The sequence below is a fragment of the Aquila chrysaetos genome, chromosome 11, assembly GCF_900496995.4.
Source record: "Aquila chrysaetos chrysaetos chromosome 11, bAquChr1.4, whole genome shotgun sequence".
NCBI lineage: Eukaryota > Metazoa > Chordata > Aves > Accipitriformes > Accipitridae > Aquila > Aquila chrysaetos.
Window position 1 is genome coordinate 42,793,116 of NC_044014.1, and position 136,239 is coordinate 42,929,354.

General features: G+C 56.4%; 8 protein-coding genes across 19 annotated transcripts in view; 2 read left to right on the forward strand and 6 right to left on the reverse strand.

Annotated features, from left to right (window-relative positions):
- The window catches only part of AKAP8 (A-kinase anchoring protein 8), a 21,603-nt gene extending 2,056 nt beyond the window's left edge, over nucleotides 1-19,547 (reverse strand). For 2 of the 3 annotated variants that reach the window (XM_030030903.2, XM_030030904.2), the window contains exons 1-12: nucleotides 19,434-19,547; nucleotides 13,619-13,657; nucleotides 12,913-12,945; nucleotides 10,950-11,238; nucleotides 9,406-10,012; nucleotides 8,847-8,991; nucleotides 8,402-8,449; nucleotides 6,237-6,333; nucleotides 5,424-5,565; nucleotides 4,690-4,783; nucleotides 3,646-3,776; nucleotides 2,726-2,821 (exon numbers count right to left, since the gene is read on the reverse strand). In XM_030030903.2, coding sequence (XP_029886763.1) covers nucleotides 2,726-2,821; nucleotides 3,646-3,776; nucleotides 4,690-4,783; nucleotides 5,424-5,565; nucleotides 6,237-6,333; nucleotides 8,402-8,449; nucleotides 8,847-8,991; nucleotides 9,406-10,012; nucleotides 10,950-11,238; nucleotides 12,913-12,945; nucleotides 13,619-13,657; nucleotides 19,434-19,452 — 1,740 coding nt within the window. In that variant the 5' untranslated portion in view covers nucleotides 19,453-19,547. The remainder of the gene's footprint in view (nucleotides 1-2,725; nucleotides 2,822-3,645; nucleotides 3,777-4,689; nucleotides 4,784-5,423; nucleotides 5,566-6,236; nucleotides 6,334-8,401; nucleotides 8,450-8,846; nucleotides 8,992-9,405; nucleotides 10,013-10,949; nucleotides 11,239-12,912; nucleotides 12,946-13,618; nucleotides 13,658-19,433) is intronic. The other variant, XM_030030906.2, reaches the window with a different exon arrangement.
- Nucleotides 19,548-25,376: 5,829 nt separating this feature from the next.
- On the reverse strand, nucleotides 25,377-38,108 carry AKAP8L (A-kinase anchoring protein 8 like). Of its 2 annotated transcripts, none has more exons than XM_030030766.1 (13): nucleotides 38,014-38,108; nucleotides 36,544-36,576; nucleotides 35,214-35,454; nucleotides 32,624-33,092; nucleotides 32,050-32,173; nucleotides 31,828-31,883; nucleotides 31,145-31,181; nucleotides 29,651-29,759; nucleotides 29,149-29,290; nucleotides 28,619-28,724; nucleotides 27,922-28,052; nucleotides 27,000-27,095; nucleotides 25,377-26,509 (listed from the first exon to the last, which is right to left on the reverse strand). In XM_030030766.1, exons 1-13 carry the CDS (start codon nucleotides 38,024-38,026, stop codon nucleotides 25,994-25,996), a joined length of 2,073 nt encoding a protein of 690 aa, XP_029886626.1. In that variant the 5' UTR covers nucleotides 38,027-38,108; the 3' UTR covers nucleotides 25,377-25,993. The 2 variants fall into 2 exon arrangements, with proteins under 2 accessions (XP_029886626.1, XP_029886627.1); XM_030030767.2 differs by lacking the exon at nucleotides 38,014-38,108 and adding an exon at nucleotides 37,419-37,980.
- An 840-nt stretch (nucleotides 38,109-38,948) lies between these two features.
- On the reverse strand, nucleotides 38,949-93,162 carry WIZ (WIZ zinc finger). Of its 6 annotated transcripts, XM_041127292.1 has the most exons (13): nucleotides 92,941-93,162; nucleotides 90,966-91,420; nucleotides 63,503-63,563; nucleotides 58,387-60,926; nucleotides 57,787-58,152; nucleotides 46,897-47,061; nucleotides 45,735-46,238; nucleotides 43,020-43,327; nucleotides 42,791-42,920; nucleotides 42,004-42,534; nucleotides 41,155-41,595; nucleotides 40,643-40,835; nucleotides 38,949-40,466 (listed from the first exon to the last, which is right to left on the reverse strand). In XM_041127292.1, exons 1-13 carry the CDS (start codon nucleotides 92,967-92,969, stop codon nucleotides 40,307-40,309), a joined length of 5,883 nt encoding a protein of 1,960 aa, XP_040983226.1. In that variant the 5' UTR covers nucleotides 92,970-93,162; the 3' UTR covers nucleotides 38,949-40,306. The 6 variants fall into 6 exon arrangements, with proteins under 6 accessions (XP_040983226.1, XP_040983224.1, XP_040983225.1 ...); XM_041127290.1 differs by having other exon boundaries at nucleotides 42,791-43,327; XM_041127291.1 differs by having other exon boundaries at nucleotides 42,791-43,327; nucleotides 58,390-60,926; nucleotides 92,941-93,161.
- Nucleotides 93,163-93,854: 692 nt separating this feature from the next.
- On the reverse strand, nucleotides 93,855-98,023 carry LOC121233630. The gene is made up of 2 exons (XM_041127294.1): nucleotides 97,987-98,023; nucleotides 93,855-97,313 (listed from the first exon to the last, which is right to left on the reverse strand). Exon 2 carries the CDS (start codon nucleotides 96,996-96,998, stop codon nucleotides 95,808-95,810), a length of 1,191 nt encoding a protein of 396 aa, XP_040983228.1. The 5' UTR covers nucleotides 96,999-97,313; nucleotides 97,987-98,023; the 3' UTR covers nucleotides 93,855-95,807.
- A 2,061-nt stretch (nucleotides 98,024-100,084) lies between these two features.
- Nucleotides 100,085-113,477, reverse strand: RASAL3 (RAS protein activator like 3). Of its 2 annotated transcripts, XM_030031511.2 has the most exons (19): nucleotides 113,428-113,477; nucleotides 110,157-110,571; nucleotides 108,747-108,865; nucleotides 108,542-108,626; nucleotides 106,983-107,071; nucleotides 106,787-106,875; nucleotides 106,578-106,710; nucleotides 106,068-106,166; nucleotides 104,907-105,443; nucleotides 104,179-104,323; nucleotides 103,847-103,991; nucleotides 103,136-103,372; nucleotides 102,366-102,567; nucleotides 102,117-102,226; nucleotides 101,145-101,457; nucleotides 100,923-101,054; nucleotides 100,632-100,831; nucleotides 100,450-100,525; nucleotides 100,085-100,374 (listed from the first exon to the last, which is right to left on the reverse strand). In XM_030031511.2, the coding sequence occupies exons 2-19, from the start codon at nucleotides 110,569-110,571 to the stop codon at nucleotides 100,225-100,227; spliced, it is 3,276 nt and encodes a 1,091-aa protein (XP_029887371.1). In that variant the 5' UTR covers nucleotides 113,428-113,477; the 3' UTR covers nucleotides 100,085-100,224. The 2 variants fall into 2 exon arrangements, with proteins under 2 accessions (XP_029887371.1, XP_040983227.1); XM_041127293.1 differs by lacking the exons at nucleotides 108,542-108,626; nucleotides 108,747-108,865; nucleotides 110,157-110,571; nucleotides 113,428-113,477 and adding an exon at nucleotides 107,498-107,560.
- A 575-nt stretch (nucleotides 113,478-114,052) lies between these two features.
- Nucleotides 114,053-119,214, reverse strand: PGLYRP2 (peptidoglycan recognition protein 2). The gene is made up of 5 exons (XM_030030682.2): nucleotides 119,119-119,214; nucleotides 116,260-117,099; nucleotides 115,118-115,328; nucleotides 114,739-115,033; nucleotides 114,053-114,592 (listed from the first exon to the last, which is right to left on the reverse strand). The coding sequence occupies exons 1-5, from the start codon at nucleotides 119,168-119,170 to the stop codon at nucleotides 114,590-114,592; spliced, it is 1,401 nt and encodes a 466-aa protein (XP_029886542.1). The 5' UTR covers nucleotides 119,171-119,214; the 3' UTR covers nucleotides 114,053-114,589.
- Nucleotides 119,215-120,730: 1,516 nt separating this feature from the next.
- Nucleotides 120,731-128,520, forward strand: LOC115348254 (cytochrome P450 4F22). Of its 2 annotated transcripts, none has more exons than XM_041127384.1 (12): nucleotides 120,731-120,984; nucleotides 122,552-122,696; nucleotides 124,289-124,342; nucleotides 124,426-124,553; nucleotides 125,676-125,803; nucleotides 126,388-126,508; nucleotides 127,202-127,268; nucleotides 127,343-127,472; nucleotides 127,545-127,678; nucleotides 127,769-127,833; nucleotides 127,944-128,026; nucleotides 128,271-128,520. In XM_041127384.1, exons 1-12 carry the CDS (start codon nucleotides 120,796-120,798, stop codon nucleotides 128,446-128,448), a joined length of 1,422 nt encoding a protein of 473 aa, XP_040983318.1. In that variant the 5' UTR covers nucleotides 120,731-120,795; the 3' UTR covers nucleotides 128,449-128,520. The 2 variants fall into 2 exon arrangements, with proteins under 2 accessions (XP_040983318.1, XP_029886541.1); XM_030030681.2 differs by having other exon boundaries at nucleotides 120,732-120,984; nucleotides 126,241-126,508.
- A 908-nt stretch (nucleotides 128,521-129,428) lies between these two features.
- The window catches only part of MCOLN1 (mucolipin TRP cation channel 1), an 8,956-nt gene continuing 2,145 nt past the window's right edge, over nucleotides 129,429-136,239 (forward strand). The window contains exons 1-13 of one of the 2 annotated variants that reach the window (XM_030030679.1): nucleotides 129,429-129,517; nucleotides 129,682-129,872; nucleotides 132,266-132,433; nucleotides 132,512-132,671; nucleotides 132,826-132,913; nucleotides 133,681-133,777; nucleotides 133,881-133,980; nucleotides 134,110-134,216; nucleotides 134,434-134,583; nucleotides 135,065-135,166; nucleotides 135,398-135,520; nucleotides 135,809-136,015; nucleotides 136,133-136,239. The exon at nucleotides 136,133-136,239 is cut by the window's right edge and continues 24 nt beyond it. In XM_030030679.1, the coding sequence (XP_029886539.1) occupies nucleotides 129,502-129,517; nucleotides 129,682-129,872; nucleotides 132,266-132,433; nucleotides 132,512-132,671; nucleotides 132,826-132,913; nucleotides 133,681-133,777; nucleotides 133,881-133,980; nucleotides 134,110-134,216; nucleotides 134,434-134,583; nucleotides 135,065-135,166; nucleotides 135,398-135,520; nucleotides 135,809-136,015; nucleotides 136,133-136,239 (1,616 nt within the window). In that variant the 5' untranslated portion in view covers nucleotides 129,429-129,501. The remainder of the gene's footprint in view (nucleotides 129,518-129,681; nucleotides 129,873-132,265; nucleotides 132,434-132,511; nucleotides 132,672-132,825; nucleotides 132,914-133,680; nucleotides 133,778-133,880; nucleotides 133,981-134,109; nucleotides 134,217-134,433; nucleotides 134,584-135,064; nucleotides 135,167-135,397; nucleotides 135,521-135,808; nucleotides 136,016-136,132) is intronic. The other variant, XM_030030680.1, reaches the window with a different exon arrangement.

Here is a 136,239-nt window from a genome sequence, read left to right on the forward strand (position 1 = left end):
GGTTTTTTTTCATAAGTTTGTTTTTTTGACCTCGTTACCTTTATTCAGGCCGACAGCGGATCCTAGCACCGCTCCCCCCCTCGGTTTTGGGGAGCAAGGGGGGGCTCTGCTTGCGTTTCCAGAGTTTGGGGGTGCGGGGTGAGCGCTTGTAGGGTCCAAGAAAGGGGTGTCGCTGCCCTACAACCTCCACCTTGCCAGAGAGGAGATGCCCCACACACACCCCGTGCTGCAATCCGAGTTTCTAAAATTCCCTTTTTTCTGGCCCCCCCTCCCCGAGCCGCCCCAACCCCTCGCAGGTCACCACGGCGAAAAGGGGGAAGGGAAGGAGGGCGGGCGGCATGCCGACCACTGGCAGAAACTTCGCCTGAAATCTGATCGACGGCGGCGGGGGGGAAGACGTTCTGGAAAGCGGGATGGGACGGGGGGGGGGGGAAGAAAACCAAAACCAAACTCTCCGGACCCTTCCTCCTTTTTCCGCGCCCCCCCCCCCCGGTTAATATCTGCCTCGATCAGAGATTCAGCCCAGGTTGGCTGCCTCCATGCGAGAAGATCCATGCAGGTGGAGGAGAAACCTCAACGTTCATCTTCTCTGGCTGAGGATCACAACCTCCGGAGGTCGCGGAGGGAGAAGATATTAAAAAAATATATCGGGCTCTACCTCGCGATCTGGACCCCAACGTCCGTTATCGCCGGGAAAAATCTACTGGGGGATGTGAAGTCCACTCGTGGTGGAGACTGTCACGGTTTCCCTTGGGAAGGGCGAGGCGTCCCGCCATCCCTCCGAGGAGGAATCGTTAGGCCGATGGTCAAGAAATCATCTCTTGATGCGGCCAAGTCTTGATTAATTAATCGCCCTGCGTCTCCGGCCTTCCTTTCATGGGGGAAGGTTTGCCGAGAACGTTTATGGCGAGGCGGCTCTTGGCATTACCTGGAATCCTCAGATTTTCCTCCACCCCTTTTCAGTCTGGTTTTGCACCTGGGAATGATACGGAGACCGTGCTGGGATGGATCCGAAGATCTCCTCCTGCCGATGGACAAAGGTCAGGTGCCCGTGCTGATTCATTTAGATCTGCCGGCAGCCTTTGATACCGTTGATCATGAGGAGATGTGGACGTGCCTGCGGACCCTGGCAGGGGTAGACGGAGTTGCACTTGAGTGGTTCCGGTCTTTTGGGGATTTTATTTTTATTTTTTTTATTTTTTTTTTTTTAATTTCTCTGAGAGATTCCCAGAGGTTTGCACCTCGTCTGCCCCGAGGGCTCGCTCGCTCTCTTTCTCCTGTGGGGTACCGCAGGGTTTTTATCTCACCCTCCTGTTCAACGTGTATGAGAGGCCGGTTTTAAGGCGAGAGACGGCCATCCTACGCCGACAAACTCTCAGCTCAAAGTCTCTTTTCACTGGACCCAGAGGGTGGAGTCGCAGTTTTTATTTATTTTTTTATTTTTTGGGGGGAGGGAGGGCTAGATTTTAGCAGAGACTGGGCATGACAAGAGCTAGCTCAGTCCGGGTTTAGACCAAAAAATAAAAACCATGACGCCGGTGGGACAGGGGAAACGTCTGCTCCCCCGTGCTGGTGGGGGGGGGGTGTGTGTGTGGGCATCTGCCTGCCCTTGTCTGCCAGGTTTGCAAACAAGGGGCTCTCTCCTGCCGGATCCTGGGCTGTTCCTGGATTTCCCAGGAAACAAGCAAGTAGCCAAAAGCGCTTCTTTTTTCATCTTCGCCTGGCGGAGGAGGTTGCGACCTTTCCTCTCTCAATCTCTCTCTCTTTTTTTCGGATGCGGACCTCGCCCGTTAAACCCACGCCGCCTCCGGACCCGCGGATAACCGCGAGGCACTTTTAGGCGGACATAACCGCCCGGCTGGCTCGCTCGGCGGCGTTCCCGCATGGAGCGGATTCCCCCCCATGCTCTGAAGACTGTGCTTGCCTTCCAGACTTCTTTCTGTAATTCCGAACGCTGGTTTGGGTTTAAACGAACCCTACCCTGACCTCTCCTCGTGCTCCGTCTCGGCTCTGAAGATCGGCTGGGGCGTTCTCTGCCACTTCCCAAGGGAAGAGGAGGAAAAAAGCTGGGGTGGGGGGTAGGAGGGGGGAAGCTAACGAGGGCGTTTCAACTCCCAGGAATCGGATGCACCTCCCCGCCTCGGGGTGCTCCATCATTTGGTCGAGCTGCCGGGAGCGCCGCAGAGCCCGGCTCTTTTAGTTGGGGTAAAAATTCCGCTCCGCTGGTGCAGGGCGAGCGGGTGGGCCAGGAGCCGTCCACGTCGTGATTCAATCCCGATGGGACTCAAGCAGCGGCTTCCCGACCCACACGCTCGCTTCCCTGCGCTGGGGGAAACCTGGTGTCCCCCCCCAAGGCCACAGCCCGAGGGGTGGCTTTGGGGAACTGGAGTTCCTTTTTGCTATTTTTGGTTTCTTTAATTACGTTTCCGTTTTGGACGGTTTCGTAAATTGATCTACGCGCGCCTGGGAATGACAGTAAGTAAAAAAAAAAAAAAAAAAAACCAACAAAAAAACCAAAAACAAACCACGAGAAGTGGTAAACCGCCTACAGAGAAAAGAAACCAGACCCAAGATTTAGAGATAAAAAGGCAACAGAGTGGAACCTACGCTTCTCCCCATCGTACGCAGCAAGGCGTCCCATCACCGACACGCAGCACACAGCGAGACGTGGCTCCGTGCTGCTCCGGGAACTCGGCATGAGTTGCCGACTCTCTCGTTCACTCACCTTGAGGTATTTTTCCAGCATCTTTACGATGTGTTTGTTATTCAGGACACTCTTGGCGACATGTAAGCTGGTCTTTTTGAATTGCTCTGCAGCCATCTGCAAAGGAACGGAACATCGGGGTCACTTCAAAAGGGGAAGAGTTCCAACTAGGAGCTCGGCTCAGGAGTTTGTATTCCCTCCTCCTCTGCATGGCGTGGGAAGCCTGATCGCAAATCCCAGAAAACATCACAAAAAAAGCAGACGCAAGGGAGCGCCCGCCTCTCTTCCGCTAACACGAGCCCTGGAGAAAAATGCGTTTCAGCACCAGCAGCTGGAACATCCCCCAGATATCCTGAGATCAAGTCCAGGACAGCGACGTTCACGTCCAACGCTCAGAGGAGACGAAGACCACCCTGAGGGATGCGCGACACTGACCGCAGCTCACCCCGTCTTCATCTGCAATGTCCAAAGCCCCCCTCCGGCCCGTGCCAAATGAGACATCGAATACATCTCATTTATGAATTCCCCAAGCGCCCTCAAAGGCAGTTTTTAATTTTAATTTTTAGCAAGCACTGCAAATCTAGAGAGAGGAGGTGTTTAGCCTGCACGTCTGCACAGTATGGCTGGACAATGTACCCTGCTAAACCCCCAGCGCAGGAGAAAAAGCCAGATCTCCCTTTTAAGATCACTTTTTCTGTTCACCTCCCCATTTCTCATCCACTCATGTTTCCCCGCAGAAGAACAAACCTCGCACAGCCCATCCACAAGCATCCCACAACCCTTTATAATTCCCCAGTCAGTGGCTTCATCTCACGGTGCGATCAGAGACCGTACCAGAAGGTTTTTAGAAGCCACAAATAAACCTCGAGCGCCCGGACCGACGTCCCCTCGCCCCGGCAGAGATGAAATGTTCCAGTTCGGAAGCGAGCAAGGCTGCTTACCCTGCGGTTTCTGTTGTGATCGGCAGATCGCAGGTGCCTCTGGAGAAGGTGGTTCTGGGCAGGAATTAACATGTCGCATGCCATGCAGTGAGCCGCCTCGATCTTCTTGAAGAAGTGTTCCTGGCCAATACCTACAGAGGCGACGAGACGTCAGCCAAAATCCCAAACAAATGAGATGTTCGGCTGGTTAACGTTGCCTTTCCACCCCCTCTAACAACCCCACATCATGGCCAACGCACTAATTCAGCATATTCCTTCCAGTTGCTGCTTTCAGAGACCAATCACATACATTGCTCTAAGATGGGGAGGAGTTATTCTGCTCCAAAACAGATTGTACCGACACAGTACCCAAGCGTAGGAGGAAGAGAGACGGGGATAACAGCCTGAGGTACAAAGCCATCGACTTACTATTTTCCTCAGTCCTAGCCAAAACCAGCTTGCCTCGCCAAAAATCTATTTAAATAAAGGTGGAAGGGACAACTCGCGCTTCCCTCAGCTCTGGGTTCGTTCCTCCTCCCTACTTAAGCTCAGGTTTTCTGCCTGCCAGATGTTATAGCCGACGTGCAGCTTAACTAAACTCCACTCATCACAACCAGTACAGATGCGGACGAGCATTGCAGACTGTATCAGGGACAGGCACGTTGACGATGCTGAGCAGATTTTTCCCCAATCACGCTTGTTGCCACAACAGATCAACTTCACCCCTTTCTCTTAACATTAAAATCGAACAGAGGATCCGGCTGCATTAACTGAACAGCCACAAAAAATCAACAATTCCTGGGTTTTTTTCCCCATTTACCTCATTTTAGTATCTCTGACATTGCATGAGCCTCATGCATCTCCTGCTTGAGAAACTGCAGCGAGGATGGGCACTCCCCCTTCCCCACCATGATGATTTATTTCACAAAGTTGGCAAAAAAATACCCAGAACCTGAGGCTGAGTTACCCAAATCCTTCACGTTTGTGCTGCTGTATCTCTGTGGGAGCAGTATTTATTTGTTTTCTTGGTCTCACTTGGTCTCTGGACGCAGAACAGACACCTACCCTTAAAAGGATCCGGCTTCTGTTTTGTGCCCTCTTTCTCGGTCAGCTCCTGGCGCCGCTTCTCGATTTTCTTATTCCTGTTGACGATGTACTCCTAGAAGGGAAGAGGACAAAACCCGCTGTCCTCCACGCAACGCACCGAAACGATCGAGCGGCTCAAAGGGGAAATGAGCTCTCCAGAGAAAACCCACAGGGAAGACGGCGTTTGGTGAATTAACTAGACAAGGCGGGCATTTTCCCCTCCCCGTCCCCTGTCATTTCTACCAGAGAAAGAGATGGAAAGATCCAAATCGGAGCCAGACAGAAGCCTGCTCCCATGTCACCATCAGATTCCTTGTGGGAGACCCCAAATCCTTGAAAAATGCCCCCAAAATGCAAACCGTGGTCATGCAGAAAATAAAACACCCCAGTCTTTATCTTGCCTTCCTCAGCTTTAGACATGTAGATGGTGAAGACCGTCTCTGGAATGTTAATTTCTGGCCTTCTTATTCCAATACAGACAATTAACTTTCCCTCCCAACACAGAAACCCATGAGAGACCGCATCACGCAAAATGATGTCATTGGGTGATGCGTTAATAAGTGGTGATGCGAGCTAACCAAGCAGGGTGCCGTGTGTGGATGAATCTGTAGCCCCTTCCACTCTCTGTGTAAGCCTGGAAATCCCAAATTCATCCTGGAAATCCCAGCACGGATGTAAGGAATGGTAGAGCTAACGCCGGGCAACCCACCTACCTGCAGAAACTCGACTGTTTTATCCGGGAGTTTGGTACCGATGTATCGCAAGGTCTCTTTGTGAAACTTGCTCTGGAGGTGTTTCTGGATCTCCTCTTCCTCAAAACTGCGGAACTTGCAGACGGAACAGGCAAACTGGATTCTAAACACAGCAATCGTACCGCTAATGAGGAACGACCTCAACTTAACGAGAACATCAAGAAAATTACGACCGTTACAGCTCCTGTTGTAGTTTGCTACCTCTCATGTTTTTTTCCAAGTGCCACCCCACACAATTTTACTTTGTCTTGGACTTTTATAATCGCTGTAGAACCTGCATGGATTAAACAGCCCCTACTTCTTCACAAAACTAAATGCTACGGGAGCGGTTGCTAAAACCCTGCATGAATTTCAAAGTAACTAGAGAAATTCATAGGGCAGGAGGTGAATCAGCACTCTTTGATATGAAGATCCTCTCCCCCATGTGGGAAAGCCCCGAAATAACAGAAACGCTGGTGCCGCCTTTGCTGGTCAGTCCGTCTTGAGATGACTTATTGTTTTAATAGCAAGGATGCATATATAGCCACTTAAAACACCCTTTTGAATTTGTAACTCTACACACTGATGTACGTATTGAACACCACAATATTCTCCTTGTCTTAAAAGTCGTAAAACACACAAAAAGGGGGAAAAAAACCCATGCTGACATCAGAACACAGAGCCCCAAAACACGATCCCCCAGCAGATTTCTCCCACATTTGTGCAGAGGAATTATCCTTGGTCGATATTATTCACAGAAGTGCTGGGAACGGACCAGCTGATCGCTTTCCTTACCTGTCCATAGCACGATCACGCATCCGATCTCTTCTCCGCTGCTTCTCCCTCTTCTTTTTCACTTCCTCATCATCATCTTCACAGCCATCTCCAGATGCTAAGGCAGGGAAACATCAATCAGAATTACTGTGCTCACAATCACCCACTTTGCTGGCTGAGGTATTTTGGGGCCCAAGTCCCTTAGTTTCCTCTTCACTCTCAGCTTTGGGAAGTCGCGATGTCTTTTGGTCTCTGGAAGCTCTCCCCCTCCCAAGCCGGCTTCCGACCGCAGGGAAGCAGCAGGCTCTTTCCAAGGCTCCGGCAATTATTGTAAAACCCAAACCCTCCTCTCCTCCAGCTCCCTGAACTTTCCACAGCAACTCAAGTCTTCATAGGCAGCGACAGGACACGCCGTTAGCGGAAAGAGTCCCGACTTTTAGGATGCTGCAAAGACACCTCTCTGTCTCCATTCCTTGGGAGAAGCCGCTACTTTCTCCCCAAATTCTCATTTTTTTCCCTATTTTTCACAAGGCTGAAAACGCTACTCCAGAAAGTTAAGCAATAAAAACCAGCAGAGATGCTAGCAGTGCTCGAGTAGCAGTGCTGCTTCCTTGGGACAGTTTTGGATATATTCCTCATGTCGCCTTCCCAATCATTCCTTGGTAATTATTGAGAAAGCAAAAAAAACCTAAAGATTCAGCTGACCTTGTGTTTTGGGGCAGAAAGCTCCAAGTCAGAGGTCTATCAGCCTCACAGGACTCAGGTAATAATTCACCTGCAATGTTTTCACGTAAAGAAGCCCAGAGACCAGACCCTGGCATCAGAGGGAGGCTTAAACAAGAATTTTAACGTCCAGCTACACCTCAGTTTCAATCCTGGAAACAACCTAAAAGTGGCAACAAGAGTCCTACACGTGGTTTTCCCCAAGTCACTCTAATGCAGAAGGCACAATGTGCTTGGGGTTGATGCGTCTTCACCAAAAATTACAATCCAAAACCAGCTGAAGTGGTTCCAGCTACTTTAGACCATATGCTTTTTACATCAGTGTTCTAATATACCTCAATATATTCCCATCTATTTGGGAAAAAATCAAAACAAAACAGGGTTTAGCCCAGTGCCTGAAGCCTCCACTGAAAATTATTTAGTTTATGGTATTTTTCCTCTGCCCTGTTGCGAGATGCACACGTTCTCACTGCTGTCCTCCAAGCAGGGCAGGAAAATAAACTAACATCGTGGCCAATATCCATTCCTACAGATGGCAACCGTCCGTGCTGAGAAGCCCAGAAGAAACGAAACTGTTCTGACACTCCCCGGCTAACCAGCGCAGCACTTCTGTGCCACGACGGGCAGCGCCGGAGCCTTGGACTGGTTAACAGGTCGCAGCAGGAGCTGCATCAGCTTCTGACCGAAAAAAATCCAAGCTCTTGGTAGCACTCCAAGGCGAAGCAGATGGATTCAGAGTAGGAGTAATCCGGGAGGACTGCGTGAGGGGGGGTAACACCCTACCTTTGTCTGCCTTATCGCCCCAATTCCCGTTCTCCTGGAAAAGAGAAACACAAAAAGACACTGGTGTTATTTACTGCGATTTGGAGGTTCCACAGTCCACCAAGCCAGACCACGGAGCAGGCCAAGGGTCACGTCATTTGGGGATTAAACGTCCATTTTTATAAATGTTTACAAAATAGTTGTTTTCTATAGATCAGGTTATATGGCACTGCTAAGTATCGCTTCTCGCTATCAAAATTTAAATACTTGGCAGCCGAGTCGCCGCTCCAAGGAACACTGTACTGAGGGTTACACGCAGTCACAAGCGAGACAAATGGCAACGACCCCCATCCAACCCGGCAAACCAACCAATGAGGAAAGAAACCAACCACTAATTGGAATTTAGCCCTAATGAGCCTTGCCAAAAGCAGAAGTACAGGCACAGGATCCTAACCTTTCCACTACAAGTGCTTTTCGGGCACCTCGGTGCAAGCGAATCTGCCAGTAACCCCTGCTGAAGGGTATGGGGAAATTACAAGGAGCAAATACTTGCACAATATATGGGCTCAAAATGCTGTTTCTGGGTGATTTTAAATATTCTGACCCTCAGCGCGGTCAAAAGAGCAGAGAAAATTGCTCGAGTGCTTAAATGTTCCCACATTTGCCACAAAGACTAATAAAAAAACCGAAGTTACTTACACCTTTGTCAGCTTCATCTCCTGATTTTTCCTCTCCTTCGGCCTCATCTGCTGCACACAAGAGAAATAAATTAGCTGGTGTTGGGGGGGGGTGTCTTTTCTCCCACTTAACACTCCAAGGGGCCCCTAATGAATCACCGACTTCTGCCATAATGGCTCAAAACTCCAGTGAAGATCACAAATAGCTCACTGGTTTCTCCTTGCCCGCCAGTCTCTGTTGCAAACTTGGTCCTTACTTTCACACAACGCTCAACTCGGGCATTAAATTTTGCCCCAGGCCACAAAATACAAAGATCATAAAGCCTGTGCACTTGCAGAAGTACAACAACAATGCTAACGACTTAAAATACAATAGCTTTGAAATGTAACAACCGTCAGTCAGCTGAAAGATAAAACACTTAAAAACGGGGGGAAATGGCCGATATTAGTGGGGGAAGACAGCTCGTACCGTTCTCGGTGTCGTCTCCTTCGCTGTCGGTCTTTGCCTGTTTGCTGTCCGGCTCATCTCCGCTTTGTGACTGTTTTCGTTTGCGTCCTCCTCCCTCGCCATCCGATCGCCCTCCTGAACGGTTTCGGAAACCTCTTCTCTTGGGCTGAAGTGGGAAGAAATCAGTCGTTGTCAATCAACTCGAGGCACCAAAAAAAGCTTAAAAATCAAACTATTCCACCCATCTGCTATATCTCCTAAAAAAGTTTAAATTCTTATGACCCTGCCGACTTATTTTTGGCTATAAAAGGATTTTATAGCTGGGTTAGCATTCCTAGAGCGCGGATTTGGGATGGGGTAAGCATTCAGAAGCTCTATTTTACATGCAAATGGGTATGTACAAGCTTGGTGACATTCCGCTCTATCCAGGAAGATTTAAATTATTCTGTGGTGGAAGCAACAGGAATTAAGACTCGCGCTTCTCCAAAGGACTCCGCTCTACAGCTGAACAGCGAAGCCTACCCACCGAGGCAAGCAAAAAGCAATCTTGACATGAAAAAAACCAACGGTGATGACTTACCATGAGCGCATTCATGTGCCAGGGCACCGTACCCATCCTGTCTCTGTTTCGTTGCCTCCCCATTCCGTACGGCATATTCCCATACCGTCCCATTCCCATGCCCGACATCCCCATCATGCCATAGTCATAGTCTCCGTAGTCACCGTAATCTCCGTAGTCGCCATAATCACCGTAATCCCCATAGTCGCCGTAGTCGCCGTAATCTCCATAGTCGCCGTAGTCGCCGTAGTCGGGAACGAGGGCTTGGGAAAAGAGGGAAGGGAGCCTGTTGGATCCGGCACCCCCCATCCCACGCCCACCCATGTAGTTCAACTCATTCCAACGAGCCGAGAGGCGCTCGGAGCTGGAGGAGGGCATGAAGTGGTCGGTGCGGTTGAAAGCATTTAGACGCCCTCGATTTTGAACGCGGTTTTGACCCCGTCCTCGGATGAGGCCGTAGTTGTTTCCCCGGTTGCGAGACTGATCCCTGCGGTTGTCGAACTGGCTCCCGAAGGAATCATTCCGATCGGTTCCGACTTCTCCATAATCGTAGCCGGATCGGTACATGTCACGGTCGTTCATTGAAGACCTCGAGTCGTACGATTCGAAAGACTCAAATCTGAATGAGCTGCAGAGGAGGAGACAACAGTCAGCAGCTAGAATAACGTTTCCACACATCATACAGGCGTTGGCATCCAAATGTTTTTGGCCAGAAAAACAGAATAAAAATCTTTTTAAACCCTGCATAGCGATCACTTTCTGTATCCCACATCACCTTTTCCTTATGCTCAGGGAAAACAATTTAAGTATCAAAGACCAGTGGTTTTCTGCAGAGTATCTGAACAGAAATCCTTTGGAGATGTCATAACCTTACTAACTTTATAGCACTAAACCACTCTGAATTATGTTTTGCCAGCGGAAAAGCAGATGCCAAAAGCTTCCCCAGGTAAAAGCTGCTTCGCGTTGTCTCTTAGCTGTGCCTCTGGGTGTGAATTAATGCAGATAAACACCTCAGCATCTTGTCTGACTGCAGCAGCAAGCATCAAATGGCAAAAAAAAAAGGCAAAACTTCATTTATTCAGTAACTCTCGCCAGGATGTGTATTATTATTTCAGCAGCAACACACGCACCAATACGAAACAATTCTCCAGACTGGCATAATTTAACCCGAAGGGAGAAACAAAAATAATTACTGGGCAGCCATGAGGAAAAAGGGATGCAGAGGAAAAAAATACTTTAAGAAACCTAAAAACTAGAAATAAAAAACCTTCTGCAAAATCTAGGAATTGAATCGCCAATGGAAGCTGCTTTTAATGGTGGACGTGTGCATCAAGTTTGATATGTTTGAGAGACAGATAGATAGATAGATAGATAGATATAAAATATGTACGTGCATGAGTGCACACACTTATCGGGGCAGGTAAAAACTAAGCCGTTAAGTTTATTTTCCAAGGAGCAAATACTGGATCGTGCCTATGCAATCAGAACAGCTTAATCTGAAGTTACAGTGATTAAAAGCCGTTATTTTTTTGCTATTAAAAATAAATAAGAAGTGGAACAGTCACCTCTCCTGGTCTTCCATCCCTTCCCCTGTTCCGCCGCTGCCCTCCTTCGACAGCATATCCAAACGCTGGTTGATTTTGGCTATGATGGAATCCGAATTCTCGTTCGCTGAAGTCTCGGCGCCGTACGAGGCGACGGGCATGGCGGCGTTGACGTCGGCGTTCATGCTCATATCTGAAGTTTTGGGTGTTTCCCAGCTGCTGGAGGTGGCAGCGGCTGCGGCGTAGTTGTACGTGGCCGCTGTATTAGCAGCAGTGGTTTGGGTGTTGTAATAGTCATAGCCTTCATAGCCTGGCAGGAAGGGAAAATAAAATTAATACAATATTATAAGGACATGGGAACCTGGAGGAAGAGTTTAGATGCGAACGGATCCTACTGGGCAAGGCTGCAGCTGGGTTTTACCTCCTTCAAGGAAATCTGGTTTCTCAAAGTGAGTAATATCAAAGATTCTTGTTGCTCAACCCTAAAAGCATAGGGACCTTCCTCCTTTGGGTGATTTTAACTGCAGAAACAGAGTGCTGCTGATTGTATTTGCAATTTCAGAACAAGACCCTGAGCCATCTACGTCGCACGGTCCCACAAAATGACACCAAAAAACTCACAGCGGATGCACTGCCGAGCACATCACCGTATATCCATCAAAAAAGGACCACAACTAAATAAATTAATCAGAAAACCAAAGCTGCCAGTTGTATTCAAAGAGCACCTCACAGCAAGATACTACGGCGCTGTGGAAAACCCAACGCGCTGCAGCCACGCTCGTGAAGTTGCTGGATGCTTTGTGCTATCCCGAGATGGGGACCGAGGGATGCGCACGTGCTCCCGACAATCCTTATCGCAGCTCTACGGCCCCGGCTCGAATGCGGTGTCGCTCCGGCAGAGACATGTGCCACGAGCTACGCAGCAAGCTTCCGCTGCTCGCTGCTTCTGACCTGCTAAACCCTTCACTTTACCAGTTCTAGGGCCCTCTAAAGCGACCGCCGTAATAACCCCTCATAATTCTCCTTTTCCGTGACGCTTGCGATAAAATTGACGTTGTTAAGGCCACCGGTGTGATGATGCCGGTGCCGGCTGTGCTGACTGGCACAGCCTCGTTGTGTCTTTGTATTCCCCCACGTGCCTGCGACTTGTGTATTTGGATGATAAGGTCTCCGGAGCACGAACGGCCTTTCTGCTCCGCATCGGCACAATACCCAGCACAACAGGGCACGAGTCCTTGACAGGGGCACCCAGGCTTTATAAAAAGGAGGAATAATAGAAGCAAAAAACCCCTCATTTTCAGCAATGACTTGAGCTGGGAGGTTTGAATCCACAGCCCGATGTGCAGCATTCAATTTTATATTGTGAAGACCAAAGAAATAATATTTTCCAAAAGAATCTCAGGCTTTTGCTTGGGAATGTGTTAAGACCGGCTTAAGGATCCAAATCAAGGCCAACTAAACTTTTCCTCTCGGAGCAATTAGTTATTAGTGAAAGCAAATCATGTTTTATTGAGGAAGCAGCAGCTTGCACAGAGAACTGCATTTGTGTGCCGTCAAGCTGCCAGAATTACATGGGCAAACCTTGGGTTTTGAGGGGAAAACGATATAATCTCAGTAAAATCAATTTATTAACGTACACATCTGGCTGTCCCAGATCAAACGAGAAACAGAGATGTAAAAGAAATGAACTTTTCTGATCCATGAGCTAATTTTTCTGCTTTAAGGAACAGACAGCTGCCAGACATTAGGACAGAGCTGCTCCCTTAGCAGAAGCAGCTGCCACAATCACGGAGCAAGGTAAAAATAAAAGAAATGAATTGGTGAAGAAGAGCAGTTTAAAAGTACATTGCTGCATTACTTCACACCGACTTCCACGCGGAGACGGCATATGAGCAGGAAAACAGCTCCGCTCGCCACAGCCAGCTCGAGAGACCGAGGAAGGCACCCCAACACCCAGAGATAAACGAGGTTTTTTAACACGTACCTTGCCAACTCGTCGCATTTGTCGCGTATGTACCTGAACGGGACAAAAAGAAAAGAGAGTTTCAGCTCTAAAAGCAACAAAGTTAAAAGTTCAGAGCCTAAATACATATAATTCAGTTTAACAGCTGGTGAAAACGATGGATCCTTTTGCACAGAATGGGAAAGAAAGAAGCTGGGACTTCCAAGAGCTAATTATGAAAATGAAATGGATAATATATACTTTTTACTATGTTTTTTGAAACACTTGCAAGTATTTGCACTTGAGAACAACTCAAGTGATTCAATAAAAACCCTCAAGTAGCAGTAAAACCACGGCAAAAGCAAATATGTTTGTTAAAACTATCACTTTCAGGAGCATCTCGCTGCTTCTGCTGTTGTTTAGACTGGAGAGCGCTCAAACTCCCAAATACCTCAGGATACACTTCGTTCTGCAGCGCTAATAAAACCCAGGTGATAAAGCAAAGCACGTTATTAATCATATGCAAGGTTGTGACCAGTTCCTCCAGTATACGATGCTGGGAATCGGAGTGTATCACGGAGGAAGCTTTTACAGAAAAACAAGTAGAAAGTCACTAGAACAGGTAGAGGAGAAAAAAGGCTGAAAAAACTGTTTCTATATTACACTATTCTGGCTAGAATGACGAAAAAATAAGTTATAGTCTAAAACTGCAATTCCCCAGATCTGTTTTTGTATACACAAAACTCACCTTGAGTGTTGGTGGCCCCAGTATTCCAGGTGCCATAACCTGCAAGAAAAAGAACAGAGCTGTTAGAAGGATCACCTCTGCTGTTACCATAGGGTTTGTTTCTTCCCTTAGTTGACCCTAAAAACAATAAAGTCTTTAATTACAGCTGCACTTCTGCTTTTTATTGTTTGGGAAACATGCCTGAAGCTTGCCTGATGCTTTATTTCAGATTGTTTCAGCAGTCTAAAGGTCAACGAGATGTTCTGAAACACCAAGAATTAAAAAAAAAAAAAAAAAAAAAAAAAAAAAAAAGCGCGTTTTGAAAGAGAAATCAGTTTTAAAAGGTGCTTGATGTTAACAACGGCACAAAGCTACGTTTATACAGGAGAAAATTTGTGGGATGAATCACCCGAAGAACTGAAGCAGCATCAAGAACGGGCATTTCAATTGTGTTACGCCAGCAGAAGCGTCCTTTTTCCTAGGGAATATCGGATATCCTCATACGTGATCCGAGGCGAGTACCACTATTCTATGAGCCAATTAAATAAATTGAGCTCTCTCCACTTTTCAGCACTAATTACAAAATTCGCGCTAATGAGGCGGCTTCGATCTGGTCTCTCCAAAAACAGCAGCGGGGTGAAGCACTTGCCCAGGTGGAGGAAGAAGCAAAGGGCCACGACGCACAGGAGCTCCTGCTGCGACTTCACCGGCTCTTTTATTTCACAGCAGTGATTTGTTTTCCTCGTCAAAATCATTCATCTCTCTATTTCAAACCTTTTCCAAAGTTTCCAGGGTGGAATCAGCATCCCCGGCACCGCAGCAATCCCTGAAAGACCCACAGCGAGCTCAGCTAACACCTTCATCCACTCAAAGGACATCGGATAAATAAGCTCCGTGCTGCAACGAAACCTCGAGAGTATCTAAATTAAATCTTGAAATCAACAGCAATGCGCTGGGTGTTTTGCTGAAAGCATTTCCCTGAGTCTTGGCTACCACTTCTCTGCAGGAAAACAATTTTATTATCTGATCAGAAAAATAAGTTGGTCCACAAGCAGAATTACTGATGCGCGGCTTCCTACGGATCCAAATTATTTCGATAGCCACTGTATTACCCCAAACCTCTCCCCATTTCTGTTCTGGCCTTGCCTTCCTGCCCTGGATCTGAACTTCCCCTTCCCTTTAGCAACCTCATCTCCCTCCAAACGTTCCCCGGCTGAGGAAGAGCCCGCACAAGCCAAAAAATCACACACACACTTCCTTCCTTCTTTTAAGGTTTAGGTTGCTTTTCTGCACCTTAAGACACCAATTTCACAAAACTTTTATATTTTTGGAGGTGGCCACCGATTTTGCAGAGCTTCTCTATTTTTGGAATCGACTCCCTGTTTTCCAAAACATTTCTTTTTATAGAGACAGCCCCCGATTCTGAAAAAACTTGTCTTTTTTGGAGGTTGCTCCTGATTTTGCCAAACTTCTCTATTTCTGGAGGCGGCCCCAATTTCGCAAAGCTTTTCTTTTTTTAGTGGCAGCGCCTGATTTTGCAAAGCTTTTATATAGTTTTGGAGGGGGCCTCCGATTTTGCCAAACTCTTCTACTTTTGCAGGCAGACCCCAATTTCGCAAAGCTTTTAAATTATTGGAGGTAGCCCCTAATTTTGCAAATATTTTCTATTTTTGGCAGTGGCCCCCGATTTTGCAAAGCTTTTCTGTTTTTTGGAGGCAGCCCCCAATTTTGCAAAACCTCCTTTTCCTTGGAGGCGGCCGCCGATTTTGCAAAGCTTTTCTATTTTTGCCAGCAGCCCCCAATTTCACAAAGCTTTTATATTTTCGGGAGCAGGAGGGGGGTGTCCCAATTTTGCAAAGCTTTTCTATTTTTTGGAGGCAGCCCCCCAATTTTCCAAAAACTTTTCTTTCTTGGCAACAACCCTCAATTTTGCAAAACATGTACTTTTCGAGAGAGCCTCCGATCTGTAAAATCTTTTCTCTTGCAGGCCCCAGCTCCCTGAACAAACCTGTCTAACACCCACCAAGGACACCTCTCCCTCTTAACGACTTTATTTTTCCATGGGCAATCACCTTAAGCGCACAGAACCTAAAGAAATGGCGGGTGAAACGGTTACCGCTGTATTTTTGCCCTCCTATAGAAACCGCAGCACCAGCAAAACAGGAACCGCAACACGTAAATGCCTTTTCAAATCGGAGCCTTGTTACCGAGTAATTTCCTTTCCCACCACTGGCGTTTTTAGGTCGAGTCATTCGGCGTTCAGCTTCGCTTTCCAGCGGGATGGTGCCGGGATGCAGTTTTCCAGCTGCCGGTGGGACTCGTGGGGAGGATCATGTCGCGACACAGCAGGGAAAGGCCAAACCTCCAAGCCATCGACTGCAGCCACCCCAAAGCCTGACTTTAAATCCACAGCTCAATTTTAACACTTCTTCCTCCCGTTAACTCACCTCTTCCAAACAAACTGCTGAGCGCACGTGATCGTTTCGAGTGACATCAAGTGACACCGAGCCCCCAGATGTCACAGGCATCATCCCAGCTCGACGCCTGCCTCCGGACACGCTCATCGCCGGAGAAAAGCGAGAAGAGAAAGCCAAGTCAGCGCAGGGAAGCTTTTCTCTGGGCAGGTCGCTCAGTTTCTCACCCAGCGACGACAAAAATAGCAACAGCCCCCGCGCTTTCGACCGCACGCAGACATTGGATCAAAAGCGAGCTCCTCTCCTTCGATTTTTAAGTCGTCTTTGATAAAACCTTGGGTACCTTAATTCAGGAGGCAAAAATAGCCTGGCCCCAGCACAAAACCCTCGAGGAAAACGGAGGCTGCTTGGCCCGAAACGCAGCGTTTTTCAGCCAAAGAGAGTCCCACCTCTTTGTACCTCCAGATTCTATAGGATAAAGCTCCCCGCTTTTATGTTACGTGCGTATGTGTTGGCATCCGGCTTGCTGAGACGTAGGGCATGTAATGTTCATGCAGGTATTACCACGATTATCATATTTTTTCAAGGAACAGAGAAGTCTGGGTTACGCAAAGACCTCAAGCTTTCAAAGGAAAGACCTCAAGCTTTCGGTACAACTTAAGAACATGGTAATTAAGAGTTTAGCATCTAATTTTGAAACTAAATATTATCTAAAAAACCCACTAGATGAGAAACCTGGGTATTAATGACTTGGTACCAATGAGCAGAGGTTGTATTTGTCAGTTCTGCAGCAGCGCAGCACGTCCGTGAACATCCCCAGGAGGGAAAAAAAATCAGCGGAATAAATCATCATCGCCTTCTCTTGGGAAAATAAACACAAAACAAAGGGCAGAGCAGGAAAAAAACAGCTCAGAAGGGACGAAGGAGTGAATTTTACTGAGCTGAGTGCGTTGCGTGTCCTGGTTCCCAGCTGATTCCCAAGACCGCGCTCCCCGAGGTGGGGGAAAAGCTTGGGAACCATTTTTCTCCACACATGTGTAGAAGCAGAAAGCGAATCTGGAGACAACAGAGCAACGTTGAGAGATTTACTTTGTTCAGTATATGTGAAGCACTGAGAAGTTTCAACACCCGCAGAAAAAAAGCTGGGGTGCAGGAGGCAATTCCTTCTGAGAGCAGAAGTCCAAGGCTCTCCCGCTGATTTCAACAAAGGACTTTATCTGGGGAGAATAAAGTTTGCCTTCTGCTGGAATCACGAACTATTTAAATTAAACCTATATATGACACGCTCCTACGCAAGCCTCGACTGTAAAGGGCGCTGTCCTCAAAAATCCGCTCGCGTGGAACCGTACAATTCTCAACACGCAGAGAATTAAAAATAAAGGGGCTGGTTATAGGCTGAGCTGACTACACCTGAGGACTATTTATAAAACCCCAAATACGCAAGAACTCATTCATTTTTGTACCATGTAACGGTAAAAATGCACACCAAAACTTCTCTAAAGCTGCAACGCGCTTGGGGGTTTATAATCTATTAACAGTTCTGGCAAGGCAAAGGGAAGATCCCAGCTTTAAGTAGCTCGTTAATTTCATGAAGCCAACAAAATCTTTCTCGGGAATAGCTTTTAGCTGCCTAAACTCTTCCGAGTTGTTATCGGGACTTGCTCAGCTGTCGGCAGAGAGAAACGAGCACTTGTAAAGGATGATTCAACACACATTTAAGGTGTTTTTAATCCTGTTGCAGTTTTTCACCTCATTTTTATGCCGAAAGAACAGAGAAAACACTTAAAAAGCATTGAAAAGCACGATGAAAGAGATGCCGAGCATCAAGTCTCTACTAAGCTGAAAACAGAGACAGAGGGAACCTGGAAAGAGCAACTTGTCAACAGGTCTGTCTCAACACGATGTCCGGATGAATTATGAATGATCTCTGCAGAAAAAGCGATGTGCGGGGTATTAGGAACTTGGTAAAACACATGCAGAAACGGCATCGCTGCTGTATTATTTATAAAATCCTGCTGCAGTCATAATTACATTACAAAAACCAAGGAAATGTTTTCAACAGCAAGTTAAAAATCGCCCTGGCAGGACTTTCATGTCCCTGAACATGACCAGAAGTGAAGTGAAGCATGAATTCAAGGTGGGAAGAGGACGGAGGGCTCCAAACGGGCGCAGGGAGAGAGGATCCAGGCTGTCAAGCTGCTTCGGCCTCAGGTCTGGGAGCATTTACCCATGTGCCGCCATCTCACATCCGAATAAACTTCATCAAGGGACTTTAAACGACCGATATTCATCTGTTAAACTTCGCTTTGGGTGACTTACTTTCACTTTCCACTGCTGCGAGCCTTGTTTCGTAGTTTTAAGAAATGTTAAAAACCAGCAGAAGCTGGGAGAGCGCGCCAACGTTACCGAACTCGACGCTGGTTAGCGCTTTGATGAAGGAGGCCATGTTCCCCCCCCCAAATCACTTCCCCACACCGGCAAATGAAGCGTAACGACGTTAACAGCCTCTCCCCGCCGTTTTGATGCTCGACAGTGTTTTGGAGGGCTCTCACATGCTTCCTTATGCTTCGTTTAACGCCTTTTTGCCGGTTGCCGTTATACCGGGGAGGAGGAAAACACCTCGGGGGGGGACAAAAACACACCTGGAGGGCTTGAGGCGGGGGGGGGGGGGCAGCCAAGGGAGAAGAACCACCGCCGGGGTTTATGGTTGTGACAGCTCCCCGGACCGGGCCCCCGCTCCTCACCGACTCGCTGCTGCTCCCCCCGGGGTTAACGGGGGGGGAGGGATTTTTGGCCCCACCCGGGGTGAAACCGGTGCCCGGGGCTGGGGGGGGGGGGGGGGGTGGTGGTGTCAGCCAATCTCTTGTGTGAGCGTGAGGAGATGCTGCTGCCCCCCACCCCCCACCGGGGACATTCCCCCCCCCCAACTAAGCGGCCTCCCCGGGAACGGGGCGGGGGGGCCGCAACCGGGGGGGGGGGGGGGGAGGAAGGACCGGCGCGCACGCGGCGGGGGGCGTGGCCGCGCGGCCGCCATTTTGTGTCGTCTTCAGAAATGGGACCGGCTCCATTTCCGCCCCCCCCCCCCCATCACACACCCGGGGCGGGGGGGGGGGGGGGGAGGAGGAAAGAACGGCCCCCCCCCCCCCTCCTCCCCCAGCCTTGAATAACACCCTTCCACCAATCGGCGGCGCCCTAGCGCGGAACGACGCGGCGCTCAACCAATCAGCGGCGGCGCCCTCTCACGGGAGGCGGGAACAACGCCTTCCCGCAGCGGCTGACCCCCCCCCCCCCCGTCCCCGCCGCCAACCTCCCGCTCTCGTCCCCGCCGTTAACGGGGGAACCGCCGCCGAGGCCGGCGGGAGGACCGAGCCGCCATCCCGGGTGAGGGGAAGGGCCGGGCCCCGGGGCCGCCCCGCACCTACCGCCGTATCCCTGCTCCATCGCTCCCCCTCCGCCTCCGGCTCAGCAGCAGCGGCGCCGCACTGCCCGCCCGAGCGCCCGCTGCGCAGGCGCGCCGCTCCCGCCTCCCATTGGACCCCGCCGCCGCTTTGGCCCGCCCACGAAGCTCTCCATTGGCCGCGCTCCAGAAGCTCGTCCCCGCCCTCGCTATTGGCCGAGCTCGTCGAGAGGCGCGACCCTCCCGCCTCTTCTATTGGTCAGCGTTCTCCTGCCGGCATCGATCCCCCGATTCTATTGGCGGGGGTCCTTCCTCCGTGGGCCGACGCCGGGGCTCCCTCCTGTCAATCACAGCCATTCCCTCTCCTGATTGGGCGGCGGCGCGGGGCTCTCTCTCCCTCACGGTGCATGATGGGGGCGGCGGGGCTCACCACAGTGCGGGCCTTCACCCGGCGGGCCCTGGCCCCTCACCCGCCCCTTGACCCCTCACCTTTGCCCCCTCAGTACCCAAACTGACCCTTGACCTTCCCCCGAGGCCCCGCCCACGACACGAGGCCCTTCCCCAGCCCCTCACGGTAATGGCGTCCTCCCGCCCCGGCCCACGACGCCTCGCTCCAAGGGGCAGCGCTCCCTCTCCCAAAACCCCTTCACCTCACGCAGCAGCAGGATCCCCAATGCGGGATCTACGCCACCGACAAGAGCAGCGGTGATGAAGGCTTCGGCCCAGCGAGACGGTGGCTTTTTCCTCCCCACTTCAGGTTTTGCCCAAAAACAGATGAAAGAAGCTTAAAAGCAACAGGCGGCAGCGGGGAAACGGGTGAGGAGAGCCCAAAATCGGCCATAACCACGCCATGGTCTTCGTCAAGCTCCACATCCTTTTCCAGACCCGTTTCATTCCTTTATTGCCTGAACCAAAGAGCAAACGGCTGAAGGACACGCTTTTATTGTAAATTCCAAAAGAAATCGCTATAAATTACATAAAGGATGAACGATTGTGGCACCTCGGCTCAGCCTGGTATAAATTGAACCTACTTACTGCAAGGGAGAGAGCAATCCTTCAACTCCAGCAAGGTTCGATCAATGGAGCTTGAAAGAAATGAGAAAAGATGTGGAAGAAGGAGAAAAATCTTCTCTTCCAGGGGGAGAACCAGGAAAACTGGAACAGCAACGGCTCATCATGGAAGAGGGGAGCAGCGGTAGAGTTAAGACCATCAGGTCAATGTTTCTTCTTCAGAAGATAAAGACAGGGTGAGGACGTTAACGCTGCTCCCCCAAAATATCCCCATTTTGTGGCTCAGCCATGCCTGTTGCTCACTGAGGGATTTTTTTTTCTGCTTTTTAAATTTTAATCCATTTAAAACCCAAGAAATTGCACAGTTTGAGTTGTGCGAGGAACAACCTCCCTTTTGTTTGCGCTGCTGCCGCTTGGTGATTTCATTTGATGTTCCGTTTGCAGCCGTGATGGAGAAGTTGGAGCAGCAGCGGAAGTGTTGCAAGATAAGTCTGAAGGGGGAAATAAAAGCTCCAAGAGCAGAGAGGGGTTTATTCCATCCCTCTCGGATGCCAGAACGGCACAAGCAGAGGCTGATAATGGATTTTTAACAGAATTTGGATAAATCCCAGGGAATACAGAGCCTGATGAAGAGAACCCAAATGATTTTAGACGGAAGGGCTGAACAAACGCCTGAACTGCTTCTGTAGAGGTGGAAGATGGATTGGTGGTGCCTAAAGAAAATCTTTACCCGCTAACTCTGGAAATTAGCACAGGAGCCAGGTATTAGAGCCGAGATAAATTGATTTCCTGATTCCAGAAGGAAATTGGGAGGATTTAAGGTTTGTGTTAATAACAAATGGCCATGTCAGCACGTCGATTGGAGACTTGCAGAATCCTACTACCATTATTTCCATACCTTAGGGAAATACTACTTATGGATTACGTCTGGATTTCTAGCCTGGAAACATTCAGACTGCAAAATGATGCTCTGGGTGATACATTCTTGAAAGAAGTCCTCAATCTAATACCATTTAAAGTCTTGTTCGTGTGTTTCTCATCTAAAATAATCAAAATAAATGAACATGAAGCTGTTGGCAACTTCACAGTCAGAGTAAGGAGTTAAATGGGTGCCGCCCTGCTGTATTATCAGTACATTTCTATATGTAATGCCACAGAAACAAGTTCTACCAGCCATCCGTAACTGCTGATGACCGATAAGACACCCCAGCAAGCTTAAGCGCCTCAGAACTCCTCGCTGCGAAATGCTCCCTACAGCGTTGGGAGACCTCGGAAGGAAGCAGAGGTACAAGGCCGGGCACATCTGCAGGAAATCCTGCTGGGAGATGGGGCTGTCTGCTCCAAAACACCCCAAAACTCGCCTCAAAACCTCCTGCAATTTCTTTCCCTGGATTCTTTCTGCAATCTCCTCCCCAGATCCTTCTTGTTTAGATGCTACAAAAATACCACTTTAGAGGAGAGAAGCAGGTTGCGCTGGGCACAGGGGTGATCAGGCAGGATTTATAGAGTGGTGCAAGTGATTATAATTATTGTAATTATTAACTAAAATGATAAAATACCCAAGAACATTAGCAGAAACTGAAATCTGGGCTGAACAATCAGAAAATAAAAGTTAACCTGCTACCACCGCCGAGCCAGGGCCACTGCCGAGGGTATCACAGTAGCTGTAGCAGACATAAGGGCATTCTGGATTAAAAAAAAACACCCACTCTTATTTATGCTGAGCTGCATAAATTCAAGTTGCAGCACTTAACTGCATGTTCTCCAACAAATCAACACAGGATAGGGCTAGGAGATGCACGAAGTGTGGAGGGAAGCAAGCCAAAGCAATAATTCAGCTCGCCTTTCCTTGAGGAAAAGCAGCAGCGTCCAAAAACCATCATAAACGGGTTTATCAAACTAAAGGCCAGATGTATAGCACCTCTATCCTAAAGCCTGTCCCTCACAGCAGCCAGCACGCAGGAGGAGCTGCGGTGAACTCTACACGATCGCTTACTCGTCAGCAATTTTAAGAGATAGTTCGTTCAGGGAAAGCATTTACAGGGAAGTTGACGCAGGAGGATTTTAGCACCCGCTGACTTCTCTGAGCCCTTCCCAGCCAGTTTCTGCTTCCTTGCCTCTCCTCTTCTCCGCTCACGTGCTCCGAGTCTGTGGCATCTCTAGGGATGAGGTGCTTGGATGTTCCTGCAGATCATGGGTAGACTGAGGTCCATCCTGCTTGGCTTTGAGCAGTCCAAGGGGGTTTTAGTTAGCACGACTAATTAATTGTTGTCAGATGTTTGGAGTTTACTGTTTGCATCCTAGAGGAGCACAGAGCCATGAAAACCTTAATGCTACATATACGAGCACTAAGCATTTCCTACGCAGCCTATCGATATCTGCACTTAATTCAAGGATTTTGACTCAGAAGCCAAACCCACAGCAATATTTAGTGTATAAGGACCCGGTTACGTTGCAACCGTAAAGACCCAACCCCTCCCGAGAAACTGGATGAGCCCCGACCTCATCAATATGGCAGCACAGATGGCAATCTGGGCTCAGCACCTCCTCGCACGCACCAGCTGCCTCTCGAGAAGGACTCGCTCCTTGGCCAGACCTTTGAAAGGGAACACAAAGCTCAGAGTCCAAGGGAGGGGCTGTTGTACAATTAATCCCTCACCAGGAGGTAGAAAGCTCAGCAGAATGGCACAGGGGAGTGTCTGAAATGCACAATTTGCCCGTTAAGCGACCTGAAAGGCGGTTGTTGAAGGGATAAAATTTACCTCTACATGGGGCAGCTGGATTCTGCTATGAGGCGGCAAGATGTTCCTTCCAACCTGAACTTCAGGAACACCGAGGTAACCTCACTCAGGCTGTGCCCCAATTACCCAAGAAGGGAATTAATTACAAATTGTTCTTTCATGCTGACAGCTGATTTTCTCTCCCTTTGTTGATAATCAGGGTGGAAAAAATAAAACCAAACAAACCAACAACGGGTAAAAGATAACCAGTGCAGCAAGCAACCCAAACTCCACTCACTGTTCCCTGCTGGAAGTTCCGCAGATGTTTTGATTGATGTCAGCACTTCTGGAGCAAGTGAAAGGGGATGGGAGGAGCCGCCAACCTTGCTGACCAGGAGGTGAAGAGTCCTCTCCCAAAAAACCAGCTGGGAAGCAGCGTGTTTAACACACAACCTGCAGCCCTCAGCGGTCCCTCTTCTCAAAATTCGTTTCTCAAGCCAGTATAATAGTACATTAGAGAAATAGGGACAGCAGAAAGGGGAAAGTAAGGAAATAAAGCAGAAAGGGGAAGGTATAAGGAAGGTGTTATTTGCTGTATTACAAATAAAGGTGGGGTTTGTCTGTTTTTAAAAACAACAGCTGGCTCACAGAGATCTCACCACTTTCAGGACCCAATATTTAAGGTTACAGGCAGCCTACCCTGATTAAAGAATCTCAATTATCTTAAGTAAACCTTAAATCAAAGGTACTTCCCAATAATGCTTTCTGAAACTCCACCCCGATTAAAACGCAGTAAAACACAAGCAGAGCACAGGTCTTAACACTTCAACGAAGCCAAGCCCAGTTGTTTTCATCAGCTAATTAAATCTAGATCAGAGGGTTTCTACAGAGAAAAGCAGGAAGAAACCTGGAAATCACCACAAAACTCTGCTGAGTAAGGAGGAAAAGCCAGCAGCTGTAAAAAGGAGGCGACAGAATCGAGACTCTTTTCTTGGCACAGGCTAAATTTGAACAGATGATGGTGGCTAGCTGAATGCCCGTCTGCCTTCAAAGCAAAAATGTGTGAAGATTACGCTTCTGAGGCACCCCCTTCTCCTGTTTTACAGCCTTCAAAATTATCCCCCAGTGCCACCAGCGCCCTCCAAGACACTCCATTCATTCCCGCAGCGTGCAAACGGCGCTCAGCGGTAATTACGCCGCTCTGAGCTCAAACACGCATCGAAGAGAGATCTGGGGGATCAGGCTTAATATGCTAAAACACCTCAAAACTGCTAGATGTCCGATTAAACCCATGCAAGAGGTGGAAGCAAGCGGCAGCCAACTCCCTTGACACCCAACAGCTCCCAGGGTCAACCTCGGGATCAAGCCATACCCGCACAAGAGGGAACGAGCCAAATTCCTTCCAGCCCCGATGAGGTATTTAGGGACTCGGGCTATTAATTATGTTTGGAAAAGAATCTTCCAGGACTAGTCTGAGACGTCTGTCTGCAGGAGATGGGTTCACTGCTCAGGAAGGCAAGTGGGCGATACCAGGATAAACAGTTCGGGACCTGAGCTCAGTGTTTTCACGGGTAATAAATCTCCCTGGCATGGAGCAGGTGAAACGTTCCCTCTCACGGAGCTCATCTCATCCATCTCGCAATCCCATTAGCTCGCAGATGACTTCACGGGCACAACTGAAGCATCCGGCAGTCGCTGCCATCAGGGACCCATGCTGGAGGAAAGGGGGTTGAGGTTGGGAGCAGTCTCGGCACTTTCAGTCTTCATATTAATGCTTAAACCTCCCTTTCTGCGCATTGCTGGGGAAAACTTCTCTCGTACAAACAATTTACACCAAGTTGGAGGTTTGTAAGACTGGATTTGGCGTCACGCTGGCGATTCAAGGCTAAGCACGTTCTCATCCGTCAACCCATCCAGCAGGAAAGCTCCCAGCCACTCCTCCGTAGCAGGAATAACCTCTGCGGTGTCATGGAAACTAATTTCTTTACTTCTCCCTCATTTCAGGAAGGAGAATCCGTACTCCAGGTGATGATTAACCGATGACAGCTTCAACCAAGTGTTTACTGCTAACGCAGGTTAAGTCAGCTCCATCTGCAGTGCTGAATGAAGAGAGGAAAGCTGAGCTGAACCCAAATCCCAAACCACAACATGGAGACGCAGGCTTTGTAGACCAGTTCTAAGCCTCCAACCTCTCACAAGCTTTACCAGGGCACCAGAAATTAAGGCAGAGTCACAGGTAATCTCAGGATAGTCCTTTTATCTCCACCCACCAAAACATTCACCTTTAAAATGAAAGCATTTTACAAACAATACAATGTCGACACCACTTAGTTTCGCTCCGCATTAAAAGGAAGAATAAAACATCAGGGGGGAATATTACAGTCACATGGAAGTTACGCAGAACCTTAACGGCGTACACTGCAGAAATTAAAACCCCGGAACCAAATTTCTGATGTTTCCAGACAAACAGGCTAAGGGAACAAACCACATCTTTGTTAAATATAGAAAAGTTTAAATTCAAGGGGAAAAGAAGAGGTTTTGTTTGCCAGATCGTGAAGTAGCACTGGTTTGCACACATGCTCAAAAGGAAATTCTCCTAGTACAAAGCCATCTAAAAAACAGAGAACGCACAAAACCTAGCTACTAAAATGAAGATTTGGTAAAAAAAAATTCCTCTATTTTCCCAAAAAATCACTTTACAGGTAAAGGCTTCCACTGCCTAAGTGAGTTTAGTAGAATGAGAACTCAAAACACGTGTTATGAAATTCACAGATACAGTTATGTTTAAAAAAAAAAAAAAAAATCACAACAAAATACGTCAGGTCTTTTACACATCAGCTTCCCCCTCCAGAGTTTACTCCGCATCCTCATCCTCTTGTGCTGCAGCAGCTTCCTCACTTTCTTCCTCCTCATCTTCTACTTCCACGCCTTCTACTGGCTGTTGCTCTTCTTCCTCAGGGAGAGATTCCTCTGCAGGTGGGGAAGCCTGCTCCTCCGTGTTTTCTGCATCCGGCTCCACCTCTGTTTGTGCTTGTGCCTCGATTTCTGTCTCTGTCCCTGTTTCTTCTCGCTCCCCCTCATTTTCAGCACCTTCTGCTTCTGGGTTCTCTTCAGGATCCTTGTTTTCCTCATCTAGATTTTCCTCCTCCAGATTTTCTTCTTCTGGATTTTCCTCTTCCAGATTTTCCTCCTCTGGATTTTCTTCTTCCGGATTTTCCTCCTCTGGATTTTCTTCTTCCGGATTTTCCTCCTCATCCTTGTTTCCATCTGCTCCTTCTGCTGTTCCTTCCTCTGCATTTCCACTGGCTCCCCCTTCTCCTTCCTCATGCTCTTCTTTTTCTTCTGGGTCATCCGTGAAAGGATTCTCACCCTGAAAACAGAAGACAAACATTCATCTGCTGCGAGTTTATCTCTGGCTGCTTCGAGGAATTCACACCGGCTACACGCCAGCAAACCCTCCCAATAATTTTAGAGTAATGGTTGCACTGAAAGCAGTCAAGTGAGCAGCTCCTGAAAGCAGATGCTGCCTCGAGAATTCAAATCAACACTAATATTAGCAGCGACAGCACAACGGTCAGGCCTGTGGCCAAAGTTTAAGCTGGAGGCCTTGCTCATCCTGCTCGCTCAGGGTTCGGTGTAACGTGTGAGGCAGAAGATGACAGATGAAGTCATCTGCACTGTTGAGACTCGATGACCAGCAACCAGGAATTCGACATATTATCAAAAAAACTCCCCAAATCACCTCAAGGTTCAGCTAATAAGCACCTTCAGCAGTCGACAGCAGCTACCGTGAAATTCCTACAGCACGGAACCCTTGCTACCGGCTTGACCCCACGCCAAGCTGCTCTGCAAATACCTACCTTCAGGTACCGCTCCAGTTTCTTACTGATTAGTTTGTTGTTGAGAATACTCCTTGCAACTACTAGCGACGATTTCTTGGACTGCTCCATCATAGCCTGTACGGGAGGACAAAAAACTGTACTTAGACTTTGTTCTGAATTAACTCACGAGGCCAATCATTAGGCACAGCTCAGCGGCAGACAACAGGCTACAGAGCACACTTTGGTATTTGGGTAGGTGACAACACAGCAATATTTAAGAAATCTGCTATTTTCTGCACATTCCCTAAATTCTGTGCTTCGGAAAGGTGAGTATCAGGCAGCCAAGGAAAAGCCGCGTGGGTTGTTTCACACACTTCCACCAGCAGGATCGTTTCATCTTTCAGTCTGAAATTTTGAATTTTGATTTTGCTGAGGTGTGGGGAGCAAAGGACAGCCGAACAGCCGAGCGCTGCAGATGGTAACGCAGCCTGCTCAACATCGCCACAGTAACGCGTCAAGATTTACAGTCGCGTGCCGATAGATGTATCTTAGAAAGAGCTGTCGTCTGACAGCCATCACCTCGGATCACTGCTCGTGGGTATAGTAAAGCTTGTAACAACATCATCCTACGTGTACGTGGAAGTGGGGGAGTCAGAAAGCTGTTTATTTTGCAAGAAACGGGGCAAGAGACACAAGATCTTGTTTTCAGATCGGCACGAGGCTTTGCCGAAGGTGCTTTAATCCCGCTAACATCTTGCTTGCCAGCTTTTGCAAAGGGAAAGTTTCTGGGGACACAAGAACATCAAAATTAACTGCCATCTGTGGAGAGAAGCACCAAAGAGGATGAAGACAAGTTCTCCCTGGTTTCAGGAACCACATGAACTAAACCCATCCAAATTCGTGCTCCTGTTACTGCAGCTGAAGCCTGCAAGACCCCCGAGGCACCAGGCTGCCCACTCACCCTGCGGTTGTGGTTGTGGTCAAGCGACTTCAAGTGTTTCTGGATGATGCCGTACTGCATTGGGATGAAGAGGTCACAGGCAGCACAGTGAGCCGCCTCCACCTTCTTAATAAAATGCTCCATACCAACATCTGAAAAGGAAGATAAGAACGGTATTAAGTAGAAAATAATCCAGGGATTTGTGCTGTGTTCCAGATTTTACTCCAGCCTGCATTAGAAACTCAGGTTTTAACCACCACAAACTCGGTTTTAACCACCACAAACTTGGTTTTAACCCTTCCACTGGCATCAAAACAGTCTTCCCAGGGAGCAGGAGAGGAGCCAAGTGGAGCATGTGTTATATACAGCCAGGTTAACAGAATACCGCTGGCCCAGATACAAGCCTGGCTGCATGCCGCAACAATGAGCGACGCGAGCTGCAGCTGCATCAGCACTGCAGGTTTGCAAGAAAAAAAAAAAAAAAAAAAGCTCTTCAGCCAGCTAATCATTTAGCTGGCGTCCATGAAGCCGGCTAATAACCTGAAGTGCCTGACGGTGCACTTGAGCAGACAGTAGATTTTACTCTTCAGCAACACCAGCAGGTTCCTCCCCTCCCGCTTTTTACTACTTTTTACTGTTTTGCTATTTATAGAGTTGACGAGGCAGCCGATACATTTGACAAAGGAACTCTCGCTCACACACAGGTAGGAGCTCTTACCTTGCGTAAGATCTTGGTCCCTGTAAATCTGCTGAATAACCGCGTTAATGTCTTCAATTGCTTTACGACGCTCTTCAGTTTTCCTAGTTTTATTAGCGACGTATTCCTGTACGGCAGAATATTTCATATTAATCTTTCCCCCCACCACCACTTTTAGGTGTAGCTCTCTAGCGTGCTCATCCTAAAGATCCTACAAATCCCACCACACGTCCTGCAGGTAGCACTGTCTTTCAGCACTTAAGTCACCCATTCTGGCCACCAAAATCCATGGTGGGCAAGTACTTTATTTCCTACCAGTCCAACCAGTAAAACCAGAGGTTAAACGACCTCTTCAAAAGAAGAGGGCAGTCAAGGCAGAGCTCTGATGCTTTAGCCCAACTTTACTCCACCTTCTCTAGCAGTTTCCACGACAGTTACTTAGAGAGGCAGTTCAGGAGCTTTACAGCATCTCCAAAATCATAAATAATAATAATAATAATACAACCCCAAACTCTGAAACCCAGAGGAGAGAAACATAACCAGAGGCTCACCTGGAGAAAATCAGCTGTTTGTTGAGGCAACTTGGTGCCAACAAACTTGAAGTGTTCCTTATGGAATTTACTCTCAAGGTGACTGTTCATCTCATCATCGTAGAAGGTCCGATATTTGCATAACGAACAAACGAACTGGATCCTGTTGAGAGAGTCAGAGGCGAAGGGAAGTGATATTCAAACCAGTCCATTCCAGCTCTACAGGGCACCGCTTTCTCACTGGATCTACTCCCTCGCTCTGTTTAAGGGGTGGCAGATAAACTCATGAAGTCTCCAACCCTTTAAACATTTACGGGATGTTTCCCGGAGGCTTTCCCATTTCTATTTATCTTTTAAGCACAGATGGCAAGAAGACTGGCAGGAGAGCAAAGCAGTTTCTACAAGGAACAGACAAAACACTGGGACAACTGGGAACAAAAGGACGGACCCTGGCTGCGAGTACTACGGTCCCAGAGAAGAAAGCGACATCACTAAAAAACCAAAATAAAATAGGAGATGTTACCTTTCTACCATGCGATCCCGATGCCTCTTCTTTTGCCTCTCTTGAGTTTTCTTGCCCGCCTGCAATTTGCGTTTGATTTGACTGATCTCTTCTTGAATTGTTAAAGCACCTAAGTGTTTAAAGCAGGTTGTATTTCAGGGCACTACTTGAGGACACCACCTGATTAAAGAGAATTTCCCTAGACAAGTTTAGTTGTCAGCCCGACCAACCCACACAATCTAGAGACACCGTAGAGTCGAGAAGCTGCTCCCACCGGCCAACTACAGATAAACCTCCAGTTTATACAACAGTGCTGCCCCCTCCCAAATTAGCTTTTTCCAAAAAAAGCTGCACTGGGACAAGCTTGGCGGGTGGGGGGCACAGGGGAGAACCACAGCAGGAAGACTCCAACGTGGTTTCCCAGCCCCTTATTTTAATTACTGTTTGCTACTACTGGTTTTATGAGATTTTAAGTATTAATTAGTTACAGGTTTGATTTTTTTTTTTTTTTTTTAGTACCACCCGCTCAGATTTGTTCAGCCTCAAAGTGAACACTGGCAATGCAATAAAGCTTGGGTAAGGGGGATGAATTTACACCACTTTGGGGACAGAAAAGCTGCTTCTCTGTCCACCCGCCCTGGCATACGCACGGGCACGTCCCAGGCTCAAATTTACGCTGCCCACCGGCAGGACGGGCAGCAAGGACCCCCCCCACGCATCTTGCCAGGAGGTTTCCTTCCAGCCCTCCTGCTTCTCTCAGCTCCCTTTGGGTATCGCGGTGCTTCTCCGACCGGCCCTGTCTCTCTGAGCCAGGAAGCTCCATCCCGTTTCACAGCCCGAACAACTTACCCAAAGTCAAGTCTAGGGCACAGCAGGAAATTAAATCTGGTTCCCTAAGCCCCAGGCTAGCAGCTTCACCAACCTACCTTGACCAAGGGATCCAGCTCCTCCCTAGCAGGGCTTTTACAGCACTTCCTTATCCCTGAGCAGACACAAAGGATGGGATTCATCTGACTAAATGCAGACATTACAGCTGAGCTAGTCCCCTGTCCCCCCGTCAGCGGAGATCTGACAGGTCTCATCCTGAAGAGCAAATGAATCGGTGCCCTGGGAAGGGCCCTCCCCGTATTTCTCCGCCCGGCTACGGCGATGCAATCCCACCGGAGCCTCGCACACGAGAGCCTCGACTGCTCTCGCTCGTAGGACCCCACCTCTGATAGCTATCGCAGCACGAGACCAGCGTCCCCAGGGGACTCGGGGACACGCGCAGAAGCCAAATTGCCCTTCAGCGAGAAGGTGCAGAGGTTTAGCTCAGGTCACCAAGACGCAACGGACCAGAAGGGACAGCGAAGCCACAAGGCAAATGGACTCTTAAGAACCAAAGGAGCCTAAATAAACCCATCGGATTTAATTGGAAATATCTCTTCTGGCCAGGTCGGAGCGCTCGACTGGAGGGGGGTTGTGCTCTGCACAGAGCTTCGGAGCGCAAACAAGCCATCGCGCACACCAACTCACCTTTCTCCGAATCTTTTCCTTCTTCATCTTCCCCTTCCTAAAAATGCAACGTCGGGAAGTTAAAACCGTCTAGCGAAAGCGAACGTCTGGAGGCTGGTTTGACACCTTCACCAGCCTGCTGCCTCTCAAACCCTCCCCAGGCACTCAAAGCACCGCACGGAGAAGCGACATCTCCATCGGATCTGGCCGCTCCACGCTCCCTTAGGGCGGGGAAATCCAGCGCGGCACCCGCTCGCTCGGCAGGAGATGCTTCTACAACGCCTGCGGGTCTTATACGCGAGAGACCTCCCTCCACCAAGCTGAAGGGCACCGGCAGACGGGTGCCTTCAGTCCCCGTCTAGAGCAAGGCAACATAATCCCACGCTCAGGGATTCTCCACGTCGCAGGCAATTGATTTGGGGGTTTTCCTTACTTAAAGCTCTTTGCGTACGGGTGTTTTACTGCGTTTTGACACCGTAAAGTGTCTCGCAGTGATGTTGCGGCTGGTGGGTGTAGCTGGGAAGCCCCCATAGTGTCCACGCGTCCCTTGGTGGAGCGTTTTGCTTCCATCCACTCCCCCCAACTTGTCCAAGCCTCTGCCACCTGGTTCGGTGTGGGAGTAACATGGGAGTCCAGGGATATGCCCTCACCAACCAGAACTACAGCTTTTAATCACAATAAAGTAGTTTTCAAGAGTTACTTACACCTCTGGAGCCCTCTTTCTCCTCTTTTTCTCCTGATTCTCCTTCTGTTCCCTCCTCTGAAAGAAAAAGCACAGTCAGCATAAAGAGAGGTTACCCAGATCAACACCAACAATTTTGCCACCACGTTAAACGTGCGGCAAAGCACGACAGCTCTGCCGAAAATAAAGACAGTGGCAGCTTTATATCGCTCCCGAGCATGTCGCAAAGCCGCTCCACTCTTACCGTTGTCAGAGTCGGAGTTATCGGAGCCGTCTGTCTTTGCCGCCTTGCTGTCAGGTTCATCGGAGCTGTTTGTTTGCTTCCGCTTCTTCGCGGTGGGATCTTTTTTGATTTTCTTTTTCTGGGGCTGCGAGAGAAGAGAAAGGTTAATCCCTGCAACATGAGCAGGTGGCCTCTGCAGCCAGCAATGTCTTATTTTACTCATTTTTAGTGAGTTAAGCTTCCTGCATCGAGTTTCTGACAGGCAGAGTTGATCAGGAAGGACATAATCCACCACACCTCTATCCTGTAATATAGAAGATTAAGCCATGAAGGGCTGCAATATTCTCCTACCCTCAGAAAACAAAGTTTTTAGGATCAAAACATCTCGTGTATCAATACTGCTCTGCAACTCAGCGCAGCCTCCTCGGTTTGCTTAGGAGAAAACATGCTACAAAGCCAGTAACACGCAGAATTATATATTATCGCTTCCCAGAGAGTATTTTGGAGCCCTTTGCTGCAGGACATGTGGGTCTGTTGGGAAATAAAGTCTCTTATTCGAGCCAAGCAGGTGGGAGGATATCGCACAACTACTTACTTTAAAATCCGAGTCCCACATTTTCCAGTTTCTCCTCATCCGTTGTTTCATCATTCCTCCTCCGTAACGCATATTTCCCGAGAAACCTCGCATTCCCTGGAACATGCTGAGTTCTGGGATAATGTTGTGGGAGAAGAGGGAAGGAAGCCTGGAGGATCCGTGGGGACCGAGACCTCGCGATCCCATCGATTGCGGAGGCTCGTTCCACTGTCCACCCATGCGCCCAGGATAGGAAGACGCCATGGGTCTGTTATTGCGTCCGTCTCTACCCCAATTCTGACCCCGTTGACCAAAGTTATCCCGTGCTCTGTTCTGGTATTGATCCCGGCGGTTCCCGTAGAAGTTGTCGTAGTGACCTTCATAGGCGTTATCGTTGTCGTGTTCGGACTCGTTGTAATCGTAGCCGGATCGGTACATGTCACGGTCATTCATCGAAGACCTCGAGTCGTAGGATTCGTACGAGTCATACCTGCAAGAGACATGTCAGCGAGACACCACTGAGAAACGGCAGCAGAGGTTAAGCAAACAAAACCCTTCCAAACAGATTTTTAAGTTTATTTTTCAATCAGCAGATGTGTCACTCAACATGGGACGTATTTCACTGCGGGGAGGGACAGGACATGGACCAGCAGGAGCTGGTGACAGAGCTTCAAGGTTTCAGTCCTGCTGGTGGAAGAACCAGAGACCTTTAGACACAGGAAAACCCTGATGCCAGGGAGCCCCTCGAACCATCCGTTTCTTCCAGAATTACCAGAATATTTTAAATTAATAAAAAAACCCAAGCACGTTGAGCAAAGGTTCCTTCACCAGCTGAGGTGGGGGCTTATCACTTTGTCCCCACTCCCAAATATCAGACTCAAAAAGAACTTTAGGAGCAGCTGAAGTGAACCAAGAGCTGCTCATCATCACAGCAAGTTTCACCTTATCCAGAAACACTTCCCGGAACAGCAAGATTTGCTACTCAAGGAACACCTTGGCACAATCAAAGACCTATTCCAGACCCACCCTTCCTCACTCCCCATATGCAATCCATCCATTAACGAACTGTTGTCCCCAGATGGAAAGCCAACATATGCCCCACCTCTTTTAAAGCCTTTTTTTCCCCACCTAAAAATGAGGCCATGGAGGATTTTTAGCTTTACATTCTGCAATACTAAAATGCTTTGTACTGGAATTTAGGACTTTGCGTGCTTGCCGGCAGCACTCTGTCCAACAAGGCAGGCGAGGAGGAAACCTGCTGCACGAGAAAAGATTGTGACGCTGAACTAACGAGCCTCATCAAAGCGTGACCCCCCTCGCCGCTGCGCTTTACAGCAAGGCCTTGAAACCACAGAGATCGGAATCAGCGGGGCGAAAAGATGTTATCGTGGCTCCAAGGTCAGAAGAAAGTCACCCCACTGATAAAAGGAGAGATGTTGGGGCTACAAAATCAGATCAGGCACCGATGGAGGAACTGCCAGTGTCCGATTACACGTAAGCCAGAGCAGCTGGAGGGTGAGCAGCTCCTTTTCTGCTCTGTTATAGCCTGGAGCTGATATTCTCCAAGTGATTTATCTTTCCCTTACTGTGTTTCTCATTATTTCCTGCACAGAGCAAGAAATTTTTAGCTTTTTAATAAAACCTATCCCATCCCAGCTGGTGCGGCGGTGCCAAGTCAGTGGAAACACGCCGCAGGCAGGAGCATGCCTGCGAGCAGGCGACCACTGGTGCACGAGATCAAAGTGGAGAAGCCCAAAACGATGTCTGAAGGGACAAGAGTCCAGGGAACGATTCGGCAAACCCTTTCCAGCACAGTTAAACCGAGCAAGTGACCAAAACAAATCGATTTGATACAGTAGTACGGACGTATCATTTCTTAAGAGAGTTACTGTTTTGGAAGTGTAAGAGCGGAGTAGAAGACAGTCACTTCACGTTTATCAATATTTACTCCTGAATTTTACTTTGTCCAATGTAGCTTTACTTATTTAAGGCATTAAAAACCTGGAGTAAGTAGTTGCCCTGCAGAAATACCAAGTCCTCGCTCAAAACTCACAGTGCATGTTAGTAAGTAAGAAGTCTTTGGGGAAAGAATCCTGTTTATTAGTACTTAAACATTAACACAGATCAGCAAGGAGTTGACTACGTCGTAGAGCTGAGCACCTACTGCAACACCAGCTACAAAAACCTCACTGCAGCAGCAGAAGTCAATCTATTAATCAAAATTAGTAATTTAAACTCAGATTTAAGCATGCAATAGTGCCTTATTTTCCTTAGCACTGCTCTAGAAGTACATAAGCAAGCTCGTGAGAACATTGCTTATAATTATCATTTTACTGAAGAACCCCAAATTTCAGCCACTGCTGGAAAAGCTGCACTGTAAGCCCCAAATGTGGAATTTTTTTGCAAGACACAGATGAAAACTTAGTGTAAAATCCTATTTTACAGTTACAGCAGGCAAGAGGAGGATGGCTGAGCCAGCTATGGACGCTCACTTGAGTCACAACACTGGAAAAGGCAAGAATGAGACCAGCGAGGAACAAACGGAGCAGCAACGACTCTTAACGAGCAGCAGATCGTTACAGCGTCTCCTCGCCTCGTGCCCTGCACTCACCTGTCTCCACCGGATCCGTAGTGCCCTCCTTGCATCGTGTCCGTGTCCATGTGCGACACCATGTCTAAGCGCTGGTTCATTTTCGCGATGACGGCGTCGGCGTTGCCGCCGCCTGAACCGTCAGGGTTCATGTCAACGTCCGAATTGGCCATTTCCCAGGAGTTCGAAGTGGCCATGCCATATCCGTAATTACCCGAGTTATCCTGGCCGTATCCATAGCCGTAACTGTATCCCTCGTAACCTGGAACAACAAAAATAAGAGCTGGGTTTATTTCCAGTTATCCAGGTTTGCGAATATTTTAATTTGAATTAAGATGCTCCAAGCAAGCATCACAGGGAGCTAAAAAAAAAAAAAAAAAAAAAAAAAAAAAACAACTCAACTTTCTATCCAAGTCACCTATAAACTTTGAACTGTTGAGCTCATAAAGGTTTAAGGGAACAATTTGCTCGCCCAAGTCCCATAAAACACAGCCACAGCCTATAGCTTCCTCCGTCTAACCTGCTCGGGAGAGGAATAAACATGACCAAGGCAGAGCCTCCATAAAAACACAGAGAACACGAAGAACCATTTTAAGCCGGTTTTTAGTTTGATACGAAGCTGTTGGTAGCCAGACGAATGCAGCTAGGACATACCTTCACCACAACCTATTAAACTGCTTTATAACCCCTTAAATCCAAAAGGATGACACTATAGCGCATACCTGCCCTCGCCAAAGATGGTACAGCCGAGCACTGAAAGCAAAAACACTTTCGGCCTAGCGTTTCTCAAACATATTCTATCAGAACGCGACAGAGAGGCTTCTCCTCTTGCTAAAGAAGCCAAAACTGTTATAAACAGAAAAAAAACCAGTGTAGGAATAACACACAAAGCCAATTAAAAAGCCTGTTGAGGCTTAAAATTTAGGTTTTTCTTTCCCCGGCCCTTTTGTTTGGCTGCTGGCATGCATGGAGAGGGAGTTTGTATTTCTGCTGTCTCCCCAAGTCTCGATTTACATCATCACCTGCACTGATTTCATTCAGGTTTTCCAAGTAGCAGAAAGGGGTTTTTTTGGGGGGTGGAAAACAACCCCAAAACCCAAATATTCCGCCTAGAACAGTTTTCCTGGGCAACCAGGAACAGCAAAAAAGTTCTCTGTTGGCTTCAACGTGGATTTTTAAAATAAAGAAGAAAAACGTCACAGAGGTGGAACAGTAAGAGACTACACGGGGTCTGTGCTGCGGCAGGGACGGCGCTTGTTCGTCACCGACCTCGGCGCGTCTCCCTCAGGCTCAGGAAACGGATCTGAAGTGGAAGGTAATAAACCATTACTCCAGTTTTTACTGTACTTGCCTCTGTTCGTCCCAGAGTTCCAGTCTCCATAACCTAGAAAAGAGCAAAAAGCAATTAGAGATGAGTTGATCGTTACAGTGGCAGTTGCGGCCGAAGACATTCTCGTTACCCAGTGTCAAAACGGAGCCACGCCCCCAGTAATCCAAGAGTCTTGCACCAAATATTGAAGAAATCAGACCTTAATGTTGCCCCAGCAATGACGTCCCCACAAGAGGAACATCCTTTGCTCCTCTTACAGAAAATCCAGGGTTTAATTTCAGGCTGAGCTCTTGGTAATGATTTCCACGACGGAGTATTTTGGGAGCAGAGGCGAAGCATTTGAGAAAGCGAGAGGGGTCTCACACAGAATAAACCCTGCTCCCATTAACGCCTAAAAAGAGGGGACCCGGGACACATCAGGGAAGTTTTAATCCCGTCGTTTGCCAACCTGCAGCCTCCCAGGACTGACATTCAGACGCCCTTTGAGACAAAACATATCTCGACGGCATCTCTGCACTTTGCCCTTGCAGGAAACCAGCTGGAAGATGGGAAGATACCGGGATGGAAAGACGCGGTCTGGACACTGACATCCCACGCTCCCCAGTCAAGAAACCGTTAGCCCAATGTTAATTTTCAAAGCAATTACACCCTCATTAACCAGGGTACGTATGCGCACGGCTCTGCTTCGCACGAAGCTACACGCACGCTGTGGGAAAGCGATGTTACCTTGCAGGTTGTCGGTGTGATTTCCCCCTTAATTAGAAAGTCCTCTTCCCAGAAGAAGGCTAATTTATTCTTTTTTTTTCCTCCCCCCCGGTGTCACCGTTACAACCTGAGCCACTTCCAGCCAAAACAGTTGACACTGAATAAAGCAGCAAATCGCTTCCTACACCCACCGTACTCCACAGGTGAGCAGACATGCCCCTCTAGGAGCCAGCAGAGGTATCAAAACGTCAAGATTAAAAGGAGAAAAAGGCAAAATTGCCACTAAATCAGGCGAGGAGGTAAGTTACAGCCGTGGCCTGAGCGAGGATGAGGAATTCCTGTCCAGCCGCCACCGCCAGGCGGAAATCAGAGGAACCTCATTAAGCTTGATTAAAAAATAAATCAATTTTCTGTCAGAAAGAAGAGCCTGGCTCGCTCGCCTTCTCCGCCGGGGAGAGGCTGGCAGCTCCCCCTGCCCCCGGCCCGAGGGTACCCGGCGAGCACCGGGCCGGAATCCCGGGGGGCGAAAACCCGATGGGCCGAGGCGACAGAACCACCTCCCGGCCCTGAAGCCCCGCTGACAGGGGAACGGGACGAGGCCGGGCGAGGCGGCAGCGCCCGTCACCCCTCAAGGGGCCCGGTCGCCCGCAGAGCTCCGGCCTCTCCCCGTCCCCGGCCTCACGACCACCCCCGAGACCCGGCGGGGAGCGCGGCCAGAGCCCTCGACCGCGTCCCGGTTCCCCGGCGGGGCCGCCCCCGCCGCCATCTTGCGCCGCCGCCCCTCACCTGAGTAACTCATGATGGCGGCGCCGCCGCCCGCCGCCGCCTCCTCCTGCGCGAGACGGTAACGGCGGCGCGCGAGCCCCGCCCCCCCCGCCCCATTGGCCGCGCCGCTCCGCCTTCCCCGCTCTCATTGGCCGGCGATCCACCACCCCTCCTCCCCGCGCCCGGCAGCCGTTGGTTCAACCTCCCCGCGCGATCCGCGGTTCCCATTGGCGGCCGGCGGATGTCGCTCACCGCCTCCCGCGCGTTTCCATTGGGCGGGCCCCGCGGCGGTTGGCGGGAGAAGGTGTCAATCGCGGCGCGGCGGGCTCCTCGCTCAATGGAACCGGCAGGGCCGAGGGCTGATTGGTCGGCGCGGCTGTCGCCTCGCGAGGAGGCGTGACCGCTACCGCTCTCTTCTCTCACTGGTCAGCTAGGGGGCGGGATAACCCTGCTTCCGCCAATAGCGCGGCAGACCCGCCTGGGGCCGCTAGCCCCGCCCCCACACCGGCTGCGCCGCGCTTCGCCCCGCCCCTCCAGCCCGCGGCGCCTGCTCCTATTGGCTGCTTTCGGGGGGGCGGGGCCTCGTGTGTGCACACGCGTGTCTCACACGCGCAGGGGCAGCTTGACCACCCCCCCCGGTGGATCACGTGGGCCTGCCCCCCCCACACGTGTGGGTGCCCCCGGCGGGGGGGGGCGGGACTAGAGGGGACCCTCCCACTCGTGACCGCTGGGGGTGTGGCCGTCATGGGGTGGTGGGCGATGACCTGGGCGTGGCCTCAGCCTGACCCCGGTGACCCCAATTCCCAGGGGTCAAGGTCACGTCCTGACCCCCCCACACCTTAAACCTCCCCGGGGAGCCCTAAAACCACCCCAATCCCCCCCAAAATCGCATCCCCCACCCCCCCCGGCCCATCCCGACATTCCGGGTATCCAGAGACTCCGCTCTCCCCCCCGGCTTCATTTCCAGAAGAATTTAATCCATCGTCCCATATTCCCGGGTACAAGAATCACCAGAATATGCCCCAAAAAAATTGGAAATAAAAAAAAAAAAAAAAAAAAAAAAAAAAAAAAAAAAAAGGAAACAGAAAAAATATTTATCCGTTAAAATTCCTTCCGAAATTCGGAAGTTTCGGGATTTCCAAATAAAAATGAATATTCCTTATTTCTACACAAATCTAGAGTTTAAAAAAGGCAGGAGGGCTATGGAGCTAGACGAGGAAAAAACCGGGAAAAATAAAGAAATAATAAAAGCAACGGTGAAAATGGGGGGGGAAAAGGAGGGGGGGGGGGGGGCCTGAGCCGAATCCTCCCGCCACCGCGGCCAATTCCGATGGGAATATCGGGAATTCCCTGGGGATTTTTCCAGTTCCCACTGGAGTTTCTTCTCTCCGGTGGGTCTCACCCGCTGCTCCGCTCTGGTGAAATTAAAGGGGATACGGCAGCGGGGGGGGGGCGAGAAACGGTGTGAATCCGGCTTTTTTTGGGGGTGGGGTATTTTTTTTTGCCGCGGTGGAAAAGCGGGAGGGTAGCGGCGGCGTTTTGGGGGGGTTTTTTTGGTGTGGGGAAAAAGGGATTTTGGGCAACATGCAACCTCGGAACCGAGGGATTCCGATATCTATGCGAGACTAAATTTCATCGTCGCCTATGGAAAGGAAAAAAAAAAAAAAAAACCAAAAAAAAAAATTCGAATATACATTAACTCTAAGGGTCATATACAAAATCCACAGCGTTTTCCGGGAACGCGGCTGCTTCCCGAAATTCCCCTCCGGCCCGGCTCCATCCCGAATCGCCGCCGGTAACGGCGACACCGTTTGTTCTTTGGGTTAAAAAAAAAAAAAAAAAAAAACAAAAAACAAACAAAACAAAAAAAAAAAACCAAAAAAATGGATTTTGGAAAGCGAGAAGGAGGGAAAAATCCACGCCCCCCCCCCTCCCCATCCTGTGCCGGGACCGGCATCAAGTCGTTCCCTCCCCGATCCAGTGCCGGATCCCGGTTGCCGCGTGTCTCCCGTGGGATCAGCCGAGGGTTTGTCTCGATCCATGTAGTGCTTGTGGCGGGGGTCGTGTGTGTTGTGTCCCCCCCCCCGCCTAGCTCGTCCCCTGGAAAACGGGGGGAAAAGCTCCGGAGGGGCAAAGGCAGCGATCGATCCCACCCTCCCCCCTTCCCAAAGAAACTAAAAAATAAGGAATTGTGGATACGGGAAGGCGAGGAGGGGGGCGGGGAGGGGGGGGATAAGGATGTTCCGGCACCATCCGCGGTCGCTTCCCCGTGCCGGCTCCGTCACGGTGAGAGAGCCGGGGATTTGGGTTCCCGTTACTGAGCCTCGGCGAGGGTGGGGGGTTCGGGGGGGGGGGGAGCTTCGCCCCGTAAAGGATCCGCTTTGGAGAAATTCATTTCCAGGATGTGCCGTTGGAGATGCCGTACCCATTCCTCCTGGATGGAGAGGGGACCTTGGAATTCCACCTCGCAGAACCTACGGAGGACATGGCGTCAGCTTGGGAATTGCAGTTTTGCCCCCCCCCAAAAAAAAAAAAAAAAAAAAAAAAGAGGGATCCACACCGCGGAGCAAGGAAAGGCAACGCTTCCAGCTGGGAAAGAGAAACCCTACGGATACGGAATGAACCCCCCCGCTTTCCCGAGGTGACCTACCTGCATTTGAGGGTGTAGATGTTCCCCACGAATTTCACCAGGGAGGTTTGCGGCGGGCGAGGGACCAGGGAAGGCACCGGCCTCATCCGCGGCGGCGGCTGCCGCGTCTCCTCCATTTTCTGCTGGAATTCGGTCCCTTCTTCTTCCCGGTGGAGGGGGTTGTCCAGGGGTCTCGCTTGCCTCCGTTCAAACTCTGGGATGGGAGAAACGGGAAGGGTTAGATCGAGGTTTGGGGGATACGGAAGGCGGCACGGCATCGCCGGCACGGCACCGCCGCTCTTGCTTTCAGCTCCCCGATGCGAGGAGCAGCCCCGACTCATCGTGGGGAACCGGGTCCCTGGGAGGAAGAGGAAGAGGAGGAGGAGGAGGGGGGGGGGGTCTTCAGCTAAAGAACCCCCCTCCTGGCGCTGCCGGGAATGGGCAGAGGGGACAGGGCAGGGTTTTTTCCCCGGTGCTCCGCCGGTGCCGGAGACCCCCTCTGCCCTCTCCCGGCTGGCTTCTCCCCAACTCACTGTTGATGTTCGAGCGTTGATGTTCCTCCACCTTCACCAAGGAGAGGGGGGAAGTGATCATGGGCCGCTCACCGCTGCTTCCCCCATCCAGCATTTTTCCGGCATCGCCGTGAGCTAAATCTCCCGGCAATCCTTTGCTCAGAAAGGTCACGCCGCCGGCTTGAAGGCTGAGCGGCATTCGTCGAGCGCCGCCGTCGTGATCCCGGGCGTGCGAAGAGTTCCGGAATTTCTTCGTGAAGGGTCGTCCGCCTTGGATGTAGCTACGGTAAGCGCCGGCTTTTTGGGGTCGATGTCGGATCCATTCGCTGAGGGTCTCGATAGGCGAACCGTTAACGCACCATTCGGTGACACCGAATTGCCGGAGATGCGCCCGCGCGTGGCTGGCCAAGGCTTTGCGGTTTTCGAAGTAGAGGCCGCACAGCTCGCAGCAGGCTTCGCTGGCTGGGGTGAGGGGGGGAAACGCGCCGGGCTGGGGGTGAGCGGGCGAAGAAGGCAGGGACGCGGCACGGAGCCGGTTCCCCCCCGTCAACGCCGGCTCTGCACGGAGGCGGGTTCTCCGTGGGATCGAAATTCCCCGTATTTTTCGGCTCCAGAAACATCCCCCGGCCCCGTCGCGGGGGGCTGGCGGTCTCCAGGAAGCCAAGCTAATTTGGATCAGGGGAAAGCAACGACCCCAAACCTCCGCTCCCCTCGCCCCGCTCTGCACCCCCAGGAGGCAAAAACCCTTCCCGGCACGGGGCTGGGGGTTCCCCGTGCCCACCCCGCCGCGTGATTGACATCCCGGGGCGGTGTCGGGGCGGGGGGGGGGGGTTACACCGCGTTTTTTCCCTCCCCGCATCCCCCACTTACACGTGTGCGCAGGTTTGTCGTGCACGGACTTGGTTTTGAAGGGCAGCTCGGTCTGGATGTACGCCTTGTGCTTGACTTCGGCGTGAGGACCCAACCGATCGTCCTGTAACGGCCGCTTGGCGGACAACGGCGTCAGGAAACCGCCCTGGGGTTTGCTGGTGAGAGGCGACAACGAGATCTCCCGGTTCAAGGTGGAACTGCCGGGGCTGGGTTTCCCCGTCCGTCCGCCCAGGGGAGGCAGGGCCATGCCCTGCAGGATTTTTCCAGGGGACTTGGGGTCCGTCCCTTCCTCCCCGATAGATTTAGGGGGTTCGATGCTGGAGGCGTGGGGTTCTTTCTTGATAACGCAGGGTTTGGATTTCTTCTTGAGGATCTCCCGGAGGGTGTCGATGGGCGAACCGTTGACCGACCACTCGGTCACCCCCATTTGTCGGAGGTGAGATCGAGCGTGGCTCGACAAACCTTTGCGGTTTTCGAAATATTCGCCGCAAAACTCGCAGCGGATGTCTCGCACCGGGTCGGCTCGGGAGGCTGCGGAGAGAGACGTGGGGTCGGGGCAGGGAGAAGGACCGTGCTTAACATCCCCCCTCTCCGCTCCTCCCCAGCCACAGCGAGGGTTCCCCCGACACCACAGCCCACGGAAGGTGACGTGGGCTCCCCCAAAACACCGGAGAGAGCCCTCAGCCCCTCCCGAAGCGAGACGGACCCCCGTGTCCCTGTCCCCGAGGGAACGCGGTCCCACTCGGCCCCACAGACTGAGCGGGGAAGGTGACAGCCGTTCACTTACAGAGGTTCAAGGGAGACATCTCCTCCCGCGGGGACCAGGCTCGGTCGGACGGGTGAGGTTCTCCGTGGAGTCCTCCCGACATCATCTCCCGCTTGATTTCCACCCTCAGTTGATCTTGTTTGAGTTTCTTCTGCAAGGAGGGAGGAGAAAGGCCTGGAAACATCTTCCGGGCGGTGGGAGGTGGGGACGAGGTAGGAGATTGCCCCATGGGGCTGCCGGGTTGCTGGACCTTCTTGGGGAGGGTGGGGATGTGAATCTCTCCGGGACCGCGCGGCTCCAAGGATCCCATGCTGCCCAAGAGGGTCTTGGCCATGGCTTTCTGCCCGGGACCGGCAGGATTCGAGGCGCTGCTCCGCGGTTGGGTTCTCCGTTTGAGGATCTCCCGTAGCGTGTCGATGGGCGAACCGTTGACGTACCACTCGGTCACCCCCATTTGCCGGAGGTGGGATCGAGCGTGGCTTGACAAACCTTTGCGGTTTTCGAAGTATTCGCCGCAAAACTCGCAGCGGATATCTCGCACCGGCTCCGACCCCGAGGCTGCGGAGAGAGAGAGAGAGAGAGGGGAGGGGGGAGGGAGAGAGAGAGAAGAAAGACCAGCGTGGCTCAATGGACGGACAGGACAGACGGACGCAGCCCACAGCGGCAAAACCAATCCCTGCCCGAAATCAGAAGCAGGCTCGAACGCATTGGGGTACCGCAGGAAAACGTAACGGCCGGGGGTTGTGGGGAGCTAGAGGGCTTCCCGGTGGGACCGACGGAAAAGCCGTGGCCCGGAGTGCTGGAATAACACAGACACTCGTGTCCCTTCCCCGCTCGCGTCCGTAGGAAGCGGCAAGTCTCACGCCACAGCGTCCAAGCCCAGCCGCTGCGGGGAGGAGGAAGGGCTCTGGATGAAGACACCGCGGGGCCGGTGGCACCGGGACGAACACCGCGTGCCTAAACCAAGCGCATCCCTGCTAATCCCGGTGCTGGACGCTCGGCCCTCGAGCAGGGGCATCTCCGGCCTCCAGGAAGTGCCAATTCCCAGCACATTGATGAATAGGAGGAGGAAGACGAAGCTGGAAGAGTTTTTACTACCAAAACCAAGCTGCACCCTGAGCCACATGATATCCTGGAGGAGAAACATTAACTTCCCTGATCCCTGTCTGCCCTCCGGCTGCGGAGGGGAAGGGAGAAACCATCGGTGCTGCGTCGGGATGGAGAAATCAAGGTAGATCCCTGCCTGGAACTGGGGAAAAACCATGCCAGCGGCTTAAACCCGCACAGCAAGGGAGACTTGAGCAGGATAATTTCAGGTGCAGGGGAGATTGGCGCAGGCAGGACTCGTCCAGCCGCTCCCGGGCACCGTGCTGCTGTCTCTGCCAGTGGAAATTGCTCACCAGGGAGGCCAGGGTGGTAATTTCTAACCAAAGTCAGAATTTTGGGCGCCACTGAATTGATACCAAGAAGGGGCCTACAGAGACGGAGCAGAGGCATCGCGGCAGCCAAAACCCTCCTCACCACACAGACCGGCCCCAGCCGAGAGCCAGCACGGCCACGGCTTCATTTTCTTGGCCAGCAGAGGGGAAGGAGGGAGAAGATCGGCCGATTCCTTGTGCCACGACTAGGGATCTGTCAGCCGCTGCAGCCTGCAGCGTGCCGGAGACTTTGCTCATGCCAAGCTGAGCAGCCAGACCAGAGTTCGTCTGCTCCTACGGCTTCATTAGCTGGCAGCCCTAACAAAGAGGAATTACGGCACTGGCTACAAGACAGGCATAAAGTACTTTTTTGTTGCTGCTCCAAGTCTTTAAAGGGCTGGGAGGAAAAGCTGGGGCCAAACTCTGCATCTTCTGTCACCGGTGGAGGAGCAGCACCCAGAGAGTGTCTCTGCTCCGGCAAACCCACGGGTGCATCCTCCAGCTACAGAGTCTGTCCCGCCACCGACCAGCATCCGACTCTGCCATCCCGGAGTTTTCAGCTTATGAAAAGCGAGACGGTAGCCAGGACGGAGTAATTTTATAGCCCTACAGCTCCAAGAAACCTGGCAGGGTTAGGAAATCCCCAGCCGTGGGGATTTTGAAGGATATCAGGTCTTAAAGCCACTCCTGCAGCGAGGGAAGGAGGGGACAGAGCAAACATTAGGACGCTGTCTTCCGCTTTATCGCATCAAACGACCCCCAAACGCACCCACGATTCCCACCAGGGAAGATGAAGTGACTTTTGGTGCTGCCAGCAGTGGGACAGGCTCGCTGGGCAAGCCCAGTAACGAGGACAAAGAACTAACGAGCCAGAGAAACCAAACAGCCCTTTGAGCTGTTGAAGAAGACGTTCCCAGCAGGACACGGTGCTTAGGGAGGAGGCGGCAAGAGCCGGCTGCTGCCGGGAAAACCATTTTGGTCCCAAGGTATTGGAATAAGTCACCAACGGAGCTTGGGGACAAAGAGGGACACGGCAGCACCAGGGCTGCGGTCCCAAGATCCACGGCAGCGCCTCTCCGAGCGCATCTGATGCTGGAAATGGCAGCGGGGAACGGGCCGACGCTAGCCAAACCCACCACGCTCCGTCAGGAAGAGGGAGCCGGCTGTGCCGGATCAAGCCGCAGCGCAGGAGAGTGCTCCACACCAGCCGAACCACAGCCCGGCAGAGCCGAAAGAGGTGAGAGAAGCAAGGGAGGGAGATGTGAAGAGCTCAGAGGGCAGAAAGCCAGTAGTTTTCCTGAAATCCCAACGGGAATCCCCGTTTGCCCACTCAGGAAAGACCGTCCCCTCCGACGGTCGCAACCGAGCGGCCCGTATCTCCTCAGCACGGCCGTTACCAAACACCAGCTCCTCCACCGAGCTCTGCGCCCTCCCAGCTGCCGAGGGATGCCTGGCTTAGCAGAAGCAGGATGGGAGAAGCCGGGGATTTCCCCTGCGCTCAGCTGAATAGGAAGCATGGAAAACAAAAAAAACCAAAAGAAACTCACTTAAATTGAGGGGTCCTTCCTCATCCGCCTGCGGCCACTGTGCTTTCGGGGAGCTCTGCAGAGGGCTCAGTGAGAGCTTGGAGCTCTTCTCCTCCGGGTTTTTTGGAGACGGGGACCCCGAAAGAGCGGGCGGCACCTTCTTAAGGATGGGGGATCCTGGTTGCGAGAGATTTTTTGAGAAGCCGGGAGGGGATTTGATGGCTTTATTAACGGGACCATCTGGCGGGCGATCGCCGGCCTTGCCGAGCGCCAGGAGCGTGGGTCGAGGGGAAGTGGCGGTGGCGTCTTTGGGGGAACCGGATTTTTTGCCAAGGGTGGGAGACATGGGGCTGCCGTCGGGTTTGCCTTTTTGCTTCATCAGTTCGTAAAGCAAATCGATGGGAGCCCCGCTGCTCTCCGATTCGGCTACGCCAAGTTGCCGTAGGTGAGAACGGGCATGGCTGGATAAGCCTTTGCGGGTTTCGAAGCAGGCGCCGCACACTTCGCACGTCGTAAGGTTCTGGGCTAAAAAGAGAAAGAAGGAGAGAGAAAAAAGAAAATCAGGGCACGGCCGAGGCAGGATGCACAAGGAGCAGCGTCTGGCCATGCTCCCAAGGGATTTTTAACACCCCCAACCCTAATTTTCAACGTTAAGATGCTCCGTGCATCCCTGCGTGGGCAGGAATAAAGCGGGGAAGAGCGAGCAGAGCCGTGGGAGAACAAGGATCGCTGCTCTAGCATGGAAGGAAGCCGTTTTTTTCCCACTCAAGGATGTTTTCCAGAGTGTTTTTGGAAGCCTTGCCTGCAACTGGTGAGCCACAGGCAGGCTCCAAAGCCCAGCCAGCGAGGGAGAGGGATTTCAAAGCGATCATTTTAGGGGAACGTCGTTAACTAGGAGATGAAGGACTGACTGAGGTGGTTTAAGGAGGACAGAGAGCGCAAGTCAGTCCCGGCGACCTTTGGAAAGCTGCTGGTGCCAGGGAAAGAAAAGCGATGTAAACCAGCGATACCGGAGTACAACATGACCACCTTCTTATAATTAGAGAATTAATTAAGCAAAAGGACCTAAAAATCCTCCTGGATTCGGTTAAACAAATGCCTGCCAGGCTCCCCGTTCTCTCCTCGCAGCAAAACCCCAGCACTCAGCTGTCAGAAACGACGAGAAGCCGGGCAAAATACTCACTTTTGGAGTCCTGAGGCTCTGGTTTGCTCCCAGGCGGCTCAGGAGACAGTTTGGTCCCTATCCTGGTGGGGGGTTGATCCAGCTGCCCGGCGGGAGCGCTTTTTTTCGGGAGAGGGGGTGAACCCACCTCCATGGCCACCAGTTCTTCCTCTTCCGGAGCCAGGACTGCCAAGAGAAAAAGATCGTCAGCTCTCGAGGGCGGATAACAAGGACGAGGGAGGTCAGCATGAGGAGGTAGCTTCACGACGCGAAGGTTTAGGCTGCTCCGGAGAGCTCAAGAGGGAGAATGGGAGAGAAGGGGGCTCTGCACGGGGCTGGCGGGTAATTTTAGAGGGGGACACCCATCCCGGTGGCAGGTGACAAGGCGCTGGGATGGCGGTGACCTGCCAGAGGGATTTGGGGGTGCTTGGGGGGAGGATGGTGGCATTTCCCTGCAGGAGGGGAGATGGCGGCAGCTCCCTCATAGCGGACAGTGGCAGCTCTCTTTGGGGGGGGGGACACACACGAAGGTGGCAGCTCCCTGGGGTGGGTGGGGGGACGACACAGGGACATAAAGGTGGCATCTCTTTGCGGTAGGATGGATGGATGGCGACAGCTCCCTGCGGGAAGTGGGGGGACGGATCGTGGCAGCTCCCTGTGGGGAAGGGGACACCGATGGTGGCGGCTCCTTGCTGGGGGGGGGACGGGACATGAAGGTGACAGCTCCCTGCTGGGTGGGTGGGACATGAAGGTGACAGCTCCCTACTGGGGGGGGTGGGACAAGAAGGTGACAGCTCCCTGCGGGGAGGGGAACAGGGAAGGTGGCACCTCCCCGCGGGGGTGAGGACGGGGATGGTGCCACCTCCCTGCGGGGGGGGGGGGGGGGGGGGGGGGCGGCGTTGGCAGCCCCGCCCGGGCCCGGGGGCGGGCTGGGGGCTTCCTCGGCCTCACCGGGTATCGCTTCCCACCCCAGGCTGGTCCCTAAGGCACGGCCGGGATTTACATCCCCCCCCGCCCCGACACACCGGATCGTGTCGTGTGTCCCGTCCCTCCCCCCCCCATCCCCAACCCTTCACCCCGGGGGGGCGAGGAGGAGGAAAGAAGCTCCCCCCCCCCCCCAACCTCATCCCCGTCCCCCCCCCATCCCGTCCCCAGCGGTGACAGGAACCGGGCGCGTCCCGTTTTAAGCGGGACAGGCCGGATCCGGGGGGGGGGGCCCCCGTGAGGGGACAAAGCGAGGCCGGGGTACGGACAAAGGAGGGCGGCGGCTCGGCGACAGCGGTTCTCGCCGGCTCTTCTTTCTCTTTCCCCTCCCTTTCCTCGTCAGAACCGGGCCCGGAACCGGCGGCGACCCCCGGGGTCGGGCCCGTGGGGGGGAAGAGGATGAGGATGGGGGTGGAAGGGGAAGGAGGGGGGGGAGGTTGGAGTGGGGGGGGTGGGCCGCGGGTGGGCCCGGGCGCGGGCGGGGCGGGGTCGGCGATGAAAAAAAGGAGCTCACCCGGCTCGGGCGCTGCCTCGGGCTCGGGTTCGCCGTCCCCACCCCGGTCCCGGTCCCGGGGTCGCGGCGCCGCCGCCGCTTTTGTCACTTTGGGCTGCGAGGAGGTGGAGGCCGCCATCTTGGCTCCGGCACATGCGGGGCGGCCGCCAGGCCGTTAGGCCGAGCGCCGAGCCGGCGCGCGCCCGCCCGCCAGGGCGAGCGGGCGAGCGCCGAGTAAGGGAACGGAGAGAAAGCGGAGGGCGGGCGGGGGGGGGGGGGGGGGGGGGGGGGGGGGGGGCGAGACACCCGTCGCCGGGGCGGGAGGCCGAGCGCCGAGCAATCGGCACCGCGGCTGGCAGAGGCGTGCGGGGAGGCGGCGACAGGGAGGAAAGGGGAGCGCCGAGCGATCGAGCGGGGTGGGGTAGGAAGAGGGACTTCCATGGCGGGGTGCGAGGCCCAGGCCTGGGCTCCGCTTAGCGGACAAGGCCCCCGGGGCCCAGGTCCAGCTCAGCCCCGGGATCGATGTGCCGCGGGGCTCAGCTCTCACCCTGGCCCCACGAGTCCCCCACGGGGCCTGAGCTCGGGGTACGGGACGAGGCCCAGCCCCAGGGTCCGTGTCCTTCCACGGCTCCCCTCAACCCCCCAGCCCCTCTCTCAACCTGCCCGCCGCTTAACGGGGCTGTCCCCATCCCAACAGCCCCGTACCCAGAGGACGGGACCACCCGGACACCCACCGAGATGGAAAAGGCCACCCAAAACCTTCTCTGTCCCGTTCTCACCCCCGCCACCGCAGCCCCGGGGGTTTCTATTCCAAACCACTTCAATAAAAAGCAAAAGAGAAGCAATTTGTTGTCCCCGTATCCCTCCTCTGGACATCGGCCGTCTCCTAAGGCACTGCCGCCTCTCCTTAAAGCAGGGGGTACAAACAGCACCTGAGGACGGATTCAGACCCAAGGCGACGGCAGCAAAGTCTCCCCGAAAGCCCCGCTCCCAAACGGACTGACGAGCCCAACCAGAACAGGCTCAGAACTCCGGGTTTTCAACAAGAGCTATTCCAAAATTACAGCGGGTGTTGAGAGAGAGCAAGCTCTGCGAAGGGAGACGCAGCCACGCACTGAGCCGAAGAGCGGCAACGAGTCGTATCGGAAAAGGGAAACGCTGCAGGAGCGCAGCGTGAAGACAAGGAGAAGGGAACGTGGCGGAAACATGTGTAAGAAACCAAAATCCACCCGGACTGGGAAACAAAATCCACCTGGATCGCAAAGGAACCGTAACAAGCGCAGACCGTTAACCTCAGCGGCGAGGACCGATCCCCGCAGGAACCGTCCCCATCCACTCTGGGCATATCAGGGTGAGGAAGCCAGCTCTAACCGAAGGAGCTCAGGGGTGAATAAAAGTTACTTACGGAGCCCAAAATAGAAATACAGAAAGACAGAGCGTGTAATCGTTACCTTGGATGGCTTCTGCTCAGCTCCATCCTCCTCCTCACCTCCCTGGGGAAGGACAAGCAGAGTCCCAGCGTGGCCACAAGCATTTCCTTACAGTTTCTGGGCTTACGAGTTGAAAACGCACACTCAAAGCTGGCCGATTCGGTCCGTAATTACCCCAAGAAAACCCACGTGCGATGGCAAACCCGCCTGCCATTCCCAGAGTGCGTAAACAAAACCGAACCAAGAAGAGGCAGTGGGGGAAAAGGAGACAGCCCACGAGAGCCACCGCTAAAACAAAACCAGACCCACACCAGACACTTCGTTTTTCAGCATGGGGAAGCTTTGGAGGTTCAAATTCCTACTTACTTTTGCATCGCAAGACAGCTTAAAAAGGGGTGGTAGGGGGTTAATCCATCTACCAGCAGTTTCTGCGAGGTTAAAGAAGCCACAATGGGCCAGATCCTGACATTTTCAGGGAGTTTCAAAGCCTGCAGCAGTAACCAGAGGTCCCCAGGGGCTTCAGTCTCTGTGCAGCGACAACACGGAGGGTCTCACCCTGGCAGCTTTCAGGTGCTGAGGTGACACGTGCTCACATCTGCGGGGTAGCACAGAGATTCGCGAGTCCTCAAACACCCGTGAAACATCCTCACGCTAATTCTCAACAAACCACGCTCAGAAGAGGGGAGAGAAAAGCCCCTCGTAGCGGCCAACAACCCCGCTGCACCTGGCAAAAGGGCTCCGGTTGGATAACCTGCTGCTTTAACCTGGACTCGGGGGATGATCTGTGCAGCAGCCGGTGCCGCTTCCAAGCTGCGGAGCTCAGCTTTGCCCCGTGGTCTGAAAAAATAATTCCCCAAATTTGAGCCAAATCTTCCTGAAGAAGATCCAGCAAAGGCAACAAGGGGTACAGGCAACGCCAGGACAGGCAGGACTGCCTGATGGCTGGCTCGCTAACGGGCTCTGTCTGGGGTGAGGATGAAAGCATCTGTCTTTGCTGGCCAGCCTACAGCGTCCAGAGCTCTATGTGAGCCGATTCCTTGCCAAGGGGGGTTTTGCCAGCTCTCTGTTGCGCTTTTGAGCTATCAAATCATTTTAAACACAGTACTTCCCCTCGCTGGCTCTGCCGAGCAGGACGGGCTACTAAAAAACTGCACCTAAAGTTCCTCTCTTCTTTCTCTACTGGAGCGGTAAGATACAAAACCTCTCCTTGGCTTAAAGGAACTGGAGAAAAAACAACATCAGGAGTAGGAGATCATGAGGAATCGCTGTGGCAGGCACAGGAGCTCACCGAAATTTAAAGGAGAAAGGGGAAATACAAGAAATAGATGCTGTTCCTTTCTCCGCTGATATCCTGCTGGGATGCGGATGCGGCCGTGAGGCTGGTTTTGAACCCGCCATGGTTGCGGCACCCATGGATATCCCTGGGTCATCCCAGCTCAGGGGTTCCCCCCCCCGTAACATTCCCTTCTCCAGCAGTTACAAGCCAGGGTCTCCCAAAAACGTTAGGAAAGGGAAAGGGACAATTTCTATCCTTGGTTGCCAAGACCGAAATAGGTTATTGCGACCATCTGCCTTCGAGCAGTGTCCCCAGGGATCCTCACTCTACGATTACTGCGCTGGAAGACCTGGCTGAGAGATTTCACGCTGTCTCCTGTGGCCATAGATCAGCAGCAGTGAAAACGGAGCTCAAATTCAGGCTAAAAATCGACGTCCAGCCTCCCTGCGGCGCTGCCTACCATCAGAAATCTTCAGAGACCAGGAGAAGAGACAGTATCAAGGGCAACAGCCTGTGTTATCCCCGTGCAGGGGAAGGAGGGAAGGGAAGCAGGAGGCCAACGTGAGCTTTTCAATAACCTGGAACTCAAGAAAGGAATCAAAGACGGCGGAAAGTAGGTCAGGCTGCGGGTGAGCGCAGAACGAGTACACAGGGAGGAAAATCAGAGAGGCCGACACAAAAGGAGAGCGTGACCCGAGAACCGTAACACGAGGAGGGTCCTCAGGGCACGTTAACCCAGCAGAGAGATGGTGGTACCTCCAACCCTCTCCAAACTCGACGGGACACGGCCCTGAGCAACCTGACCTGGCTTTGAAGTTGGCCTTGCTGGCAGCCGGGGTCAGGTACGGACCTCCAGAAGGTTTTGCTGACCTCCGTTCATCTGCGATTAACGCAGCCGCCACGGGACACGCAGGCGTGCTCCTCCACGGAAAGGAGGACGAAAGGCCACGTCCACAAAGCATCTCAATTCCTTCGCGGAGGGCAACTACAATTAACCAGAGGAAGCAAAGGTCGGAATGGAAATTGGAGCCGCTGCTGAGCTGCGCTGAGCTCTTCACTCTCAAGTCAAAGTGTCGAGGAAGAAACTAGGCTCGAAAAAAACCCATAAAATCTATAATAAACGTCCTCTTCCAGCCCTACTTGTGCTGGTGGAAGAGCCTTCCCCTTCTGATCTCCTCCAGCCTCTCCACAGCCCCTTGTGCTGAGGCTTGGGCTGTGGTTGTCCCCACCCCAGGCACCACAAAGTCACAGGCTCCTTCTGGCCCTGGCCACGCTGGCTCGCACATCCTGGATAAAAAGAGGTGGGGGGAGGAATCAAAGCGGCTATGGGGTCTCTGCCCACTTATATCTCTGAGCAGACCACACCAGGTTTCGCCCTGAACAGCCCTAAAAATCAATTCTGGAGCCCCTGATGCTCACACCCTGCCCCTTTTTCCCTCGTTGTCCGCTGAAAGGAGAGCTCTGTTCTCCACGTGTCCTGGAGCGTAGCTCTGCAGAGAGGGATCTGGGGGTCTCAGTTGATGGGAAGTTCAACGGGAGTCAACCGTGTGCCCTCATGGCGAAGAGAGCCACCCGTATCCTGGGGTGCATTAGGCACAGTTATAGCAAACTGGTCGAAAGATGTGGTTTGTCCCACGTCTTGGTGTGACCTCACCTTCGGTCCTGTGGGCACTTTGGGGCTCCACAATCTGAGAAGGACATAAAAGTATTAGAACATGTCCAAAGGAGGGCAACAGAGATGGTGAAAGGAGTAGAGGGGTTGTGAGGAGTGGCTGAGGATACCAGGGTTGGTCAGCTTAGAGGAGACTGAGGGGTGGTCTCGTTGATGTCTACAACTTCCTCGTGATGGGGAACGGAGAGGGAGGTGCTGATCTCTTCTCTTGGGTGTCTGGTAGAAGGACGCAAGGGAACGGCTTAAAGCTGCATCAAGGGACGTTCAGATTGGCCATTAGGAAAGGGAGTTCTTCATGGAGAGGGTGGTCAAGCACTGGAATAAGCTCCCTAGGGATGAGGTCGGGGGCCCCGAGCCTGCTGGTGTTCCAGAAGCATTTGAGAACACTCTTAGATACAGGATTTAACTTCTAGAATGCCCTGCATGGAGTCGGGAGTTGTGTTTGATGATCCTCGTGGTCCCTTCCAAGCCAGGAAATGCTATGAATGTTTCTGAATATTATGCTCTACAGAGGGAGAAGACACTCTTCAGCCAAGGCGGGACCTTGGATATGGTAGGGGCAAGCCCCACTTCTCAGTCCTCATCTGGGGGCTCAACACAAGCAAGCAGCAGACAGAGCAGTTGGGAAATCATTCCCTGAGCCCGTGCCATTCAACCGACCCTCTCCCCCTCCTAAAAACCCACGCTACATCGGATGCACTCCAGAAGGAAAGACTGCGTGGGGGTGGAAGGTCAACCAGCAAATGCACGTTTGCTCCTCTTCCTGGATGAAACATCACTATTGCTGCAGGGGAGCAGATTGAGAAGAGAAATCTAGGTCTAGCAGAAGACGTTGCAGTTTGGGACAGTAAGAGAAACTACAGGGAGTTAAATCCGGGGCAAAAAAAGGGGAGAAGAACAGAGGATGAAGGTGCCAACCCTGCGAAGCAGTCCAGGGGACAGAGCAAGGTGAGGCAGGCTACAAGGAAGGAGAACTGCAAGCTGTTTTGAGGAGGATGCAATTGCCTAACACTTCCCAACGCCTGCCAAGAAGCGCCACGTGTTCTCCGAGGTGGCTGCCAATAGGTTCGGAGCCAGGAGATACACAAACAGCCTCGCTAACGAGCCAAGCTGGGCTTTAAGGAGGCGGTTGCAGCAGCAGGACACACCTTTGCCCGTCACAACATACAGGGAAAGCCACTGTTGAGTGCAGGGACCTGCCTGGAGAAGCCACCAACTCCCCAGGGACAGCTGGGGACAGCTCAGGAGCCAGCGTTTCCACAGAAAAGGGTGGGGGAAAAAAAAAAAAAAAAAAAAAAAATAGTTTTCAGACTTCTAAGCTGTTCAAAACCAAACCAGAATGAATGTTGCAACCCCCACTACGTCACAGCCTGTCCTGGGATGGGCAGGAGCCGGGATAACCCTCCTGCTCTCCGCAGCACTGCAGCCGAGACGTGTCCGATGTTGAGCACGGCACTTCAAGGAGGGTTCAGACATATCGGGGAGGAAATCACGAGCGATCAAGGGTCTAAAAATCATACAAAAAGGGGAGATTGAAAGATCTGGGTCTACAGAAGAGCATAAACTGTTGTCTTGGCTTATTTTGAGTAAAATGAACAGTAATGGATTTAGATACTAAAAATACCAAAGACCCCATCGGCTTTCTATGGGTGAGGGCTGGTGACGGCAGCGTGGGTGCCGAGGGCGGTAGTGGCTGCCCGGAGCAGCCAAGTTCAGGCTGGTTTAAGTACCATGGACTTGCCTGGAAGCAGCGGCAGGGAACAGGTAACCTCTGAGATTCCCCCAGTATCTCAAAACATCCTGTTTTTGCCACACACGCTCCCATCTAAACACCCAGTGCAGCCAAGTTCAAGTTCTCGCCGCAGACCCAAACACCTACTTCCTCCCTTTGACTTTTAGTTTTGCTTAAAGAGGTTTGGTTTTTTTTTTTTCGTTTTTAAACACGCAGCCAAGAGTATGAGACCAGTAAGAGAGCGAGTGTGTGTTAAACCCACAGCCCTTTCCCAATGCCGCTCTTCATTTCTTCTTCACGTCCCACCTGCGAGCAGCTCCGGGAAGGGAGACTTCACCCCAAGAGGACCGAGGCGCTCAGGTCTTGTGGTGATTTGGTTACAAGCCCAAGAACAGAGAGCACCACCATGCTCATCGAATCAATCTCCCGGCACCCAGAGCTGAATCCTCCACCTTCATTTCCCACTGCAGCCTCGTTAGAAACCACGAACCGCAGCCAGCGCAGAAAACGGTTCACGAAACGTTCCACGAAAAGGGGATTTCTCCCCGCCCGCCCCCGCGACGGAAGGTTTCAGTTAAGGGTCTACCGATATTCTTGGCTCTTAACAGCTCCAGAGGCATCTTGCGATGCCGGCAGAGACCTTCTGGCAGTTCACGCGTCTGGAAGTGGAGAGGAAGGAAGCAGGAAGCTGTCTGCGGAGAGCTGCCTGCAGATTCTGAGCTGTGACTTCGTCCCGGAGCGCAAGTAGTATCGCTGCTCCCACGGCACGGGGCTGCCGGCGTCGCGACACAGAGCCACCGGCTGAGACGCCGCCAGGTCTGGTGCGGTGCCACCACCGACTGTTCACGAGATCCTCCTGCCACTATAACTTGCTAACAGCCTTTATCTCGTTTATGTTGCTTAAAACCCTCTGTAAGTTACAGAATTAGCATGAAACACGAGCAGAGGACGTTAACACTAAGCAGGTGCCCTTAAGGCAGCTCCTTGCTCCAGCCTGGGAGCAGCGGTCGAGGATTTAGCACGGCCGCAAAGACCCACGCAGAAGCAGGCAGGTCACTCGAGCTCTCGCACATCTCATGAGTGATTTGAAGAGACATGGGGACAGGTGGGCTTAAAAAAAAAAAATGGCTAAAATCCTCCCTGCTGCAGATTCAGCATCCCCCAATCTCCAAACCCACTTCACTGTTTGCTCAGCTGCTTCCCCGCAGCCGTACTCAGAGCAAGAGTTAAATAAATATTGCAACGCAATGGGCACCGCTTCGTTCTTAAATCGGTTGCAACAGATACTTTCAGCACGAAGCCAGAGCGCCCTGAAAGCGTCATTTCGGGCTGGAAGCAAAACAAGGAGGGTTTTGACTCATGGCAAGTCGTCTCCATGAGCTTGGGAGCGTAACTAAGAGACTTCAGGCTTGGATTTAAATACAAAAGCCGTCCACCGATCGCTATCTCCACGTGATCCGCTGTGCATGCTTTGGTTACACAACAGGTTGCTGGGCCGGGGATTTTTAAGCTTTCCAAATTTACCCATTTTCTTGGCATTGTCCCCCAAAGACATGACTCGTAACGGAATACAGAGCACGCGAGTTTAAATCCAGGAGCGCTGCTGAAGGGGGTGGGTTTGAGCTCTTGCTCTTGTGCAGGTCACGCTCACCCTCCGCTCATCCCACGTGTCCATCCTCAGCCTTATCTGGGTTTAAATACAACGCTGAAGAGGACCGAAATCAAGCTTTCATTCAACTCAAAGGACAATTCCTGACCCGATTTCTCCCACCAAGCACCCACCAGCATTTCAAGGCAACTGGAGATGGGCACAGCAAGGAGCAGGAGAAGTTCCCAGCCCCGGGCCAACATCACATGCTGAAAAAAACTTGAGTGACGTTGCCCGAACCGATAAGCAAGATCGTATTTCAAGACATGACCCATTTTTTTTTTTTTTTTCTAAAACTTCACACTGGGGACATTTGATATTAGATTTGCCGTGTTAAGAACTGCATTAACCTCTTCTCCGATGAGCGGTTGTTACCGAAGGGTGGCCGCACTCTTTCTTCACCGAGATACTTTCCACCCTTCTTAACTACAAAATACCCAAGCCCTAGTTTTTAAAACAGCAGCGCTATCTATAACGGCTTGTGCCAGTGAAATCTGGGCACCAGGAGACGTAAAAATTGCCGAGCGATAGTCACAGTCAGCGGGAGCATCCAGCCACTGGCAGCAGAAACCCAGCTGAGCCCTCCAAAACGCCTCTCATTGGCATCAACCACCACCCCGGGCTGGTAGCTATTCATCCTCCAAGGTCTGCCATGCCAAGAAAAAAAAGAGTTTGGGTTTGTTCGTATTTTAATTTGTGTTCGTTACGCTCAAGACTCCTTCCAAAGAGCGTCCCAGGCATGTGGAACAGTCTGGAGAGCCAGGATTACAGGCTCTTTGATATTTCAATTAAAGACAGATAGCTTCTCGCCGCAGGGCTGTATCTAACATAGGATTAGGCTGAGCAGAACCTAACGAAAAGCTGCTTCAGGGACTTCAAGACGCTTCCAGTAGCGCCAGGTGTCTGTAGGTGGTTGTTTTTCCTAATGCACGAGCAAGTTTTTAGTCTTTGGCAGAATGGTACGTTGCCAAGTTTTTGGGGCAAATTCAGTTTTTTTGGAGCCTTGCAAAAGAAACCCGGAAGCTGTTTGGGACGGGCTCTGCTCTGGAATAGATAATCCTGTTTGAATAGTTTGGAGCTCCTCTGACGGAGGGCGACGAGCTCAGACCCAAATCCATTTGGCAAGGACCCTTTACACTTCCCACCACAGTAACATACCACTTATGGAAAATAAGCGGCTGAGGGGTGAACACAGCTCCCCAAGCCAGAGGTCGCATCCTGCCTTCTGTGTGGCCAAGCACTGCCAGGCCGAACCGGTACCAGCGACCACGCTCTTCTCCTTCCCTCCAGCCACTCTCTGCCCCACGATTTGTGAAGCTTTAGGCGTTTCCCCTATGGAAGCCTTGTACCTATAATGCGACACTTTCCAACAAAGCCCAAATGTCCAAAGCACGGCTCCCTGGTGGGATGCGACCCCTCCATCCACCCCTCAAGAGACCGCACCGCCCAACTCTTTCATCTGCCAGCATCTCCATCCGCCTGCCCTAAACCAGCACCAGATTTCACAAGACCCAGAGCATCAACGATGGAGCTGGATAAACCAACACCAGGTTATGCCGATTAAACCCTTCCCTGTAAATACCCCTCCTCCAGCGAGGCTCTGTTCAGCAGGACGCAATGATGTGGGGCTATCAAAAGGGTTTCTGGCTTCCACAGGGCATTCGCGGGACACTTACCATCTCTGTAGGACTGCAGGGACTCATCTCCCCAGGACGGGGGGAACGGGGACAGAGGAGACCGTGGAATGCTGCACTCGGACATGGGTGTCATGCTCTTGCGAGGCACGAAGCCGTGAGCTTCCCTCTCTCGGCTCGGGGACGAGGGCTCCGCTCCCATCGCCGCTTGCAGCATCGGATGCTCCGATGAGTTGGCCAACAGCTCCTTGAGGATGTTAATGGGTGAGATGGTGAGTTCCCAGTTGGTAATACCAAAGTCTCTCAGGTGGGCTCTGGCATGGCTGGAGAGACCCGCTCGCGTGTCGAAACCGGCTCCGCAGAATTCGCATCGCATCAGGCTGAAAGTACTCGGGTCAAAGTTTGCAACTGCGGAAAGAAGGACAGACAGTCAGCGATGCCGCTAAAACCCCTGGCTCAGGCCTCCGGGGTCGGGGGGGGGGGGGGGGGTTTGCACCTGAGACAACCGCATGCCACCGGTTGTGCCGTGGCCACCACGGTTCAGGTTGACTACAGTACCATACATACCCAGTTCTCGGTGGGAGGAGAAAACCCCACCGATTAAAATAAGAAAATAGAAAGCACGGTGAATTGAATACATACTACCTTTTTTCTTCTTCTTTTGGAAGGAAAATTTTTGCTCAATAGCTTTCACTTCTTCCGCCGAGATGAAATGACGGACGTTGTAGCTCACCCCCACCCTGTTGAGGTGGCCCCGCACGTGGTTCGCCAGCCCGATCCCGTTGTGAAACCTGTCTGGGCAGTAGGGACATTTCCTCTCCTCATTCTTCAGCATGGGTGAGTCGGAGTCCAAGAGGTCATCAAGCTCCAGAGGACCCTCCAGAGGAGCGTCCAACAGGAGCATATCCAAGGGAAGGGGCTCTTCCATCACGAATTCCCGGGAAGGGAGTGTTGTTTTCTTCTTGAACGGCTTCCCCCGGGGCCGCTTCGTCGCCTTGGGGTGCAGGTTCACCTCCTCCAGGAGGACGATGGGGACCATCTTCCGCAACTGCTGCTGCTGCTCCTCCGAAGCTATCGAAGAGTCCGTGGCTTTCAAGGTGTCTCTGAACGTCCTCTTGAGGTCCAAGGCAGCTTGAGGGATGGTGACGGGTTTGATGCCTCTGTTCTCACTCAAATCTATTTCTGTGCTTACGGAGATCTCCTCTTCCATGCTCCCAGTGTCGCTGCCCAACATCCACTTGTGCCTGAGCTCCTCCAGCCCCATCGGGTGGCTCCTGAGACCGTCGCCTTCTCCTTCAAGGTGCTGAGATGCTGCTTTTTTTTTCAACTGCTGCAGAGCATACTGGGAATAAGCTTTAGCGGAAGAAAAACCGGACAACCCCAGGTTTTTGTGTGGGGCAGCGTACGGAGCTGCTTTCCTGGCATGAAACCCTGATGTCTGGTAGTCCTTTTTACTAGCCCCGTTGCTTTTGTCGAGTCTTGGGTGAGTTAGGGCAAAACCGTGAACACCTTCGTAATGCGATGTGCTTTCTCGGTGAGGCGGAGGGAAAAGCCGGTCTGCTTTGCCGAAATAATCAGTCTCTGCAAACCGGCCTGTCCTGGCCGGGCTGTAGGCATCTCTGCTAGTTCCCGGTTGATTGGGATCATCTTCGTACACCTCCGTGTCCCAGGAGAGGTGGGAATGGGCGTATTTCATGTGCTCCTTGAGGATGTTCTCATTGGGGGCCGGGAAGCTGCAGAGCATACAGGTGCTGAGCCCTTTGCTGCTGCCGTGAGGCGGTACCTGCATCTGCAGGGACACGTGTTCATTTGGTTTGAAGTGTTTGTAAATGCCGTGCACGGGGCTATCCCGTATTTCTCCGCTGCCCGCGCTTCCAAAGAGATTCATGTTCTTTGCCCCTTGGTCCTTCCTCTCCTTGACGTGCATCTTGGCATGCTGGACAAAGATCTTGGAGGAGTTTGTGCCAAAGACACACTTGGGGCACTGCAGCCGGGCTTCCCGGCCTTCGTCTGGAAACTCGTTCAACTTCTGAATCTCTTCGATAATTTTTTCCCTAGACTCTTGGTGGAGCCTTTTGTGCTGCTCCAGAGACGTGGGGTCTCCAAAGGCCCATCCGCACTCGTTGCAGCAGAATTGACACTGCCCTCCCAAAGCATCTCTGTCTTGGTCCCTCCCTGGTCCACGATTATGCTGAAGCATGTGATCCATCAAATGTTCCTTCTTCTTGAAGTAAATGCTGCACTCGATGCAGGTGTACACCGTAGGGTCCTCCTCCGGACCCAGCTCCTCTTTTCCCTGTTCCTCCAACAAGACGCTGCACACGTAGGGCCTCATTTCGATGTCGTAGGAGCTGCAGGTAGCAGGCTCCAGAGACATCAACGGGATCCGCTCCACCGAGTCTTCGGCATTTACCGTCCAGGACTGTTTGCCGACGGTGAGGTCCGCGCCGAGCTGAAGACCCGGCTTCTGGATTGTCCACTCGGCCGTGTTGAGTGGGTTGATCTCACCCAAGTCCGAGTCGACCATCAGCCCCTTCCTGTGGGACGAGGAGCTCTCCAGGGATTTGGACTTGCCAAGGACAGGGTTTAGCGTTTTTCTGAACACCGTCGGAGTCAGCGGAGGAGGCACTTCACGCACGGACTGTCCCCGAAAGGGCAAGTTGGTTGCTACATCTGTCGGCTTACTTATGTCTTTGTAGTGAGGACTTGGGCTTTTGTTGGGTCTAGAAATCCAGTCAACCCTCTGGATTCCCCTCTTGCTTTTATCTAAGTGCTCTTTGCTGAGGCCTTCAAGTTGCTTTGGTTCATTTTTAAGATATTTCTCTTCCCCGCCGCCAACCGATGCCCCAGCACAAGGGCTGGGCGTCTCTGCTGCCACCTTACCACCGTCCAGGTCCTCGGAGTCGCTCTCCAGTTGCTCAGGATCCACCTGCACAGTATTTACAACCTGGGGCTCCACGGCAAATGCCGACTCCTTTACACACCGCGAGTCTTTCGAGTCCTTCAAGCCAGAGAGTCTCTCTAAAGTGCTTTCTTCTCTCCCATCGCTCGCTCTCGTCTCCAGGGCGGAGGTGTCCCAGGTCACGCTGCCAGACACAGTCATGTTTCGCAAGTCTAGGGAGCTCCTGGCATCTGTTCTGTACAAAGCCTTCTTGAACTCCAAATGCTCTTCATTCGTGGAGCTGCAAATAAGTTTTGAGAGTTAGTAACTGGTTAATGGGATAATACAAACATTTCCATTTACAAAAGGGTTGTCCTAGAACCAGAGCGAGCCTGCGTGGTGTTATGGCATAACACCAGCTGGGGGTTTTGCGGTTACTTCCATACTGCCCCAAATACTAAAGACTTGGGACAAAAATGAGTCCATCCCTTTCCACCCTCCCTTGGCTAGAATCATTTCTGCATTTTCTCCTAGGCTTGCTTCAAGCTCGTTTCAGTAACAGCTGTATATGTTCCCTACAGTGGCTCTTCCGCGTTCATGCTAGGCACAACAGGAGCATTGAGTTCCCATCACCACATCACCAATTCCTGCCTTGGGCCAGAAGTCATCTTCCCCTTGCTCCACCCCACTCTCTGCTCCTCCTTGCCTTTCCCCTCCTAACTTCTCAGGATGCTTGGACACCTTATCGCCTCCTTTTTACCAAGCTCAACAGGGATATTTACTCTTAGCGATGACACTTGTCACTATCAGGCCAAAGAACAAGCCAATGAGCTCTTCAAAGTTGCATAAAAACAGATTTAAGTGCCAATGTGGACCATACCAAAGGTCTCTGGGACCAACGGATGGTTTGTCTCCGTGATTAAATGAAAGTTCCTGGGTGATCCCTCTCCACAGCAGGGGTAAGAAGTCTTTCTTCCCTGTGCAGAGACCCCAAGTCACAGTGGATCAAAGTGGTTCCTCTCCATCCTCTTCCAAACCCTCTGCAAGGACGCCAAAGCTGGCAAGACCCCATCAAACAGCTGGAGAACATAAAAGCCTCCACGGGGTGAGCTCTACAGTGGGATTGGGTGGCCCCATGCCACCCAGATGGGTGCTGTGGGTACCACTGTGGCACCAAAGATGTGTTGCGTGTAAGAGAGGGGTGAAGCACGCCCACAGGCAGTCCCGGCCTGGTGGTTTTAAAAATCCTACATTGGGCTTGGAGGCTTTTTCGGGGACTAAGAAGGGACATGGTGAGGGCCGTGAGGGTGCAACAGAGGCACCTGATGTTCTCTGAGATGCCTCGAGGGATTGGAGACATCTGGCACAGGACCAACAGTTACGAGACAGGACCTACAAAAGCCTCAAACCCTTCTGTGGGGGTGGTGGAGAGGCTCGGTGGGGAAGCAGAGAGCCTCAAACGGTACCAGATCCCCACATTTAGGCTTCTGAACTGGGGCCCAGGAGACCCAGGAGCCCCGATGGCCCTAATGGCAGCTTCACGGGGGTTTGGCAGATACTAGCTCTGGGGGCGAGTAGACTTGACGCGTCCACCGAACTGCAGAGCGAGGCAAGATTCCTCTGCATCCCCATCCCTGCCCTAAGGGTGCAATCCAGATTCTGTCCTCCATAGCCAGCTTCATGCCCGGCTTCTCCCTCTACACAGCATCCGTGGCACGGATGCACGGCCAAAAGCGGGATGCAAACCACATCGCCGCTCCTGCCACCTGCTAAACCATCCCTAGGGAAGAAACCTGCCGGACCACAGAGCCCAATGCCGGGAGAAGCCCGGTGACTCGAGACCTTGTGCAAGGAGCTGCTCCAGGGGCAGCAAAACACTATCTCACGGGTCAAGTTGTGCTGCCAGGAGAACAAAGCACCTTTGTTGGAGGCAGCAGGGCTGCCAGTTCCACAGGGTTCTCGCGCTGCCTCTCTCTCTCCTTCTTTTTTAAACCTATTTATTTCCAGCTTGTTCCTGGAAAAAGCCAGGTTTAGGGGTGAACTGACCCTCCCATCCCAACACACTCGCCCTCCCGGCTCCAAACCTTTCCCTATTTTTACTCATGAGAAATTGCTGCGGACTGGAGGACGGGCTCACCATTGTCTGTGGCGTGATATCAGGGAAATGCGATTCCCATATGCACTGTAAACCCTGCAAATGTTATTAAAAATAACTCGCTAAGGAAACCGCTGGCCCAGGAAGGATCAGTCGACAGCAGATACTAAAATAAGCCCATTAAAACGTGCTGGGCATTGGTTGCATTGCTAAACAGGCTAAGACAGAGAGTGATTCTGAGCCAGGCGTGGGTCCCCAATGCCATGAGAAGGGACAAGGACCCTTGCCTTGCACGAGCCTTGGGCTGGCACCCCAAAATCTGCCTTTTTCAGGGTGCTCAGAACCGCGTGGGACACCCCTTAACGGCTTCAGGACACCCAATAGAACCAAATCAAGCAGCCACCTCCCAGCATCTCTCTCTCCCTTGCAGCAGGGACAGCCCCAGCAGCACCGAGGGGAACCGGGATGGCTCCGAGGGGAACCGGGATGGCTCCGAGGGGAACCGGGATGGCTCCGAGGGGTGGTTTAGGGGAGGCAGAAGCAGGGTGGTTTGTTGGGAAGCAGGACAAACAAGATTAATTAGAGCAAGCAACACCGCTCTGCAGCAAGGGGACTGTGCTGGCTGGCTCTCAAGGGACCTGCTGACGTCCTCAATGGTGGGACAACCCTCTCTGGGGACAGCCAGGGAGATATTTTGGGGCTTTGTGTAACTGGAGTACCATTAGCAAGGGGAGACGAGCTCCCAGGCGCTCCCCGCTCTGTGACATCCCTTGGGAACTTACCCGTGTTCGGTCCTGTGAGCTGTGGCTGGGACGGCACCGGAGAGGGCAGGATCAGGCTCATCTGCAACAGAGAGGAAAGCTCCAAGGTCAGTGCCCAAGTAAGGCTTCTTCAACGCAATTTGCAATAAAGTGATTTTTGTGTGTGTGTGTTAAAAAAGCTTTCCCAGCAGATAAACCCCCTCTGCTCCTGCTGCCCATCCTTCCCTCCTACAGCCGGGTCCGGATTACGGGAGGATTTCCAAGCCACACTTAAGAGGGTTTAATCCCGCGCACAACTATTTGATGTATAATCGTTCCTGCAGCTAAGCAGTTTAACAGGAAGATGCACACGCCGCTGGCCGTGCTCCCGCCACCCCTGCTCGCTGGAGAGGTATCCGGCACGGAACCGCGGCCGAGCGGCTGGAGAAGGGTTGTCTTGGTCCACCCTGCGAAGAAGACCAGTTCCTCCAGCTCTACGGATGGGGATCATGAGCCCCTCTGGCACCGGCATGCTTCTCTGCCCTTGGACCAGCATGCAGGGCTTCCCTGGGTGCCCAAGCATCATCTGGGCCTTGGAGGAGCTTTGCTTCACCCCGGTGTTGGCCAAACCCCCAGGATGGCTCCTAGGCTAAATCATCTCCAATCCTACTCGTGAGAAGATGCAAGGCAGAATTTCAGGCAGCGATGAGAGGCAAACAAACACCTCCTGAAGATCTGCAGAGTCTGCTGAGATATATCAGACCCAGCTACATCCTTCCTCAAGAGGAGGAAAGCCTTTGGCTGTGTCCAACAAAAACATCTGGATCGAACCTACCCGGCCCAGAGACTCCGTCAGCCAGGGCTGAGCTCGGGGCAGGACATGGGGGTCCTGCTCCTCATGCCGGATCCCCCCATCCTGGTCCAGCCACGCGTCACCTGTCCCAGCTGTATGGAAAGCAGGGACTCGCTTGTTATTACAGGCAAGGCTGGGAGCTTGGGGAAGCTGAGGTGTAGCTGGGTGAATCCACATTGTTTCCTGCTGTGAACCAGCCCCAGGCAAGCAAGCTTGCTGCTGGAACAAGGAACCAGCCCACGTCCCTGCTCCCATCATCTTCATCATCATCATCATCATCCTGGGTCATGGGATGCCCAGCAGCCCAGCCCCAGGCAAGCAAGCTTGCTGCCCCGTCCCTGCTCCCATCATCATCATCATCATCATCATCATCCTGGGTCATGGGATGCCCAGCAGCCCAGCCCCAGGCAAGCAAGCTTGCTGCCCCGTCCCTGCTCCCATCATCATCATCATCATCATCTTAGGTCATGGGCAGCCTGGCCCCGGGCAAGCAAGCTTGCTGCTAGGACAAGGAATTGTCCCGCATCCCTGCTCCCATCGTCGTCATCTTGGGTCATGGGATGCCCAGCAGCCCAAGAGTTGCCTGGAGCTTACCAACGCCGTGGAAGTAACTAAGAAGCCACGGGAAGGAGGCGTCCACAGCTTGATGGAGGGCGCAGACCCAGCACAGACCATGCCTGGGGCTCATAAGAGAAAAGAAAGGGACATGCAAGGAGCAGCTCAGCCTCCACCACGCACCATCCAACAACCCAGAGAGCCTTTAATGTTGAACACAAAGAGGAGAGAGAGCAGCATCAAGCTGCGCATCCTGCAAAGGAAACAGGGAGCGCTTTGGAAACACACAGCCAAGGAGATGGGTTTTGCTGCAACAGTCTGTGGGCTCAGCCTGCGAGAGTCTCTACAGCCCAAACTGACCTCTGTCCTCTCCGGGATGGACGCAGCCGCTCACAGTTTGCATTTATTCTATGGATTACTGGTTGTGTGCTGTAAAACCAGGAGGAATGTGGTATTCAGGCCACCACGCTGGTTATGGAGATGGGGGAGGCAGGGCAGGACCTGCCCTGAAAGCAGAGGAGGGATGTGAAAAGCCAGGGTTGGCTTCCCATCCTTCTAACGTCTTAGGTGAGCCACCTTAGAGGCGAGACTTTTAAGCCTGAGCATCTCCAGCCTGTAGGTCTCATCCAGAGATGATGAGGTTGGAGCTCTTTCATCTACACGCAGAGCTGGGACCACCCGCATCACCAGGTTTTATCCGGCATCCATGCTGTCAGAGCCTGTCCTGGAGAGGTGGCAGCATCCCTAGCTCCCAGATCAGGTCCTTTTGGCTTTAAAAACATTTTGGAAAAGGCCGGCGGGATCCAGGGCCAAGCTGCCGAGGTCACGGGAGACCGGCAGCATTCATTCAGGAAAGCCTGAGTCACCAACCGGCCGGGGCGGGAATGCCGGGAAAAAACCCAACCCTCCCAAATCGGCAGATTTTAAACACTTCCATAAATCCCCAGCGCGTGGATGGAGAGGGGCAGAGAGCACCGATAGCGAGAAAGGACGGTGGTGGCAGGAGCCTTCCAGGGACTCTTTTGTTCTCCGGAGCTCCAGCACAGCTCCTATTTTTAGAAACTGTCTCCTTTAGAGGAAAACATGCGGTGATTTATCTTTCTCCTGATGAGCACGTAACTGCACTCCCTGCAAATCCTGGTTTCTTGGAAACAGCGAGAGATGAGGGAGTTTAATGTCTTGGACTTAGGAGGCTCAAATTTACCCTCTATGGTAATCCAGCAAGAGCTGCTCCTCTAACCACAGGAGTGTGGCTGCAGCTTTTCCCCGAGAGAGCACGGCAAATCTGAATTCATTTTTGAGCTCACGGTCTCTCCTTCAAGAGGTCAAACACCCTCGTATCGGGGCCACGGGTCTCTCCTCTCTGTTTTTCCTCTATCCCAAGAGTTAAAGCAAGCCAGCCAGGACATCAAGACACTTTCAAAATTGAGCCATCACATGAGCCCGTGGCCAAAACACACAAAGAAAACCAGAGCTAAGGGAAAAACTCGTGAGTTTCCCAGTACAGGAGCAGTTATGCGGAGACCAGGAGCTCTCCTAGACACGGCGGACCCAGCTCTAGACAAATTCAGCGATGGTTAATTACGTAACATATTTCAAAGGTCGCGAATTGAGAAATACCAACATCTCCAGAAAAGCTGAAAGAGCCCTGGCTCATCGAGGCCATAACTGTCAGGGCTGATAAGCAGAGGGTAATGGCATGCTCGAGAGGCTCAGTCATGTATCAAGTTGCAAAAATTTTGCCTAAACCTTCACCACCACCACCCCAAAAAACACCAGGATGCACCTCGAGGTGCTTTTCCACGACACCGCTCTTCATACGGCAGATACTTCCTACACAAAGGGACTGGTTTATTTTGTACCGGAGCTACTCAACATGTATTTTAAGCCTAATGACACACCAAATGGTAGCTGTGATAATTAGCAAGGTTGCTCCACTGCGTCAGGAGCTCACAGCTGTTGATAGATCCAACATCCAACGAGGTGAGGCCAATGAAGGTCCCCAGCCATCGAGGACTGGAGGACGTCATGGATGAAGCCAGGCCGGGGGAGTTGGGCTCATTCCACGTCAAGATGAGAGCATGAAGGTGCTGCCTACAGCCACTAATTGGAGGGTATAGAGATAACACAGCCAAACTCCTCCTGGACATGCGCAACGAGAGGACAAGGAAGTTGCAATATGGGAAGCTCTTCCTTGTGAGAGTGGGGGATCCCTGGAGATGCTCAAAACTCAACTTGATGGGGCTTGAACAACCTAACTTTGAAGCTGGCTGTGCTTTGAGCACAGGATTGGGATGAAGACCTCTGGAGGGTCCTTCCAACCTCAATTACTCTGTGATTTTAGGACTAAAAACCCAAAGAAGTTCAACAGTCTAAAGCCAAGAGGTCTTCTGGATGGTGGTTTCCATCAAGACCCTAAACCACCTCAAAACAATCTCTCCTCTGAAGAGTTCCAACCAAGAAACTATATTCTCCAGAAAGTTTTCTACCCAGCTCCCAAAAGATGTCTAGTGACAGTCTAAAAGAGCATAAAGGAGTAAAAATTTAAAGAAAACTCTAAAATCTAAAAAATACTATTCTTTCCCAAACTTCAAAAGCTGTTCAACTGCGTAAGGCTCCATCCCCTGAATACAACAGAAGGTTTCCCTTCCACACAATCCTCCAGGATGGGAGGAAGGACACCTACCTGACCTCAACGTGCTTTCTGCATCTCATATCTCAGCAATAAAGGATGAGGAGGGAGACTCAGCTCCAACTCAAGCTCTCCAGCAGCTCCCAGATCTGCTGGGTTCCTACTGCAGAAGGGCCAGCACTTCCAAAGGACATTGGTCTGAGGCTGCGGTGAACCCATCTCCAGTCAAGGGAGGAAAAAAGGAGGTTCCTCCAGAAGGTGATGACTTGGTTTGGACCAGAACTGGACTCTTAAAAAAATCAAAAATTAAGCAAATTGGACAGGAATTTGCAATACCACTTTTCTGAGCAATCTGAGTGCTTCCAAGAGCCCTCAAAACTACATGATCACCTCCAAAAAGCCTTCACCGAGGCTACACATGCTGTCCCAGGCTTTGTGTTTTTCCAGCCTATCTAAACAAATGGAAAAAAGAGGCAAGAAGAGATATTTTATCTCCTCTACAGCCGGGCTGAGGGACCTTGCCATTTGAGCAATGGTATTAGGCAAGGGGTGAGTTATTGCATCATCTTCCGAGTAATGCAAGCTGTTGCAAGGCATGATTTAGCTCTGGAATTAAAGACTAGGTCCTACTTAAGGCTCATGCTTTAATCTTGGGTGTTTAATTTGAGAGCAAAAGGTACCAGAAGAAACGCTCACTGGCACCAGCAGCTGATACAGGTTCTGCATATTGTAAATAACCTGGAAAAAAAAAAGTTTTGGCTCAACACATGGCTTTCCATGGTCCAAAAACACAAGAGCAACCAGCAGTGCCAAAAAAACAGCAGACAGACCCGCACAGTGGGATTACTGCTTGACAGCAGTGGGAAAACACCGTGCCCCCATGCCATGGTGGTGCTGGAGCCAAGCGGTGGCCAGGCAAGCAGCTGGGCGTTCACTGGCATGCTACCACCCAACCCAGCCATGGGGATTTCTGCCGCATGGGATAGCACAGATTTGGGTTTCTTACCAGTGAAATGAGCAATCCCACGCTGGAAACATTCAGTCACCCAGGACTAGGAGATGGCCAAGAAATAGGAGGGGGTTTCCAGCCCCCAGCATCATAGGAGCTATTTAGCTCCCCGAAAGCTCACTGAAAATGCAGGGAAGTAGGAGCTTCATTTCCCACATCCCAGCCCATCTCTAAATCCATCCCACAGCCCCAAACTTGGCTCTTCCAGCCCAAAGCAGCCATCCAAGCCCACCTGTCCAAGGCCACATCCATGCTAGCAGAGCCACAGCAGGTCCAAGCCAAGCTGGGCTTGTGTTTGCAGTGCAAACAGTGGCATTCGGTGGGCAGAGGTGCTGCCAGCGCCTTTGCTCGGCAATCCTAACATTCCCTGGACGCGAGCACGTGGCTCCGGGCTGAGAGCGGGCAACAGAAGCAAAACAAGGAGATCCTACAAAAGAAGGTGCAACTGGCAGCTCTTTCCTCTCCAACCCACTCTAAATAGGGCCAACACGTGAAGGCAAGGCTTTGCATGAGGACCATGAGATGCTCCACGGCAGAGCTTTTCCCTTGCACAAGAGAAGACTACCACCTGCACCCCAGCATCCCCCTGTCCACCAAAAGCACCTGGATGAGCAACCTGGGTGCTCTGCATGCATCAGGCTCAGCCTGGAGCTGCTTGGGTGGCCACCCATGCCAGATTCAAGCTCTTCGATGGTATTTCTGCCCCAAATCCGCAGGGTAGACGTCGCTTCCATTGCTCTGTGCCTGGCACAGCCGCTCTTCAGCAGAAATCATTTCACCCACGGTCTCATGTGAGCGTCCAAACGCTCTCCCTGGAGACGATCGTGTTCTCCGACCCTTTGCTGTGGCTTGCCAGAAGCAAGCTGGAGATTTTGCTCGTGCTCCTGAATACAGATGAGCTGGTGTAAGGACAGGCTTTGCTGCGGGAGGGCTTGGCCAGACACATGAACTTCACATTTCCTCCTGAAAATGGGCACGTTTGGGGTTGGTTTTCCTGCACGTAGCTCCGGGTTCTGCTCCAATGAAAGCTCTCGGCCATTTGCAGATAGAAGCGAGAGACGTTTCTTTCTCCTTTGCGCTGCGTGGCAGTTCAGGGCAGTATTTAAGGACGCTCCTAAGCCTGCGGGCAGGTGACCTTGAGGACAGGAGCTCTTCAAAGCATGGCGTGCTGGCAGCACATCGCGTCTCATCTGACTCAGGCTTAGCTGGCTGCTGACGGTGCCGGGGATGGTGCCGTTGTGTTCACCCAACACCGACAGCTCCGTGTTCGCTTCTGCTTGGGCTTCCCAGGAGCGGCATGGGTCTTTTCACCCCTCTGCAGGCACAGGGTGCTGGAATTTCGTGTGTTTAAGAGCTGGAAACGCCCAGGGTTGTGCAACCAGCATCCAGGTGCTGATATTTCTGCTGCTGGACTTTGTACAGGCAGGAATAGACACCACAAAGGGCCCAAGCAATGGCAGACCACGAAGAGTGAAGCAGATAAACACTTATGTACCCAATGCGTCTGCTCTAGTCCCAGGAGATGGACGCCGTAGCCTCGCACTCAAGGGGATCAGCTCGTTGCAGTGGGATTAATAACCCACTCTTGGGAGCTGCTTGTGTTTTAACCCACGCTCTGGCCTGGGAGGAGCTGCCTGGGTTGGGACTTTGCTCAGCTTGCGGCAGCGGCTGGACTGGGGAGCTTGGAGGACTCTGTATGATCACTGCAAGGGGGGCGAAGCAGACTCTGCTGACGAAAGAACGATGACCAGCCCCATAATGGGGTGAAAAACCCAACACAGGGGTAAGAGCATCGTGAAGGGATGCAGGTCAGTGCTCCCCAGCCAAAGGATCCCACATTTTTAATTGCATCAGTGCTACCTTCTGCCAAATTATTCACCCATCAACTCACCAAGGCCACACCGAGCCGTAGTAATCCCGGTACGAGCAGAACCATCCGTACGTGGTCCGTCTGGCTCCTCAAGCTGCTTAGCAATGCTAGAGACGACGCAAAAAGAGGAGGCAGGACTGTGCAGGCAGAGCACAGGCAGCATGAATACAGACCAAAACCACAACAAACGGTGCTCCAAGTGCTGGCAGCCGTGGTGCCATCCGTCCTGCCAGCACCATGTGTCCCAGCCGTCCCTTACACCGGCTTGGCTCTTTTTTCGAGCCAGTTCAGTGGAGAAGTACTGGAAGAGATGGGATTGGGCTCAAAAGCAAGGACTGCAGATATGTCCAGGGAGGGACAGAGACAGCTGCCAGAGGAGCAGGTCAGAGCTCTTCTCCTCCATGACTTGAGGCTTATCTCAACATAGTGACCCATGTGGGATCTCTCCACTGAGAGAGGCCGGATGCAAGACATCCAAAAGGCATTTGGGAAGCCCGGGATCAGCACGATTCCCGTCCTTTGGTCTCCTCCTTGGGTTCGTTTTGTACATGGGAATGGAGGTTGACCCCCCCCAGAGACACCGTGGCACCTCCATCCTTGGAGATCTTCCAAGCTTGACAAACTGCTCTTGCTTTGGCATTAGCCCTCCAACCCAAATCCTCCTTTCTACCCAAAAAGATGTTGAGGCTAAAAAAGAAGCACCCCAAATATTTTTTCCCCAGCTTCATAAAGGCTTTGCGCTTGGTGCTCTCTGCTTGTTCCCAGTATTAATCCGGGCACGAACAACCGAACCATCCCCCAACAACTGAACTTCAAGGGGTAGCAGCCTTCAGTGGGGGCTCAGAGACCTCCCAAAGCCTTGCTAAGGCAGAAGATAAAGTGATTTTGGTGCAGAAGGAGCCAAAACCTCCTGCCTTTTGCTTCAGCGAGTCCTTGGCCTGTGCCTGATTTGAGGAGGAAAAAAAAAAACAAAACAAAAAACAAATCCCATTTCCAGTGATTGCTCCACTTTGGGCTCGGGAAGCCCCAGGAGCATCATCTGAAACGGCAGCATGGGAAGAGGCTGGGGGGCCATAAAGCAACTGAGAGGTTGGAGGGGCAGGTCTGGATGGCAGATGAGTCATGGACTGGCTCTCCTCACTGCCCAGCCCAGAGGACAGGCACAACATCTTGGTCCCATCAAGTCCAAACAGCTCTTGGCAAGAGAAACCACACTACCGGGAACCCCAGAGCAGGAGACAAGGACCTCCAGGCACTACCAAAACCAGCAACACCCCAATATCAGCATTACTAGAAAATTTTAAGACAACCGTGAGCCGCAGAGCAAGGACAAACGCGCAGACCTTTCCCATAGGAGAAGACCACGGCGACCACGTTGGCTCCGGGCCAAAGCCACCCTGTGTTCCCCATCCACCAGCAACATGTGGTGATGGCTGTGGGTCTCAATGGGCACTGGAAACCTTGAAGCAACCAGTGAGCACCCATCCTTCCCAATGGATGGGCTTCGGGGCAAGCACCGGTCTCCCCTCTGGTTCCCACCTCCCCTAAAATTAGAGCCCATGGGTTTCCACCCTCCTTTCGCACAGGAGCGGGGGGATCACACCCCTGCATGGAATCGATCCCATCTACTGGATCCCCTGTTTGGTTTCTAGGTGAAAAATAGGATTTGCTTTCACCCTGCCTGGACACCACAAACCCCAAGACCCCATGCGAGACCGTAGGCACGTGGCCCGGCGTCCTACCGCGCGCGCGGGGACAAGCAGGTCCCTCTTGCCTCCGTCACCGGCAGCAGTTCGGGGTTATCCTGTCCCCGCTATCGCAACCGGTTCTCCCTCGAGCAGTTAGAAAAGCAACGCCTGCTCAGGAAGTGGTCTCTGCAGCAGACGGAGGTGGGGAACGGCACTGCTGCAAGGGGAGGGTACTGGATGTGCTGACTCAGCATCCCAGCGAGCTCTAGCTCGTCCCGGCAACCCGGCAGCTCAGAGCATGGCATGCAAGACCCCCCGGCTCCTTTCCGGCATCCTGCTTGGGCAGCAAGGCCAAGCGATGCACCGCGGGACCCAGAAAAACACCGAATGGCTCCAACCCCACCAGGACCCATTTTCCACAGAGGGTTTCCCAATGCCACCAGCCCCGGTCCTCCTTCACTTGGCTCTCACTGTGCAGGATTTCCCTGCCATTGCTGTCACGCCCAAGCTTAACTCTTCCCCTTGAAACACAGACCCAGCACCCTGGCTGTCTCTCAGCTTGGCTCTGCCCAGGCACGCTCCATCCAGCGGCTCCAGAGTTCGTTCTTGCCGGCGCAGACAGATCAGCGCGTGTTGCATCTGTACAAAAACCCACTCGAACCTCTCTGGCTGAGACCTCTGCGTTATCGAGTGAGCCCTGGATTGCTCTGTGGGCCATCCCTGGGTGCTGAGCAGATGTTTCATGGGAGGCAATGGCTTCCCCATGTGCTCGGCGGCCGTGTTTCTCACTCATCCAATGCAAAGCTCGGAGACTTGGCACTGGTTTGGCACCAACTGGCCACTTGAGTTCAAGTGGGACTTCTCCTCCTAGCACCAATAAGAGCAACAACCCCCCAGCTGAAGCACACCGTTCCCCACCACGAGCTCATTATCCTCCAAGAGATCCTCATGTTTTGGCTCAGGGAAAATAAAGAATCGCCCAAGAGATCTCCATGTCCGGCTCAGAAATAAACACCCATCCACTGCCACTGTCAATTCTCAAGACAGCACCCAAGTTTTCACGCCAAGAGGGCAGGGGTCCCGTGGGGACAGCTGGATTTAAGCAAACTGCTCACACTGGAGGGAAAAAAAAACCAACAACCTAAACTAAACTAAGCCAGTGCCTGTTGGCTCGTGCACACGGGCTCGCATTCAAGCTGCCCGAGTCAGCAGAGCTCAGGAAGCCTTGCGCGCTTCTGGAAGACGGAGCCGTAGGAAGCATGACACATCTTGAGATGTTGGCTCTGCTCCCCGGGATGTTTATGGTCAGCAAGAGCTTGCCACAATTTCACAGACTTCACATAAACATCTGGATGAAGGACTCTACCGAGGCTCAACCAGAGATGCCGTCCTGGTGCGGGGCTGGTGAGCGCCACGTTACTCCCAAGCCAGAGCAGCAGGACCTCAACGTGGACATGCAGGACAGCCATTAGCTTCCAGCACCCATCCCACCGCGGGCACTGGCACATCTTCATCGGAGAGAGGAGCAGCGTGGTGTGACTCGCTTGCCCACCAAAGCCACTCCGCCAGAGACCCTGTCTTGCTGTTGAGCTCTGGTCGAGGAGGAAAAAGACAAAGCCAGTAATGAGGTGCCTCATCTCACTGGTCACCAAGGGCTGGGGAAGTCCCATCAGGGTGGAAACGAGATGGGAGCCACACCGCAGCTTCGAACACTTCCCTTCAGCTCTCCCAGGACGGCACGGTCCTCCAGCCCTTGTAGGACTTGCCAGGATTGCCCAAGGGTGGCCAGAAGAACACGTTAAATTTGTATCTCTCAAACTTCCACCACTTGGGCATTGTCATCTTCTCAGAAACAGCTGCACAACGACACGCAATTTCTTTTCCAAGAAGGAGGCCAACCTGCAGGTCTGTGAGCCAAAGAGTGGAGCCAAGAGAGGACGAGCTGTCTGCCCGGAGGAAGGGCCGCACCCTTCCATGACCAACAGAGCTGGGAGATGGCCCCACAGCAGCCCAGGGAACTCGGAGCAGGGGGGTCTCCACTGTAGTTTTGGCCACCACAACCCAACAGCAAGGGCTTGTGATAAAACCCACCAGCTTCGGAGACCAAGCAGGACCAACCCACTCAAGGTGGAGAAGGAGAAGCATCATGGCAGCGTAAAAGCTGGCAGGATCCACAAACAGAGAGGCAGATCTAGAAAAGATCATGAAGGCCACCAGAAAAAACATCTATGGGGGCAAAGACTCAACCGAAAACGAAGCATCAAGGGGTTGCACTAAAGTGTCTCCTGGAGAGCCCAAGCAGCCGCCAATGATGTCCCATACCTGCTCCTGACCCCGAAGGGTGCATTAGAAAGGTCCCTGATGCAGAGAAAAGCCAGCCAGTAGCACTCCAAGGGAAAAGGATGGGGATATTGTGCTGAAAAAGCCAGGGGTAATCCCAGGAATCAGAAGAGAGACGGGGTGATGGACCACAACAGGATGGGAAGCTTGCTAGCTGGATGACGGGACAATCCGCTGCACTCACCAGTCACACGGGAACTGCGAGTCACCAACGGTGTGGTTGGGGAAAAACAAAACAAAACAAAACACAAAAAAAAAACCAAAAAAACAAACCACCAAAAAAATCGAAGAAAAAAAAAAAAAAAAAGAAAAATCTAGCTGTGGTTTGCAACCTGCAGTTCACGGACAACTTCGAAAGGCAGCGGAGAAAAGCCAGCCTGCTGTCAGCAGCTTGAACTCGCTCCGCAGGCATCTGCTCCCCGCTGGAAAACCTCCGGCAAATCTAATGAGGAGGAAAAACCCCCCATTCCTCTCGGAAACTCCGCGCACGACGGGTCAAGGAGTCCATGCCGAGACCCTGCGCAGGGTTTCATCACTGGTGCGCGAGTGAGATTAACCGAAACTGAAACAGGTGTGAGGAAGGGCTACCATGGGGAAAACCAGCTCTTCTGCTGCAAGCAGACAAACAGCGTGGCTTGTTTAGCTTGGCACGGCCGAGAGGGAACCCGACACTTTCCCAGCGAGAAGCTTTGCTCTTATTTCCAGCCTCTCCGCGCTCCCCAGCCAGAGGACATGAGTTATACTTGGGTTTTCTCAGCTCTCGGGGTATTTGCGGAGCCTGGGGGGATGCACTGGAGCTGTGCCCCACTCCCAGCCACAGCGTGGGGGGATGGAGAGCCCAGACCCATCCGAAAAGCTCCAGGCACTGCAAGGGAAAGCTTTGGGCTGTGTTTCCTCCAAGGCAAAAGCTGGTGGCACAAGCCCAATAGACACGGTTGAGGGCTTGCTCCCAGGCTCCAGAGTGATACAGACTTCCCAGGATACTCCAAAGGTTTGCACGATTTTGGGCTCCGGTGGTATTTCTGAGGCTCCCACAGAACCACGATGAGACAGTGGGGCGAGGGCAGACACAGAGTGCCCCAAACCTGGGACTGATACTGTGACCTGCATCAGGTCAGGATGATGCTGCTGCTCCTTCCCCCACCGTGCTTGGATCCCGCTGCCGTCTCTCACCATCACTTGCACCAGAGATGCTCAGCCAACAGCACCATTCAGGACAGAACCAACCCCGTTTTGTCCTGGGACGGCAATCCCAAACCCAAAGCCTCCGGTTTTGAGCCCGAAAAAACCTCCGGCAAAAACTTCACGTGCTTCAGAAAATAGCGCTGAGGTTTGAAAGGGTTTGAGACGCAACACCGGCTCCTAAATGCTAATTGCTCTCCAGTGCCTGCTGCCTGCTTCAGGCAGGGAAGGCATTTGCTCTATGTCTATCCTCTAAAAAGAATTCTAACCCCCCCCCCCCCCAAAAGACTTCTTTTTCGCAAGCTCTCCTTCGCCAACCCCGTCTTGCACAGCCCCAAGCGCGCTGGCACGGCACCAAGCCATCTCCCAAAGTATTTTCACAAGAGCCGACCGACCGGGTGTGGATGCTCCGTAAAACCTGGCCATTCCTCTACCGCTTAAAACCCTCGGGGCTCCCCGGCCGTACCCTCAAATCTGGTGGGATGGGGATTGCCCCGAGCATCGTGGACCACTGGTCGCCCTCTGAGGGTTGCTGTTTGTGGTGGGTCCTGCATCCAGCATCTACACCGGGTTTTACAGCTGCTGCACCATGCGGCAGAAACCTCCCTCTGCAAATCAGGGTGCAAATACCTGTTTAACAGGGTATTTTCTACCCAGGGTGTTTCCAATTTTGCATTTCCCCCATTACCAAGCCTTTTAAAAACAAAAGGCAAGTGAGAAAGAGCACTGCCCGAGGGTGCCAGCCCTCCATTCAAGTCTTTTACCTACAGCTAAGAGCCCAAATTGAGCCTTTTCAGAGGTGATTCCAAGCCGATCCTTGAAAACCTTTCATTTTTATTATTTCCCTTAAAGAGTTATCAGGCCTCGGAGCAAATTCATCCTCTAGATCCTACTCTGCTCCATCCAGCTTTAAGCAAGATTTATGTGACGGGCGGCAGAAAACTTTCCTCGTCAGCAGAGGACACATCCAGCATCTAATGAAAGAACAGTTTCTATCCAAGCTGCTTGAAAGGCATCCAGACTCTGTTGCAAGCTCATCTTGTTTGGATCCATCTCTATTAAATTTCTAGCAGATCTCGGCTGCTCCCATAAAAGTGGCAGTGTTTTTACCGGCGATGAATGCAGGCGATTCACATCGCCATCCCCTTTTTTGCTCCGGGTCCCTCCAACTCCACATCTTTCACCCCCCACCAACTTTTTCCTCCATCTGCTGGCAGGTTTTGGCTTCAGCATCATTAAAACAGGGTTTTAATCACCTAAAAAGCAAAGGTGAGGGAGCCCTGGGAAGCCACCACAAGGCTTAACTCTTTTGTACCTGCAATATTAGCTGGCAAGAAGATCCCCAAAGGCTGTTTTGGACGTTATAACGCCACAGAGAAGACTCCTGAGGGATCTTCTTTTCGCTGTTCATAGCTGTCAGCCCGTAACAAGCTGTCCTCTCCAATTACCGAAACCCACCATCGGCCGCGAAGACCTGGGAATGCTTATTAATCACGCTGGCGTACGTGCAGGAGCGCTCCGGAGAGCACGCGATGTTGACGGGCAAGCCTTGCCGAGCGCGGATGCTTCCCCAAACCGAGCCAAGAGGTTGGGTTTGGTCCTTGGCACAATTGCGGGCTTTCGGGGCCACCTTGGCACGGCGTCGGGGCCAAGTGCTGGTGTTACGGAGAATTGCTGGACGGCTTCGCCTGGCAGCTTCTCGCCCCCCATGTTGGGGTTGGTGGGAACGTGCCAGGCTCCAGTGATGAGGAGCCCAAAAAGCTGCTGAGATCCTTCCTCCACTCAACCATTCTACACAGAAAAGGATTGGGGGGTCCTAAACACCCCAGGGTGGAAAAGCAGGACTCTGGCCCCAGGATGAGCAAGAAGGGACCGGCCACCAGCAACGCTTGCTGGAAAATAGAGATAAATTGCGAATATTTTCAGCTCCTACCCAGAGCTTGGACATCTCTGAAGGGACCATCTAGTATAAACTGGGAAGAAACACTTTCCCCAGCTCCTCTGTCCTTAAACTAATCCTTTTTTCTACATCTGGGTGTCTTTGATGGTTAAGCTCCAGAAGTCTCTTCCCACAGATACAGATATTTTCAGGACACAGGAGGAAAAGGAAGGATTTTGATGACGTGGACAGCCCAAAACGATAGTAACGCACTGGATAACATGGTTACAAGGAGAACAAACCACCAGGGAGGAAGGGAAGCAGCTGCTCAGCTCCATGTTGCACCCTAGAGACAAACCCAAATGGGATACGTGCCACCTTGTTCTCCTACAAGGACACCATGCTTCCGCAGCAAGAATTCCATGACTTAAAAACCAGATAGATTCTCCCAAAACCACAAAGCACCAGCTGGGGTGAAACCTGTGTGTCCCACTGGCACAAGGACATAGAATCTCCTGTGTTGGAAGAGACCCACGAAGATCATCAAGCCCAACTCCTGACTCCACACAGGGCAATCTAGAAGTTAAACCCTATATCTAAGGGCTTTCTCCAAACTCTTCTTGAAGACCAGCAGGCTCGGGGCCCACGACCTCATCCCTAGGGAGCTTGTTCCAGTGCTTGACCACCCTCTCCATGAAGAACTCCCTTTCCTAATGGCCAATCTGAACGTCCCTTGATGCAGCTTTAAGCCGTTCTCTTGCGTCCTTCTACCAGACACCCAAGAGAAGAAATCAGCACCTCCCTCTCCGTTCCCCATCACGAGGAAGTTGTAGACATCAACGAGGCCACCCCTCAGTCTCCTCTCCTCTAAGCTGACCAACCCTGGTATCCTCAGCCACTCCTCACAACCCCTCTACTCCTTTCACCATCTCTGTTGCCCTCCTTTGGACATGTTCTAATACTTTTATGTCCTTCTCAGATTGTGGAGCCCCAAAGTGCCCACAGGACCCAAGGTGAGGTCACACCAAGACGTGGGACAACCACATCTTTCGACCAGTTTGCTATAACTGTGCCTAATGCACCCCAGGATACGGGTGGCTCTCTTCGCCATGAGGGCACACGGTTGACTCCCGTTGAACTTCCCATTAACCAAAAGCCCCACATCCCTCTCTGCAGAGCTACGCCCCAGCCTCTTGATCCCAAATCTATACGTACATCCCAGACGACACCATCCCAAGTGCAGAATTTGTCATTTGTCCTTGTTCAATGTCATACAGCTGGCGATTGCCCAGTGCTCTGATCTATCGAGATCTCTCCGTAAGGCCTCTCAACCCTCAGGGGAATCACCAGCTTCTCCTAATTTAGTATCATCAGCAAACTAACTGAGTGTGCACTCAATTCCCACGTCCAGGTCATCGATAAAAACATTGAGGAGAGAAAAACCCCTAGAGAACACCACTAGTCACTGGCCACCAGCCAGATGTTGCCCTGTTGACTCTTTGAGCCTGACCCTTCAGCCGACTGTTCACCCAACGTGTTGTGTTCATGTCTAGCTGTATGCTGGACATTTCGTCCAGAAGGATGCTCTGAAACAGTATCAAAAGCTTTGCTAAAATCCCCAAAACCCACATCTACTGCCTTCCCTTCATCCATAAGGCCGGCAACCTTGTCAAAAAAGGATACTCAGTTAGGAAGACATGACCTTCCCTTCATGAACCCATATTGGCTTTGATCGATGACTGCAACATCTTTCAAGTGTTTTTCAGTAACTCCCAGAATAACCTTCTCCGTAATTTCACCAGGCACCAAAGCGAGACCGACAGGCCTATAATTACCAGGGTCATCTTTCTTGGAAATTGGAGTAACATTTGCTAACTTCCACTTGACTGGGACCTCTCCAGAGTCCCAAGACCCTTGATAAATAACAGAAACGTCTCACAATAACATCGTCCAACTCTCCCAGTACCCTGGGATGAATCCCATCAGGCCACATAGACTTATGTGCATGCAGTTGCTGCAGCAAATCCCATACAAGTTCCAATTCAACTGGGAGATTATCACTCCCCCAGTTGTGGTCCTCCAACCATAGGCTCCACAGGGTCCCAGGGCCCATCACTGGTGTTAAAGACAGGCGTGGAAGAAGGCATGAAATGCCTCTGATTTATCTTCATGCCTATTTATGAGGTGACCAACACCATCAAGTAACAGACCAATGTTTTCTTTAGTCCTTTTGTTGTTAAAATACTTAAAAAAAAAAACCTTTTTTTTTTTTTTTTTTGTTACACACCACATTACTGGCTAGACACGGTGCTGCAGGAGGCACAGTGCAAACACGAGTTTCATTTTCTCAGCAGCAGCAAACTCCAGAGAAGGATTAACGTGGCCTCATGCCGAAGAATTAGCTCATTTCTGCTGGGGTTGGGAGAAGGTTACGGTATCTCCATCCCCAGCTTGACCCAGCAGCAGCTTGCTCTTGCAAAAGGGGTCATTGCCACTGCCACTTACCTCTTACACGCTCCCAAATAGCTTTTATCCCCCCGATACCGAGAAAAAACCCCCTAGATTTAGGCCACTTGCCGAGGTTTTCCAGATATCTGGCAGCCCAGCTGGAGCAGGAGAGCAGCCTGGGCTGTAGGACAGAAGCAAGTCACCCCGAAAAACCCAACACTGCAGCCACAACACATTTACATCCCGCTTGCCCCAACCAAGAACTTGGCTTTGCATGGCCAAAACACAAGCTTGCACCAGTACAGAACCCTTCCTCCCCATAAATGCCCAGTGGAGAAGAAGGATTGGGCCATGTCCTACTTTGCAAGGCAGCAGGAGAATCCACGGCCGTGCCCAGTGTTGCCCCCGGCTTATTTTTAAACCGTGGCCCGGTTAGCACGAGCGACGGCACAGGGGAGAGAGGCTGTTAGGGGGTGCTGGATTTGGGAGGTTATTTATAGACACCGAAAGACGGGCACGGCAGGTGTTCTGTGCCTTGGACAACCGCTACCGAGCGCGGGTGTGAAACCTTCTCCCAGCACACCGAGGAGGACCACTGGGCACCAGACAGGAGCCCTCCTTGCCGCAGACTTTGCCCATTCACGGCCACGGTTTTGGGTTACCAAAGACCACCCACACCAAGAAAACGCCTTGAACAACACTCACCCCGTTCTCTTGGTAGCACGTTTGAGGACGACGTCATGACCCACCTTCCCACGCCATAGGAACATTGCCATGCTCACGAGAAACCACTCAACCCAACCCTCGCGCTACCATCAATTCCTTATTTTGGTGCTTACCCATGGCACAGGTGAAAAGCTACTAACCCCAAAAGTCTTTGGGAAGAGATTCACGGCTGAGAGCTTTGTTAGCCCTGCGTTAGAGGAGACGTAGCGTGGGGTTTTTTCCATGCAACTTGAGGGTTTCCAACTGTACTCCACGTCGCAGCTCCAGCTAAGCCCTGCCTGTTGTCTTGGACTCAAGTATTCAATTATTTATTTGCTAGGCAACAACATGACATCTTTCCTGGCACCGTTCGCAGGCTAAGAGGCTGACGAAGCGGTAATTAGTGAGGAAGGTTACTGGGACTGTGAGCTCAACCTCCTGGTTAAGAGAGGTTGAAAGCCAACAGCTTAACCTCAGCCCAACACCAGGAAGGAAGACAACAATGTTGGGAAACAGCCACGATTTCAGGGGCAGCCCCTTGCCCATGCAAAAAACCTCAGAAAAGGCCACTGGATGTAGGCATTGGGGACTGTCCTGAAGAGCTAAGGCAAGATTAGCAAGAGCTGCACCTCTGTTGGGTGTCTGGTTTCATGTCTTGCGTATCTTTTCTGGATGGAGTTCAAAGGCAAGCCATAAAAAAAATGGCCCAGCAGTTGGCAAACACACCTTGGGACGGGCTACACGTGAGCTGCTCCGCTCCAGAATAAGGTTTAGAGGCACCTGAAGCTCTCTGCTCAACCCAAGATCAAACCAAAGCATGATTTCCTACACTGGAGCACTTCACGTGGGGATTCACCTTGCAAGAACAACACGTTTTTTCCCGCCCCGAAACACCCCTAAACCTCACTCTGATGCTTCACAGTTAAAACTAGGACAGTGCCATGAGGTCTCATCACCCCACCAAAGCCCAGATCTAGGACAAACCCCACCTTTGCAAGGGCTGAGTATACTTTGACCTCCTCATCCTGTTAATTTTATTTCCCAGGCTCCCGTAAACCAACTGTTCCAGCTCTTTGCTCCTGCCTCTCATCTGCAAGTCCCTACCCCCAGGAAGGATCATGCAGATGCTCTTTGGAACAACAACGATTGGGAAGAGGTGGGACAGATGGCAGCAGCTCAAAACCCTCACACATCCTCTGTGACCAAGAGTTTAAGACTTGGTTAAAGGAGAGTTGAAGGGTTGGGCTTGTAAATCATGTGAACATCTACCAGAAGACTTTAAGGACCAATTTCTTAGGGTTTTTTGGTGTCTCCCTGGGCACGTGGCTGTACAATGGCTGGCAGGGGCAGCTCAGACCAAGACAGATGCACGGACTCAACCAACAGCTGAGCAATAGCAGAAATTGCTCTTCAGAAACTGCCATTTAAGAGACCAACACTCCCTTCGTGCAAGCCCCAAAGACCGCTTCCCTTCTCCATCTCTTTGCTCATAGCTGTTGGCAACCAACGCGAAACAAAGCCCGACACCGGTGACCTGCTCGGGGACAGGAGGACACCACCAAGAGCAAAGCAAAAGATGTTCCTTCAGCTGCGGTGAAATGATGTTAAACCGTTATTTTGCGCAATTTCCGGACACGAGTTCTCCATCTCGGGCACATGCAGGATCCCTTACCTTCCCCGGAGGACAGCGTTGAACCGCAGCCACCAAATGCCACCACTTTAGCACATCTCCAGCCAACCCGTGCCCCATGGGGTTGATTTGTGCTCCATCAGAGGTCCCTCTCGCAGGCTCCTGGTGTTACAAATCACACTTTCTAAAATCATCTCCCTTTCTCCAGCTGCTCCCAATGTGGCTCTGGGTGGGTGCCTCTCCGGGTGCAGATGCTTTTCAATATTTTAATGCAAAATTGCAACCGGACCACGCACATCCACTCAACATCATCCAGATTAACGCAATACAAAGTAATCTTATTTATCACCAGACTGGCCATGCTCAAAGGTACCAGCGAGATGTCCGGAGGGCAGCTGTACTATAGCGATTCATGGCTCAAGAATGGCAATTATTGGGTTTTTTTTTTTTTAGTGGTGGATCTGTTCAGCTCAGCTTTGCAACATGCAAGTCCTGGGGGAGCTTTGCCAAGCCCCAATGGACAGGTACGTGTCATGGTGGGGAGCACAGTCGTGCACTGGCTCCGTCCAAAACCCGACACCCCAATTCGGGGCCGTGCAAAGCAACTGGCAAACATTTGCCATTTGCAGCAATATTTGATGCCTACCACCCAATTTTAGCAGCGCGCACGGCCCTTTGCAACACCTTGCATCCACGGACTACCCGGCACATCTCCGTCTCCAAATCCTCGCTGCGCAAGACAGGAAAAAACCACACCATACAGCTTAAATCCAGCTTTTCCAGCACCTGGCATCCAAAGGGCTCGATCCAGCACAAGCGGGAGCCTGAGCCCAGCACCCAGCCACGTCCTCCGGTTCTAGCTTAGGCATCCCTGGACCCCGACATCCATCCGCCGCCGGGTTTTATCGATTTCTACCGTGCAGCCAAGCTGCCACCACCAGTGCTTTTCCAGCTACTTCCTCCTTATCTCCATCTGCTCCGTGGCAGTTTGGTTATTTAAGCACCATGCAGACTTTGCTTTTCTAAGCAAAGAAAAACCACCTTTGCCCTCTTCCCTGCTCCCTCTTCCCCACTCCCATCCCTTCCGAAAGGATACTCAGGACTTTTGGAGGAGGGAAGCAGGTTCAGAGAGTTGTTCAGCCTTCATCCACCACCTCCCGTGCTCCCACGGTGAGGATGAGCATGTTTTGGGGGTGAAAACCACCCCCTGGAGAGGCTCCAAGGTGGGTGGGGAGCTGGATAACGTGACAACGTGGATCAAGAGCCAGCTCAACCCACAGTGATTTGTCACCAGTGCCACCAACCCCAAAGTGACCCAAATTCAGGCAATTTCATCCCAGTGATTCCCTCATCCCACGAGATCCCCATGGCCCATTATGCTCAGCCTGGGGAGCAGCTCCCATTTAGCAGGATGCCCCTAGAAAAGCCCGTGCCACATCCAACGAGCTTTAACGATGACAAAGGTGGCAACATCTCAGAGGCCAGGACCGAGGACATCTACAAGGACACACTCCGTGAGCACGCACAAAGAGACGCCGCACGGCTCCCACCATCCCCGATCCCGCTAGATTTCTTCTCATTTTGCAAGGGAAACCAAGTGCACAGCCCAGATCCACACCCCCCCATGGCAGTGGGATTTTGTCAGGGGTGCAAGGAGAAACTGAGTCATGCACGGAGCCTTGCAGCTTGAGATTATACCTTTTTAAGATAATTTAAGCCAGACACCACCCTTTGGGCAGCAGTGACCCAAAACCAGGCTCTCCTCAGCCCCACGGAATGGGTGAGCATGGTTATTCCCCCAGGGCAATTAAAACACAAATTACTGCCAACCTGAAGTTGTCCCCAAACCATTCCAGGCTGTAGACACAGATGGGGGCAACTTCCCAACACACGCAGCACCGGCGACCGTCACACCCCGCAGCTTATTTCTGCCATTTAATTACTTTCCAAGAGTATTCGGAAAGAAAAAATACCTACAACCTACAGCCCCACGGGACCGGCAAGTGCTGAGCTGTCGGGACAAGCCAGCGCCTTCCCCCTGGGCTCGTTCCCTGTGGGGGCAGCAGGCGCCAAGCCCACCTCCGCCCGGGAACGCCGCGTCCTGCCCCTCGATTTTCCGACAGCATCGGGCGGTGGCGGGAGTAGAGGCAAACACGGCTCCAAGCATCCTTCCCGGGGCTCTTGTGCGTGACTCCGGGCTCAAGTGGGTTGTTGAGTTTCATTCCAGCAGGGGGGGAAAAAAAAAAAAAAAAAAATATATATATATAAAAAAAATAATCGGATCGTGCAAGTGGGTGCTGGAGAGGGGAGGGGATCTCTGAGCGTCAGGATCAGCCTTTCCCAGGAGCAATCTCAACTTCAAGAGCTCTTTAATGGTGCTTGGAGGGATGAATCAAAAGAGACTCTTGGCCCGTGACAGCGGTTCTTGCAAGTCAAGACTGGAGGGGGAAGGGGAGAAGGATGGAGAGGGGACACAGAAGAAGGGATTAAAAAGAAAGGAGAAGGGGGGGGGGGAAATAAAATAGGTGGAGAAACAAAAGGGATACGGAGGTGGGACAAAGGCTGAGCCTCAGCCCCTGCCACATGCAGTCCATCTTGGGTATTGTCCTCGCTGTCAGACCTGTATAAATTAAAACCCCGGAGCCATGAGCACCTCCCCTACCTCCTTTCCGCAGCATCGTCTCTTCCTGAATGAGGCAGAAAAAAAAAGTCTGTAAAAACTTCCCTATCTCCAGCTTCCCAAGCAGCCACGCCGCCTGATGCTCTAAAAGCTTGAGCATCCTTCGGGGGGGGAGCTCAAAGGGGTGATTCCCCCCAAGGTGGTAGGGTTTGGGGGGGTTTGCTCCTGCTAGAAACCTCCTGCCAAGAGGACGAGGCAGCGCAGGGTGCTGCGCGGTGCCGAACAAGCCTGCGGGCTCTGGTTCTCCGCCAGCCCTTTCACGTCGCCTCCCAAAAAAAGACACAGTGGATTTATTTAGTCGCCTGGATCCTAAAAAAAAAAAAAAAAAAAAAAAAAGAAAATCCTTCTCCTTTTTCCCCCCCCAGAGCTAGAAACGGCCCCAAACTAAACCAAGAGTGGCTTCCCCGCGATCGCAATCAAAATAACCATAAAGAGCTCTAAATTGGGAATAAACGACACTGCGGCTGGGTTTCACCGCCTGCAGCATGGGAAAGCCCTGGGGTGCCCATCACGGGTGGGCAGCAGGTCATTAAAGCAATTTGGGATGAAAAAGCTCCTTTTTAGCTAAAGCACACGAGCTGTTTGTACCTAAACTGGGTGTTTTCCCAGTTGTCCCAGTTTGGCACATGGTCGAACCTCACAGCATGCATCAGTTTGGGCTTTCTAGTCTGATATTACGACGGATAAAATCTGGTCCTGCAAAGCCAGGGCCAACCCTGGGGATATTAAAACATCGAGACCAAAACAAACCCCATCTCCGATGCGACTGGGAGCAGAAGAGGAGCCTGATGCTGACCCTCAGTAGCTCGGTTGGATCCTGTGCCGGTGACTGAACGTATTATATGGCATAAAAGAGAAGATTTGACTAAATCAAGACATATCTGGCAGCTCCAGTGCCAGGAAGGGCAAATTTTGGGGTCGATAATCTCACGCCAGGACCGCAAACGCTATTTCCTCTCTTCTACCCATCTCATATTAAATCGACGCGTGTTTTGCCTTGATTAATTTGGTTAATTAATACGGCAGCTCCTGGATGGAGGGCACTGGGGGGGACACAAGCCCCTGGCACCGACTTGCTATGGGGCTCTGCCATCCACAGAGCGTGGCGAGCCCACGTTGGGGACCTTGCGGCACTGCACGATGCCACGGGGACTGTAGTGACACCCCACGCTGTCACAGCATCCCCAGAGCAGGGTGTCCCCGCATCGGGGACCCTGGTGACACCCCACACTGCCACAGCACCCGCAGAACATCCTGCTGTCCCTGCATCAGGGTCATTGGTGACACCCGACACTGTCACAGCATCCCCCAGATCAGGGTGTCCCTGCACTGGGGACCTTGGTGACACCACACGCTGCCACATCATCCCTAGAGAAGGACATCCCCGCATCGGGGACCTTGTGACAGCCACAAACATCCCTGGTGTAGCACGTCCCCGCGCCAGGGACATTAAGACAACGTGAACTGCCATAGCGGGGTGTCCCTATATTGGGGGACCTTGTCACAATCCACACCGCCACAGCAATCCCAAAGCAAGATGTCCCCAAATTGGGGACCCTGTGACACCCCACACCGCCACGGCATCCCCAAAGCAAGATGTCCCCAAACTGGGGACCCTGTGACACCCCACACCGCCACGGCATCCCCAAAGCAAGATGTCCCCAAATTGGGGACCCTGTGACACCCCACACCGCCACGGCATCCCCAAAGCAAGATGTCCCCAAATTGGGGACCCTGTGACACCCCACACTGCCACGGCATCCCCAAAGCAAGATATCCCTGCATCAGGGACCTCGTGGCACCCCACACGACCACGGCATCCCCACAGCAGAACAACCCCGCACCGGAGACCGCAGTGACACCCCACACTGCCACGGCACCCCCAAAGCAAGATGTCCCCAAATTGGGGACCCTGGGACACCCCACACTGCCACGGCAATCCCAAAGCAGGACGTCCCTGCATCAAGGACCTCGTGGCACCGTCCCCAAGCACAAGGAGGAGCCGGGTGCCGTCCCCTCCCACACATGCAGCCGAAAGCACAACCACAACTCACCCCCCGCAGCCGCCAAATCCCCCTCCAAACCTTCCTCCCGTCCCACAACTCCGACCTCGTGCTCCATCGCCAGCCGGGACACGCAGCCGGGTGACTGGGAGGAACGGCGGGGGGGGGGGGGGGGCAGAACCGAGGGGACCATCCCCTCCCCAGGCAGCCCCAAGCCAACGCGATGCCGCGAACGTAGTAAGGGAGGAAGAACCGAGCAAAAGCTCGACGTGTTGATGAGCCGCAACCGACCGCGGCTCCAACCGCCCTGCCGATCCCTATGCCGATACGGGGAGGAAAACCGCCCCCACACCCCCCCCCAGGCGTGGGTTGATAAGGGTGCCGGCGACTCGGGAAACAAGGAGGGAACCGCAGCTTGGAGATAAAGGCTCAGCGATTCGGATCCCACCTCGCCAGGTCCCACGGGGAAGCGGCACCCCCTGCTTCACCCTCGGGGGGGGCACAGGGATGAGCCTCAAAATAGGAAGGGGGTGAAGGTTGGAGCATCTCTGGCCCCGTTGCTGCCGTCTGCAACAACAAATTACCCGAACCGCTTCCAAAAGGGCCCCTGTGTGGCACAGCACCCCAAAAAAATCCCGGTGAGCAGCCTGAAACATCCCCTCAAAGAGCAAGGAGGGCAGACGGGGCCCACCCAAAAGCCACGAGAAGGGTCCCCATGGGATGTGGCACCCAGCCCCCCATCGCTCACGGTGCCTCCAGCCGAAAAAAAAAAAAAAAAACGGGGTGACGGTTCGGGTACCACGATCGGGGACGGGAAATCCCCGGCAGCGGCTCCTTCCCCCTCGCCACGCTGGCTCAAAGCTCAGTCGGGCAGAACGAAGCAGCTGCCCGAGCCGCCACGGTGCTCGCTCCTCTGCTAACGAGCCTGCACACTGCAGAGCCCAGCCGCCGCTCGTTTGCCACGATTGCCGGCACTGGGGCAAGCGGAGATGTAGGTTTTCTTCCTCCATCTCCTCTCCTACACCGCCGTCCTTTGTGGATCGCGCTGCACGGGGCGTGCTGCCCCTCCGGCACCGGCTCGGCACTCTCCGGTGACAGCGGCACCCCCAAAAACCACCCTCGCTGAGGAGGACGTCTCTCCCGGCGATCGCTTGCTGACCTCCCGGCAGCAGCATGGACTTTGCCTGGCTCCAAAAACCTACTGGCAGCTGCCAAACCACCTCCGGCTCATGGTCAGCGGCACTCAGCGGATACCAGGGTAATTTTGCCTGCGATGAGGCTGGTGGAGGCATCAGAAGAGCCACAAATCCTTGAGGTCGGTGGCACCGCAAGCCTTTGTGCGGGGTCTTCCCACCCCACAAGACCCTTAGACCGGCGTGCCAGCCTTGGACACCGTTTTGGCACATTTCGAGCTCGGAAGCAGCGACGGGGGCTTGCCCAGCCCCTCCGATTGCATCCCCTTAAGTCTGCCCATGTGCAGGGCTGCAGCTGGGTCCACCTGAAGCACCCCAGGACCCCAGCTGAGCCCCACCACCCAGCCAGAGCCAGGTTGGACACCCAGATGGGGACATTCTCCATCTCCCAACACAGCCCTCGCTATTTTTTGGGCACCGACTCCCTCCTCCTCTAAACACCATCTTTAAACACCCATATCCATCCCCTGGAGCTAATTTTCCACCCATTGACCACAGTGAAGGAACCAAGAGCTGAAAAGCTTCCCAGATGCAACATGGTCCTTCCCCACCCACCACGAGGTGCATAAATAATAGGGGGGCTCACCAAGCAGATCGCCTGCACCAGGAGATAAGGTTTTAAGTCAACCGGTGCTTGCGGAGATGGGCAAACTCGTTACGGGAAAGCAGCGTTGAAGAGGAATCGCAGCCGGCGACTCACTGGTGTTACCGCTTCGAGATGGGGAAAAAGCCACCCTCCAGCCAGGGGACAAGTAACAAGGCAAATCACTGGCCAGTGGTGGGATCCATGGCCACCACCCACCTCGTTTACCGGTGACGACATGGGGACGGGGAAGGACGGGGGGGTTGCAAACGCATGGAGGGGTTCAGGTAGGACTTGGAATGGTGGAGGCACCCAGCCCGCATTTGGCAATGAAATGATGGAGAAGTTGAGGTAGGACAGGGTTAATCCTCCAAAGCAGGCAGAGGACAGACACCAGACAACCAGGGATCTACAGATCAGTGGACAACTTGCAGTAGCTGCACTCAATAGATAAAGAATCGGCCGGACAGCTGCGTCCAAAGAGTTATAGTCAACGTCTTAAGGTCCAAGTGGAAACCAGTAACAAGTGGAGTCCCTCAAGGGTCCGTACTGGGATCAATACTAGTTAATATTTCCAGCAACAACGTGGATAGTGGGATTAAGCACACCCTAAGTAAATTTGCGGGTGACCCCAAGCTGAGTTGATACCTTGCGGGAAGGGATGTCATCCAGAAGGACCTTGACAGGCCAACGTGACTTCTTGATGGGCCAAAAAGTGGGCCAACATGAACCTCATGAAGTTCAACGAGGCCAGATGCAAGGTCCTGCACCCGGGTCAGGGCAATCCCCAGTATCACAAACTGGGGGACTGAGAGCAGCCCCATGGAGAAGAACCTGTTAGATCAGGTTCAGAGGAGGCCACAAAGATGACCCAAGAGCTGGAGGACCTCTCCTATGAAGGAAGGCTGATAGAGTTGAGGTTGTCCAGCCTGGAGAAGCGAAGGCTCTGGGGAGACCTTCCTGTGGCCTTTCCATATATAAAAGGGGTTTATAAGAAAGATGGAGAAAGACTTTTTATCAAGACCTGTAGGACAAGGGGCAACAGTTTTAAACTGGAAGAGGGTAGGTTTAGATCAGACCTAAGGAAGAAATTTTTTTACAGTGAAGGTGGTGGGACACTGGAACAGGTTGCCCAGAGAAGTTGTGGATGCTCCATCCCTGGAAGTGTTCAAGGTCAGGTTGGAGAGGGCTTTGAGCAACCTCATCTAGTGGAAGATGTCCCCACCCACGGCAAGGGGTTGGACTGGATGACCTTTGAAGGTCCGTACCAACCTAAACCATTCTATGAAAACCTCCCTGCTCATCCAAGAGCCCTCGGAGGAGAGTTTTTCCTGGAGCCGAGCCAGGGATGGACCCAACGGGGTCACCCACGGGTGACGGAGATCCCCCACCCCATAATGGGACATCCCCTGCAAGAGCAGCCGCTGCGTACAGCGGGTTTTCACGATGCCAGGGGCATCCCAGTATAGCTCCATGCCGGCACTGGGGGCTAACCAGTCCTTGCCGGAGCTGCTCATCCCCCAGCACCCACAAAGCACCGGCGGCACGGCTTCCCCGGCACCGAGCGGTGGGGCAGAGGATGATGCCTTCACCCTGCAAGTGCACAGCCACCCTCAGCAGAGCTGGAGGAGTGTTTCCGTTTCGAGAAGAGGGGAATTCACCAAGGCCAGGCGCAGGTGCCACAGTTTCGCTCTGCTCAGCACAACCGCGGCTTCACCAGCAATACCGAAAACACATGGGTCACCACCGCCGTGGCACAGCACCCACCTGCTCCCTCCCAGCACGGCACCAGTCCCACACCGACACGCAGTGAAGCACGACCACCTTGCACGAGGACAGGCAAGGTGTCACCATTTGGGGACACCATCGGTTTAGGGTCCCAACGTTGTGCCAGAGGCAATGAACGGTCTCCAAAATGCCGCCGGCTTGACCCACCGCCGGGTTTTGTGCCTGTCTGTGGTGCTGAAGCCAGATGGTGGCACAAGGGCACAGGGATGCCGGCCCGGCATTTGCACCCTTGTTTCTCCTTCCATCAAATCCACGTGTTTCTCACCGTACCGTGGTTCCCACTTCACCGTGAGATGCTGAGAGTTGCCAAGAGAGCAAACACCCGCCGCAAACCGCTCCAGCGCGATCGCGCGGACCATCAGGCAAACCAACTGAATCAACCCGAGCATCACCAACCACACACGAAGGGCCAAGAGACGTCCCCGTCCCCCAAGAAGCGACCCCAATGGCACCGACCGGGGACTTACCAGCCACATCGTGCGCTTCCAGGGCGATGTCGGGCTCCTGACGGGAGAGCGATGAGAAGAAGTCGGGATCCTCTTGCAACGAGTGCAGCTCGGTGCTGGAGGGTCCCTTCCCCTCCCTGCTCATTGTCGCCAGATCATCCCCGGCGTAGAAAGCATCTTCCTCGAGCTCTGTCTCTGTTTCCACCGACGTCCCAGATAAAGCCGGGTTCTCCAGGGGCTTTTTTGCATCTTGAAGGAAAGCGGCTCTTCGTTCTTCGCCTTGGGGGCACTCAAGGGCAGGAAAAGTCTCTTTGTTTGGCTCTGGTGTCATTAACAGGGCTCTGCCTCCATCTCCTTGGCGCTCTGAGAAATTAGGGACAGCTTTCTCCATCCCTCGCCGATTGTGCTGTGTCACTCGGAAAAAAACACCGCGCCGGCACTCGGGAGGGTTGGCGGCCAGGGACTGCCGGAAAAATCTACAAGAAATAAGATAAAAGAGGAGAAAATTAGAAAAGAGACTGGATTTTGCCAAGGTGGAGGAGAAACAGTTGCGGCTGCGCCCGTGCCAGGAAACCCGACAGCGTCGGTGCCTTGCCATGGTCACCAAAGCTCTCGGTGTCCTGGAGCCAGGCAAGACATCGGGTCCCATCACTCCCCCCTCACAAAAATCGGTGCTGCTGGTAGCCAACACGGTGCCAGGTCCCTGCCAGTGTCAACGGACCCCAAAAGGTGCCACTTCTCCCCAGTATGAACCTTCTTTCCTCCCCTCTGCACCACCATTTGCCAGGGGAACAGCACCCCCTCCACCCTCTGCCACACACTCCACAAAAAACCCCAATCACCCCCAAATTCATTATTTATCCCTCAAAAAATTCAATCCCCACAATGCGGCGCTGGGAATGGTGCCAGTTTGCACCCCTGGCAGCTCTGCTCCACCGCCAGCGGCCCCAAAATCAGGGTAGCTGACCCCAAAACTAGAGCATGTATGGGGTTTTGGGATGCTGTGCTGCATCCTTTTCCCTGGATGAATTCAAGCAGATGGGACAAAGCGGTACCTTCACGCTGGGGGACACCCAAAGGGTTTGGGGACCCCTCAAATGGCAACTAGGTGCCGGCTGCTCAAGTGTGGATCCCCCCCCAAAAACAAACCACCACCCCAAAACACCTTCCACCAGCCGACGCTGCTGCAGCTGCAGGTTAAAGAGTGAAAAATAAAATCATTAGGGGAAATAAAGAAGAGTGCTCAGGATCCTCATCTCTGCGGGGCGAAGTTGCCAGGTCAAATCCTGACCCGAGCAGGCGGAGCAGGGAAAAATAGGAGGAAAGAGGCGCTAAAAAGCCGGGCTTATCAGCTCCGCTGGAGGATAAAGGCACAGGAGGAGAGCGAAGGAGCTAAATTTACCCCAGCGAGAAAGGAGAAGGCACAGAAGAGACTATAAATACCTTCAAGGTAAGAATGCAAATGAAGAGGGAATTATTCAAGCTGGCGCAAGATGTTTCCCCGCCCCGGGGGCCAAGGGAGGAGAACGATGGAGCAAACCCCAACGCCCGGCGGCCACCCCGAAACACCACCCCGAAATCTCTCCCGCCCCAAAGCGACCAGTGCCTGTCGCTTCCCCGGGGAACAACACCCGGAGCCAATGTGGGTTAGTTTGCCAATAAGAAGTTAAAATAGAAATTCAATTAAATAAATTAAAAGTATGTTGGCTCCGCGCGCCGGCGTCTTTCTTTTATGACGATCGGTAGCTCCGGCTGGCTTCGATTTGTATGGATATTCCACCGGCATCGCCCTGAAATGGCACCCGATGCCGACGCTGTGCCGGCAGAATGCTCTCGCCCCGAAGAGCGGTGCCACATCGACGCTTCCCCCAATTCCATGGAGGGTTTTTGGGGAGCAAACCCCAAATCTGTTGATGTTTAGGGGTTTGCCGCGGTGTCGGCTTGGTGCCAGCGGGCTGGGATGAGGGATGCTCCGCCGGGATCCATGCCGGCTTACCGGGGGGAAACAGCGGATTGCGGCATCATCTTTAACCACCATCCAGCTTAAATCCAGCCAGACACACACGGCACTCCCTTTTTACCGCATCTCCCATCGTGCCACGGTGGCTCATCCATCGTGCCAGCAAGGAGCGTCGGAGAAGCCTCCACATCGAGCGGTGCCAGCAGGATGGGAGCCCAGCAGCCGGTTCGGCACCGGCGTTTCTCCCGGTGTTTCCCGGTGTGCCGTCAAACGGCGAGGAGTCGCCCCAAAACGTGTCATCGCCCCGCTGCAGGGAAATAAAAAGGCACTGCAAGGCGCCGGGTGCGCAGCGACAACGTGCCGGCAAAGCTGGCAGGGGACAGGCAGGGGACAGGCAGGGGACAGGCAGGGGACAGGCAGGGGACAGGCAGGGGCACCTGGGATCCAGGGGGGAGAAAAGCCATCGCGGAGTTTTGCCTTTTTAATCGCAGCCGCATCTCAGCCCGGTGGAAACCCCGGCGCATCCCTGAGCCAGGGGGATCCATCCAGGTGAGAACAGGTGAAAAAACCCACAAAATGGGTTTATTTCGAAAAGCTGCGGGTTTTGGGGGGGATGTGGGTTTGATCTGAGCCAACTCCAGGACGGCATCTGGCATCCCTCAGGGACCGCCAGTTCCCTTCCCTGGCAATAAATCGCAGCATCCCTTCGGCACCACGCTCGCCGGCTCGCTCCAAGCCTTTGCTCACCGAAACGTATCTCGCCGTGGCCGTGCCGAAACTCCCGTGCCGGGAATGACACCAAATCCCCCACCCCGGCATCGCGCTCGACATCACCCACCAGCACCTCAACCCACCAAAACCCCAAACCCAACCAAGTACAAGCCGGCGCAGACAGGGAGGGACACATCGGTGCCGCGTCTCCCACCTCGCTCACCAAAAAACCCCAGATTTTTCCAAGTTTGCCCTTTTTTTCCTTCCCAAAAAACCACAGATGCATCCATCTGCTGTGCTGGCGCCTAAAAACCCACCATCCTCCCCAAAAACCCGCTTGGCTGTTTTCAAGCTCACCAGGGCAGGGGGGGGAAAAAAAAAAAAAAAAAAAGGGAGTTTCTTTTCTTCCCTGGCTCGCTCCGCACCAGCACCCTAAAAAGACCCGAGCGCTCACCGTAAAGTTTAAAAAGCCTCTTCCCAAGCTCTGCTCCCTTCCCAAGCTCGCTTCCCAAGCTCTGCTCGCTTCAAGGGTGGGAGCTGGACTGCGGAAACCCTTCCCCCAGCCCATCGCCCCAGAGCCATGCAAAGGCGGAGCAGAATTGGGACAATTTAAATGCTAAACCGGTTAAGTGGGGACAATCGCTGCCTTCCCTGGAAGTCAAGAGGAAGGGGCCTTTCCCCAGGCCAAACGGCTCCCGGCAGAGTTTCTGCAGTGGGTTACCCTGCGAGCTTGCTGCGAGCTTGAGTCAGGAAGGCTTTGGCCGGGTGTTTTTTCCCCTGCGGGGTTTTTGGTTTTTGTTTCTTTTTTTTTTTTTTTTTGCCTTGCAGGGAGAGCAGAGCCACAACGCAGGAGAACAGCACCGGTTCCTTCCCCCTCCGTGGTGGTTCATGGCCAAGCGTGCGGGGTCCGGCACGCTCACGGCACGCTTGAGCTGGGCGGGCTATGGCTACAGCTACGTATTTTTTCCCTCCGTGGTTTGTTTTTTTTTTTTTTTTTTGCCTTGCTGGGATAGCAGAACCACGACACAGGAGGACAGTGCCGTTTTTTCCCCTTTCATATCACATCACAACCAAGCGCGCAGGGTCCGGCACGCTTGAGCTGGGCAGATTACGGCCACATATTTTTTCCCCCCACGTTGCTTTTTTTTTTTTTTTCCTCCGTGGGAGAAACCTGTGGCAGAGCAGACCCACGGTGCAAAATAGCACTGAGGTTTTTTGCCCGCTCCGTGCTGGGTCACAGCCAAACGCGTGGGGTCCGTCCGGCGTGCTCACGGCGTGCTTGAGCCAGGCACGCTATTGGCCATGTGTTTTTATCTCGTGTAGTTTTTTTTCGTTTCTGGGAGAAACATGTGGCAGAGCAGAGCCACAGCGCAAGAGGACGGCACTGTTTTTTCTCCCTCCGTAGCGGTTCACGGCCAAGCGTGCAGGGTCCGGCACGCTCCAGGCGCCCTTGAGTCAGGCAGGCTACGACCACGTGTTTTTTTTCTTCGCATGGGTTTTCTTCCTCTCTGGGAGAAGCCTGTGGCAAAGTGGACCTGCAGCACAGGAGGACGGCACCGTTTTTTTTCCCTTTCCGTGGCGGTTCATGGCCAAGCGTGCGGGGTCCGGCACGCTCCAGGCACGCTTGAGTCAGGAAGGCTACAACCACGTGTTTTTCCCCTGTGTGGTTTTTTTTTTTTCCCCTTGCATGGCAAAACCAGAGCCACGACGCAGGAGGACGGCGCCAGTTTGCCCCCACTCTGTGCTGGGTCACGGACAAGCACGCAGGGCGGCGTGCTCCTGGTGCGCTTCAGTCGAGCAAGCTACACCTATGTATTTTTCCCCCGCGTGTTTTTTTTTCCCCCCTTCCCGGTAGAAACCTGTAGCAGAGCAGAACCACGATGCAGGAGAACAGCGCTGGTTTTTCCCCGCTCCGTGCTGGGTCACAGCTGAGCACACAGGTTCTGGTGCGCTCCCGGTGCGCTTCAGCCAGGCAGGCTACAGCCGCGTGTTTTTTCCCCGCGGGGTTTGTTTTTGTTTTTCCTCCCCGGAAGAGACACGGGGCACAGCGGAGACACGGCGCAGGAAGACGGCGCTGGTTTTCCCTCCTCTGTGCCAGGTCATGGCCAAGCGCGCAGGGTTTGGCACGCTCCCAGCACACTTGAGCTGGGCAGGCTGCGGCTGTGTATTTTTTTTTCCCCTCTGCATGGTTTTTATTCCTCACATGGCAGAACAGAATCACGATGTAGGAGGACGGCACCAATTTTACCCCACCGTGCCAGGTCACGGCCAAGCTCGCAGGGTCCCGCACGCTCAAGCCGGGCAGACTCCAGCCACAGGGGTGGGTTTTTTTTTCCCCCTACGTGTTTTTTTTTTTTGTTTTTTTCCTTGCTGGCAGAGCAGAGTCGCGATGTGGGAGGACACCGCCAGTTTTTACCCCTCCGTGCCAGGTCACGGCCAACATCGCAGGGTCCGGCACACTCCCAGCGCGCTTGAACCGGGCAGACTCCAGCTGCGTGTTTCTTCCCAGTGTGGTTTCTTCTTCCTCGCGTGGCAGAGTGGAGCTGCAACGCAGGAGGACGGCGCTGGTCTTTCCCCCTCTGTCCCAGGCCACAACGAAGCGCGCAGCGTCCAGCATACTCGCGCCAACGCCGCTTACGTGCAAAACACATCGCAGCCATGAAAAAAAACTCAGAAGGGGAGCAAGCGCTCCGGATTTCGATGCGAGAGGAATTCGGGGAGGATCCGGGAAGCTCCCAGGGCTCGAGCTGGGATCCCGGATAATTTCCTTCCACCCGGGAAATCTCAAGCGATTGGTGACATTCCTCCCCGGTGTTAACGAGCTCGTTTAGCAGAAAAGTGGCTTTTTTTCCCCCATCCCGGAGCCGGAACAAGCAAAGGACACATCCCCCAGGGAGCTCTTCCGTTTCTGCTCTGATGGTCGTGGCTACAAGCTGGCAAATCCCGTGCCGAGGGCTTTCGTTGGGATGCAGGGCTTTGCTGGCGCTGGGATCCTCAGGGAATTCAGCTGCGGGGTTGTCAGTGCTGTCGGAGGGGGATTTCGTGGCGTTGAGCAGAGACGATCCGTGCGCCAACTCCTCTAAACGATGTGCCAAGGAGGGAAATCCAGCGTCGAGCCATGCCGGGATGAGCCAAAAGCTGCTCCAAGCGGCGCTGAACCATGCCAGGATGAGCCGAAAGCTGCTCCGAGCGACGGTGGCACTGCTTTCACCTTCGTGCCGTACAGCGGCGGTGCCGGCGGTGCCGGCTGGGCTCCGACCCCGCTCCCTGCCATCGAGCTGCTTGGGAAGAGGAAACGTTCCCGGCACCGTGCCCGAACCCACCGCCGAACCCACCAGCACGGCCCATCCACGGCACGGAGTGAAACACCGTGGCATCGTCATCTTTACAGCCCCCCGCCGGCTCCGACACCACTCTGGCCGGTGGAGGAGGGAAGATTAAAAGCTCCCGGTGGACATTACGAGGTCGCCCATCGCCGGATGCTCGTTTAACCTCGGTTAACGAGCCCGGCAGAGGTCGGCCTCCTTCCACCGGCGCAGGAACGGTGCCGGCGATCGCGGCGCAGGTGAACCAGCACGGGGAACGGGCGAAGGGAAGAATTAGCAGGGGTCTGGATCCATCCCTGCCACATTCCCAGCCGGCGGATGCCAAACCCATCACCGCTCGGTACTGGGCGTCCCGGTGCTGCCGCCCGGCACCTGCCGCACGCTGCCTGTACTTACGCCCCTGCCAGTCCCGGATGCCTGGGTCCCCTCCCCAACACAGACCCCCCCTCTCCTCCAGACCCCCCCAGACCCCTAAGTCCCCTCCTCAGCGCAGACCCCCTCCCCCTCCCTTCCAGACCCCTAGGTCCCCTCCTCAGCACAGACCCCCCCACCCCTCCAGACCCCCCCCAAATACCTGAGTCCCCTCCTCAGCACAGACCCACCCCCTTTCCCCTCCAGACCCCCCCCCCAGACCCCTACATCCCCTCCTCAACACAGACCCCCCCCTCCTTCCCTATACCCCCCCCGGACACCTGGGTCCCCTCCTCAACACAGACCCCCCCCCCCCCCCCCCAAACACCTGGGTCCCCCCTCCATCACCACCACCCCCCCCACGCCCCCCCCTCCCCGGGACCCCTGCCCCCCCCCCCGGACCCCTGGGTCCCCTCCCGCTTACCTCAGACCCCGGGCGCCCCCCCCAAAAAAACCACCTAGGGCCCCCCCAAACCCGTTTCAGCACCCCGGACGGAGCCGGTATGAGGCGGGGGGGGGGGGGGTCAGCGTCACCTCCCCCCAGCCCAACCGCGGGTCCCCCGGTAACGGCTCCGTTTTGTTTCCCACCGGGACGACCCAGACACACCCCCCCCCCCCCCCCGCGGGTACTCACCCCACCGGTCCCCCGGGGCCGGGCCCACCGGGCTGCTGCTGCTGCTGCTTCTTCTTCTTCTTCTTCTTCTTCTTCTTCTCCTCCTCCTCCTCCTCCTCAGCGGCGTCGCTGCTGCTGCAACCGCCGCCCCCGCCGCCTCCTGCCCGGTTCCGGCCTCCACAACAACCACCTCGCCGGGGACATGGTCCCTTTAAATCCCCCCCCGGGGGCCCGGCCGGTCCCGGTCCCGCCGCCGCCGCCGCCGCCACCGCCGCCGCCGCCGCCTCCTCCTCCTCCTCCTGCGCCGCTCCGGCCTCTCCCCCGCCCCCCTCCCGCCGGCGGGGCCTGACTACGTCACGCCGCGCGCCACCGGGCCGCCGCCGACATCTTGAGGGAGGCCAACGGCAACCGAACGCCGACGCGGCTGCCGCCCTCCCTACTACTGCTTCTTCTTCTTCTTCTTCTTCTGCCGCCGCCGCCGCCGCCATGTTAAAAGGCCGCGCCGGTCCGTTCGCCCGCCCGCCCCGACGGAGCGGCGGCTCGCCGCCGCCCTCCAGCCGCCCTCCCCGACGGAGCGCGGCGCGGCGCTGATGACGTCGGCGGCTCGCCGCCGTCGCCATCTTGGGAGTGGCGGGCGGGAGAGGAGGGAAGGGAAGAGGCGGCGCGGCGACCTTCCAGGAGGGAGGGGGGGGGGGAAGCGGCGCGGGTTGGCGCGTCATCGGAGAGCGACGGCGGCGCCGCGCGGCCATTTTAGGGGGGGCGGAGGGGGAAGGTCTGGCTGGTCGGGGAAAGGGGCGGCCCTGAGGGGACCCCGGCGGGACCCGTGGTCCTGCCAACCCCCAGGGGACCCGTGGTCCTGCCAACCCCCAGGGGACCCCGTGGCCCTGTCCCAAAGAGGACCCGTCACCCCCAAAGTGTCGCCGGGGCCCTGTCCCGAAAAGTCCCCGTGGCCCCGTCACCCCTAAAGTGTCACCATGGCCCTGCCCTGAGGGGTCCTGGTGGCCCTGTCACCCCCAAAGTGTCCCCGTGGCCCTGCCCTGAGGGGTCCCGTGGCCCTGTCACCCCCAAAGTATCCCCATGGCCCTGTCCCAAAAAGTCCCCGTGGCCCCATCACCCCCAAAGTGTCACCATGGCCCTGTCCCAAAGAGTCCCCATCGCCCTGTCACCCCCAAAGTGTCCCCATGGCCCTGTCTTGAGGGGTCCTGGTGGCCCTGTCACCCCCAAAGTGTCCCCGTGGCCCTGCCCCGAGGGGTCCCGGTGGCCCTGTCACCCCCAAAGTATCCCCATGGCCCTGTCCCAAAGAGTCCCCATGGCCCCATCACCCCCAAAGTATCCCCATGGCCCTGTCCCAAAAAGTCCCCATGGCCCCGTCACCCCAAAGCATCCCCATGGCCCTGCCTTGAGGAGTCCCTGTGGCCCCATCACCCCCAAAGTGTCCCCATGGCCCTGCCCTGAGGGGTCCCCATGGCCCCGTCACCCCCAAAGTGTCACCATGGCCCTGTCCCAAAGAGTCCCCATCGCCCTGTCACCCCCAAAGTGTCCCCATGGCCCTGCCCCGAGGGGTCCCGGTGGCCCCATCACCCCCAAAGTATCCCCATGGCCCTGTCCCAAAAAGTCCCCATGGCCCCGTCACCCCAAAGCATCCCCATGGCCCTGCCTTGAGGAGTCCCTGTGGCCCCATCACCCCCAAAGTGTCCCCATGGCCCTGCCCTGAGGGGTCCCCATGGCCCCGTCACCCCCAAAGTGTCACCATGGCCCTGTCCCAAAGAGTCCCCATCGCCCTGTCACCCCCAAAGTGTCCCCATGGCCCTGTCCCAAAAAGTCCCCATGGCCCCATCACCCCCAAAGTGTCCCCATGGCCCTGTCCCAAAAAGTCCCCGTGGCCCCGTCACCCCCTAAGTGTCACCATGGCCCTGCCCCGAGGGGTCCCGGTGGCCCCATCACCCCCAAAGTGTCCCCATGGCCCTGCCATCTCTGTCCCTTCCCCAGGTCCCCATGGGTCTCCTCCAGGTCCCCATGGCCCTTGCCATCCCTGTCACTGGTCCTCGGATGTCCCAGGCAGGCGTAGGGTGCTGGGGACAGAGCCCCGAGCGGTGGCAGGACACAACCGAGCACCTCGTGGCGGTGACGCCAACGCTGTTTTTTATTGCCTGGGGAGGGGACACCCCGCGGGATCAGGATTAAACGCCCTTCAGAAAGACCCAGGAGACGGCGGGTGACTGGGCTGCGGGGACACGTTGGGGACGTCGGGGCAACCGGTTACACGCTGGTGGCCTGAGCGTCGTCACCGCTCTCGTCCCAACCCCGTGCCGGCACCCGGCGTCCCGTCCTCCCGGGGTGGCCCAGGGCTTGGGCGATGGCATCCCGCAGCTCCGTCTGCTCCTTCTCCAGCGCCGACAGCCGTCTCTCCTGCGAGGGGACCGCGTCAGCCCCCACCCGGGTCCCTCTTGTCACCCGTGGGTGCGCCCGCATCCCGGCTCTTACCAGCTCTCGGCTCTTCTCCTCGCTGGTCTTCAGCCTCTCCAGGTCTTTCTTCCTGGTGCCTTCAGCCGCCGTCAACCTAATTGGGTTGGGAATGAGCCAAGACCCCGACCCGGTGGCGGGGCACCCACTGGCGTGGAGCGCCCACCGGTTTTGGGGAACCCACTCCCCATCCTCATCCCTACCTGGCACCCAAATTGGCCACGCGGGCGTTCGCCTCCTCCAACTGCTGCCGGAGACGCTCGAGCTGCTCTCGGTGCTGACCCTGCTCCTGCCGCAACCCGCAGTGTTGGACTTCCATCTCTCCCGCCCGCGTCTCCGCCAGCCGTAGCTTCTCCCGGTTCTCCGCCACCTCCTTCCGCAGCGCCTCAATCAACCGCCCATGCTGGAGGGGGACGAGGACGGGATGTGTGTGTGTGGTGGGGGTTATCGGCGGAGACCCCGGTGGGTTTGGCTGTCGCCCACCCCAGGGTTACCTTCTCCAAGGGGCGGATGGCGTAGAGCTCGCCCTGTGCCGCCGCCGCCGCCGCCGCCTCCTCCGCGTAGCGCTGCCACGGCACCGTCGATTTGCGCGGTAGCGACGCCGACGAGCGCAGCTTCCCGTGACCCTACGGCACCGGCGGCGTTTATCGGCACCGCCGTACTCCTCGGAGCACCGGCCCCAACACGAGGGCGGCGCGGCGGCCGCCGTGGCTTACCGGGACGTTGCGGGGGACGAGGGATCCCGGGTTGTCATCGACCGGTGGCTCCGCCACGTGCTCGGCGCTGGTCTGCTTGCGTAGGCGCCGGGCGGCTTTGCTCTGCGCCGGCACGCTCTGGGTGCGTTGCACGTTGCGGCGTTCCCGGCTGGACGGCGGTGATGGTACCGGTGCCGGTGACGGCTCCGGTTCCGGCCCGTCCTCCCGGCCCCGAACTCGGCGGATGCTGATGAGGGACTGGCTCTTGATGAGGGGGCTGTGCTTGCTCAGGTCCCGTGGTGGCACGAAGCCTGGTTTGAAGCTCTCTGCCGGGCTGCGAGGGGACATGGGGCGATGGCATGGCCGGATACCGGGGTGGTGCTGGACCCAGGAGGGACCAGAACCACCCTGAACCCAGACTGGACCAGAGGCACCCCAAACCCAGTTGGGATTGGACCCATCTCCTGACCCCAGCCTGGACCTTAAGCATCCCAAACCCAGTTGGGATGAGAAACATCCCTCAAACCCAACTGGAACTGGAACCAGCATCAAGACCAGCCTTGACCTGAACCACCCCAAATCCAGCCAGAACCAGAGTCACCCCAAACCCAGCCAGAACCAGAACCACCCTGAACCCAGCCAGCACCAGAAACACCCCCTAAATCCATCTGGGACCAGAAACATCTCCTGGACCCAGCCTGGATCAGAATTATCCACCAAATCTAGTCCAGACCAGAACCATCCCCTACCTGGACCACAACCATCTGCTGGACCCATCAGGGACCAAAACCATCCCCTGAACCCAACTGGGACCAGTGACTTCGAGCCCATTCTGGACCAGAGTCACCCTAGACCCAACTAGGACCAGAACCATCGCCTGAACCCCACCAGGACTAGAACTACCCCAAACCCATCCTAGTGTCACGCCTCTACCAAAGCTCCTCCTGGCCCCACACGTCCACTTTGGTCCCATATGTCCTTCTGTCCACCCACCGGTACCTTCGCTCCGTGGTGGAGCTGAGACGGACGGAGACGGGGACGGGGGTCCCCTCCCTGATGGCAGTGAGGATGGTGGGTAGGGGCTCCAGCTCCTCCTGCGTGGCCTACCAGGACAAGACAAGGACGTTATGGGGACAATGGGTGGTCTTGGGGTAGGTGCCATCCATGGGGCAGCTCTCTGTGTGGGGAGAAGTAGGTGGCCAGTCTTGCCAGCTACCCTTGGGGACAAACGGGTGGTGGCACCTGGTCCAGGCTGGAGAAGATGTCACAGAGCAGGAGGTGGAGAGTGGCGAGCTCCAGAGCCAGGTCCACGTAGCCGTCGTAGGTGGCCATGTGGACGCTGCTCTCGGGGTTGGCCACGCTCTGCAGGAATTCTGTCATGGTGCTCCAGTTGTGCTCCAGGAACTCATTCATGAAGCCCATGTAGGCCTCCTTCTCACCAAACCTGGGGACCACAATGTCTGGTTGCCCTGGGGGCAAGGCAATGGCCTGGGCCACCACCATGGTCACGAGCCACCGTCATGGTCATGGGCCAGGCCACCTCCAGGATCATGCACCAAGTCATTGCAATGACCCTGCACCGTGTCACCACCCTGGCTACAAGCCATGTGAGGACGCTGCCACGTTCTTGGACCAAGCCACCCATAGGTCAGGCCACCACAGGTGACACGCGAGGCCCTGCTGCTGGGACACATCAGCCCCATGCATGGGGTGGAGATGTTCCCTGCTGCCCCATGGCTGGTTCATGGCATGTAGGAGATGTTCCTGCTTGCCACACAGCACGTAGGAGATGTCACTGCTGCCCCATGACATTTAAGGGACATCCCTGCTGCTCCGTGGCATGTTGGGGACAACCCTACCACCCCATGGTATGTTGGGGACAACCCTACTGCCCCATGACTGTCCACGGCATGTGCCACACAGCATGTAGGGGATGTCCCCGCTGCCCCATGGCTTCCCCATGGGCATGTCCCTCCCCACCGGCGCTGGTGCTGTGCCCTGCCGTGACGTACGTGGTGAAGTTGGCCAAGTTCTGGATGACCTTGGCCACGAGGGTGAGGGTACGGGCAGTGGCCTCGCTCGGATACTCCTGCATGAGGCCGAAGAGGCTGGGGGACATCACGGCGGGGCAGAGGAACCGCAGGAAGAGGGAGGCCGAGACCAGGCGCTGCCCGATGGGCGCCTTGCCCCGCGCCGCGCACTCCTCTTGCCATGCCGCAAAGATCTCGCCCAGCTCTGCCGGGAAGGCGCTGTGGGGAGAGACACCCTGATGGGTGCTGGGGCAGGTGGCTGGCCCTGGAGCCACCCCAGCAAGCCACGTGGGACATGGTGCCCACCATGCCTGTGCTTGTCCACGTGCCAGTCCCTTGTGCTTGTCCCCAAGCTTGTCCCTGGATTCTTCCTGGTGCCCATGCCCATCCCAGGGATGGTGCCAGTCCCCAAACCCATCCCCAGGATGATGCCAATCCCCAAACCCATCCCCATGCCCATCCTGGTGCCAGTGCCTGTCCTCCTGCCCATTCCCATTCCTGTCCCCAAGCCCATCCCTGTGCCCGTGCCCATCTCCAAGCCTGTCCCCAGGTTTTCATGGTGCTGGTGCCCACCCCAGGCTTCTCCCATTGCCCATGCCGGTGTCCATCCCCAAGCCCATACCTGGGCAGGTGCCCACCCCCACGGCCATCCCCGTGCCCAACCCCATGGCCCGCGCAGGGGCTGTCCCTCACTCGCAGGACGCGGCGATGCGTTGGAAGGTCTCCTCGCAGACCTGCCGCAGGTTGTTCTGGTTGTCGGAGAGGTCAAGGCTGGCGCATTTGCTGGGATCCACCTCGCAGCTATCATCCGAGGTGCAGAGCTGGGCCACGGCCTCACCTGAACACCAAGGGACAACCCGTAAGGGGACCAACCAACCACCACCGTGGGCATGGCCGTGACAAGCCTCCACCACACCCCCATGGATGTTCTGGGGGTGTCCTACAGCCCCACAATGCTCTGCCCATGCCCTGCACCCCACCACACCCCCTAACGTCCCACAAAGACCTGTAACGTTCAGCCGTACCCAGCGTGTCCTGGAGGTACTTGCCCCCCACCAGTTTCATGTACTCGTCGATGGCCTTGGTGGCCAGCGTGTTCTCACGGAAGATCAGTGCCTCGCGGTCGTCAAAGCGGTCCAGCTCGGCCACACCGAGGTCGATGAGGAATGACTGCCGGGTGGACGTGTTGAAGGGCTCAGTGGGCACCCATGGCCCCAAACCGACTTGACCAACCCACCCTGGGAAGTGCCAGGACCTCCTGGCGCTCCCCTGAACTGCAGTTCCCATCCATCCCATCCCAACTCATCCATCCCATCCCAACCCATCCCAACCAAAACCGACTCTCCAGTCCTGTCCCATCCCATCCCAACTCAACCAAACGCAACCCATCCAACCCACCCCAACCCAACCCATCCAACTCATCCCAACCCAACCCATCCACCCCATCCCATCCCAACTCAACCAAATGCAACCCAACCCAACCCAACCCATCCAACTCATCCCAACCCAACCCAACCCATCCACCCCATCCCATCCCAACTCAACCAAACGCAACCCATCCATCCCATCCCAACCCAACCCATCCAACTCAACCTGACTCATCCACCCCATCCCATCCCACCCCAACTCTCCCAGCACCCCCAGCCCATGATGTCCCTCCCACCCCAACCGCCATGCCCACGGCACCCCAGGCAGCACCCATCTTGCCCTCACCCACCCTCCCCACATCCCCCATGGCCAGCACCCGCTCCACCTTGGCCTTCCCAGTGCTCTGCAAGACGCGGACCAGAGCACCGGCCAGCTCCTCCTTGTGCCGCACGGCGATGGTGGGCTCCAGATGGGCGCACAGCTCCCGGTAATGGAAGGTGATGAACTCAGCCAATTCCTTGTAGCGTACGATGGGCAGCACCCGTACCTCCCGGTAGCGCCCGCGTACCCTCACCGATGGCATCCGCTCACCTCCCCCGGGACCACTCAGCGGGTACCAACGCTCCAAGGGCTGCCGGGCAGCCGCCAACTCGGCCAAGGGGACGGTAACGGAGGCTACTGGTTGACCGGGGTGGTCATCACGGCAAAGGGCGAGGGTGAGGGCACGGGCGGGTGGTAGGGCGGCCAATTGGAAGAGTTCACCCCAAAAGAGCTCGCCGTCGGGACCGGCCACCTTGGCGGTGGTACGGGCGAAGAGGGTGCCGTCCAGGTGGAGGTGACAACGGAGGCGACGCCGAGGTGGCAGGTCCCGTGCTTCGTACACCCACAGGCTCAGCGCCAGCTCCAGCCGCTCGCAGTTGTCCTGCCGGGGTGGGGGACATGGGTGGGGGGTCAAGGGGACAGTGGGGGACATGGGGGGGGTGGGTGAATCTGCGGGGGGTTTGAGGGGGACGGGGAATTCTGTGGGTGGACGGGAGGGGACATGGGGGACAGGGGGGACACGTGGGAACGGGGGGGGACAAGGAGGGACAGGAAGGGACATCGGGGGGGCAGGAGGAGACATGGGGGGACGGGGTGGGAATAGGGACAGGAGGGGACATGGAGGGACAGGAAGGGACATGGGGGGACAGGAGGGGACATGGGGACATGGGAGGACAACCATATCCTCAGGGGGACACGGGTGGTAGCCAAACCCATGGTGGGACAGGACGGGACACAAGGGGACAACCAAGCCCCCAGGAGACAGGAGGGGACATGGGGGGACAATCAAGCCCCCAGGAGGACATCAGGATTGTGGGTGCCTGCAGGGCTCCAGGGTGGGGTGGGGGGTTCGTGCCTCAGTTTCCCCACCCAGCCCTGCCAGCGGGCCTCATCCTGCCCATTGGGGAGGCAGGAAGGCAGCGGGTGACCTCTCATGCCTGGGTGCTGGGGGTTCCCGTCCCCTGGGGGTGGCAGGGGTGTCCCACGGGTGTCCCCGCGGTCCCACCTTGTTGGGCTGCACGGTCCGGCGCAGGTTCTCAATCCAGCGGTCGCGTTCGGCCAGGGACGTGCACCCAAAGGACCGGCTGCCCTCGCCCGTGATGACCTGGGTGCGGGGAATGTGTCGGGGGGGGGGACGACACCCTAAGGTGCCTGGGGGGGGGGGGGGGGGGCTGCGCTGGGGGGGGGGTCTGGGTGCCCATGGCTAAGGGCTGTGCTGGGGTGTCCCTTTGGGGTGCTCAGTGGGGGTGCCCTGGGGGCTTGGGCAGGGTGCTCTGGGTGCCCCTCCTGGGTGTCCTGGGTGCCCTGGATGACGGTGCAGGGTGTCTCGGGTGCCCCGGGTGCCTGGGGTGCTCTGGGTGCCCCCCCAGGGTGCTCTGGATGCTCTGGGTGCCCCTCCAAGGTGCCTGGGGTGCCCCAGGGTCCTTTTCAGGTTGCCTGGGGTGCTCTGGGTGCCCCCCCAGGGTGCCCCGGGTGCCTCTTCAGGGCACCCTGAGCACCCACCCAAGCCCGTTACCTGAAAGCAAAACTTCTCGCCCACGATGCTGCCGTGCACGGGCCGGATGATGACATCGTCCCCGGTGAGGTCCAGTTCAGCCACGCTGGGAGGTGGCAGCAGCGACTCCCGCGAACCGCTCCGGCTGGGGACCCTACGGGGACACGGCCGTCACCGGGGCACCCTCACCAGCACCCGGGACCCCACCGCCACCCTCCGCGGTGCCGTACCTCTCGCCGTTGGGGACCGTCACTGCCGGCGTCTCGACTTTGGGGACGCCACGACCTTTCCGCTCCCGGAGCCTCTTCCACAGCAACCCCTGGATGGGGTAAGGAGACGGCCGCCGTGTCACCCACGGGTGGGGCTGAGCACCCCGGAGAAGGGGGACTGGGACCGTGGGGACGGGGGCGGGGGGGAAGTGCCCACCTTGACATTGGTGAACTGGGAGGTGGAGGAGGTCTCGCTCTCGGTGCTTCTCCCGGCACCCCGGGCGCTCTTCTCATCTCCAGCCAGGTCTGGAGGGGCACCCAACATCAGGACCCCCCCCCTTCACCAGCACCCCAAGCACCCCAACACCATGCCAGGCTTGAGGAGGGGCAGGATACACCCATACGCACCCCCCCCCCCGCCAGGGAAACATCAACCAAAGCTGGAGGAAGGACGCAGGCACCTTGTTCTGGGTGCCAAATCCTGCCAGCACCTCACCGTATCTGTAGCCCAGAGACGCAGCCGAGCTTTGGGTGCTGAAAATGGGTGCTCATGGGCGCAAGGGAGAAGGGGGCGGAGGGACGCATCCTGCCGCCCCAGCTCCAGCGCGCTGCGCCAGCGCCCAGCCTCGGTGCTCAGCCCCGGTGCCGCGATGCCGAGCACCCATCCAGGATGGTCCCCACCCCGGTGCCATGTGGGTGCCAGCCCCGGTGCCAGCGTTGGGGGTAACTCACCTCCCTGCGCGGCGCAGAGCAGCCAGCGGCGGGGCCCCATGGCTGGCGGCAACGCCGTCTGCCCACGCCGGTGAGGGGCGCGGGGAGGAAGCCGAAAGCATTTATCGCTCGGATCAGCAGACGCAGCAGCATGGAGGAAGCGGTGACGGTACGAGGCAGCATCGCACCCAGCGCTTCCTCCGCGCGCCCGGCTCGGTGGGGGACGCGGGGCACGGCGGGGTGCAGGGCACAAAGCACGGCGCGGTGCCTAGCACGGTACCCGGCGCCGGGTACGGCACGGCGCACGGCGTGGTGCGCGGCACGGGGCACGGGGCGCGATGCGCGACGTGACGGGCGGCGTGGGGCACGCCGCGGCGCACGGCGTGGGGCACGGCGTGGTACGTCGTGTGGCGCGTGGCACGGGGCGCGGCGCGGCGCACAAACGGCGCACGGCACGGCGCGTGGCGTGGCGCACGGCACGGGACGCGGCGCGGCGTGACGGGAGGCTTAGCAGGGTGGACGACACGGGGCACGGCTTGCCGCGCGGCACGGTGTGTGACATGGGCATGGCACAAAGCCTGGCATCTGGCACGGCGTGGGCACGACACGGGGCACGGCGTGGGGTGCCGTACGGTGCACGGCACCGGGCACGGCACGGGGCGTGACTGTGGAGCACGGCACAGCGCACGGGGCATGGCCGCGATGCAAGACATGGGTCGCGGGGCACGGTGCGCAGAGCGCGGCACGGTGCGTGGCACAGGGCACGGCCACGATGCACGGCATGGGGCACGGGGCAGCGCGCGGTGCCCGGCACGGCGCGTATCATGGCGCACAGCGGCACGGCGCACGGCACGGGGCACGGCACGGGGTCACGGCCACGATGCCTGGCACAGTGCGCGGTGCGTGATCGTACGGTACACGGCACGGGGCGTGCCACGGCACGTAGCCCAAGGAGCTCCGCGCGGTGGAGCCGCACGGGACCCGCGCACACACACACGAGTCGCACCAGCACGTGCCAACACCCCGCGGCATCGGTGCGTGCCGGCACGGGGCGACCTCGCTCACCGGGGTCCCTCCTGCCGCCTGCCGGGTACGGGTTGGTGCTGTCGGAGATGGAGCTCCCCGTCCGGTTCCTGTTCCTGCACGAAGCCTGGTGGCACAGAGGGGTCAGGCACCGCTGTCCCCAGCACCCATCCGTGCACCCCGTCTCCCAAGGGACTCCGGCACAAGCCCCTGGGCGCCCAGGGGACTCTTGTCCCCTTGTCCTCACCTCCTCGTCCTTGCCTACGAGGATCAGATGTCCGTCCACCAAGGAGAAGTTGGAGACATCCCACACCGGGGCGTCGGGTGCTGGAGCCAGCGGGATCGATGACACCCCGTGGGTGCTTGCTGGGGGTGCAGAGCAGGGTGTCGGTGGGAGACCGGGTGCTCGCCATGCGCCCGTCACCCATGGGCGGCGTGGCAGGGCCAGGGGACACGTGGCTGTGGCCGTGCCACCACGGGTATGGTGATGCCAGGGGACGTATGGCCGCGGCTGTGCCACAACCGGGGGGGCAATGCTGGGGGACACGGGGCTGTGCCACCGTCGGCGTGGCAATGCCAGGCTACGCTTGGCCGCGGCCATGCCGCGACGGGGACGAAGCCGGCTGGCTGCCCTGCCCCAGGGCCCTGCCTGCACCGTGGGTGTCCCTGCCGGAGCCAAGCCGGTTTTGCCAGATCCGGGTGCCGCAGGGGCTGGCACGGCTCCACGTGCCGCCAACGAGCCACGTGCCGGGCACACACGGGGACCAGGGCCACGTGAGCCCGGGAGCAGGCCTTGGCGCCGGGTGGGACCCAGCCATCCTGCACCCATGGGTGTCCCCCCCCCAACCCTGGGGGGAACCTGCAGGCAGGAGATCCCCGACACCAGCAAAGCCTGGCCACATCCCACACCCCTCTATGCCTCCCACCATCAACCCACCGCCTCCCAGACCCCAGTGGTCACCATCACCCATCAGCACCCATTGCCTTCCAACCCATCACCCATCACCACCACCCACTAACTGTTGCCCCCAACCCACCGCCCATCACCCATTGCATTCCAGATCATCACCCGTTTCCATTGCCCACCACCCATCACCCCCCAACCCGTCATCCATCACCCCCAATTGATCACCCATCCTCATCACCACCCATCACCCTCCAACCCATCACCCCCCAACCCATCACCCATCATTATCACCCCAACCCATCACCCATCAGCACCCATCACCCCCCCAACCCATCACCCATCATTATCACCCCAACCCATCACCCATCAGCACCCATCACCCCCCAACCCATCACCCATCACTATCACCCCCCACCCATCACTCCCAACCCATCACCCATCAGCACCCATCACCCCCCCAACCCATCACCTATCATTATCACCCCAACCCATCACCTATCATCACCCATCACCCCCCAACCCATCACCCATCATTATCACCCCAACCCATCACCTATCATCACCCCATCACCCCCAACCCATCACTATCACCCCCCACCCATCACTCCCAACCCATCACCAACAACCACCTACCACCCATCATCTCCCAACCCATCACCCCCAACTCCTCCCCAACCACCACCACCCCTATCCCATCACCATCACCCACCACCAGCACCCTGACCCCCACCCTCCCCATCACCCCCATACCTGGAACAGCATCCTGGAGCACTTGCTCAGCCCTGGCACCGCTCTCCACGTGACCCTTCCTCTTGGACATGGAGCGCAGGTACTTCTGCAGGGTGGCCTTGCCACCCTCGGGTCCCCGGGTCTCCTTGGTCCCCTTGGAGGGGGCCGAAAAAGCCCGTTGGAAGAGGGACCGGCGGGTGCTGGCTTTGGGTGCCCCCAAGCCGGAGCTCCCCTTTCCAGCCCCGTCATCGGGGCTATCAGATTCGGGTTGGCTGTAGGAACGTTTCCATCCCTGCAACCGCGTCCAACGCCGGCTGCCCGGGGACCCCGTGCCCCGTTCGGGTTCTCGGTCACCCATGGGTGCTGCCGTTCGCCATTTGTAGGTCTTCAGTAGAGTTGGTGCCTCGGGTCCCGGCGGGGGTTTCTCCACTTCCATCTGTGGGATGGGGAGAGCCACGTTAGCCACGGGGTGTCCACGGGCTGGCATGGGGGCGGGGGGGGGCAAAGGCACCCTTATTTGGGCACCTCCAACCTGGCATCCCCACCCAGTCACCCCTATTTGGGTGCCCCATCCAAGTACCCCTTTTGGGGCACCCCCACCCAAGCACCCCCACCCAGGCACCCATATCTGGGCACCCCCACCCAGGGGACCCCCATCCAAGGTGCCCCTATCTGGGTGTCTCTATCTGGGCACCCAAACCCTGGCACCCCCATTTGGGTGTCCCTATCCAGGCACCCATGTACAGGCACCCTATATGAGCACCCTAATCCAGACACCCCTATTTGGGTGCCTACACCCACTGCACCCCCATCCGGGTGCCCTTATCTGGGGGCCTCTATGTGGGCACCCCCACCCAGGCAACCCTATTCAGGCACCCTTATCTGGGTGCCCCCATCCAGGCACCCCAATCCAGGCACCCGTATTGGGGCACCTCTATATTTTGTCACCCCATTTACACACTTTTATCTGGGTGCCCCTCTCTGGGCACCCCTACCTGGGTGCCCTTCTCCAGAGCACCCTAATCCAGGCACCCCTATTTGGGTCCTCTCATCCAGGGCACCCTTATCTGGGCACCCACATTGGGGCACCCAAGGGTGCCCATTGCTGTGGGGCGTCCCTGCCCACCAAGGGGTCCCCATTTCCGTGGGTGCTCCAGCCGCCAATGGGTCCCCCAATCTTGTGGGTGCCGATGTCCCCAGGGTGCCCCTGCCCACCGAGGGGTCCCCAATCTTGTGGGTGCCGATGTTCCGGGGTGCCCCTGCCCACCGAGGGGGTCCCCAATCTTGTGGGTGCCGATGTTCTGGGGTGCCCCTGCCCACCGGGGGGGTCCCCAATCTTGTGGGTGCCGATGTTCTGGGGTGCCCCTGCCCACCGAGGGGTCCCCAATCTTGTGGGTGCCGATGTTCTGGGGTGCCCCTGCCCACCAAGGGGTCCCCAATCTTGTGGGTGCCGATGTTCTGGGGTGCCCCTGCCCACCGAGGGGTCCCCAATCTTGTGGGTGCCGATGTTCTGGGGTGCCCCTGCCCACTGAGGGGGTCCCCAATCTTGTGGGTGCCGAAGTTCCAGGGTGCCCCTGCCCACCGAGGGGTCCCCAATCTTGTGGGTGCTGATGTTCTGGGGTGCCCCTGCCCACCGAGGGGTCCCCAATCTTGTGGGTGCCGATGTTCTGGGGCGCCCCTGCCCACTGAGGGGGTCCCCAATCTTGTGGGTGCCGATGTTCCGGGGTGCCCCTGCCCACCGAGGGGTCCCCAATCTTGTGGGTGCCGATGTTCTGGGGTGCCCCTGCCCACCAAGGGGTCCCCATCTCATGGGTGCCAATGTTCCAGGGCGCCCCTGCCCACCGAGGGGGTCCCCAATCTTGTGGGTGCCGATGTTCTGGGGTGCCCCTGCCCACCGAGGGGTCCCCAATCTTGTGGGTGCCCATGTCCCCAGGGTGCCCCTGCCCACCGAGGGGTCCCCAATCTTGTGGGTGCCGATGTTCTGGGGTGCCCCTGCCCACCGAGGGGTCCCCAATCTTGTGGGTGCTGATGTTCTGGGGTGCCCCTGCCCACCGAGGGGTCCCCAATCTTGTGGGTGCCGATATTCTGGGGTGCCCCTGCCCACCGGGGGGGTCCCCATCTCATGGGTGCCAATGTTCCAGGGCGCCCCTGCCCACCGAGGGGGTCCCCAATCTTGTGGGTGCCAATGTTCTGGGGTGCCCCTGCCCACCGAGGGGGTCCCCAATCTTGTGGGTGCCGATGTTCTGGGGTGCCCCTGCCCACCAAGGGGTCCCCAATCTTGTGGGTGCCGATGTCCTGGGGTGCCCCTGCCCACCGAGGGGTCCCCAATCTTGTGGGTGCCGATGTTCTGGGGTGCCCCTGCCCACTGAGGGGGTCCCCAATCTTGTGGGTGCCGATGTTCCAGGGTGCCCCTGCCCACCGAGGGGTCCCCAATCTTGTGGGTGCCGATGTTCTGGGGTGCCCCTGCCCACCAAGGGGTCCCCATCTCATGGGTGCCGATGTTCTGGGGTGCCCCTGCCCACCGAGGGGGTCCCCAATCTCGTGGGTGCCGATGCCCCTGCCCACGGAGCGGGTCCCCCACCCAGTGGGCGCCCACACCACCGTACCCACGCCGGCCCCTGCCCCCTGCAGCACCCATCCCTGCCGGGGCGCGGTGGCACCGGGAGGGGTGCGGCAGCATCAGGATTCGGTGACACCGGGGCGCGGTGACACCGGGGACACGGTGACACCCAGGCAGGTGGCCCGCCACCACCTCGGCTCCGAGCGCAGGCGGGTGCCGGAGATGCTTCCGTCGCCGCCGCGGCCGCGTTTCCCCTCGCGCCGCCACGGCATTTCCTCCTGGCACCTGCGCCCCACGCCGAGCCCAGGCCTTGGGGACCCCCCCCCAGCACCCCAGGGTGCACACATGGGTGCGGGACAGGTTTGGGGGGGGTGGACGGGGCCGGTTGCACCCCAGGACCATCTCCCTGCGGCAGCCCCCCGGGGTGGAAGCCAGCTGTGGGCACCCACGGCTTCGGCGCCTGCCGATTTAGGGGTGCCAGCACCCTAGAGCTGAGCCGCGGAGGGTGCCCAAACCCTGGGCGGGGGGGGGGTGCCAGCGTTTTTGGGGTCCCCACCCCAGCTTGCAGCACCCTGTAGCACCCCATCACCCATACCCTCCCCTGCAGCACCCCTTACTCCTCAGGGTGCTGCTTCACCCTGCCCCAGCACCCCGCATCCCCTGCGTACCCCCAAGGCTGGAGCATCACCCCAGGGTGCCCCCCCCAAGTACCCCCCCTCCGTCCCGCGGTACCTCGGCTGTTCTCTGCCTGCTCCGGCGCCCGGAGTCGGCTGCCCCGGTTCCTGTCGTGGCTTCCCCATGTGACCAGGCAGGAGTTTCAGTCACACCCTCACCTCCGCCTCTGCCCCGATGATGTTATCTACGCTCCCAGTTCGGCCCGGCTCACGCTCGGCCACGGCTTGGGACTCACCGAGAAGGGTGAGCCACGCCGGGCCACCCCGCAGCGGGGTCGAGGTACCCTGGTGGCCTGTTGCGTGCATCCAGCTGAAATGCCATCATTAGGTTTCAGAGTGAACAGGTGCTGGAGATGGCAGGTCCCGGCCACTACGGTGTGGGGTGCGGCGTGGGCACCTCTGGAGGCTGGATGCCCATCTGGGGGGCGGGTGCTTCCCTCGGGGGTGGGGGGTATGGAGGTGGGGGGGGGTCTCCTTGGGGGTCATGTGGGGTCTCCAAGGTGGGTTAAGGGGGGAACGGTGCTGCTTGGACATGCGTGTGCACACACGCACGCGTGTGCCACAGCACCCAGCCCTGCAGCAGATCCTGGGCACCTGGGTCCCTCGTTTAAGTCCTCCCCCATGACCCCATGGCTGCCCCCCACCCCATGCCTCAGTTTCCCTCTCGCTCTCCAAAGCTGATGTCCTGGCATTGACTTTATTGCGGGGGGATTTCTAGTGGTTTGTGGCTACAGGGATGCTCTGCTGGGCCAGTGGGGCCAGGATCCGTCTGGGCTGGTGCCCATCTGGGCTAGGATCTGTCCAGGCTGGTAGCCTTCAAGACTGGGATTCTTCTGGGCCTGCGTCCATCAGGGTTGGCATCCGTTGGGTGAGGTTCTGTCTGGACCAAGGTCCATCCAGGCTGGCACCCGTGGGACTGGTGTCCCTCTGGACCAGGGTCCACCTGGGCTGGCACCCATGGGACTGGTGTCCATCTGGACCAGGGTCCACCCGGGCTGGCACCCATGGGACTGGTGTCCCTCTGGACCAGGGTCCACCTGGGCTGGCACCCATGGGACTGGTGTCCATCTGGACCAGGGTCCACCCGGGCTGTCATCCATCAGACCAACATCTGTTGGACCAGGGTCCATCTAGACCATCACCCATGGCGCCAGCGTCCATCTAGACCATGATCCAACCTTGCCCGCACCCATCCAGACCAGGACCCACAGGGCTGATCCTCACTGCAGAGGAGAGAAGAAACCACCATCAGTCCCAGCATCACCTCCCACATCCACCATCACCAAACCCCCATCCTCCCAGTCATGCCGGACCGGACCAGACACCCCAACCTCCAACCCCTGGAGATGCCACGAAGTTTGGTGTTCACCTTGAAGCCGTGCCAGGTCTCAATTTCACGGAAGAGGGAGTTGCCGGGGCAGTCGGTGCGACCCATCTGGCGGTGGCCGCGTAGGGTGTAGTTGCGGTGAAGCCGGCCGGTCCGCACGGCGCAGGGCAGGAGCCCGTCCCGCACCAGGGCGATGATGTCAGGGTCCGGCAAGGTGGCCGAGAAGTCTCCAACGTAGCCGACGCCGTAGCCTTTGCTGTTGTAACCTTTGGTGTGGGCACCAACCCAGTGCCAACCTCGGCCTTGGTACAGGTAACCATCCGACCCCACCACGAAGCTGCAAGCACCCATGCGGGTCAACCTGAGCTGCCCGGAGATGGGTGACGAGGACCGCGGGAGAGCGACGGTGACGGGTTTTTACCTGTAACCGATGTCATCCCAACCGCGGGTGTCTTGGTGGAAGCGTTGCATGGAGCGCATGGCGTGGGCGCAGGCGGCGAAGGTGCGGCACGGGGTGCTGGGTATGAAGGTGTGGTGGATGTAGACGGAGCCCAAGGGGAGGGTCAAGAGTTTGGGGGTGCCGCGGTAGGGACGGGCACCCCACATGCACCGGGGTACGATGGCCGGGCACTCTGCGAGGGAAGGCAGGTGGTGGAAGAAAGGGGATTCGCCTGGTCCCACGGGCAGCTGGGGACACGGCAGCGTCCCCTTGGGGTCTTGGGGACATCTGCCCGGCTTGGGAACCTCTTGGCCTGGGACATGGCAGTGTCCTCCTGGAGTCCCCTCATCTAGGGGATGTGGAGCATCTGCTCGGGGTGTCCCTTGGCTGGGGACATGGCTGGCTCCAGGGGACACACCAGTGTCCATCCAGAGGACATGGTGGTGGCCATTTAGGGGACACATCGGTGGCCATCCGGGGGACAAAGCAGTGTCCAGGGACCCGTTATCCAGGGGACACACCGATGTCCATCCAGGGGACATGGTGGTGTCCGTCCAGGGACACCCACCCAGGGGACACAGCAGTGTCCATCCAGGGGACGTGGTGGTGTCCATCCAGGGACCACCACCCAGGGGACACAGCGGTGTCCATCCAGGGGACGTGGTGGTGTCCATCCAGGGGACATGGTGATGTCCATCCAGGGACACCCATCCAGGGGACACAGCGGTGTCCATCCAGGGACCACCACCCAGGGGACACACCGATATCCATCCAGGGGACACACCGATGTCCATCCAGGGGACATGGTGGTGTCCATCCAGGGACACCCACCCCGGGGACACAGCGGTGTCCATCCAGGGACACCCATCCAGGGACACAGCGGTGTCCAGCCAGTGGACACACCAATGTCCATCTAGGGGACATGGTGGTGGCCATCCAGGGGACATGGTGGTGTCCCACCATTGCAAGCCACATGTCACCAGTCAGCTCTCAGAGCTTGACTCCCCTCAGTGCCACCTACACCGAAGTGACACTGGGGACCCCGCCCAGGGTGCAGCTCTCCACCCATCCTCCCACCCAATTTTTTTTGGGGGGGGGGGACGACAGAAATCTGATCTCCCTACCCACGTAGACCTCCGTGAAGTCCCGCGCCGCTTGGCGAGCGATGGCCGCCACCTCCTCCGGCCCCACGTCCTCCAAGAGCTCCCGGGTGGGTGGCAGCACCCGCAGCACCCTCAGCATCGCCGCCACCTCCCTCTCCAGCTTCTCCGGCCCCGTCAGCACCCCAAAATCTCGCCGCCGGTAACTGCTGGGGGGTCGCCCCTTCTCCGTGCCGTTGCCTGTCCCGTAGTAGTCCCGGAGAAGGTCGGCGAGCGGGATGGGCGCTCGGGCCAGGCGTGCACCCAAGAGCACCCCATCCATCGCCCCGTTGGCGATAGCATCAGGGATGGGTGACGGGGGTCCCAGCAGGGTGTAGTTTTGGGGGTCATCCACGTCATCCCAACAGCCGCCGGGTCCCAGCGCGGCTCGGTTGCCGTCACCGCCACGAGCCAAGAGGAAGGATGTCCCCAAAGCCTCGGCGATGGTGACGGCGTAGAGCGCGTCGACGGGTGGCTCGGCGGTGGGGACGGGCCACCCTGTCGCCCGCTTGAGGCCAACCTCGATGCCGGCAAGAAGGGGACCGAGGGCGACGGTGGAGCCGTCGGGTGCCAGCACCGCGCCGCGCTCGGGTGCCGCGGCGTCGTGGTGGAGGAGTTGGGTGAAGAGCAGCCACTGCTCGCGGCTGAGCGTTGGTGGGGCTGGCGGGACATCGGGTGGCTCTCCCAGCACCGCGCGGCACCCAGGGGTGCTGCAGCCACCCAGCGCCCGCGCCAGCTCCGGCACGGTGCCGGTAAAGCCGTGGTCGGTCGACTCGAGGGCTTCCACGATCTGAACCACGGAGTCCACGTGGCGCGGTGGGAGACCTGGGGAGGGGACGGGGACGTGGGAGGGGACCGAGGGGCACCCGTGGGGTCGGGGGTGCCTGTGGGTGCAGGGATGGCACCCGTGGGTGCAGCGATGGCAAGAGTCTCCCGGCGTGGGTGAATGTGCACCCAAACCAGGGTGACTGCACCAAAATGAGGGGAAACGCACCCCAGACAGGGTGAAAGCACCCAAACCAGGGCGACGGCACCCAAAACAGGATGAAAGGACCCAAAACGGAGCGAATGCACCCAAAGCAGGGCGAATGCACCCAAACCAGGGTGATAACACCCATAGCAGAGCAAATGCACCCAGAAAAGGGCAAATGCACCCAAAACCAGAGGAAGCGTACCAAAAACCAGAGCAAATGCACCCAAACCAGGGTGAAAGCACCTAAAACCGGGTGAGTGCACCCAAAGCAACGCAAAAGCACCCAGAGGAGGGCGCAAGCACCCAGGAAAAGGGTGAATGCACCCAAACCAGGGTGAAAACACCCCAAAGCAGGACGAAAGCACCCAAACCAGGGTGAAAGGACCCAAAGCAGGGCGAATGCACCCAAAACAGGATGATAGCACCCATAGCAGAGCAAATGCACCCAGCAAAGAGCAAATGCACCCAAACCCAGAGCAAATGCACCCAAAACCAGGGTGAAAGCACCTAAAACTGGGTGTATGCACCCAGAGGAGGGCGCAAGCACCCAGGAAAAGGGTGAAAGCACCCAAACCAGGGTGAAAACACCCCAAAGCAGGACAGTAGCACCCAGGACAGGGTGAAAGCACCCCGAAACAGGGTGAGAGCACCCAGAAAAAGGACAAATGCACCCAAAACCGGGCAAAACCACCCAAAACAGGGTAAAACCACCCAGAACAAGGTGAATGCACCCAAACCAGGGTGAAAACACCCCCAAACCAGGACTAAAGCACCCAGGACAGGGTGCAAGCACCCTAAAAAAGGCCAAAGCACCCCCAAAAATAGCAAAAGCACCCAAAAGTGGGTGACTGCATCCAAACCAGGGTGAAAACACCCCAAAAAGGCAAAAGTACCCCCCAAAAAGGGTAAAATCACCCCAAACCAGGGCGACGGCACCCATCGTGAGCACCCGAAGCCCAACCGAAGCCGAACGCACCCAAAACTGGGTGCAGCCCCTCCCCCGCCCCCCCGACACCCTCCACCCCCCCGACACCACCCACGTGGGCACAAATTTTGGGTTAGAATCACCCTAATTACGGAAAAAAATGCAACCGGAGCCATTTTGGCCCCAAAAAGGAGCTCAGAGAAGCCGCCGCGGTCACCACATGCGTGTAGTGGCATGTTGGGGCATGTTGTAGCGTGTGGCTGGACGCCGGGGTGTGTTGTGATGGATTGTGGCACGCTGTGTCGTGACGTGGCGTGGCGTGGCGTGTTGTGGGGTGTTCTGGCATGGCGTGGGGTGTTGTAGGGTGTTGTGGCGTGTTGTAGCATGTTGTGTGTTCTAGCATGTTGTGGGGTGTCGCGGCGTGTTGTAGGATGATGTGGTGTGTTCTAGTGTGTTGTGGCATGTCATGGGGTGTTGCGGAAAGTTGCGGGGTGTTGTGGCATGTTGTAGCGTGTTGTGGTGTGTTCTAGTGTGTTATGGGGTGTTGTGGCATGTTGTAGCGTGTTGTGGTGTGTTCTAGTGTGTTATGGGGTGTTGTGGCATGTCACAGTGTGTTGTGGCATGTTGTAGGGTGTTGTGGGGTGTTATGGCATATTGTGTCATGGCACGGCATGTTGTGGGGTGTTGCCACGTGTTGTAGCATGTTGTGGTGTGTTCTAGCGTGTTGTGGGATGTTGTGACATGTCATGGGATGTTGTGGGGTGTTGTGTCATGTTGTAGGGTGTTGTGGCATGTCGTGGGACGTTTTAGCATGTTGTGTCACGTCAGGGAGCGTTGTGGCGCGTTGCGTCACGTTGTCGCGTGTCACAGCGTGTCGTGGGGTGTTGTGGGGTGTTGTGCCGCATCGTAGCATGTCGCGGCGTGTCGCGGCGTGTCGCGGGCCTACCTGTGCTGGGCCGGACGCAGACGCTCAGCGCCAGGAGGAGCCACGGGAACATGCTGCAGGATACGGCCCCCGTCGCCGCGTCCCGTGTCGTGGACTTTGTCCCCGCAGCCAAGCGCAAATGTCACCGGGGGCGAGGGACGCGACACGCGTATGGGGGGGGTGCGGCAGGGCGGCACGCGTGTGTGTTCTTGTGTCTGTGCACACGCGTGCGTGCCCACGTGCATCGGCGTGTGCGTGCAAGCAAAGGGGGTGTGTGCGCGCGTGTGTGTGCATGCGTGTGCGTGTGCGTGCGTGTGCGTGTGCATGCAGAAGGGGGTGTGCGTGTGCCGCAAGGACACGTATTGGGACGTGAAGCCACCGGGACACACATGGAGTAAGAAAGTCACCAGGACACGTGTCAGGGGACGATGCCACCACACATGGGGGGATGATGCCACCAGGACACAGGTCAGGGCATGAAGCCACCAGGACACACGTCAGGGGACGATGCCACCGGCACATGATGGAGGGAAGATGCCACGAGGACACATATGGGGAGGGACAAAGCCACCAGGACACACGTCAGGGCATGAAGCCACCAGGAGATGTCAGGGGACGATGCCACCAGGACACACGTCGGGGCATGAAGCCACCAGGACATGTCAGGGGACAATGCCACCACACATGGGGGGACGATGCCACCAGAACACACGTCAGGGCATGAAGCCACCAGGACATGTCAGGGGACGATGCCAGCAGGACACAGGTCGGGGCATGAAGCTACCAGGACACACATGGGGGGACGATGCCACCAGGACACATGTCAGGGAACGGTGCCACCAGGTCACACATCAGGAGGTGAAGCCACCAGGAGATGTCAGGGGACGATGCCACCACACATGGGGGGACAATGCCACCAGGACACACGTCAGGGCATGAAGCCACCAGGACACGCATGGGGGGACGATGCCACCAGTACATGATGGAGGGACGATGCCATGAGGACACATATGGGGAGGGACAAAGCCACCAGGACACATGTCAGGGCATGAAGCCACCAGGATGCATGTCAGGGGATGGTGCCACCAGGACACATGTCAGGAGGTGAAGCCACCAGGACACAAGTTGGGGCATGAAGCCACCAGGACATGTCAGGGGACAATGCCACCACACATGGGGGGACGGTGCCACCAGGACGCACGTCAGGGCATGAAGCCACCAGGACATGTCAGGGGACAATGCCACCACACATGGGGGGACGATGCCACCAGGACGCACGTCAGGGCATGAAGCCACCAGGACACACGTCAGGGGACAATGCCACCACACATGGGGGGACGATGCCACCAGGACGCACGTCAGGGCATGAAGCCACCAGGACATGTCAGGGGACAATGCCACCACACATGGGGGGACGATGCCACCAGGACGCACGTCAGGGCATGAAGCCACCAGGACACACGTCAGGGGACAATGCCACCACACATGGGGGGACGATGCCACCAGGACGCGCGTCAGGGGACGATGCCACCAGGACGCGCGTCAGGGGACGGTGCCACCAGGACACGCGTTCCGACGAAAGCCACCCGGCCGCGCGGGATGACACCTCGGCGCGGGGACACGTGACGACGCGGTGCCGTGACCCCCCCCCCGTCGCCGCCAGCCTGACCTTCGCCCCGTCCCCGGGGAGGGGGTGCCATGGCGGCGGTGGCCTGGGCGCTGGGTCCCCCGGGAGGGGTGGCCGTCGGCACCCTGCTCCTGGCCCTGCTGCTGGGGTGGCTTTGGGACGCGGCGGCCGCCGTCACCCGCTTCCGGGCCGCTTGTCGCCAGCTGCGCCGCTTCCCCCGGCCGCCGTGGCGCAGCTGGATCCTGGGGCACACCGGTCTGGTGAGGGGACGGGGGGGGACAGGGTGGTGGCACCCGGGGGGGGACGGTGGGGACAGGGTGGTGGCACCTGGGGGGACGACAGGGTGGTGGCACTGAGGATGGGGGACAGTGGGGACAGGGTGGTGGCACTGAGGATGGGGGACAGTGGGGACGGGGTGGTGGCAGCTGGGGGGGACGGTGGGGACAGGGTGGTGGCAGCTGGGGGGGGACAGTGGGGACAGGGTGGTGGCACCTGGGGGGGGGGTGGTGGGGATGGGGTGGTGGCACCTGGGGGGGGGGACAGTGGGGACGGGATGGTGGCAGCTGGGGGGGACAGTGGGGACAGGGTGATGGCACCTGGGGGGTCAGTAGGGACAAGGTGGTGGCACCTGGGGGGGGGGGACAGTGGGGACGGGATGGTGGCACTGAGGATGGGGGACAGTGGGGACAGGGTGGTGGCACCCGGGGGGGGGACGGTGGGGACAGGGTGGTGGCACTAAGGATGGGGGACAGTGGGGACGGGGTGGTGGCAGCTGGGGGGGATGGTGGGGATGCGGTGGTGGCACCTGGGGGGGGACAGTGGGGACAGGGTGGTGGCACCTGGGGGGGGGACAGTGGGGACAGGGTGGTGGCACCTGGGGGGGGGATGGTGGGGATGGGGTGGTGGCACCTGGGGGGGGGACAGTGGGGACGGGATGGTGGCAGCTGGGGGGGGGGACAGTGGGGACAGGGTGGTGGCACTGAGGATGGGGGACAGTGGGGACAGGGTGGTGGCACCCGGGGGGGGACGGTGGGGACAGGGTGGTGGCACCTGGGGGGGGGATGGTGGGGATGGGGTGGTGGCACCTGGGGGGGGGACAGTGGGGACGGGATGGTGGCAGCTGGGGGGGGTACGGTGGGGACAGGGTGGTGGCACCTGGGGGGGCGACAGGGTGGTGGCACTGAGGATGGGGGACAGTGGGGACAGGGTGGTGGCACTGAGGATGGGGGACAGTGGGGACGGGGTGGTGGCACCTGGGGGGGGGATGGTGGGGATGGGGTGGTGGCACCTGGGGGGGACGGTGGGGACAGGGTGGTGGCAGCTGGGGGGGGGACAGTGGAGACAGGGTGGTCGCAGCTGGGGGGGGACAGTGGGGACAGGGTGGTGGCAGCTGGGGGGGGACAGGGTGGTGGCACTGAGGATGGGGGACAGTGGGGACAGGGTGATGGCACCTGGGGGGGGTCAGTAGGGACAGGGTGGTGGCACCTGGGGGGGACGGTGGGGACAGGGTGGTGGCAGCTGGGGGGGGGACAGTGGGGACAGGGTGATGGCACATAGAGGGGGGTGACAGCAGGGAGGTGATGGTGGCACCTGAGAGGTGATGGTGGAGACAGGGTGGTGGCACCTTCGGCGGGGGGGTGACAGCAGGGACACAGCGCTGGCACATGAGCTCTGGGTGTCTCCAACACCACCGAAGAACCCAAGCTGAGACCGTCCCCAAGGCCGGCCACAAGCTGGGGACAAGCATGTCCCTAAGGTTGGCCGTGACCATGGGGACAAGGGTGTCCCCAAGCCTGTCACCGAGCCTTGCGGTGGCCCGTGACGCAGGGGAAGAGCACGGAGGAGGGACTGCAGCATGTGGACGAGCTGGTGGCACGGTACCGGCACGGCTGCCTGTGGTGGATCTCGCCATGGACGCCCATCCTACGCCTCTTCCACCCCGACACCCTCCGCCCCATCCTCCTGGCCTCAGGTAGGACACGAGGGCCACCGACCCAGCCCTGAGGGTCCCCAGGGTCGCCCAGGGGTGTCACTGTGGCTTGCCCAGTGACCTGGCCGTGTCCCGGCACCCGTCCGACGGTGGCCACCAACCCAACCCCAAGGGTCTTCAGAGCCACCCAAAGGTGTTACCCTTGGCTAGCCCAGTGAGTGCCCAAACGCCCATGCCATGGTGGCCACCAACCTCTCCCTGAGGGTCCCCAGGGCCACCCAGAGGTGTGACCCAGGGCCACCCAAAGTTGTGACCCATGCCCAACCAGTGACTGCCCAAACGCCCGTGCCATGGTGGCCACCAACCTTTCCCTGAGGGTCCCCAGGGCCACCCAGAGGTGTGACCCAGGGCCAGCCCAAATGCCACCGCATAGTGGCCACCAACGTCTCCCTGAGGGTCTCCAAGGCCACCCAAAGGTGTTACCCTTGGCTAGCCCAGTGAGTGCCCAAACGCCCATGCCATGGTGGCCACCAACCTCTCCCTGAGGGTCCCCAGGGCCACCCAGAGGTGTGACCCAGGGCCACCCAAAGTTGTGACCCATGCCCAACCAGTGACTGCCCAAACGCCCGTGCCATGGTGGCCACCAACCTTTCCCTGAGGGTCCCCAGGGCCACCCAGAGGTGTGACCCAGGGCCAGCCCAAATGCCACCGCATAGTGGCCACCAACGTCTCCCTGAGGGTCTCCAAGGCCACCCAAAGGTGTTACCCTTGGCTAGCCCAGTGAGTGCCCAAACGCCCATGCTGTGGTGGCCACCAACTTGTCCCTGAGGGTCCCCAGGGCCACCCAAAGGTGTGACCCATGGCCAGCTCAAATGCCACCACATAGTGGCCACCAACCTGTCCCTGAGGGTCCCCAGGGCCACCCAAAGTTGTGACCCATGGCCAACCAGCGAGTGCCCATATGCCCATGCCATGGTGGCCACCAACCTCTCCCTGAGGGTCCCCAAGGCCACCCAAAGGTGTTACCCTTGGCTAGCCTAGTGAGTGCCCAAATGCCCATGCCATGGTGGCCACCAACCTCTCCCTGAGGGTCCCCAGGGCCACCCAGATGTGTGACCCAGGGCCAGCCCAAATGCCACCGCATAGTGGCCACCAACGTCTCCCTGAGGGTCTCCAAGGCCACCCAAAGGTGTTATCTTTGGCAAGCCCATCCAAAATGCCCATGCCGTGGTGGCCACCAACTTGTCTCTGAGGGTCCCCAGGGCCACCCAGAGGTGTTACCCTTGGCTAGCCTAGTGAGTGCCCAAATGCCCATGCCATGGTGGCCACCAACCTCTCCCTGAGGGTCCCCAAGGCCACCCAGAGGTGTGACCCATGGCCAACCAGTGAGTGCCCAAACACCCGTGCCATGGTGGCCACCAACCTTTCCCTGAGGGTCCCCAGGGCCACCCAGAGGTGTGACCCATGGCCAGCCCGGTGGCCTGGTTTTACCCCAAACCCCATCCTGTGGTGGTTACGGGTGCAGACAGAGGGTCCCCTCTCCCGAGGGACCCCACCCACCTTGCAAGCCCCTGAGGGGACCTGATGCCACCCTGGTGGCACCCCTCACCAACCCGGGCTCCCCTCTTCCGCAGCCTTCATCGCTCCCAAGGATCAGCTCTTCTACGGCTTCCTCAAGCCCTGGCTGGGTGAGTGGGTGCTCAGGGGTGGTGGGACGGGGCAGGCAGCACCCACGGGTGCCCCACGGACGGAGCCGGGTGTCTCGCCGCAGGGGACGGGCTGCTGCTGAGCGGCGGGCAGAAGTGGGCTCGGCACCGGCGCCTGCTGACACCCGCCTTCCACTGGGACGTCCTCAAGTCCTACGTGGGCGCCTTCAACCACAGCACCCACGTCATGCACGTGAGAACCCGCTGCCTGCACCCTGAGCCCTGTCCTGCACCCGCTGCCTGCAGCTGGACCCCAACCTGCACCCAGACCTGCGCCCAGACCTGCTCCCAGACCTTGTCCTGCACCCAGACCCTTGTCCTGCACCCAGATCCTGGCCTCCACCCAGACCCCAACCTGCACCCAGACCCTGCCCTGCACTCAAACCTTGTCCTGCACCCAGACCTTGTCCTGCACCCAGATCCTGTCCTCCACCCAGACCTTGTCCTGCACCCAAACCCCAACCAGCACCCTCTGCCTGCACCCCCAACCTGCACCCAGACCTTGTCCTGCACGTGGAACCCATCCCACATCCAGATCCCATCCTGCACCCATTGCCTGCACCCAGACCCCAAACTGCACCCAGACCTTGTCCTGCACCCAAACCTTGTCCTGCACCCAGATCCTTGTCCTGCACCTAAACATTGTCCTGCACTCAGACCTTGTCCTGCACCCAGATCCTGTCCTCCACCCAGACCCCAACCTGCACCCAGACCCCTGCCCTGCACCCAAACCTTGTCCTGCACCCAGACCTTGTCCTGCACCCAGACCTTGTCCTGCACCCAAACCCCAACCAGCACCCTCTGCCTGCACCCCCAACCTGCACCCAGACCTTGTCCTGCACCTGGAACCCATCCCACGTCCAGACCCCGTCCTGCACCCGTTGCCTGCACCCAGACCCCAAACTGCACCCAGACCTTGTCCTGCACCCAAACCTTGTCCTGCACCCAGACCCTTGTCCTGCACCTAAACATTGTCCTGCACCCAGACCTTGTCCTGCACCCAGATCCTGTCCTCCACCCAGACCCCAACCTGCACCCAGACCCTGTCCTGCACCCAGATCCTGTCCTCCACCCAGACCCCTGCCCTGCACCCAAACCTTGTCCTGCACCCAGACCTTGTCCTGCACCCAGAACTTGTCCTGCACCCAAATCCCAACCAGCACCCGCTACCTGCACCCCAACCTGCACCCAGACCTTGTCCTGCACCTGGAACCCATCCCACGTCCAGACCCCGTCCTGCACCCATTGCCTGCACCCAGACCCCAACCTGCACCCAACCTCTGACCAGCACCCAGACCCCCACCCCTGCCTGCAGGCCAAGTGGCGGGCAGCGGCGCAGGCAGCGGGAGGGCACGTGGGGCTGGAGGTGCTGGAGCAGCTCAGCCTCCTCACCCTGGACACCCTCCAGAAATGCATCTTCAGCCACGAGAGCCGCTGCCAGGAGTGAGTGTCACCCTGTCACCTGCCAGGGACCCCAACGCCGTCCCCGTCCCCCCTCCCCAGGGTCCTTCCACAGGGGACATCCCTTACCCCGGCTCTGTCCCCTGCTTGGGTCCACCCTGCCCTGGTTTGGTCCCCAACTGGTGTCCCCCTTGGGCTCGGCACCCATCAAGGTCCCACCATCCCAACATTGTCCCCCCACCCCAACTCTGTCCCCCCTCGAGTCCCCCCTTATTCCACCTTTGCCGCCCCCCATCAGGGTGTCCTCCCCAGGTCTCTGGGTCCCCCCCCGATGTCACCCCAGCCTGGTCCCACATGTTCTCATGGGCAGGGGACCTTCTGCCACCCCCTTGTCCCCACTGAAGCTCGCCATGGCTGGGGGGGTGGCCGTCTCCGGTGGCCCGTGGTGGCCGTCCCCAGTGGTCCCCGATGCCCCCCAGGCAGCCCAGCGAGTACATCAAAGCCATCCTGGAGCTGAGCACCTTGGTGGTGAGACGCCATCACCGCCTGCTCCATCACTCAACGTGGCTCTACCGCCTCTCGGCTGACGGGCGGCGTTTCGCCCGGGCCTGCGCCACCGTGCACAGCTTCACCGCCGCCGTGGTGCAGCGCCGGCGCCAGGCCCTCGACCGCCTCGGCCACCAGGCCTGGCTGGAGAACCACCGGGGACGGAGCATGGACTTCATTGACCTTCTCCTGCTTGCTAAGGTAGTGCCGGGGTGAGATGGTGTGACCATGGGCACGGTTGGCCATAGGGTGGTGGCCAAGGGGATGGTGATGGCCGTGGAAAAGGTTGGCCCCATCGGGTGGTGGCCATAGTGGCATGCTGGTGGCCATGGAAAGGTTGGCCATAGGGTGGTGGCCATAGTGGCATGGTGGTGGCCATGGAAAAGGTTGGCCATAGGGTGGTGGCCATAGCAGCATGATGGTGGCCAAGGGGATGGTGGCGGCCATGGAAGAGGTTGGCCATAGGGTGGTGGCCAAGGGGATGGTGATGGCCGTGGAAAAGGTTGGCCATAGGGTGGTGGCCATAGCAGCATGATGGTGGCCATGGAAGAGGTTGGCCATAGGGTGGTGGCCAAGGGGATGGTGATGGCCGTGGAAAAGGTTGGCCATAGGGTGGTGGCCATAGTGGCATAATGGTGGCCAAGGGGATGGTGGTGGCCATGGAAGAGGTTGGCCGTAGGGTGGTGGCCATAGTGGCATGGTGGTGGCCATGGAAAAGGTTGGCCATAGGGTGGTGGCCATAGTGGCATGGTCGTGGCCAAGGGGATGGTGGCAGCCATGGAGAAGGTTGGCCATAGGGTGGTGGCCATAGCGGCATGGTGGTGGCCAGTGGGAGGGTTGGCTATAGACTGGTGGCCCTGGGGGGCCCCTTGGCTACCACGCTCCCCCTTGCAGGACGAGGACGGCAACACCCTGTCAGATGAGGACATCGCGGCCGAGGCCGACACCTTCATGTTCGAGGGTGAGCACGAGCCACTGGGTGCCATCGGAGAGGGGTCACTCACGTGTCCCCTCGCTCACCCCTTGTCCCCGCAGGCCACGACACGACGGCCAGCGGCTTGGCATGGCTGCTCTACAACCTGGCCTGCCACCCCCACTACCAGGAGCGGTGCCGCCAGGAGGTCCGCGAGCTCCTCAAGGGCAGGGACGCGGAGGAGATCAAATGGTGAGAGGTCCCCGGTGTCATCCCTCGGCCACCTGGCTTGGGGACCCCGATGCCACCATCCCTCGCCCGCAGGGAGGACCTGTCCCACCTGCCCTTCACCACCATGTGCATCAAGGAGAGCCTTCGCCTGCATCCCCCCGTCACCGCCGTGTCCCGGCGCTGCACCAAGGACATCGCCCTGCGTGACGGACGTGTCATCCCCAAGGGTACGGCTCGCCCAGGTTGCAAGGTGTCCCCAGTGTCACTGTCCCTTTTTGTCCCCCCTGTCCCTAAGGTGGCCGTTTCCATCCCACCAGGGATCATCTGCCTGATGAGCATCTATGGGACCCACCACAACCCGGACATCTGGCCGGAGCCCCAGGTAGAGCCACTTGGCCCTGGTGGCATGACGATGGGACAGTAGGACGTCTTCGTCACCATGGGCAGGGACAACCATGTCCCCACGGCGTGACGGTGTCTATGTCACTCTAGGTCTACAACCCACTGAGGTTCAGCCCGGAGAACAGCAAGGGACGGTCCCCGTTGGCCTTCATCCCCTTCTCCGCCGGTCCCAGGTAAGGCATGGTGGGGACACGGGCGTCCCCACGTGTCACACCCCCAGCCTGGATGGGTTCAAGGTGGGGTGGTTGTCCCCCAGCCGTGACGTTTGGGTGTCACGCGGACAACGCCGTCCCCACGTTTTGGGGAGGTTCCACCATCTGCTCCACCACCCAGATGGTGGTGGTGGGGGGGGGGGGGGGGTCTGCCGTCCCCTGCGTGTCCCCCCGCCGGAGGTGACAGAGGGGCACACGGTGGCAGGAACTGCATCGGGCAGAGCTTCGCCATGGCCGAGCTGAAGGTGGTGGCGGCGTTGACGGTGGCACGCTTTGCCATCAAGCTGGACGCGGGGCGGCCACCGCGTCGCAAGCCCGAGCTCATCCTCCGCACCGAGGACGGGCTCTGGCTGCTGCTGGAGCCACTGCCGGAGGTGGCCTGAGGGACACGGGGACACGCCGCGTGGTGAATGTCCCACCTCGAGGGAGGAACGGTGAATAAACGGTGGCACGGAGGGGACGGTGTCGTGGTGGGACGGGGTGGGGTGGTGGGGCTGGTGGGGATGTGTCCTCCTTGATCACATGCCACCTCACGGCATGGACATGTCCTTTCATGGCACGTGTCACCGTCCTGGCACGGATATGTCCCCCCATGCCACATGTCACTGTCCTGTCATGGACATGTCCCCCCCATGCCACATGTCACCATCCATGGACATGTCCCCTCCATGCCACATGCCACCATCCATGGACATGTCCCCCCATGCCACATGTCACTGTCCCGGCATGGACATGTCCCCCCCCCATGCCACATGCCACCATCCATGGACATGTCCTCCTCGGCCACATGTCACCACCCTGGCATGGACGTGTCCCTCCATGCCACATGTCACCATCCATGGACATGTCCTCCTGGCCCACATGTGAGCATCCATGGACATGTCCCCTCATGCCATATGTCACCGTCCTGGCATGGACACGTCCCCTCCATGCCACATGTCACCATCCATGGACGTGTCCTCCTGGGCCACATGTCACCATCCATGGACATGTCCCTCTGTGCCACATGTCACCATCCATGGACGTGTCCCTCTGTGCCACATGTCACCATCCATGGACGTGTCCCCCCATGCCACGTGTGACCATACATGGACATGTCCCTCCATGCCATACGTCACCATCCATGGACACGTCCCCTCCATGCCACATGTCACCATCCGTGGACATGTCCTCCTGGCCCACATGTGAGCATCCATGGACGTGTCCCCCCATGCCACATGCCACTGTCCTGGCATGGACGTGTCCCCCCCGTGTCCGTGTCCCCCCGTGTCCGTGTCCCCCCGTGCCCCAGGTCACCCTCCCGGTCCGGGGCAGGGGGGCGGAGCGAAGGCGCCGAGTGGGCGTGGCCACGGTCAAACAAGAGCCGGTAGGCGGGGCCACGGCGGGGCCTTCCGGTCATGTGAGGCGGGCGGGTGAAGCCGCGGTGCGGCGGCGCCATGGCGGCCCCGTCCGGTGAGCGGGAACCGGGGACCGGGCTGAGGCGGCGGCGGGGCGGGGGGGAACCGGGCCGAGGCGGGCGGCGGGGGCCGGGGGCCGGTACCGGCCTGTGCCGCCCCCCCCCCTACCCCCGGCAGAGGCCCCCGGTACTCTCCGGTGAACGGCCGTTTCCGCCTCAGAAACGGAGCGGCTGCTAGGCCGCGGCCCCGGCTACGGCACGACGGAATCCCCGGCGGTGGCGGAGGAAGAAGAGCTCCGGCGCCGCCTCAAGTATTTCTTCATGAGTCCCTGCGATAAGTACCGGGCCCGGGGGCGGCGGCCCGTTAAGTTGGGGCTGCAGCTGGCCAAGATCCTCCTTGTCACCGTCCAGGTGGGGGGGGGACCGGGACACCGGGTGGCCTCGGGGTACGAGGGGGCTCTGGCGAACGGGGGAAGCTGGGCACCGGGGAGGGGCGGTCCTGGGACACGGGGACGCCGGGGAGGGAGGTACTGGGGGGTGCTGGGACGTGGGGGCACCGGGGAGGGGGGTACTGGGGGGTCCTGGGACAGGGGGACACTGGGAATGGGGTCCCCTGGGCTATGGGGACACCAGGGAGGGAGGTACTGGGGGGTCCTGGGACATGGGGACACTGGGAATGGGGTCCCCTGGGATATGGGGACACCAGGGAGGGAGGTACTGGGGAGTCCTGGGACATGGGGACACTGGGAATGGGGTCCCCTGGGATACGGGGACACCAGGGAGAGAGGTCCTGGGGAGTCCTGGGACATGGGGACACTGGGAATGGGGTCCCCTGGGATACGGGGACACCAGGCAGAGAGGTACTGGGGAGTCCTGGGACATGGGGACACTGGGAATGGGGTCCCCTGGGATATGGGGACACCAGGGAGGGAGGTACTGGAGGGTCCTGGGACATGGGGACACTGGGAATGGGGTCCCCTGGGCTATGGGGACACCAGGGAGGGAGGTACTGGGGAGTCCTGGGACATGGGGACACTGGGAATGGGGTCCCCTGGGCTATGGGGGCACCAGGGAGGGAGGTACTGGGGAGTCCTGGGACATGGGGACACTGGGAATGGGGTCCCCTGGGATATGGGGGCACCAGGGAGGGAGGTACTGGAGGGTCCTGGGACATGGGGACACTGGGAATGGGGTCCCCTGGGATACGGGGACACCAGGCAGAGAGGTACTGGGGAGTCCTGGGACATGGGGACACTGGGAATGGGGTCCCCTGGGATATGGGGACACCAGGGAGAGAGGTACTGGGGAGTCCTGGGACATGGGGACACTGGGAATGGGGTCCCCTGGGATATGGGGGCACCAGGGAGGGAGGTACTGGAGGGTCCTGGGACATGGGGACACTGGGGAAGCGGGGACTAGGGGGTCCTGGGACATGGGGACACTGGGGAGAGGAGCCTGGCGGCAACGGCCATAGGGGCACTGGGGAGGGGTGGCCCTGGGACATGGGGACACTGGGGAAAGGAGCCTGGGGGCATTGGGCTCCGGGAGAGTGGGGAGGGGGTCCCCTGGGACATGGGGATGGGGACGATGGGGACACCAGGGTGCCACTGAGGGGCAAAGGGACACCGGGGCATGGGAAGCTGGGGGGTGACAATGACACAGGCCCTCTGTGGGGGGGGGCTTTGAGCACAGGAGGTGACCTCTGAGGTGGGCACTGGGCATGGGCACATCGGAAGGGACGCCCTCAGTAAGGCTTGGGGACATTGTGGGGAGTGCTGGGGGTTTGGGGGGGGGGTTGAGTATTTGGGGACACTTGGTGGGGGTGCTTGGGGATGGTGGGGGACCCAGGAGAGGTCCCCTGGGGGAGGGGAGGGTCTCTTGGGGTTACCCTGGTGGCACATCCTTTGGGTCCAGGTGCCACACACTGGGGGTGTGGCAGGGCGCCCCAAAAAAGCGGAGGGGCAGAAAGGACGTCCCCCCCCCGCTCAGGGTGTCACCGGCTCCCGGACTGGCGCCAGGCTCCGTCCCGGGGCGGAAAAATCCCCTGGGAACTGTCGGGCTGCGGTCACGAGGTGCGGAGGAAACAGCCGGCGTGTGACATCTCCCTCCCGTCGAGGGAAATCGGGGCACTGGGGCCTTGGACCCCCCCCCCACCTCCGCCCCGCCGCCGTTTCTGCCTGCTCAGCACTGCCTGCCTGCCTGCACCCTGCCTGGCAGGCAGCAGCACCCAGCTCAGCGCCGCGGCGTTGTCCTGGCTTTGAGCGGTGCCACCCGGAGCCACCCCTGCCCTCACCCTGCCAACAAACAGCGCTAACGAGCGGCGTCTTTGCGTTAATAAATACAAGCTAATTACCGGCACGGGGAGGGGTTTAGAGCGCGCAGGCGAGGAAAATGCTGACGAAGAGGAGGAAGATCAGGGTCCGCTCTGCTGTCGTGTTCCCCGGGGTGTTTGGTGGCACTGTGGGGGGACGCGTGTGTGTCCCCAAGGAGATTGTCCTCCCCCCATCTGCGGTGGGACACGTGCGTGTCCCCCAGGGAGATCTTCCTCCCCCCCATTTACAGTGGGAGAGAAAATTTGCCGCAGGAAATCAGCTGGCTTAAGAGGTTTTGGGGCAACCAGGTGGAGATGGGGACAACCTCGGGGACGTGCTAGCTGGCCCTTGTCTTCTTGGGGTCACCCAAGTGTAGGGTGATGGTGTTTTGCCTCCTGTCAGCATCTTTGGGGCAAAACGGCTGCGTTTTGGGCCGTAGCATTGTTGTTTATGGAGCTGCCGGGGCAGGAATTTAATAGCGGTCTCCTTCAGCTCATCCTCTTCGGGCTCAGCAACCAGATGGTGGTGACGTTCAAGGAGGAGAACACCATCGCCTTCAAACACCTCTTCCTGAAGGACTATGTGGACGGCGCGGATGACACCTACGCCGTCTACACGCAACGTGACCTCTACGACCGCATGTTTTACGCCATGGAGAAGGTGAGATCCGCGGGCAGAGGGGGGACACGGAGGTGGCTCGGGGCCGCATCCAGCTGCTGAGGGCATCTCCTTCTCCAGTATTTGGCCATTCCCAACGAGACCATCGGCCGCTACGCCTACGTGCGGGGGGAGAGCGGAGGGAACCAGTCAGCCCTCATGCTGTGCCAGCAATATTACCGTAAAGGGCGCATCGATCCGGCCAACGACACCTTCAACATCGACCCCAAGATTGTCACAGGTTGGTTTTGGGGGACGGTGGAGCTGAGATTCCTTGTGCCGCAGCCACCACTGGGTCCTGGGGAGGTTTTTGATCCTTGTTCTGGGCTTGAGAGGGTCCAAGGGGTCTGCATGGGGCCTCGGGCTTCCCTGAAGGTGCTTCTCCCTCCCTGCAGACTGCCTGGGAGTGGACCCCGAGGACCCACAGCCTCTTCCCCCAGAGCTGGACCGCAGCTACAAGAACTTCACCCTCAAATTTCACAAGTAATTGCCGATGCCTTCCCCGCAATCCGGGGTGTCCCAGCGTTTGGGTGCTGGGGACATCCCATCGGCGCAGGGTATGGGCAAGGGTGGAATGGGAACCCCAGCGCGGGGACTTCCTCACGCTGAAGCCTGCTGCCAGGATGGAAAAGCCCCCATCGGTTTTAAAAACCGCTTGTGAGATAGAAACGAATTCACCCTTGGGCTGAGGAAGATGTGAAACCACTGAGGTTGCGCAACAAAGCAGCTGCTTTCCGGCCATGTCTCTGGCGGCAACGGCGGCTGCAGAGCTGGCCCCGAGGCACCAAGACTGTCCTGCAACGCCCGCTTTGGGGGTTGTTTTCCCTTCCCCCAAACCACGCGCTGGCTTTTGGTAGCGTTTTGATTGCCCGTGGCCAAGCCCTGCAGTGGCAGGCGTGTTACCAGCGTAGGCAAGCCCCATCTTCTTGCTGGTGCTGGGCAGAGAGATGCCGGCACTGCTGGTGCTGAGAGATGCGGTGTAGCTTGCGACACCGTTTCTTCCAGAGGGTGCAGCCTCCCCCTCGAAGCAAAATTCACCGTCACTGGGGCAGGTTGGCAGCAGTTTGCTCCTCTAAAGCTGGAGACATCCTTTCCTGGGGCTGTACGCACCCCCAAGGAAGGTGTTTACCCCCTCTCTGTCGGTTATTGGACTCTCAGCGCCGTATTTTGGGGGTTTGGGAGGGTCTAAGTGGGGTGAGACAGCCTGGACGAGCCGCAGGAGGAGGATTAACAAACGTCCTTTCCTGCAGACTCATCAACGTCACCATCCAGTTCAAGCTGAAAGCCATCAACATCCAAACCATCATCAACAACGAGATCCCCGACTGCTACACCTTCACCATCACCGTGAGTGCGTTGGCACAGCTCCCCGCCTCGGGGTGATCCAGCCGGGCTGCGTGGGGTTGGCAGCGTCCCTCGTGGGCACGTAGGGACTCCCACTTCTCCCCAGATCACGTTTGACAACAAGGCACACAGCGGCCGGGTGAAAATCCGCCTCGACAACCGGGCTGACATCAAGGAGTGCAAAGATCCCAGCGTCTTTGGCCGAGGTAGGAGCCACGAGGGCACGACAAAGGTGGCATCTGTCCCCAGTGGGTGTCAAAGGGCTGCGTGGGGGGCTCGGGGTGCTCCTGGGTGGCTGTCCTCCTCGTTAAGAAGAGCCACCGCGCGTCTTGCAGGTGACAACTCCTTCCGGCTGTTCTTTGACGTCGTTGTCATCCTCGTCTGCTCGCTCTCCTTCATCCTCTGCGCTCGCTCCATTATCCGGGGCGTCATGTTGCAGCACGTGAGTGGTGGCACAGCAGGAATTGGCGCCAGCTGTGGCTGCCCTCCACCGGACAGAGCTGCCACCGGGACGCTGTTTCGGCGCTGCCGGGTTTCGGAGGAAGCCCTTTCCCCACGGGGGATGCTCAGTCAAAGCTGTGGGTGCTGCGAGACGGGCAAAATTCTCTGGGCGGTGGGTAAAGGACACCATTTTTTTTTTTTTTTTCCTCCCCACGCAGGAGTTCAGCCAGTTCTTCCAGCGCCGTTACAACCAGAGCGTGTGCCTGTCGGACCGCATGGAGTTCCTCAACGGCTGGTACATCCTCCTGGTGATCAGTGACGTCCTCACCGTGCTGGGAACCATCATGAAGATCGGCATTGAGTCCAAGGTATGAGGACGCTGGGGAGCAAAGCTGGAGGTTTTTGCAGGTCCTGGGTGTGCTGGGGCTGCTGGCACGGGTGTCCCCGTGCTCCGGGGAGGGGACATTTCCGTGTGGCAGGAGGCAAGCCACACAACGGCCACCCCTGGGCGCCAGCAATGCATTGTCTGCCCCAGTGAAGCTGTCCTGGATGTGATCAGAGCCCTGACGGCGGGTTAGGGGACAGACGTCGCTCCTGAGGGCTTCACAGAGGGGTCCTGGCCCAAGTGGGACCCCAGAGCCCCCCCTTGCCCTTTGGGACAGGGAGATGGCAACAAAGGGACAGGTAGGGTCCTGTGTGGCTGCTACGTCGTGGCTTGTGGCACCAGGATTTTAGTTGCCGCTGGCTCATGGCCAGCGTAGAGGGTTGTTACGGCTTCGGGGACGGCGTTGGGGATTTTGGGGACGGCGTTGGCCATGCCTCAGGCCCGCGACACCTCTGTCCCTGCAGAACTTCGCCAGCTACGACGTTTGCAGCATCCTCCTGGGCACCTCCACGCTGCTGGTTTGGGTCGGGGTCATTCGCTATCTCACTTTCTTCCAGAAGTACAACGTGAGTGACACGGGGGAGGTGACCTGGGACCCGAGGGGACAATTTCCAGGTCTGGGAATGGCCTTGCTCGCCTGGGCGAGCTTGGGCTCGTCCCACAGCTGCTGCGTGTGTCCCCAGGGTCCCTGTCCTGCTCTGCCGAGGACCTCGAGGTCTCACAGGGTGCTTTAGCCGCTGTTGCGGGCACCCTCGGCAGAAGATGAGGATTAATCCCGACTGGTTTTCCTCCACCAGATCCTCATCGTCACGCTCCGGGTGGCCCTCCCCAACGTCATCCGCTTCTGCTGCTGCGTGGCCGTCATCTATCTGGGCTACTGCTTCTGCGGGTGGATCGTGTTGGGCCCGTACCACGTCAAGGTACTGCTCTGGGTCGGTGGTTGGGGTGGGCTTCGCCCACCTCCGGGTGATTCCCTGCCCGGATTTGGGAGGAGATGGGTGCGGGGCCGGTCCCCGTTTTGGCAGCGTGGGTTAGATAGGGTGCCGGTCTTTGCCGCGGTCTCTCTCCTCGCAGCGTGGTGGCATCGGGGTGGCACCTAGGGTGCTGGGGAGCGCTCGCTCCCTGTTTGGGAGCTTCCAGCCCGATGGTGGAAGGGGTGACGCAGTGGCCTGGGCCGGCTACCAGCCCTTTGTCACCTCCCATCCCAGTTCCGATCCCTTTCCATGGTGTCCGAGTGCCTCTTCTCCCTCATCAACGGGGACGACATGTTCGTTACCTTCGCCGAGATGCAACAGAACAGTTACTTGGTGTGGCTCTTTAGCCAGATCTACCTGTACACCTTCATCAGCCTCTTCATCTACATGGTCCTCAGCCTCTTCATCGCCCTCATCACCGGTTCCTACGAGACCATCAAGGTGAGGCCAGACCCTGGCGTTTAAGCAAAGCTTCATGGCTTGTTTTTTTTTGGGGGGGGGGAGATCCCGATCCCCCTCATCGGAGGGATTCAGCTTCCCCGTCCCCTTTCCCCGCAGCACCAGTGCGAGGGCGAAACGCCCGTCTCCCAGCTCCACGCTTACATCGCCCAGTGCAAGGACAGCCCCAAATCGGGCAAGTACCGTCGCGACAGCGCCTCATCCTG

What these genes read in the sequence shown, in the direction of transcription:
- WIZ (XM_041127290.1), bottom strand. Translation starts at nt 92,969, where the DNA reads ATGATGCCGCAATCCGCTGTTTCCCCCCG. An exon ending in CCTGCAGTCCTACAGAGATG is followed by an intron (nt 47,062 to 57,786) that starts GTAAGTGTCCCG and finishes TTCTCTTGGCAG; the next exon opens with TCCTGGCTCCGGAAGAGGAA. An exon ending in ATCTACACCCTCAAATGCAG is followed by an intron (nt 40,467 to 40,642) that starts GTAGGTCACCTC and finishes TGTCCTCCGTAG; the next exon opens with GTTCTGCGAGGTGGAATTCC.
- PGLYRP2 (XM_030030682.2), bottom strand. Translation starts at nt 119,170, where the DNA reads ATGTTCCCGTGGCTCCTCCTGGCGCTGAGCGTCTGCGTCCGGCCCAGC. An exon ending in CTGCGTCCGGCCCAGCACAG is followed by an intron (nt 117,100 to 119,118) that starts GTAGGCCCGCGA and finishes TCCCCTCCCCAG; the next exon opens with GTCTCCCACCGCGCCACGTG. An exon ending in TGGGATGACATCGGTTACAG is followed by an intron (nt 115,034 to 115,117) that starts GTAAAAACCCGT and finishes GGGTGCTTGCAG; the next exon opens with CTTCGTGGTGGGGTCGGATG.
- LOC115348254 (XM_030030681.2), top strand. Translation starts at nt 120,796, where the DNA reads ATGGCGGCGGTGGCCTGGGCGCTGGGTCCCCCGGGAGGGGTGGCCGTC. An exon ending in CCCCATCCTCCTGGCCTCAG is followed by an intron (nt 122,697 to 124,288) that starts GTAGGACACGAG and finishes CCTCTTCCGCAG; the next exon opens with CCTTCATCGCTCCCAAGGAT. An exon ending in ACAGCACCCACGTCATGCAC is followed by an intron (nt 124,554 to 125,675) that starts GTGAGAACCCGC and finishes CCCTGCCTGCAG; the next exon opens with GCCAAGTGGCGGGCAGCGGC.
- RASAL3 (XM_030031511.2), bottom strand. Translation starts at nt 110,571, where the DNA reads ATGGAAGTGGAGAAACCCCCGCCGGGACCCGAGGCACCAACTCTACTG. An exon ending in AACTTGGCCAACTTCACCAC is followed by an intron (nt 102,568 to 103,135) that starts GTACGTCACGGC and finishes TGTGGTCCCCAG; the next exon opens with GTTTGGTGAGAAGGAGGCCT. An exon ending in AGGAGAAGAGCCGAGAGCTG is followed by an intron (nt 100,375 to 100,449) that starts GTAAGAGCCGGG and finishes GTCCCCTCGCAG; the next exon opens with GAGAGACGGCTGTCGGCGCT.
- AKAP8L (XM_030030766.1), bottom strand. An exon ending in AAACAGCTGATTTTCTCCAG is followed by an intron (nt 28,725 to 29,148) that starts GTGAGCCTCTGG and finishes TCTGCCGTACAG; the next exon opens with GAATACGTCGCTAATAAAAC. An exon ending in ACCACAACCACAACCGCAGG is followed by an intron (nt 27,096 to 27,921) that starts GTGAGTGGGCAG and finishes CCTCCCGTACAG; the next exon opens with GCTATGATGGAGCAGTCCAA.
- LOC121233630 (XM_041127294.1), bottom strand. Translation starts at nt 96,998, where the DNA reads ATGACGATGCCACGGTGTTTCACTCCGTGCCGTGGATGGGCCGTGCTG.